General features: G+C 45.1%; 4 protein-coding genes and 1 long non-coding RNA gene across 8 annotated transcripts; 4 read left to right on the top strand and 1 right to left on the bottom strand.

The window, feature by feature from the left end:
• The first annotated feature begins 22,202 nt into the window (after positions 1–22,202).
• EGLN1 (egl-9 family hypoxia inducible factor 1) lies at positions 22,203–64,613 on the top strand. 4 transcript variants are annotated; one of them, XM_030499691.2, is made up of 5 exons: positions 22,203–28,597; positions 54,476–54,595; positions 55,819–55,955; positions 57,429–57,496; positions 59,662–62,538. In XM_030499691.2, exons 1-5 carry the CDS (start codon positions 27,674–27,676, stop codon positions 59,724–59,726), a joined length of 1,314 nt encoding a protein of 437 aa, XP_030355551.1. In that variant the 5' UTR covers positions 22,203–27,673; the 3' UTR covers positions 59,727–62,538. The 4 variants fall into 4 exon arrangements, with proteins under 4 accessions (XP_030355551.1, XP_030355555.1, XP_030355552.1 ...); XM_030499692.1 differs by lacking the exon at positions 59,662–62,538 and adding an exon at positions 64,148–64,613 and having other exon boundaries at positions 27,243–28,597; XM_030499693.1 differs by lacking the exon at positions 59,662–62,538 and adding an exon at positions 58,043–59,584 and having other exon boundaries at positions 27,243–28,597.
• Positions 64,614–73,129: 8,516 nt separating this feature from the next.
• Positions 73,130–79,839, bottom strand: SPRTN (SprT-like N-terminal domain). The gene is made up of 5 exons (XM_030499690.1): positions 79,444–79,839; positions 77,744–77,843; positions 76,795–76,923; positions 75,780–76,047; positions 73,130–75,475 (listed from the first exon to the last, which is right to left on the bottom strand). The coding sequence occupies exons 1-5, from the start codon at positions 79,779–79,781 to the stop codon at positions 74,775–74,777; spliced, it is 1,536 nt and encodes a 511-aa protein (XP_030355550.1). The 5' UTR covers positions 79,782–79,839; the 3' UTR covers positions 73,130–74,774.
• A 56-nt stretch (positions 79,840–79,895) lies between these two features.
• On the top strand, positions 79,896–86,048 carry EXOC8 (exocyst complex component 8). Its single transcript, XM_030499689.1, has 2 exons — positions 79,896–81,479; positions 82,160–86,048. Exons 1-2 carry the CDS (start codon positions 79,968–79,970, stop codon positions 82,766–82,768), a joined length of 2,121 nt encoding a protein of 706 aa, XP_030355549.1. The 5' UTR covers positions 79,896–79,967; the 3' UTR covers positions 82,769–86,048.
• A 573-nt stretch (positions 86,049–86,621) lies between these two features.
• Positions 86,622–90,246, top strand: LOC115613773. The gene is made up of 2 exons (XR_003993511.1): positions 86,622–87,007; positions 87,062–90,246. It is a non-coding gene; the product is annotated as an uncharacterized LOC115613773 (long non-coding RNA).
• Positions 90,247–107,910: 17,664 nt separating this feature from the next.
• RHOU (ras homolog family member U) lies at positions 107,911–115,428 on the top strand. Its single transcript, XM_030499688.1, has 3 exons — positions 107,911–108,554; positions 109,309–109,367; positions 112,420–115,428. Exons 1-3 carry the CDS (start codon positions 108,227–108,229, stop codon positions 112,873–112,875), a joined length of 843 nt encoding a protein of 280 aa, XP_030355548.1. The 5' UTR covers positions 107,911–108,226; the 3' UTR covers positions 112,876–115,428.
• The last annotated feature ends 19,672 nt before the right edge of the window (positions 115,429–135,100 follow it).

Raw genomic sequence — 135,100 nt, 5'->3', positions numbered from 1 at the left:
CAAAAGCTTACGAAACCGTCACAGGGGAATTGCATAAACTGGGGTCAGATGTTCAACTTGAGACTGTTTCGTGACCGAGGAGTTTTGCAGCTGGTTGACAAAAGGGAGTGGGAGGTCAGCTGGTCTCTAGTTGTTATAACAACAACCTGATATGTTTCTCATGCAACGGAGATGCCTGTAGTCTTGGCAGGATGGATTGGGAGGATGATTTCCTCTTTTCCTGGAATAACGTCTGGAAGCTGCAAATGTTTTTTTATCTGGTAGAATTCGGGATTTCTCTTGGAAGTGGCAGGATTCTCCCAAATGTTAATACACCATGGTGCAGCCCTTGAGTGGATCAGTGGGAAGACTTTGGGAATGCACTATCGATTAAGCCGACTTGTAAATGAGAGAGTGGAAAAGAGGACAGAGAGAACCTACAGGTTTGCTGCAACATCCAACATGGAAAAAAAAAAAAAAATAGAGACCCAGCTATGCATTGCCTTTATTTCTACTGTTTAGTTTATGTCTTCCAAGGAAAAACTGGCAAGTGACCGGCTATGAATAATGTGCCCATGGGGAAAGTTTGTTTCTAAACATGAACAGTTAGTGCCTGGCTTATGTCTGGGGGGGTGTGCTGGCTGTTTCACAAAGATTTCGTTTTACTGAGGCAACCACATAAAAGAATTGCTTTGGAGGAATTAAAGGTGAGAATATCTTTATTCTGCATCTACATCAACACCAACACCCTTAATGCAGCAGAAGCAAAGTGCAGAGACAAACCTTTCTCCCTCATCTCTCCCATGCCCCTTTCTGTGCCTGAGCCCCTTGCAAATTATAACTGAAGTGATATGATCCTTCGTATTTCTAGCTGCTCTGGTTGGCCTGCTTGATAAAATGCTGGGGTTTTTTGCCATAGTGGCAGGATAAAGAAAAGGTACAGGCTAAAATTATCGTTTATTGTAGTTCAGGAAAAGATGCTGATGGAGTAAGAGCTGCAAACAAAGCAAACCCCAACATTTCCTTCAGCTATGGGAGTCGCAAAAGTGATCGAGCTTGAAGGTGCAGTTCTCATCAGAAGTGGTAAATCTGATTGCATAACAGCAGATTTGTGCCTTTTTTGTACACATACCTATGTCTCTCATCTGAACCCTACCAACCTTGAAGAGTCTCAGATGCTCTTCAGTACCTCGAGCCCTCAGTACCCCCTGGCTTAGCAGTGCCAAATACATACTTTTCTTCACCCTCTCGGCCCTCTTAAGTGCTGCAGTTGGATGTAATGGATCTTAGAAAAAGAGTTAATCTGATTCATCTGCAGTTAACTCTCTATAAGAAGGAGTCTGAGAATGATGTTTGTGTCTACATCTGAGAGAGGCAAAATATTACATTATATATGGAAAACCCTCATTCATGCCAATGTAAACCAGGAATAATTCTGTTTAAATTGGGTGCCATTGAGATGACTATCAGGCCTAGAGAATTCCCAATTTACAGAATATTTTATGCTGCGGTATAGGTAGGGCCAAAAAAAACACAGCAAGGCTCAGGTAGTTAGAGAAGTGCTTTCCCAACAATTCCCACCAAAAAGTTCTGTTAAAAAGCAGTTAAGGTTGCTCAAGGGCAAAACACACCCACACAAGAAATGACAGGTTAGGGGAACCTTCTTCGCATAAGCTATCATGCACGCCTCATATTAACCACTCCCAGTGGCAGACTCCAAACCCCAACAAGAAGCTTCCCTTGTTCTACAGGATAAAGAAGCAAACTAAATGCTTATCCCTCCTACACGCTTTAGTGCAAAACCTTCTGGCTTCTGCAACGCTCACATTAGCAGCTGGTGCACGTGTAGAGGCTATGGTGAGTATGGGGAAAAAAAGATTAGCAAGTGCCCCCTAAGCATGCACTCTGAGGGTACTGCTGGTCTTGGGGACCTTCTTCGACTTTGTCAGACTCTGTTCTCTGTCGTTGACCACTGCATTTAATAGACCCCTTCCACAATGCAGAGCTGAAGAGCCATCTGATGTGTTTTATCAGATTGGAAATGAGATAATTGATATATTTACACTGGAGTAACTCTGGTTCCCCTGCTGCAAGAATAGCTACACCTGCACCAGGTATATGTATGGACTTCTTCTAGATTATTTATTCCCAGCTGGGCCAGGAGAGATTTTATGTGAAAGGGGTTTTGTCACCCAATACTACAGGGATCCTGGACAGAATGCTGATGGCACTAAGTTGTAGTTACACTTAAAGCTTTATTTTTTAAACAGAATTTTATTACCAGCATAGCATACAATTTTACGACCAAAATAGCCCAGGGGTTTTATAGTCAGGATCAGTGTAACATAATTTTATAAGTAGCACAACATTTGGATCACAGGTTATCTTACTGTTCCTAATCACCTGGACCCTTTGCAGATAGGGTCAAAACTTAATACTTGTCTTGCAGTATCAATGTACAATCACAATATAGACTCGAAACATGTAGAAGAATACAAGTCACTCACTCAATCCTTGGAGGAAGCAGATGACAGGGAGGCATCCCTGACCACTAGGGGATCATGGGTTTTGCTATCCAGTAGCAGTTGTCGTCCAAAGACGGGTAAGGAGTGGAGCAGTCAGTCCGACACCTAGGAAACTTGAGGCTGATATGGAGGGGGAGAAGAAATCTGCCTGATGTGCAGGACCTTCCAGGCCTGATGAGGAAGGGAAAGGGACTGATATATGACCAGCTCAGTCAGAGAGAATGGCTGTTTGCCTTAGAAAATGGCATTAGTTATGCTAACCATATCACAAGTGGTCAGGAGCAGGGGAGAACCAGTTACAGATTTGCGTTGAAGAAGCCTTTGTTTCAAAGTGTGTTGGTAGTCTTCCATCTACCTTCCCATATAGCTTTATACCTTCCCGCACCCACCTGCTACTTTCATCCAAGTTATTTTCTGCTCCACAGGGTCATGGTGACCGGCACTGACCAGGTTTCACCTTGTTTAAATGCTAATACTGAGTTAGTTCTGCCTTTTTGCACCCAAGTGCTCTACGAACAATGTCTTGACATCACACTAACAGACCTTATGTGCTACTTCCCATACAGAGCTGCATCAAAACAAAGAATTAAAGACAAGTAGATGAAGTACAGTAGTGCTACAGACCTTTCTCTATTGAAAATGAGCTGGAGAAGACTTTGTCAAGAGGTATTAGTAACTTTGTGTCATGGGTGATGACCTTGAAGATGCTGAGGATGGTAAGACTGAAAACCTCCTCACTGAAGCTACTGTACACATGCCAACCTTGTGACCTGGTCATAGTCTGTTACTTGACCAGGGGTCTCCAAAATTGTGGCCCTGCTATCCCTGACTGTTATGCTGTGTGATTATCTCTGAGCTGGAAAACTGAAATCATAATAAAACTGTGCTCGTTACAGACTGAACATGTTATAGTTCTGTCACGGTGCAATGGCCCCAGAAAGCAAACCAGTAGAGGTCTGACATGCCTTTATAACCTCACCTTTACAAAGTCAGCATGAAGTTTTTATTTTCCTGTCCTCCAGGAAAATCTATTTCTGTCAACAAATCCCAGGGAATCAATACTCATTTAGAAAACTGTAATAACTGAAACATTAATCCTAATGCCTTTTTAATACTAAATGCCTTTATTAATGGTTTATAACTTTACCATGGGCTACGTAAGGGTAATACACAACACAGAGTAAGCTTGGAGCAGGACGCTTGTGAGGATACCTATATATGATACATGTCTCTACTCACGGGTTTAAGAATATGATACCAAAATGGGTGGAATCTTTCCTTTGTTTCCATTACAAGAATACATCCCATATGGGAGTCATCAGCATCAACACTAAGCTTCCCTGCAAGCTCTTTTGAGCCACTGTTATTAAAAATACATTACACATACACCTGTACAAGTTGAAGTCTTGGAAGAACATGTCTATTTCCCAGAAATCAAAGTACTTTCAGTGCGGATGCCTGCGGGGGACAGGGATCATAAAGCAGCCAGAGAGCAAAAGGAACGCTGAGATTTCAGAGCCTGCGTGATTACCCACAGCTGTACAAACAGTACAGTGGAGAAAACAGATTGACCTTGGCCATGTTTTGAGAGTGCCAGATAACCAGGTCCTTCAGCACGCTCTGTTTCAGCATGAAGAGGAAAGAAGAGACGGTGACCCTGAGGAACAAGAGGAAACACAATAATGACTAAAGCAGCAACATCCCAACTTAAACATCTTCAAGGGACTGATCTGAGACAGAACTGGTTGGTGATGACAGACACCTGCCTTATGTACCTGGCAGCATGAGAAGTGGATTAGACTGGATATATGACAGCAGTATCTCAAGTACAAATAGACAGCACCCTCCAAAACATGAATTACTGTGTCTTAACTGTCCCATAAATACCCATGGCAGTGAAATTTTAGCCTATTCACAGGGAATTTGAAATACATTGAAAGACAGAAAGTGTTTTGGTGTATTTCTAAATCCACAGGACTATGGCCATCTTTTCCCAGCTTATTAGTGCATGTATCCTCCTGTATAGAAAGGACATTGGGGCGGCAGGGGGGCATTCTAGCAAATAATTGCAATGCTCATCTTGCTGACCTCCCCTTCACCCTTGCAAATAGTTATTTTCTTTGCTGTTTCCTCACATGACTGGGGAACACACCCTTTAACAGCAGGCTCACTTGCAAAAGCACAAACGCTATCACTAGGCTGGCCATCAGCATCCGCTCTAACTCTTATCTTGAGCTGTGCCCCACTAAGGTTGTTAAGTTAGATGCTTAACCTCAGGGAATCAGTCCACTCCCCAGTGGTGGATGAAACACAGTGGATCAGCTAACTGGTAGACAGCTCACTAGATGCTGTGACCATGAACCACAGGCTTGATGCAGGAGCTAGAAATTAACTTCCTACAGAATCTCCCCTAACTCAGAGCAGGCTGCGGAGATGACTCTCAGAACAGTTGTGGGAAACAGCTTGAGGATTGAAGGAAACCTTATCTTTGCTGTGCTGGAAACCTGAGTGTTACACAATACTTGTTTTTCTCACCTTGTGAATTCTGCCCTTGCAATGTGCAAATCCTCAGGCATACATGTGCTTACTGCTATCCAGCATCTTGGTAATTAGAGAATAAAGAAGAGATGTTTGGAGAGCTTGTGAAGATCACTGTGAAGAACATTTCTGTAGTTCTGAAATGACAAGAGTTCCCTAAACAAGGAAAGGAAAAAGAAAAAAAATAGGTGGAAGAGATCAGAAGGTGAAGGAAGGTGAAGGTCACTATTCTGTCAGTCACTGGTGGAGGACTCACCTCCTAGCACAGGGACTATGAAAGTGCTTCCCTATTAAGGCTTCACCTCTAGCTGCTGCCAGCTTGGCAGGGAAAACATCTCTCCGATGAAAACAAATTCCTGTGTTCCCCTGAGAGTGAGTTGCTCCTGCAACACTGCGGCTCTCAAAGAACCTGCGTGACTTCAAGGAGAAACACTGCGGCTACCCTGGCTGGTTTGCTCTGCTCTTTCAAACACTAATTTTGTATTCTACAGTCAGCCAAGCAACCCTTGGCAAATTTTACAACCCATTCACCTGACAGCCTGAAGGCATAAAGCATTCACACAGTCCACAACCTGAGAACTAAAGTATAAACTACATGAAAACACATAAAGCCTGCATGGAAGGTCCTGAATAAGGTCAGTGAATCTGCCAGGAGCAAGCGCTCACCTGACTGATAAATTAAGAAGTAAAAATAGACCATGTTAAAAGCTGATGAAAGCACAAGTAGGCATAGCATATTATTCAGATCTGTCACACAAAAATCCCCTATCTGATTTATGAGGAAGTGTATGGAACATGTCTTCACCAGATATCTGCCAACTGCATATTGAGACCTTTAGAACAAATTTAGAGGAATGAATAATTACAAATTGCATGTAATGAGTAGCTGGGAAGTGGGATAAGATGCAAGATGGGTCTTTCAAAACCAGATCATGCCAAAATAAGCACTTATCTTTCTTAGATGTGATAACTCAATCTCTTTGGCAGAGGAAGCATGGTTGGTCTCACCTATTGCACTCCAGTAAACATTTGATTCAGCGCCACTACTTACGTGACTAAAAGGCAGACTGGAGAAGATGGAGATTAGTAGGCAGATTGTAAAGGGGCAAGGAACTGCCTGAAGGGAAAAAGATAAGTAATGTCAGAAAGGTATCCTGCTAAAATGAGGGGGTTCCACAAAGACCAGTCTTAAAGCTTTCAATATTTTTACTGACAGTTTAGAGATATATATATTTAAAAAAAAAAACAACAAAAACACCCCCCCCCCCAAAAAAAAACAAAAAAACCCAAACCAAAAACCAAACAAAAAAAACCCCCGAAACCCAACAGGAGTGTTGTGAAACACGACTGATGTGTGATGAAATCTGTCAACAGCAGAAAGCTGGAGGGTGTTGCCAATACTCAATAAGTTATGAGAATCACAGGCAGAAATCCCTGAGAGATAAAATTATACAAATAGAATCAAACACTGTAGTAAAAAACGGACAGAAAAGAGGTGGAAATAATGCTAACAGCATTGTAAAAAAGGCACTGGATAAGCTTCATCTGGAATACTGTATACAGTTCCAGCTAGCTCTATGTTCAGAAAGCCCTGAAACTGGAACAGGTGCTGTGAAGAGATGTCCAGGAAAATTACGGGGATTGGGCAGCCTGTCCTGTAAGACACGGGAAGAATTTCAGCAAAGTAAATGATGACAGAGCTTGCAATTTCTCTCCATAAACACTGCGGGGGGACAAGAAGGAAAAAGACAAACTATTTAACTTAAAGAACAATCTGACCCAAAAATATTTGAGCGCAAACTGGCCATCAACAGACCGAGTCCTGAAATTAGAGGTAAGTTCCTAGCTACCAGAGGCATGACCAAACAGGCTTTCCACAGGGGAAGACAGCATCAAATGTTGCCGATTTTCAGTATAAGGTGTGTTTAGTTTCCAAAGAGCCTGTACCCCATGGCTGCCTGCAGCAACCCGGGCCACGTTCAGCACTCCAAGGAATCAATTCCCATCTCTGTCCCTGCTCCCATCCTCAGAGCAGCTGGTGGTGGCATCCCAGGAAGGCGTTCCTGGAGTCTGTTCTTACACAAGCGGGTGTCTCACCGGTTGCACAGACTGGGATGCAAATCTTTGAGCCTCTGTCTCCCAGCCCTGGAGGAAGGTCGCTCCCTTTTCTCACAGTGCTGTGCAAAACACAAAATCCTCTTCTGTTTCTGCAGCTGCCCCGGGCATTGCTTCATACTTGCCAGGTTTCCAAAGGTGCTCTTCATTTTGATCTCATGCAGTAGTTAAATGTCTTGTTTCTCCAGTCCAGGTGCTTCCTCCACCAAGGCAACAAGGAACAAGCAGGCTCTGTGGCAGGCAGGTCGCTGAGCCCCCATGCAATGCCCCTGCCATTTCACAGCTCTCTGCCTCTGCCCTCGGGCTGCAGTGTGCTCTTGGCTGTGGCAGCACACAAGCGTCTGTGGGGACCTACCAGAGCAAGCACCAGGTCTAGCCAAAACACATGCGCCACTGCGGTCACCAGGAAGGTGCATGCAGGGAGAGCAGGAGGAAGGGGAGGCATGCAGCTGCTGTTGGTTATCCATGTGATGGCTACACAGCCATAGTGGGCCAGCCACCTTTCTCACTGGGGGAAAGAGATGTGTATTTTCAAAAGTTTAACGTGATCTTTGCCGGATTCAACTACTTTAAAAACAGTACGTTGACTGTGGTGGATGACCAGGTGCTAAAGCACATCACAAAAGTGCTGGTTTGTGTTTATGAACTTCAAAGCCTTGTTCTGGGAAGAAGGGGCAGAGGAGAACGTGCGTCAGACAATAGGACTGTGAGCTCTGTCAACTGCACCAACACAAAGGGAGTACCTCAGACCTCCGAAGCCACTGATCATCTCCCGGGGACTGGCTTTCTACATGCGTGCATAGTGATGTACACTTTCACCTCCACTGCTCTGACATGCAGCTGCACCCGCCTCCCCCAAGCTCGAGGCTGACAGCCAGGAAAATGCCCTTTGTCACCTTGGCATTGCTGGCCATGCCAGATTTACTGAGCCACCCACCTTTTCTTTTCAGCACAGTACTGGCCTTGCAATAACTGGAGCTCTTCCAAATCCTCCTTGAAGCCACCTCCTCTCTGCTCTCCCTCCTTCCTGGCAGCGGCTTTCTGTGGCCAGAGGCAAGGAGTGGGTACCTGCAGGGTGTCCACCCCCTGGGAACGCAGCGTCTGTTGGGAAAGTAAAAGCCGACTTTTCCTTTGCACACGTTGGCATCAAGGAGGTGCACTGAACTTGTCCATCTGTGCCGCTCACGTGGATGTAAGCTCTGCTGGCACTGAGGAGTCCCATGGGATTTGAGAAGGGGATCTGGCCAGTTTACATAGAACGCACTGTGAGCGAGCTTGTGGAAGGCAGGGATATGGAACAGGGCTATATTCTAAATTCTCTGTTAGCACAGTACAGTCTTGGCCTGCTCAATATCTATTCTAATGATGACAGCATTCAGAGGTAAACCTGTTCCTAGGCAGAGGGGACAAACAATTGTCCCAATAAATAGCTCAGGAGTCTATCTTTAGAGCAGAGCTCCAGCACATAGGGAGAAAAGTTGCTATTTTGCCTGCTCTTTTATATGTCGGCCCTGATGTCCTAGTCTGGATGTCCTTTCACTAGTGTAAAACCTCTGAGGGCTGTTTTCATCCTAGTGTAAATCAGTGTAGCTTCAGAGTTGGCATCACAGGAGGTTCTTATCTCATAGGGACTGTCCTGGCACAACCTTCCTCCCGAGCACACCTCTGGGCTTGAGATAACAGGATCTGCTGTACGTGCTGACTGCTGCTGGCTGTGGCTGTCCCCCACAACTGAGGAATCCTGAGCCAATCATTTAGGATTTCCCCCTTCCCTTCTGTAAGAGTGGCCCCAAACAACTACCAGTATCTTCCCTTCAGGCAGTGTTTCTGCCATGCTGCTCCCTCACTGTAGCTGGACTCCTCCCAGGTAATGAGTGTAGCTCTGTCTCCTGTGGTGGAGAGACAGGGAGGTGTCTGCAGAAAGCAATTTGTCCCTCCTAAAATCTGACCTGTGCCTCTCTCTGAGGGAGCACCCTGGACAACTGTGCTCCTGACACCGGTGCTTCATTTAGACACTTAAATTGAGGTGGAGGGTAAATCTACACCCTACTGCTTTTCAGGCACAATGTTTCACAAGCAGAAGCATTGTAATTCTCCTCCTGCTTGTTGTTCTCAGCTGCTACGTGTTAGGTAGGATGTTAGATAACGTACATCCTCCTACGTTCTGGCAGAGCTCTTTCCCCCAAGTGGCATAAATTATGATTTTCATCTTGCTACACTTTTCATGATGATATTCAACATCGCTTAGTATAAGGGATGCATATATTCCTATCTGCCTGTAATCAATAAACAGTTCCTATCTATGGCAACAACTGCCTGCAACGCCGAGGGTTTGGATTTTGTTACGTGACGGTTGTTGAAATGCCTATCTTTTGTAATCAATAGCCTGAGAGTTTTTCTCAGGAAGATTTGCATTGCACAATCAACAGCAACAGTAGTCCAAGCCAATTTGATGAAAGGGACAGTTAATCCCAAAGAGCCAAGTAAACGGAATGTGCCCTGCTCTGTGGGGGCATCACTCAGCTACGTGCATACAGCCGGGCATGGCTGGTGTTACTGAGGCTGGTAGTTAGTCAGATGTCTGGGGGTTGGTTGGGGTTTTGGTTGAGGGCTTTTGGTTTGGTTTGTGTGTTGATTGTTTTTTGCTTGTTTGGGGGTTTTGTGTGTGTGTGTGTTTTGTGGGGTTTTTTTGGGGGCGTGTGTGTGTTTTTTAGGGTTTTATTTTTTGTAAGTTAGAAAAGCATCCACAGTTGTTCCACAGGAAAGGAACAACTAATCTACCCACATGGAATATATGCAGTTGTCCTTGTTTCCTCCTTGCTTACTTTCACCTTCTGCTAATGTAATCTGGGTGACAAGACTTTCCATATCCCAAATTAGGATAAACAGCAGTTGGGAGCAGCAGATGAAGGGGAACAACAGTCAGGCTTTTAACAAGTAAGTAATAGGCATACAGGGCAGATATTGAAATGCATAAACCTTGCAGTATTTTGCAAAAGTGCGCAAAGGCAGTTAACTCATCCACACAGGTAGAGTCCTACAGCTATAGGGTGTCTGTGCTTCCCTGACCACTCTCCCCTTCCCCTGGAGGCAGCTACTGCTGAGATGGGATGCCTGAGCTGCATGGGAAGCAGCTCCTAACCCAATGAAGCTGGGTAAACCTAACCTGACATGGTAAAACAAACTCCTCCTCACCCAAGCGGGAGAGTGGGAAGAAGCCCAAGGCTTGATTCTCCATGAAGTTAAAACATGAGACACAGCCCCTGATACCTAAGCAAGGTCATTCCCACATATGAACGACAGCGGTTTGCACCTGAGTGGCACAGATGCACATGCCTACGCAGTGCCCAGTGCAGTGAAGGGCACACTCTGAGCCATGTTCAATGCAGAGTCAGGTCTGAGCTGACCACAGGAGCCAGCCTGTGAAGTTCTCCTCACCATTAATCCTGTGGAGCTCCACACAGGCTGGCAATGGAGCAGCACCTCTAAAAAGGTGCAGTCACTGAGTACAGGCACTTTCCTAGGCTGCTGCAGTATGAAGTAAAAGAGGTTGGCATTAATCCTAAGTGAAGGTACCAAGACATGCCAAGCCCATGCCTGGTGCTTGGTAGAGTGGACCCGGGTATGCTGCAATTCAGGGCACCTGGTTGGGTCTCTCTGGGCTGCCCAGCGGAGCTGGCAAAGCTGACTTTTGCCACTCCAAGGATGCCAGGACTGGGAGTGGTTCACACTATTCATGGGAAGATGGACATGGCCAAGCTAGAATAGGGAGCTGGCACAAGACCTTGCAGAATTCAGTATGCTGTCCTTCCACCATTGCAGGAGGGGGAAATAACAGAGGTGGGAGCAGGGACAGTAGTTTGTACCCTCCTGTTCCAGCTTCCCAAGCTCTGCTGTAGCTAAGATATGTAGCAAAGCCACCACCACCATTCCAGCTGCTTACTTTGCCACTGGGAAGAGCCAAACTTGACTCACATCAGCATTCCCTGTGTCTTGCTGCCTCAATGCCCAGAAGCAGCTCCATTTCTCCTAATGAAAGGAAGATAGTGCTCTGTCAGGCTTAGCAAAGCCACAACACAGCAGAGCAGACAGAAGGAGAGCTCAGAAAAGCCTCACAAAGTGGGAAGAGCCCAGGCTGAGTGAGGGGCCAAGTGCCCAGGCTGCCTCCAAGCCATCCATTCGCAGGTAACCTACCATGCCCCTCACCAGGCTGCCTGAGCTCTGCTGGAAACCAAAGTGTGGGGCTGGAAAGTGGCGTAGCTGAGAGGGATTAACATTGATGTGCCCGATGTGCTGCAAGTTTCCACTGCTTACATGCAGGGAGGGAGCGAGTTCCTCCTGCCCAGCACGCGGCTGCCCCAGCCCGCACCTTGGCCCCACTTGGATTCACATGCGCCACACAATGCCTTCACATAGATATATTTATCAAGCTAAAAACAGTTCTAGTTAACTGTTGTGTTGACTATGAGGTCTAGCTGTGCTGTCTAGGATGGAAAAAGAGGCCATCTGGAGCTGCAAAAAGCTCTTAAGCCTCCAAAATAAGGAGGGCAGCATGCTGGTGGGAGTCTGGATACTTACTGGAGTGGAAGAATTCCTGCAGCAATACAGAAATGGCTCATTTTCACACCACGGTCCCTCCCCAACCATTAAAAAAGATATTACTTTTTATGTCTTTCCTGGAATATGTGACTTTATAGGGGTGCACTTTATGCTCTTGGTATGAAAGGGAATCCAGTCCAGTGGGACAAAGTCATTCTTGGCATAACTTTCAATGAAATCCGGAGTTACAACTGGCCCAACTTTGGCATAACAAGTCCTCAGGATATTGGTGGCTGCTGCAGTCATGTTTTGGTAGGCAGTCTGGATCTACTAGTTTTCCTAGTATAATAATTGCAGTAAGAACTGTGATGTTTTGTAACCCAACTAGTTTATACTGGCAAAAGCCCTAACTTGGATGATAGAGAGGTGACTTATACTACTAAATTTCTTCCAATTCTTATTTTGAAATTGCTGTTCTGTCATAAAATGTCTTTATGCTGTCTGCACAAAAGGTGGGGATGATTATTGCTGCATTGTTATTATATTACCATTTTCTGGTTTAGTTTGTCTTCACAGACAAGTTAAAATGTCTAAACTTTTATATTTTGTAAAATACTAACATTACAATATGGTTTGAGGAAGGAAAAAACTACTGTCTTAAAACAAAATAGATTGATGCCCTAGATTTGCCTGCAAGGCAAATTCTGTGTGACAGTGAGAGAACAGAATTCACAAAAAATCTAGAATATTTTCATTCATTATTTGTATCACGCTTGATCTTTATTTCCTAAGCTCTCTGTATAACCATGTGCATGAACCCAGAGCCTGTATGTCTATTTTAATTTCTAAAGTGCTAGTTAATCTTGTTTGCAGTATGCAGAGAAATTGAGCAGTATTCTTAATGTCATACCTATTTAGAAATGTAGTAGCACTGTGGTATCACTGCCTGGCCAGTCCAAGGGGCAGTGGAATACCAGCAGCCTTGCCATTGCCAGTTAGACTGCACACAGGCCTAAGGAACTTTTGGGAAGTGGATGTTCACTGAGAGCATCTCCTGAAAGTTAAATGCAGTGTGATAGAGAGCATAAGGTTGCAGGGATAAAATCTAAGTATGGGACATCTCCTTGAAGGTGAGATTTCACCTTGTATTTTGTCATTGAGAAAATGAAGATAGGCCCAGCTGTGTTTGATGGTTTAAAATCAGGGGAAACTCAATCTGTGCTTGCTGAGGGCAGTTTTACAGTATTTCCAGATGTACAGCATGTGCCTTAGGAGAACAGCAGATCAGTGCCATACTGTTCCTTAAAATAAGCCCCCAGATAGCTTGTACAACATCTCAGCAAAGGCAGGAGAGCTGGTGAAGGAGGAGTTGTCTACATAGGATCCTAGCAGGTGATTTACCAGGGAGAATGGCCTCTGGGCTACCTCAATGTGCAGATTGCTTCTGAGTGGCCCATCATAAATTACACTAATGAAAATCAGGTCTTTTGGCCTAGAGCCTCTTGTTGACAACCAGCTTCTTGAGGCAACTTGGAGCTCACAGCAATGAGGCTGTGGGCAGGAGGAATTTGCTCTGGGGCTGGCAGGGCTATTCTGGCACCTTGCATCCACCTTTCCCCAGGGCTCCTTGTGCTATTGCCCATCATGGGAGTGGCTCATATCCTTGATGTGACAGCAATGGGGCCTTGGGACACCAGAAAAGGTGGTGCTGGAAACAAACAGCTGCTGACAAAGGTTCAGTGGCCTGCAGCTCATCCACAGTTAGCCCTGAGGGGTGTGTTGCACTTGGTGGTGTCCCAGCAGCAGGACACCTCCGGCTGTGCTCCTTCCTGCAGTAACCTGGGGCGCAGCAAAATCACTCCACTCACTGTGCGTGTGTAAATAAGTCCATCTGCAAGTATAGAGTAATACCATCAGCCACAATATAAATGGGCTTGTATAAATTGGGTTGAGTACTTCTGCTGAGATAAGGTCAGCGGAAAGGGTTGACAAAATGGCAAGCAAAGAGAACAACTTTTGCAGCAGCCCTGTGAATAAATAACCGCAGGGCAAACGTGTATGTGTCTCACAACCAGAGAAAGGATGTTGCAGCAACCAAGGTATAAGAGAAGGAGAGTCTGGCACAATTTTGGCTGTGAGGCTAGCTAAAAAAAGACCATATCATGTAGATATTATCCAAAAATAGTCTGCAAGACTAAAAATAGAATGGATATATCAAGGTTTAAAAAGAGATTAGAACTGAAGCCTGTGAAGATTAAGGAAGTCATATGATCGTGAACTTCACAGCTTATAAAAGACAAAGAAATGGAAATTAAATTATACTAACTCACACTACCTAGTCTCAATGTCCAGTCACCTGAGCCAAAACAAACAGTCAGTTTTATTTACTGAGGTTTTTTTTCAGTTTTCCTGGGATGTACAAACTGAAGGTGCTGTATGCCAGAACTCCCACGCTTCTCATGGACCATGTTTCTTGCTTGCACAGGCCTCACTCTTCTGCCAGCACCTCAAGCATATGCTTCGGTGGCTACCTCAAAAAGTGCCTGAGGACTGGCTGTGTCTGGAGGAGCAGGCTGTGTGTGAATCCCACAGCTTTCTGCAGGCCAGACACCTGCCTCAGGTTTGCAGGGGTTTGCACAGTGCTTCACATGCCACTCTTCTCCTGCTGGTCGGTTAGGATGCCCACCAAATGAGGCTGGGGTCCTGGTCTTGAGCAGGCAGGTGCCAAGCTGAGCAACAGCTCATGAGCAGCTGCCTAGCAAGTCTTGGCACCACCAGGGCTGTAGCCAGCTGCCTGGGGGGATTTGGGACCTCAGTTTTAGACTCAGGACCCTTAGTTAGGCATATATCCTGCTCAGGTACTCTAATCTTTCATCTGATTTAACCCTCCATCCCTGCTCAGGGGTATTAATGGTTTAATTCAGTATTTGCAACGGGACACAGATAGATGAAGAGCTTAAGGTGAAAAGACAAGGTAAGCAGAGGGGCTGTAGCAGAGGCTGATCCTTGTCCCATCTTGGGGACTGCACAGAGCCCTGTCATTTGTGCTGCGTGCTGCTGCCAGTACAGGACACTAGCCAGCTCAGCGTGGTTTGGCCAGCCTCTGCATGAAGGCACAATGCTCAGTCCTGGCAGAGACAAGGGCAGCCACAGGAGGAGCAGACAGGCTGCTGGGGCAGCTGCAGCACCTCCTAGGATGGCATGGGGAGAAGAAGGGAGGGAACAGCGCTTCTCAAAGTCCTGCTTCAACAGTCATAGCCTGTATTCTGTTCCATATGGCCGCAACCAGGCTGGAGACCCAAGTCTTCTTCCAGCTGTAGTTGAAGGGTTTATGCCCCAGTCTACCTCTCCCTGGCTCATCACCATTCTCCTGATAACCACGACCACCCTCCCAGGTTTGTCAGCAGAACTGCTTGTGCATGCTTCCCTCGGCCCTCTCAAGTCGAAGTGAGTGGCACTAGCTCAAGCAGTTGAAACACAAGGTCTGTCTGCATCTACTTCATTGCTCGTAAATAGGTCAAGGAAAGCTGGCGGGGAGTGTGTGTGCCTGAGCGCTGGGTGAGCTGTAATCTCTTCAGGTGACGGACCTGGAGTTTAAAGATTGGCTTATACACCTTTGTGGTGATATGCCCCAGAAGCTAAGGCGGCTGACATTTACTTTGCATGGCTTGTTGTGTTTGGCATGAGCTACACCAAGAGGGTGAGTCTGGCCAGTGGAACTCCAGGCCACTGAGCTGCCTTCTTGCACCAGTGATTTTCATGCACCTAATTCCTTGCAGCTAGGAAGACATTGTTCTGGTGCTGCTTTAAACACTGGGATCTTGACTGCTGGACTTTGGCAATGTAAAGGAGAGGGACATGCTCTCCTCATACACATAATACACGTCCTGTGGGGTAGATGGGTTTGGGGTTGAGCTTATGAGAGCACAGAATTTGCAAGTTCTCACCTCTTCCTTCCTTCTCAAACACTCTCGAACCAATATGTCACAGACTCAAAACAAACCACTTCCTTGCAAGTGTCCGTACTACCAAGCTTTAAGTAATTCAGAACTGCAAAATTGCTTTCTCTGGGTACCTTAGTGAGCATCAGTGTGAGATGATACTCTGACAAGGGATCTGAGGAGACCTGGTGTTCACTTCTCTGGACAAGCAAGAACCTTAGTCTCTCTAAATAAGATGATTATCAAGGGGGTGTTTGTGCCCATTCTTGTTTTGGGGGACTCTCCTATCCCTTTGCTGCTGTGACTCATAAAACTCGTTAAACCAGCGTATGCCTAGCAGGAGAACATTTAATTATATAGCAGTTGCAGGGTAGTGATGGAATTTATGTTTGACAGGCTGACGGCAAGATGGTTTTATCTACAAAGCTGTTTAGACATTGGTATAGCCAATTCCAGCCATAAGGCTGGGCAAGCCATACCAGGCACCAAACCAGCAAGGAGGAAGGTAAAATACCAGCAGCAGGCTCAGGACACTGGTGATTTGCATAAACAGCCTGAAAACATGCTTGTCATCACTGCGTCTGGGTCAACGTGTGGAAACATTATCTGGTAAACCAACAGCCTCGCACTGCACAGTGACCTAGATAGGAAATACGATGCAGGGAGGGAGAAGGTGAGACTGTGCAGCGTTGTAACACATGGATCAGGTTATTTGCTGCTGCTTTCATCTGGCTATAAGAGTTTAATAGTCAATAAACCACCCGGAAACAAGTTCTGGCCTCTCCCTTCTTTCTCAGGCATTCTCACACCAACAACAGTGTGCAGCCAGACCAATTTATGAACAATATATTTCAGTAATTGTCAAAATATTAACAAAATATTCTGAAAACCACCGTACACAGCTATGTGTGCTCCTCTTCAGTGCAGCCTTAAGGTTTCTGTGAAGCTGTTCAGAGGGATTACACCAACATTGGAGTGACTGCTCTTCTCCTTTACACCTGTTTACATGAAGAAAACTCTTTCCACTCTGGCTTTTGAGATTGCAGCAGTAGACAATTCAATTGAAGCAGGCTAGGAAAGTTTAGGATGGTTTTGCTCACTGGAATCAAAAAGCAAAGGGAAGTGCTTGGGAGCTAATGCATGCCACTTTGAATTCCCTTCCCATCTGTACATGGTTTGTCATGGTGTGCTTAAAAGCCAGGAATTTGTCATCACTTTTGTTTTTGGTTTTGTTTTTATTTCCTTGTAATTTACCTTATAATTAGCACATTGTATCATACGTTCTAGCCCATCTAAGATCAGATTGTTCTGATTTTAAAACTCTAGCATAAAACCTCAGCATTCTGAAAGAAATAAGTACTCTTCTGGTACAGAAAGGACATCTCCCTCACCTTTAAAGAAATTGTATCTGGATGACACTTTTACGAAGGCAGAGGGATGATAATCTTGTAGGGCAATGGCACAATGTTCCTCTATTATCATTTCTATATTCTTTTTGTATCAGCAAAATAAAGATCTCTCTTAACTCTGAAACTCTGCTGGCAGGAATAAAAACACTTAAAGACTGCATATCAAAGGTCTTTGAGATCAAATGATAACTTACCTACAGCCTGGTGTGTTCAATATGCAGTCTGTGAGCAGGAAAATGGTTTGCTTTCATTTTTCATTCTTCTGTAGACAGAATGTTGTCTCCCAAATTAGCTTTGTTGGCTCCAAATTACTGTCCTTAGTCAGAATGAAGCCTCTTTTTTATATTTTCCAATATTTTCCCCACAAAATAATCAAACAGGCAATGGAGTATTCCTCTTTCAAGTGCATTGTAACCAAGATTTTGATATTACCATGAGGCCAAGCTATCAGAAGTCAAAGTGAAATTTTCCTTTTTCAGTCCCATTTTTAAAGTAATTTCATTTGAAAATAATACATGAAGCTTGACCCCAAAATATTTGCCCCACCTTTAAACCATAGATAAATCTTGGAAAATACACTGTAGCCAAAGAAGACAATGCTTTTTAATCTGCTGACACAATCAAGGGACATACGTTAATGAAAATGGAGAGTGTTGGGACAGATTTTTCTAGCTTCTGTAGAAGTCATCAGGTTTTCTTCTATATTTACGTATTTTTTAGGAACAAAGTTCCGAGTGTTTTGCTCTTGGGACTTACTCCAGAGTTATGTTTGTGATTACTGTGTCGTATATCATGCCACTCAGCACAGTCCATTAGAGCAATTACATTTCTATGAGGTAAATTACAGTAATTCTTGCAGCATTTATTGCTGTTTTTACTGATCCCAGTGAAACTATTTCTCCATTCATTCTGGAGGGTGAATGATCTCCTCTTCAGGCGTGTTTCTCAACTGCTGGAGGAAATAACAGATATCTTTGTCATTTGCAGCTGACAGTTACTGCGGCTGCATTTTCCACTCTCCTGCCAGTATTTTCAGCGGTGGGTCTAAGGGAATTTCTCCTAGCACACACATTTTTGGGAAGAGCCTTTCACGTTAATTATTCTCCTCTCAATCTGGCTGCAGACCTCATCTCACATTCAAGGAGATCCCATTCCCCTTCCCAGTCCCACCATGCCACTCCATAACTCTCCTTCCGCTGCTTCCATCGGAGCTCGGCATTCCCCTGCAGATCAGCATTGCAAAACCTCCTCGGGGATGAAGACCTCCTCTATTTATAGAGCTCTGAGGCTAGATGAAAGTTTCCAGAGAGCTTTCTGGAAGGGCTCCCGTCTAGCTGCTTTGAAGGCTTGCAAAGGGAAACGAGCCTGCACCTTGCTTCATAGCTTTGGCCAGCATTCAGTAAACCTTTGCAGTAAAATACATCGTGCACCAGGCAAGCATTTGATGTTATACACTGGCATTTATGCAGCTTTGAAGAAGTTGTCTTCCCAACATGCCTCATCCATATCTGGATTAAAAATGCAAAATCAGAGGCTTGAGGCAGATTCTCTAATATGAATCCACATTCTCAACTAATTTTTATCCTAGGTCTGCAATTCAGTGCTATCCTAAGATAACCGAGAACTGGTTTTAGCTTTGTGCTGATTTTTTTTCTTAAAAGATTCAGTCTCTTGAGGCTGATATTTTTAAATTGAAAATAAGGTTCCACTAACAAATGCACTGCTGAATGTTGCTCCACAAAAATACGATTCAGCATTTCTTTTACACAGATTCAATACAGAATATATGTTAAAATAAGGGAGAAATGGTCACCCTAGCTAAAACAAGGTAGGAGCCAGGCTGGGTATGCAGAGTAGGCACATTCACAAACACACGAGTCTTTGTGTGGATATGAGCAGCCATGTTTGGCCTCTCACATTGATTAAGTTGCTGTTTATTTAAAAAAAAAAAAAAAAAGAAAAAAAAAGAAAAAAAGGAAAAAAAAAAAAAGAAAAGAAAAGCAGCAAGCACTTAACTACTTTTGCCCACAGCACATGGCTTTTATTGGAGGATATGTTTGCACAAGGGAGGAGCATTGCCTCCCACCCAAATTTCAACAACATGTACCATTTGCAAATAGGTGAGGACAGAGTCATCTGTTCTCTGCCTATCTCCTCCAGTTCAAACTCTATGACACTGAGGAAACTAATCCAAGGGAACCTTTCAGAAATCTGTTTTTTAATGAAAACTCCTAAACAGGGTCCTAGCGTTAGTCTGAGGTTACACCCTCCTCTCCCCCCCAAACCAAGAAACCAAACAACAACAAAAAAACCCCAACCAATCAACAACAACAAAAAGATAGAGAATAATGGCAGGGAGAAAATGTAACCCTAATGAAACAATAAGGAAAAAAAGTGAAATCCACCTCCTGACAAGATAAGGATTATCATTGTCCATTGCACTGTGGGTGGATCAAGAATGTGTAAATTGCTTGCTGACCTGTTTTTTGCTTCTGCATAAAAATGAAAGGCCATTTCTTCTAGTACCAATAAATGCCACCTTATCTCTAGGTCACTAATTAGCCAGCTGGGTGAGCAAGGAACAGGTTCAGGGGTAGCAGTTCTAGCAGTGACAAAATGATGCAGCATGATAGCAAGACTCAGACGCAACCCAGCCCTAATTACAGCTCTGTAGCACGTACTATCACTCCAAGAACAAACCAAAGATGTTAATAATTCATATTCAGCTGTGTGCTTGCACGAACTCCTGGTAAGTTTAATTTTCCAGGACCTAATATTTAGGTAGTGTTTTGTAAAAGCTCTCCAGTGTACAATTCCAGCATTATGTTTTACTGGATTCACTAACAGCATTGTGCCATCTGAATGTCCATTGAAACACATGAAACGAATGGTGTCAGTTCAGATCATGCAGATAGAAGACATGAGTTTGTCATACTAATACAGGAATTTAAATTACTATATATCCACTACTAGCATTCCTGATTCAGTAAATATCCATCCTTGGTAAAAGTTCCTTAGGAAGTGCTTTATAACATGCTGAAATATCTTACTCTAGCATTCGAGTATTTGCAGAGGGCTGTACCTGTTAGCATAAGAAACAAGAAGACACAGAACACTATCATAATGAGTGTGCAGCAACATCACAATTTTTAATATGACATTTGTTCAGTTTCTAAAATCTTAAGAACTATATTAACCAACAGGCAGAACCTTTCAACTTCTAAAGCCTGAAAAGAAAAAAAAAAACAAACTTACAAAATGTGAGTCCCTGGCATACTGTTCACAGAGTCATTAGCCTAAACCACTTCTCTTCAAATCCTTGAATACCAGAACCATTATCCTCTCTTGGTATAGAATATCCTGTACTTTGCATCTGCTGATTCAGATACAATTGGAAAAGAAAGGCTTCTCTCTCAGTTGGGGAGAAAGTAGAAATGGGTCAAGTTATATAATACGAACTAAACGTGGGTGAAGTTACATGACATGACTGAGTCAGCCTACCGACCTGACTTGGGTGGTCCTGCTTTTCCCTCCCCGACTCCTGGCCCTGCTGGTCCACACCCTCTCTTGCACCACATCAAACCACTCCGTGAGCCAATCCAACTTGTTAATCCAACAGAAAACTATTTTCTTGAACTGACTCACCAAAGGGCTTGACAAGCGTGGTGCTAAGCAGCATGGTGTTGGAGGCAGCATAAACACCTCTTTTGGTGGGCAGCAACTCAACACTGTGACTTAAATGCAGCACAACCAAAAAAAGTGTTGCAGGAAGCACAAGAGCCAAACAGAAGGTCATGGAGTAAAAGCCAGTGACTTCGGTAATGACGGAAATGCAAGAAAAGGCATCACAAAGCCCTAGTGATGAGGGAGATACTGAGGGGGGTAATGGCAGGAGAGCAATGGGACGTTGCACCCTGATAATGCATCATAAGGATGCATGGGAACACACAGGCTCTGCCCTGGCAGAAAGGGGAACAGCGAGTGCAGAACACGGTGCTGAGCTGTACCGAGTCCATCTACGTTGTAATGGCTCTTCAGGGTTCGGGCTCACAACACTTGTGTGCGTGTCTGTAGCCAGCCCTAGTGAGCTCTTCAGGACAGATGTGCTATCTTGATAGCTCGACAAAACATGAGCTGCAATATCGTATCCCCATTGTTCAAGAAAAGGGGAGGCCACCATTGTTCATTTGAAAAACAAACAAAAATGAAGCCTGCACCCATTCTTCTCCAGAAATTGCCTCATCAAAAAAGAAAAAAAAAATCAAACCCTTAAGTCTTACTGATGAATGACACCTGGTGGGTTTTATCAGCTCCAAAACTCCCTATTACCTTTTCCTTCCTCTCTTAAATTACTGTGGCAGGTTTCTTGTTTCATAGCAGCAAATGTTTTAAGCTCACTGTTCTCTTAGAATCTCTCTTACTGGTACAACTGCCTCAATGAGAAAAGGAATTTAGAGACACCAGAAATTGTGCTAGTCAGCTGAAGAGAGGGAAAAGAAACTACTTCTTCACCCAAAGATAAAATGTCCAGTCTTTTAACAGATACATCTTTATGGCTTCAGGGACAGTTATTGAGCTCTGAGTAATAGTTTCTAGGTAATAAGGAAGAAAAAAGTTGAGACTGTAACTCATTAAATAGCAGGATATATTGTAATGCACAAGCTGAGGTGCTCTCAAGCTTCCCCAACCAAGGGACACAGAGCAAACTGTCTGTCTTGCCCACAGTCCAGGGCTGTTCTCTTTCCCGAATACAAGGACAGGCACTGGCAGAGGAGAGCACTACGTGCCTGGCAGCTGAAAGACGAGGGAAGAGAAAATATGATGTGCAATGAATCAGGTACGTGCAAAATAATCATGGCACGCCACATCATCTTAACACTGCTCGGCATTGTTTCCACCTTGATGATCTTTCAGCATGTCACGTTGCTGAATCATAATGACACAGGGGCAGGAAGCACCTATCAGATGCAAAGTGAAAAGGTCATGTTATGATTGTGGCCCTGCAAAGCACTGGAGAGATTTTCTTTATATTTGAGTCCCTTGTTCTCATGCTAGAAGACTTGTCTGCACTGAAACCGAGCAAAGTTTCCGGAGCACTTCACACAAATTTGACCTACATACAGATGAAACAGGAATCTCTTTTTCTTTTTCCAAAAATGCTTATCACTGTGTCAGTTTGTGGATTTCAAATAGCATTTTAAAAATTTCTTTAAAAACAACTTTCTGTCCATAGCTGGACTTTAAGCACCCCGAGGGCCTCCTGGCTTGCTTAAGTTAGAGGCCAAAAATGTACATAATTGTCAATCTTTAGCAAGACAGGGAGTTCTCTTCTAACCAAAGCCAGAAATACTCCCTCTGGAGAAACCTCACAAACAATGTGGAAAAAGCTTTTGAACTTTCCATGGTACAAAGTTTAAACTGAGGACAAAACTGGAATGAGTCAGTCTTGAGCATTTTCTAAGCTGGGCTGCATTTCCATAGCTTTACAGATACAGACATCTGGTAGCAGCATTTTCACTTGAAAAAAAATTAAATAGAGTAAAAGGACATTTGTCTTGTACTTCACTAGCATAATTCATTTTTCTTTAAACATAATACTCATGAACGTAGTCAAATATTTTAATGTGCAAATCTCTCTGGATCAACCCTAACCATATTTTTGGTGTAATAAAAATAGGCTATATTCCCAGAGAAGCAAATGCATATCATTTCAGACAGATTTAGGGACGGCAAAAACAACTTTAGTTGAAGAGCCTGGAGGAATCCCACAATATTAAACACAATATTAAACAGAAGTTTACACAAAGTAATTGAGAATACTTCTAATTTAGCCCAACCCTTATAATCTCAGATTATAATGAAAGGGTTTTTTTCTGTAAACACTACACCATTATGATATTCAGTGATAAACCACCAAATTATTCTATTACTTTAATTTCAGCAAAAACTTTTAGGGCAACTCTACGATGGCATCAACAAGCACTAAGCGGGATGGGAGGAGATCCAGGGTACTGGGGATTAGTTTCAGGGCTCTGAGCCTGATTGCCCCGAGGGCTGTGTGCCACTTCATGCTGTGATAGGGAGAGTATCAAGCTCTTGGCATAGCAGAGAGCTGAAGCCTGGATCCTGAAAACTGCTGAGGCTCCTCAGCTTGTCCTGGCCACAGAAGGACTTGACAAGACCCTGGGTCATGTGCTCCCTGTGTGCTCCTCTGTCATGGTGGCACTAGCAGAGCTAGTCAATCTCTGCACCTTCCTAATCACCTCTGCTGGGTGACCCTTTCCTCCTTTTGCAGATACAGGAGCAGGGGAGGTATGTGGGAGATGATCTGGGAGACGATGACCCTTTTTGCACCTCAGGAAAAGAGCATGCATTCAATAAAGGAGCACTTGCATAGCCTTGTGGATGTACTTTGTACAGTTTGTCCTGATTAGAAAGGAAGTGAGTTTAACAGAGAATCCAACTCAGACAAACAGTTCTCTAGTTTTATTTGGGAAAGCTGCAAACCTGTTACAGTTCACTTGCTAGTATGAAAAGCAAGCTTGAAAAATGCCACTGTTGAGACCAGTGAATAATGGTTTAAGTGGAGTAAGAGCACTCAGGCTGGAGAACACAGTGGAGTGGTCTGGGGGGGAAGAGGGCAAATGCTACAAGTCCCCAAGTTTGGATTCTAATTGTGATGCTGATGTGGACACACATCTCTCTGACTGAGGCCTTATACTCCCACCAACCTCAGGAGCATGTGTAGCTTCCAAAGGCCTTCTGGCAGCATTGAAAAACTGGGCCTGGAATCCCAGGGACTTTTTTCCTGTTCTAAACTATCTGAGGGTAAGATAAGACTTTTTATTTAATTTCTAAGATTATTTTGTTCTGTGAAATAAACTTCTCTAATCTTGTTACCCTGCATTCCACCCCCTCCCCGGGCTTCAAAGATTATTTTTTGGTTGCTTATACAACCTTACTGCTGCAGTACATGAAATACACAACGCATGGTATAAATGCAGCCATTATTACTGCTTAATGAAAACAGAAAAGTTATTCATTGACCAACTTTTTTTAAATTCTAATAAACGTATCAGATCCATATCTAAGTGGTGACAAAAACTCTGACCTTGCATAAAGTTTATCCCACAACATCCTCATTGTGACTGGTATTACTTTGAAGATTTTTCATGTGCATTCTTTGCAAAGCCATCTGGCCCACCATTACCCAGTCACCAGTCAAGTCCTTTTCCAACATTCACCGACACAGACAAGGAACTAGCTATCTTGGAAAGAGCACGTTAGCAAATGAAGAGCAACCAGAGACGAAAGAGGAGGAAGTCCCTTCCCCCTCAGTTTTGGCAACCACCATGCTGGTCAGTTTGCTTTGTATACCATATGTTGCTTTTTGTCGTGCTTTGTCCTTATGCTGTCTGTTAAGGAACAAACTCTTTGGCAATGAATAGAGTCTTTACATGCTTGGAAAACATTTCTAGCATGTTGTAGACACTACTGTAATATAAATAGTCATTGTCTTCCAGAGCTTCCTTACCACCACCACTCTTTTCTGCAGCTTTGTTGCTGGACCACAACCTTCATTAAATTGTTTGGTGCTGCTGGCAAAGTGCTGCAATCATAAAATATGGCACATGCTTCATATACCTGAAGACGGATTTTGTTGAACTCAGTATTTCTGTTGACCACACTGGGGAACAGTCTGTCAAGACAACCTAAAGTAGCTCAGCACATTAGCAAAACTAAAACTTAGTAAAAACTAAGACCAAGACCATTAATTGCATCCCAAATGACACGTGGAATAGAGAGGGAAAGAACAAAAGACCTTTGAAGCCAAATTAGCCCAAAAATTAATAACATCAGGATTTAGCCAGGCACCATATTTGTGCCTTGGTGCTTTTCTTACTTGTTTCGTAGCTGGACTATTGAGTTTCAAGCCTGTGACCTTCATCTCCACTGTTTGCTGAAGGAGTATGCAACAAATGTGAAAAGTCTTTAACTCTTCAGTTTCTTTGTGGCAGAACATCATTGTTTGCATTTCTGAAGTTTTTGAAAATAACAGCCTTGACTCTCTTCTCATTTAGCCCAGTTTAGCAACGCTGCAAGTCCAAGGAATTCAGTTGCATTTATATCAGTTTAAAGCAAGCTGGAGAGATGCCTAGCCGAGTATTTCTGACCTACCTCATCTACCTGTAGTTAAAGAACAACCCTCATTAAACTTAGATTAAAAATCTGTCCACTTTATGCTCTCGGCTTAAAACTTGTTTTTGACCCACTTTCTTCCGCCTCTACTGCTGTATTTTCCTCTCTTCAAAAGCAATAAACAGAGAAATTACTAATCTGCAACTCTATTGGGTTTTAGTTCCCAGCTTTTCCAGTTCATTTGGGGTTTTGTTTTTTGTTGTTTCTTTTTTTTTAAATTCAGCCTTGGAGCTTGCTGATCACATTCACCTTGAAATCTCATCCTTTGGGCTTTCATGACCTTGTCCTCTCAGTACTCCTTTTGCCTTTCTAATAATTCATCCTGGTTTTCCTTCTCATTTTCTGCCTGTACCACAGGCATTTGTAGCCTTGGCACACTTTGTTTCTCCTTTTACATCCTTCACATAGCACATGCAGTGCTTAATATTCCTCCAAGTCCTATCGCTATGTCAGTTTATTTTAAATCCAGTTCTACGTAGAGATGATAAGAACCAAACCATTTTAACTGCGTACATAAAGCCATCTCGCTACAAGTATATTACAGTCCTAAGCCTCATAACAGCCTGTGAGGAGCAAAAGGGTTACTATTCCTCTTCTGCAGTGGCAAATTAAAAACTGATCTATCCAAAATCACACAAAACCCTGCTTCAGCCAATGGGTTACCACCCAGAAGATTGCTTCACCTTTCTACCCCCAGATGTGTATACTGGATCATGTATTTGACACTCCCTGGACTTTAGAATGGATTTGCTTAACTTACAGGCAACTGCAGCCACTGCCTCTTGCCAGCGCAACCCACGGAGCAAACACTTGCTGTCTGTTCACCAAACAGCTCTCCAAGGGGGTGGGCAGAACCTTGCCTCAGCTTACCACACAGCTCCAAGGCACCGACCACCATATTGGGCTGTATCGTGGCAAATTGCACAATACACTCCCCTTCCCTAACATCTATCACAAGCAAGCAAAACCATGATTTTGGGATCAACCGGAGTTTACACATCACCTCAGGGGAGTCCTCATCCTCATATGGCTTCTGACAGCTGACGGGACTGCGCTGGGACCTTTGTCTCTCCACCAGCACTGCTCTGCCGAAACCAGCTCCCTTTTTCCTGTCAGGGGCTTTGCCATGTTGATCATAGCCCTAGCTGCAAGTCCTGGCCTCTCCTCGTTTCAGTGGCCACATCATCTGCTCTTTCTTCCTCCTTTTTGCTTTTACTTTTTTAACTCGTCTGACTCTGGCCTTCATTCCCGAGTTAGGTGGGACACAAGCAACAGGTTATTTATGAGGGAGCCAGGGCACGTCCCACTCTGCGAGCCATCTGGCGGGGATATTTTGGGGCCTACGGGAGTGACAAAACCTGGCCCTCCACTGTGGCCGGGTGCCGCCGACACCCCCCCTGTAGCTCCAAGCCACACGCCTGTCTTCCATGTCAGGCCGGCGCCCTCCTGCTCTTCGGTGCCGTGCCTCACCTGCGACGGGCCCGTAACCCTGCGCTCACCCGGGGGCAGCTCAACACTGGCGACGGCCAAGGGTCAAGGGCACCCACGGACAAGGGCACCCACGGACTAGGGACCCACGGCCCGCGCGGGGACGCCGGGGATGTCCTGGGCAGCCGAGATCGATGACCCCCTACTCCCCTCTGCTAGCAAGGCTGCTCCCCGTCCCTGGCGGCGTGGGTCTGCGGCAGCCGGGGAGACCGCACTGCTCGGGGGCTGCTTCCGCCCGCCGAGCCGGGGTCGCCCCGGTAGAAGCCGCCCGGCCACAGCTCGAAGCCTGCCTGTGCGCTCGGCGCCGACCCCGCGCTTGCGGCGGTGCAGTGAGGCCAACCGGCCCCTCTGCACGGCGCGGCCTCCCCCGGCTCGACTCGGCCCGCCGCGGCCCGGCCCCGCCCGCCTGGAGGCGCGGCCCCGCCCGCCTGACGCGCCGCCGGCGCTGGCGGGCTGGAAGTGGCGTACGTGCAAAGCGGGACGCGAGAGTGGCACCTCCTCCTGGCCCCGACACAGCAGCGGAGGCGCGGCGGGGAGAGGCGGCGGCCGCGCCGGCCCGCGCACTGGGCTTAGAGGCCGGCGGGGAGCGGAAGGCAGGCCCCCCCACCGCGCCAGCCGGCTGCCCGCCGCCGCCGCTCTCCCCCCCATCAGGCCGCGCCGCCGCCGCCGGGGCGGCGATGAGGCGGCGCTAGCGGCGTTAGAGGCGCAGGGAGGGCGGCGCGGGCCCCCGCGGCAACCCCGCGCCCGGCCGCCCCGAAGGAGGCCGCGGGCCGGCGGAGGCGGAGGGCGGCGGGGGCCGCGGCGGAGCCGGGCGGCCATGATGCAGTGAGCGCTCCCTCCCCGCGCGGCCGGGCGGGGGCCCGCGTTAGCGCTGCTCCCGCCCGCCTCCTTACATAACCCCTCGGCGGCGGAGCGGGGCTGCGGCGGCACCACCAGCGCCATGGCGAATGACAGCGGCGGCGGCGCCGGCCAGGGCGGCGGCGAGAGCAGCAGCAGCAGCGGCGGCAGCGGCAGTAGCAGCAGCAGCGAGCGGGACCGGCAGTACTGCGAGCTGTGCGGGAAGATGGAGAACCTGCTGCGGTGCGGGCGCTGCCGCAGCTCTTTCTACTGCAGCAAGGAGCACCAGCGCCAGGACTGGAAGAAGCACAAGCTCATCTGCCGCGGCGGAGGCACAGCGGCGGCCGCAGCAGGGGGCGCTGCCGAGCCCCGCGGCGGGCACCCCCCGCCGACCCGCGCCCACAGCGCCGGGGCCGCGGCGGGAGGCGGCAGCCGGGCGGGGGCCGGGGCCGCGGCGGGGAAGGGCGCAGCGCCGCCGCCCCCGGAGGCCTCCGCTGAGGCCGCCCCGCTGGCCAACAACCACGTCGCCGCCGCCGCAGCCGCCGGCGGTGAGGCGGAAGCCCCGGCCGCGGCCCAGTCCCCGTCGCCCTCCGGGGACGCGGTGCTGCTGTACCGGGACAAGTCGAACCTGTACCCGGGCGGCGTGCAGGCGGGGCCCGGCGGGGCCGCGCTGCGCCCCAATGGGCAGACGAAGTCGCTGGTGCCGCAGCGGCTGGCGCTGGAGTACATCGTGCCCTGCATGAACAAGCACGGCATCTGCGTGGTGGACGACTTCCTCGGCAAGGAGCTGGGCGGGCTGGTGGCCGAGGAGGTGCGGGCCCTGCACCACACCGGCCGCTTCACCGACGGGCAGCTCGTCAGCCAGAAGAGCGACTCCTCCAAGGACATCCGCGGCGACAAGATCACCTGGGTGGAGGGCAAGGAACCGGGCTGCCAGGCCATCCGTCTCCTCATGAACAGCATGGACGATCTCATCCGACACTGCAACGGCAAGCTGGGCAACTACAAAATCAACGGCAGGACGAAAGTGAGTGCGGGACCCCCCGTGTCTCCCCCGCAGCTGGGGAGCGGCGAGTGGGGGAGCGGAACCGGCGGTTCCCCGGGCAGGGGCGGGTGTGCGCGCACGTGTGCGCCTGTCTGCGGGTGTGCGTGCGGGTGCGCACGTCTGGCGGTGCGGTGTGTGTGTGCGGGAGCGCCCGGAGCCGCCCCCCGGCCGCGGCGGGACTCTCCGGGCGGGTGTTGTGCGGAGACTGACTGCACTCGACCTGGGAGGTGGGAAAGGGTTCGCTTGTCTCTTCGCTCTTCCAGAGCGGGGTGTGTGTGTTGTGGGTCCGGGCTCAGAATGCGAGAATGCGGCCTGCCGAGTGCTGGCCTTAAACATGCGGGCAGGAGACCCGCATCGGTGAACTGTTGTCCCAAAAGTGGGATACATCCCCCGGCGGCCCTGTCAACCAGGGAGCCCCAGTGCGAGCCCCTGCAGTGGGTGCCGCAGTGGGCAGCGGAGCCACCGCCGTGAAGGGCTTCGGGCAGAGAGGCTTATTTTTACTGTAATCTAATCTCTTTTCTGCAGAAAAATCGTACTCTTTAGATGTCTTTTGGGACCAGAGAACTGAGTCAGAAATCTCCCATTGTATTAGCCTAACTTGCAGTTCCCTTCCAGTCCTTTAAATAAAGCTCACGCCCTTGGTAAAGGACTAACAATGAATATTCATCAGTGTCTTTTCAGTTATAAAAAAAAAAAGGGGGGGGGGAAGCCCCTTCATAATTTGCTACCTCTGTTAAAACATAAGGAAGCTAGTGAATTGGTAGGAACCAGCCCGCAGTGGTGGTTGCGCTGTCACAGCCAGGCTGTTGTTGCCGCAGCTGCAGAATCTCAGCTGGTAGGAAGCTGCGGGAGGGAGGAGGGGAGAAACTGAGAGGGAGAAAACAGCCTTGGGTTTGTTTGTGGCACGGGAAACTCCCATGATAAAGACAAGTGGGTCGGAATTTTCTCTTTCTTCCTTCTTTTTTTTTTTTTTTTTAATGCGGTCTTTGCATACCTTTAGTTGAACTCGGACTTTTTAATGGAAACATAGTCTGTGCTCTTCCTAGGTCCCTAGGAGCTTGGACTTTTCTAAGCCAGCCTGTCTTTGAGACAGTGCTAACTCTCTTCAAGGCCCTAGTGCTTCAAACTTGCACTCTAAAAATACCAGTGGCTTTGCTGGGTTCAATTTATGCGGCAATAAGGAATACTGCTTCTGTTTTCATGTGTTGCTGTACGCGCTAGGGCTTTAGAAAAGGACTTTTGGAATTGTAATCCTGAATCATGCGTGTGATTCCTGGAGTACTGTCTTATGTTTCTAAGTAGTAAGACACTGATACTTCTGCTAATTGCAAAAGGCAGAAAAAATAGTCTCTTAATGCTGCACACTTCTGTGGAGCAGCAGCAACACAATGAGGATCGTTTAGCCCTGCTTGTTTTTCTGTCACTGCAGAAATTTGAAAACTGTCAGTCACTCTCACAGATACCACCCTGAGTTGAATAAACAGAAGGAGATGGACAGGTCAGTGGAAGAGTCTGATCTGTTGAAATGTGGGGTTTGTCAGTGTTTGGGAATGGCAGAGATAGCGATATGGCTTTCACCTCTCCTGTGTCTTTGGAGAATGCAGCTTTCCTTTGCCGTTGGTGCCACAGTAAGTTGAATCGAAAGGCTGTGGTGAGGGAGCAGTCCATTAGTGGAAACTTGTGTACATCTCTGGAGGGCTCCTGGTTGTTTAGAGGTGGGGAAAGGGAGATGTAAAATAAACAGAGACACCTCTTGGTTATCTGAAATAATTTTAATTCACTTCTTGCCCCTGCTTTTTCTGAATCGAAGTTTGATTGTGTTGCTGCTGGAGTCCCGGTATACTTTTTATTCTTGGCAGTATAGATGAGTGTGCAGTGGAGATACTGTGGTAGCTGCAACAGGTTACTCTTTTGTGTTAGTGTGCTTTGCATGGTGACAGCTGCTTAGATGATTTAGTCAAATACAGTCTGCTTTCCAATCTTGGTGGGTATGTTGGATTTGCATTCACAGCAAAGACTTCTTAAAAGGAACGATCCACATGTAATATTTATTCTTACTGGTTTCATTTCAAGTAAGAGGACCAAAACATGTGGAAATTTAGCACGGGTTGACTGACTGGGCTCTTACAGAATAATTTTACTACTCCTGTGTACATATGTTGCAATACTGTGGTTTGCATGGTTGGTGTGTGGAGAACTTAGGGTACCATTTTACTGAAGGTGCTAAATAAACCAATTTGCAGTGTCACTGCCGAGATTTGTAATTCCCCAGCATCTGAACCAGCAAAAGAATTCCAGCCCTTGGGGATGCCCCTGTCTTCTCTAAAATACTACCAGTGAATGCTAGCTGCACAAGGTGATGGATTGGCACAGTATTAAACGATTGCAGTTTGGTATGGCACGTCATGCAGCTGGGGACCTGCTAGAATTGGGCTGTGCTCATAAATGTCAGTGATGTAGCTGTGCTGAGGAGATCTGGGGTGGTGAAATCTAGGAGTCCATGTTTCCTTAAAAAAGTCATTTACTGAGAAATCAGATGTGCAGTAGCTGTGAGGAGAAGGGGATTTTGTTTTCACAATTCTAAAGGCATGTTGTTTTGTGTTTTGTTCTTTGTTTTTAAGCCTAACTTTAATGTTCTTTTATTAGACCTTTAAATAAAAAAGCAAAAAAAAAACCCAAACCGCTTGCAGCCAGTTATTTAAAATATTGTTGTTGGTTCACTGCAGTGTTGTCTTAGAAAACTGGCTTTGTTTTGAAGGTTGTGTGAGGGTTGGCATTATGTCACAGGAGTCACAGGAGCTTTTATTGAATCTTTAACCTTTACCAGATCTAGTTCAAGCTCTGTAAACAAGCATATCCTATTAGAGGGAATGAATCATAAATCCGCTCCACAGTGTGCTGAAATTCCTACCCTCTTTCTATTACCGAGTCTTCAAAAATGTTTTGCTAACTAAACATACCTACAAAATCAGATTTAGTCTCTGTCCTTTAACTAGCAGCTTAGTACGTTTACAGAAATTAATGGATTATTGATCAAAGGTTTTAATGATGCTGTTGATCAAGGCTAATTGTTTTTGGTGTTAGGGAAAAATAGCTGTAGGTAAAATTGAAGAGATGATACTTAGATTATCACTTAATTCATTTAAGGCTTAACTAGTATTGTTGGCATTGTGGCGCCTGTGATCAGGCGTTAACTGGTGTTGTTGGCATTGAATTTGCTATCACTTCTACAAAGTGTCTCGAAGAGTACATATAAAGGCGGTGTATACCCTGCATCTCCTAACCTGTAAAACTATTAGGGAAAAAGTACATTGTTGAAATTGAATCTGTTTTAAACTGATTTCCATTCAATAGGGCCAGTCTCGTAGGCTAAAGGACATGAAATAAGGTGAGACCTTAAGTATGAAAAACATGAGATTTTACATTTGGAAGTCTCTGTATGGGTTTTCTCTAGACTAACTGGGCTACTTAGAACTAATCTGCTTCAACTGGTGTGGTTCTGCTTAGACCTGACTGGTAGATTACTCTCCACCTTGAAAGGTGTCTCAATATAGGAGTAAATATAAACCAGCCAACTACCTGTGCGGTCTGTGGACAGTACAGCAGCAGGTATAAGAGCATGGCTAACTATTCACTCATCTCAGAAGTCCTGACGTACTGCATTCCTTGCTTTTGTTCTCCTAGTCTCTTTCTTTCCAGGCTCTGCTTCCTTCTTTTCTCTAGCAGATGGTGGCACATACTTGCATACATGAGCTGTAGTGTCTTTCTTCTGCTTCCTGTTATTTTCTACGTTTTTCTTCCTCCCTCTCTTCCCAAAATATTATTTTCTTCTTTTTCCTTTCCCTTATCAGTTACCACACTTGTATGTGCATGCATGTGCACATATTTCTGTTTCCTGCCTGTCCTGTCTTAGATAGCCTGTGGAGGTATAAACCTGCTCATCAAAGTCAGGGAATGAAATCCTGAATCTCACCCAGATGAGGTTTTTCCTCCTTCCCCACACAGAGGCTGAGAAGAGGTCAAGGGAGGGGGCAGCTTCATGGGTTTTTTTTGCTAGGTTTCTCTTTCCCTTATTGTGGACTCTGGCAATCATTTAAAACTTCATACAAATCTTTTACTGCTGTTGCAATAATACTGGGACATCCCAGTCGAGGGTTCCTAATAAGCATTGTATAAACGATCATCTGATCTTATCAACTGTTACTGCTTCTGCTCCCATCACACCCAGCACCACTCATCTTCTAACCCTACTCTGTGCCTTTTAGTGGTAGGAGATCGAATAGATGGTTTGACAGCCTCTGTTGCATCCCTTTAGTTTTTGCTTCATTTCCGCTTCTTGTAACCAGCCAGAAGACCTACAGTTCAAATTGCTGCATTTTAATGCTCTCCTGTCTCTACCAGTAGGCCAGTGGTACCCACTGCTCAGCCACCAGTGGCTTAAAAATTTGCTTTGTTAGCTACACATTGTGCAAGCCTGCTTTCCTGCTTTTTCTTGGAATCGTTCAATTACATAATTGCTCATCTCTTTCTCTCACCCCGCCTTCAGTCTCAAAATAAACTGACCTGATCGTAAGTACTTTAACTGCTGCTTATAATTCCCTGGATGCTCATCAGTTTGCAGTATGATGCTGTGCGCTAGAGCATCCTGGAGTTTTCTGAAAACCTGAGGTCTCTGGATTCTGACTAGTTCGACTGTGCCTCCTTCAAAGTTGGTAATGTTCCTTCAGAAAATAATCCTCTAGGAGTGAGTGGATTTGTCATACCCTGCTGTTAGCTTTTCTATAAACTGGAAAGAAGAGGCGCTCTGCTCTGGCCATCTCTTTATGTTGGTGCTTTCTTACAAACTTTTTGGATCAATGTTACCAAGGAAAGAGAAATGTACCTAAGGAGCAGTAATCAGCTGATAGAGCTGAAGATGTCAGCAGCCATGTAGCACTCACTGAGAGGGGGCAGAGGGAACATGGGAGGAGGGTAGATTAAATTTGAGCTTTGCAGATGCTGTTTAAAATAGCATACAGGAGACCCGAGCAAGTCTTCTGGATGTTCTTTCCACTATATCTTATTCTGCAAAATATAACTGTGAGTGTGTGTGACAGTAAGAACACAAATGAAAACAAGAGGTAGAGAATAAGGACTCAGCAGCTGAGCAAGTACTGGAAAGTGATGATGGTGGCAAAACATGGTGAAAGGAAAGGGAGCACAGAGGCGGGTGCAGGGAGCTGCTGCAGCTTGAGTGAGTCCCACTTCTGATCACAGGCGCCAAGACCTGTGGCTGTGGATCTGAGCTGAGGAATGTCTGTAGTGGGGAACTTCCCCTCAATTTGGTTGCGACGTGCTTGGTTACCGAGATTCTTCTGTATCATTCTGGGGGTTTATTTCACTATCATGCCTTGAATTTATGTCTTGGTAGAAAACTTACTGATGTAATTGGTTCATAACGGGTCACTGTATGGTTTTGAATTTGTGGGAAGGTGTGGTTGGGTCTTTCTGTCTGCCAGTACTCACTTGGGTTGCTTGACTTTTATACAGAATATGACCGATGCTCATCTTTACCAATTCTTTTCCCAACAGTGATGTTTCTGTTGGTCATGGTGTTTTCTTCTTGATGAGTGTGCTGGTCAGCAAAGGATTGTATGGTGGTTCACGGATACTCAGCAGCCTGCAGTTCTTGTATCCCTGTTGGGGTAGAGCCCTGACATGTGATGAGTACAGTTTCATTTGTTGTTCCTCATGTACAAGCATCCTGGGTCCCAAATGGAACATAGAATCAGAAGGCTGTCTGTTGTGTCTAATGCAAATGATCTTTTGGTCAAGAAGCACAGCATCCAGAAAAGACACTTGTTAATGGCCAGTGAAAATGAAAATGTGAACATTGCTGAGATTCTGGCAGGTTCTCCTACCAGAGAAAATGATGAAGATATACCAGTTTCTGAGGAGCAACTGAGTGGTAGTTGTAATGTTGAAGTATGGTAAGAATATAGCACGTCTGAGGGTGGGGAGCACTACCTGTGACTGCTAGGAGCTTCTCCGTACCTCTGCGTCTTAGGCTGAAGTTCAGTGAACGCTTTCGGCCCACGCTGCTGGAGAAGTAGTCACTCTTCTTTGCCAGCATAAGTATTTACATGGCCATTCTGTGAACTGGTTTGGGGAACTGATCCATCTGAAAAATAAACTGGCAAAAGAAGTGCTCCTGGTTCAGTGTTCGGATGTTTGTGCTGGCACAGGGGACTGGCAGATGGTGAGACTTTCTTTCAGCAGCGATGTAAATTTATGCCAGCTTAAAGTGTTTGCCAAACTACAGCCTTAGTTTAACACTCGGGGACTGATTATCCTAAAATTTGCCCATGAAAATTCAAACACAGTTTAAGAAATGTTTGTTAGCTTTCTTAACCTTTCTTCATTCTTGCATGTTCAGTGTGAGACTCAATTCTTGCCATCAGAAATGCAGTCTTCCGTCCTCCAAGGATCTTTCTTGTGACAGTTTTATACGGCAGCTTTCCTGGTCTACCCACCGTGTGATCCCATGTAACATGACACAAGAAAAAAGTATTTTCTCCAAAGGAAAACTTACTACTTTTCCTTAACCCATCTCTGCTGGCTCCCACCCTCCAGCTACTAGCTAGATTTCTTAGGCTTCTTGTTGGCTGTCCCTATCCATTATTCTAGAGTTTTATTAGCACCAAAGACATTCTTTATTTCTCTGGTTCAAGATGGAGCTGGACTGGCATTGCCTGTGATGAACACTCTGCTGCAGCTTGCTTTTGTTTGCTGCTGGCTGCCACTGGTGAGGAAGGTCCCTGCTCAGCCGCATTCCCTTGTGCCAGGTCCAGCACTCCTTCTGCTCTGTCTGAAATGGGCAATTTCAGTCCTGTTTCACATCTCTTGTCTCTGTTCTCTGGTGCATTAGGATAGCTCTATGAAATTCTGTGTTGGTTTCTTGCTTGCTTTTACCCAGTCATTTTTGATGAGCAGCTGCAGTTAGTTTTTGAGTTGTTGCTGTTCTGGAGATTGGGAACCCGTGGCCTTGTGGTTTGTGCACATCAGTGATTTCAGTACACTGTGGGTAATTATTTCATTTTTTCCAGTCAGTGGTGTCAAAGATTTTCTGGCCATGTTGCTGCTTTGATGTGCTATGCTGTTTCTCCTGTGCAGAATGGGCTCGATTCAACAGTGCCCAACATTCATAGCTGTACAGCGTCAGAGGAAGAGCTGTCTTCCCTTGCTGGTGGCCTCTTGGACTGAAATTCCTTGGAAGTGTTGTCCTGCCAAGTCCTAGGGCTGTCTGAGCAGCAGTTCTCAAATCTCTGGGTTGGTTTTTATCAGTAACCTTGACTGGGTGTTTGAGAGATGTTTTCCCTTTTTCTAGATGATGCTTAACTTCTGAATAGGTTCTGCCAGCTATTTCCTGCACGTAAATCAGCAGTGTATTATTCTCTTTTGTGTTATTTACCTGCTATCATGATATTTGTAATTCAGTCCTGGTTATCTGACAGCTTTTGGCTTGAACAGGCTTGGTTGCTATTGGAATTTTGCAAAATGCTGTGTTTGTAGTTGCCTACCACATTGTCCTGTGTTGAGTGCAAGTATGTGTGTATGTACCTGTAGGTATGTACATAGTATACTTGCAGCAAGTAATCTACATTTAACCTTGTGGCTTAAATGTAGGCTTTCTTCTGCAGCAAAAAGGAAACTTCTTTTGTCAAAGGGGAACAAATACTCTGTATAGAGCAGAAATTTCTACTTGCCTGTCTGGAAACTAACTGAGTTTTCATGAGGTTCCTTGGAGAGCTCTTGTACAAAGACAGTGCTTTTTTTCAGTTCAAAATTCAGTTTGGGACTGTTGAGCATGGGTTACTTGGCTGATTCTTCAGTGGGATGCTTGTGGGGCTCCCTGTCTCTTGTGCTGCTATATTTTGTTACTTTACAGTAAGGGAGTGACTGTGGACAATCCAAGGACTGTGCAAATGTTTTTTGGAAATAAAGTTACTCTGAATATATCAATACAAGATGTTTAATCACTGGCATGTTTCTTACACTCCACCAAGGAAATAATATTTTGAAAGTGGTATTTTCAGTGAACAAAACAGTAAAGTTATTTAACTTCGCAGCTACTCCTGAATGGAGTATTTGTTATTTATGGTACCCTTTTTGTCTTCCACATTTGTGACTTACTACATAGACCCTTCAAAAGGGGGACTAATGCTGGTCTTTGTGGCCTTTTCAAAAAGCCACTTGGTGCTCATTAAATCCTTGTAAACTTCCAGTTTCTGAAGACTGTTGGTTAACAATGGTTAACAATAGCTCATCAAGCATATTTTCAGTGCAGGCCTGTGCCAGAATTAGTTTGTAAGTGGCAGTCATAAGCTTCAGGTTGAAAGCGAATTCACTTGCTGTTCCAGGGCAGTGTCTTTAAAAAATAGAGCAATGCTTTTACGCACGTAACAGCTGCTTACACTCGAAGACTTTCTTGTTCTTTGGTATTTAACTTAAAACTACTCAAGATTATTTTTGTTAGCATATAATGTTATAAATAGGAATCGGTAGAAATGTGCATGCCTGCACATCTCTAGGGACGTTGTGTGTGAAGATAAGGCAGTTATGTTTCTTGTGTGCATAGTGCTCCAACAAAGACATACAGGCTGTACCTGTAAAGTAGTTGATGAGGCCTAACAAAATAGACTGTTTTATACCTAATTTTACACATTAATTTAGGGTCAGACCAGCTCAGAGCACATAGTTTGACCATGAAGGCATTCTGGACTGTACAAATGATGTATGACTTTGAGGAAATGCTGCTCTGTGGCCCCAGCTCGCTGTTCTGAGAGCAGAGCGTGGGACTGCTTTGCCTTGTTTCAGCAAAAACAAGCATTATGTTGAAAATGATACAAAGGTGAACACAGTGAGGGAGTTCAGGAAGCTGTTGTCCCTTTTGGTCCTAACAGGCTGGAGGAATTGTTGCATTGGTTGTCAGATGACTGTGAGAAGTTTTAAAATGCAGTAAACTGATTGAAGACATGCGGGGTTTATACATACTTGCTTTTTTTGTTTGTTTTATTTTTTGTTTTGTTTTAATGTAAAGGTATTTTAAATCTGTTTACTGGAGGAGCTTGTACTGTCAATTCACATCACTTTCTTCCGTTGATAGCTCGAAATTCTTGGTGAAGTGGCAGAGGCTGTAGGTTTCTCTGCTGGGCATACTCTTGCTGTGGCTTGCTGACCTTCTGGTGCGCCAGGGTCTGTTACCCTCCTGCTTGTGTAGTTTGTTCAGAAGGCTGCATCTATCTAGTTAGAACAGTCCTAAAGTTACTAGTCAAATTAAACCAAAAAGTTACAATAATAGACTAACCTGACTGTTGTGATCATGTGCCATTTAAATTGCTATAGGTCAAAACCTTGGTCCATACTAATTTTGTGGCAGAAATCCTTATATGTTTAAGTTCTCTGCCCTGTGACAAAGTCCAGGGATGCGGCATGCGAAAGGTTTCCAAGGCAGTTTGTAGTTGGTTATTAATATATCTTTCTTGCGCTTTGTCCTGTTCAAGCATGTGTTCAAGCAGCTCACCCTCACCGTGGGTGCCAAGCTCCCTCAACAGCTTCTGCTGTATTCAAACAGCGTGTGGTCTGTCCTCGGCTGAAGGCATCAGGCCCTTCCAGTTCCAGCAGTCGCTGCATTGTTGTTCAGGCAGCTGGCACGCAGCCTTGCTGCTGTGAGAAAGGAAGCTGCGGCCGGTTGATAAAGGCGTCTTAAACTGACTCAGTTTCAGCTGGCATATTATATGATGCCCAGTGAAATAGATGTTGGCTAATCATGCTTCTGACTTAACCGTATTTTTGGCTCCTTTAGCCCCCATATGACAGAGCATCAGCGAGTCAGTAGCACTCTTCATGATAGTGGATTTGGTTTTTCAGGTCATACGGGGGGAGGTTGAGAGAGCTGGGGCTGTTTATGCTGGAGAGGAGAAGGCACAGGGAGACTGTACCAGTGTGTACAGGTGCCTGGTGGGGGGAGTCAAGAAGGAGAAGCCATGCTCTTCTCAGCAGTGCCCGGTGATGAAGCAGTGGGCATACTGAAATGCAGGAAATTCCATTTAAACTTAAGAAATGCTTTTTCCACTGGGAAGGTGATGAAAGGGAGAAGCAGGTTGTCAGAGAGGTTGTGGAGTCTCCATCTTGGAGATCTTCAGAACCCAGTTGCTGGTCACTCAATGTGCTCTGAGCAAGGAGCTGGACTAGGTGATGTCCAGAGGTGCCTGCCAGCCTCAGCCCTTCTGTGGAGAATCAAATACCGCAGTTTGGAGTGGATGCGATACAAAACAAGCCAATTTTTGCAGTCTGTTAAAAATACTTGTTTTTCCAGTAACGTTACAGTCAGTAGTAAGTCCTGCTTATTGCACCTCTGAGTGAAGTGACCAGAAGTTTGCCTTCCTGCTAGTGTTGGTTGTTTCTTAAAGCAAGATTGTGGCTGGATGTGTAAGTAATAGTTTGAAATACTCCTGTCTTGGATCTCTCTTGTTCATACAGGTGGTCACTTGTACTACAGTCTGTGCTACTGCCTCTTCACTGTTTTCTCCCATGTTGCCTTTTCATGTGTATGTATGCCCATTATGCAGTTCTGTCCTAGGATAACTTGCTGATCTAAAGCATGTGCACACTTCACAAGACTGATCCAAGCAAAAGTTTAAGAAATTAAAATCAATTATTCATCTACTGGGGGGGCTGTGTCATACTTTCCAAAATTTTAAAGTTATATATGATTTTGGGACCTCTTCTGTAGCGAAAGGGCAGATTGCACCAGCTATCCTTTCTTTGCTAGGTAGAAAAGTGTCAGAAGAGAAGCCACAAAAAGTGCTTTTATTTCACATATTTTTTTACTTTATGTAGCAAATTTTGTAACAAGCATCTGCACAAGATTATTTTCAGTACCTTTTAGTTTTATTTTACTTAAGAAAAATGCCACGTGCTTAACATTAAAAAGTTTCAGAGAAGAGCGAGGAGGGAACCTTTGAACAGGTAAGAGTCAGGCTTATATGTTTTGTCAGGCTTTTGTATAAATCAGAAGCCTGCAGCTCTCAAGTTACACTCCTTGCCCCTTCTTTATCTTCTAGATATTTTTCTTTCATCTGTGTTCCCCACATGTAGTTGCTGCTCCTGCCCACTTTCCTCCTGCCTGTTCTCCCCTTGGCGCCTCAGAGTGTCTGCAGTGGTGGGCTCCTTTGCTGTTGAGAAGGGAGGAGCAGCAGGTGCCCCCATGAAGGGTGCAGAGGGTTACACTTGCCTCAGTCACTGCTCTCTGCCAGGTATTCAGCAGTTGCAGGCACCCTGTTGATGGGTTCTCCTCTGCAAGGACTGCATTCGAAAGATAAGAGCTGTGTGCCTCTTTGGAGATGCCAGTTTGACCATCCATGCCCTGTATCTAGTTGCAAATTGAAGCCAGATAGAGTTGTGCTCACCTCAAATGACCTTCTGTATGAACTAGATGCCAGCCCATCCCTGAATTGTAGGTTATAAAGCTGTGTTTTTTGAAAAGTATCCAGTCTTACTGTAAAAACAAAATACAAATAAAAATGCAGTGAAACAAAGTATAAACCAGCTGTTGTTTCTGTTCAAATGGTGATGACCAGCTTCGCTCAAAACTTACACCATTTTTGCACTCTTGTCTGATTCAGATTCTGTTCCAGATTCTATCAGGTTGCCTCTCATGTTTGCTAGACGCGAGGTCTTCCTTATTGCTCATCTCTGTTTCACACAAGTATTTGTCATCTGTTTCAATAATTGGTGTGTATATCGAGCTTTGAAATTTGTATAAACTGATGCTCTTATATACCATCCGCTTTCTGTCAATTCAAGAAGTGTCTGAATCAGAGGTTGCTTGTAATACAGATGGATGGACATAGTTGCCATTAATTTATGTAATCTTGTTTTAAAAGCCGTTTGTACTTTTGGCCTCTGCAACATCCTGTAACAACGAGTCCTGCAGTTTGATTAGATGGAAAAGGAACTTCCTTTTGTTTAAAACCTACTGCCCGGTGATTTCAGTGTCTCCTAGACTCTGTCTTGTGAAAACTCATTTCCCTGTAGTTTTACTTTTCATGGTTTAAAAGTCTGGCATTTGCTTCCATACATTTTTAGCTGATACTTTTTCCCCTCATAAACTGAAAATTTGTAGTCTTTCTAGTGTCTCTTCAGATGGGTACTGTTCCACGTTTCTGGTCATTCCTGCTGCCCTTTGTGCAGCTTTTCTGTTTCTGCTAATCCCTCTTCAAGGTACCAGAAGCACAGTATTTAACGTACAAGTATATCATGAATTTGTGTGCTGGCATAGTGATGTGCTCTGTGTTGCCTTTCCCCATCTACTGATTTATGACATTTTAGTTGCCTCTGCTGCTGTGCTGAGATAGTGGTCTTAGGAGAATGACCTGTATTTCATATACTTTTTTTCTAAGTGATGCTGTCGAGTTTAGAAGACATCACTGTGTAAGAAGGCTTTTTTTTTTTTTCCAGGGGGTATTCGTTTGCACGTACTCTTTCTTGAATTTCTCCTGCCGTTTCGTTGTCCGGGGACTTGGCATTGTTTTACCCTTCTGTCCACCTTTCTGCAGTCAGGGCTAGGATGGATGACACAACATGTTTCGGTATTACATGTAGACGCTGTCCCTCTGCTGCTCACCCCCTTTTCCCAGGTCAGAAAGGAAAAATGGTCACAAAGGCTCTGTGGGGATGCTGCTGGTAACTCCTCATTTTTCGGGGAAAGTAGCTTAGTTTGCTGTAGTGAAATTCATTGCAATTTACTATTTTATTACTCTTTGCTATGCCTGTTCCAGTACTTCAGAATGTCTTGGAAGTAAATTCTGTGCTTAAAGTGCTTTACACTTAAACATTTTTAATTTTTGCATTAAAAATAATGCCTTGAGAACGTTTTTATTAAATCTCCATTATAGCTTGGAGAAAATGACATGCAGTGACTCCCCAAGGCCTCCTAATACCTGGCACAGACTCAAGAACAACACAGGAGTTCCTAGACTGGAGTCCTGACTTTGTCATTTTCCTTAGTGAAAATAGAAAATGGGAGTGGTCTCTCTCATGAGCCAAAGGCTACGCCAGAATTATATTGTAAGCTATATAGGTAGTATGATAAACATATTTTTTGCCTATTTAGTCCTGTAACTTGGACTTGTAAACATGGAAAATAATATTCCTTTGCAGAACAAGAAATGTAGATTAAGATATTATCAACTAGCTTCAAGTTTAGTCTTCTCAGACAGCAACATGAATGTTGCAGGAGTGTTGTTTCTGACTTAGCCTTTTACTCTTTCTGTACTCACATCCTGCTACTTCGAAGGTACACACCCAGTGAAAGACAAAGCAAGTAACAAATGATCCTTCCTCGCCATTGAGGCTTCAGCTTCTACAGTTCAACTAGTAATAGCTCCATAGTAAAGCCCCAGAGAAAAACTGACTTTGGATGAGTGAAACTGTTTTTCCTTCCCCACCCCCATTTGGGTACAGCTTCCTAGAGGGAGTGATGGAATTCTTCAGGGGCTCAGTGGGGAACTGAATTTGCCAGGGATGGGAGGATGGAGTCCCTTTGAGATTTGTCCCTTTGAAAAATCTCTTACACTTTTTTTCATCAGCAGGCCTTCATTTGCCAGGAAGGGTTATCTTGGCTTGGGCACCCTTAATTAAGGGTGCCTTTACAGAGGAAGTAAATTCTTGTTTTCTGGAATAACTTTCAGTCGTCTTGTTGGTAGCTGCATAGCACTGCTTGTATTGATCCTGGGAATAAAATATATTATGGCCTTTTTACAGGCACTTTAGGATTTGTGTGTGCACCAAGCTGGAGCACCAGTCAATATGCTTGAGAGCAGAGCTGCCATTCAGAGACATACAGACAATTAGCTTTTTGCAAGGCCACTCCATGTGAACGTTTTATCTGGGAGACAGATGATGTGAGCAGTTTTCTGCACCCAGTGGGTGGATATGAGCAGGATAGTACTGTGCTGTGCACAGAGCGGTGCTTTTTTTCTTTTCAGTTGCAATTCTGTGTGCTGAGAGTATCCTTCAATGTCTGAGATGTTTTGTAGTGCGGTTGATTAAGGGACTGGAGGATACAGAAAAGCAATTATAGCTGAGGCCTGATGGCATATCTTAGTCATTAGTGCTTGCAGCTTGATTTCATGGGGTTAGCAGCAGGGCAGTCACAATTAAAGCCCGTGCTGTGGAACTTGCTCCCTTCATTATTGCAGCACATGGTTGGCAAGCACCTCTGCCATCCACGAGCTCTTACCTGCTCCTCTTCTTCCTTGCTCTTTTTCAGCCTTTCTCTGGCTTCAAAATTGGTTTTCCTTTCAGTTGCACATCTCAAAATACAAAGTGTTCTGGCATCTGTAATATCTTTAGTGTAAAGATACAGGGCCACCTACTACATGTAGTAGAAGCTAGTAAATCAGTTGACTGCCCATGGTTAACTTCCTGAAATACTATCTCCTATTCAGAAACTACTATCCACTGTTAGTATACAATAATAGGTACATGTTTTAGAAGATCTGTCATTTATTTTGGTAATGATGTAGAAATTTAGTTTTAAAATATGTCTATGGCTGAAAAATATACTTCTGCCAGCCCTGGAATCTCAAATGATTGCCTGCTGTTGATTTCTTATATAGAAATCTGGAATCTAGTATTTTGCAGAATTGATTGTTGTTCCATTTGTTCCTTAGTTCTCATGGTACTCAGCATTATTTTCCACCTTTCAGTAATGCAGACTGTTGTCAGTGCTGTTATTCCTTCTGGTGTCTGTTTCTTTTTCATCTTCCCTTTGTTTCACTGCACATCATCTGTCTATCAGTAATTTCCACTGCTGTTGTTTAAGATGATGAGGAGTTCCTATCCTTGAGTTGTTTCAGGGAGTTTGCAGACTGACGCACACAGTTTCAGTTTTTCATCAGTTATTTTTTGCTCCCCTTTTTGGTCACATCTTAAAGCTGGCAACAGGCTTTGAAAAATGAAACTTTGAAAAATAAATCTCCACAGATTTTCTGTGTAGATCATATAAATATGTCCTATGGAACAGTCCTTATGGTCTGATGTGACTCCTCTGATCTGTGCTACTATTGCTAATCCCTGCAATCTCTCTCCAGTGAGTATGAAGGATTGTAAAGCCTTAACTGTCCTTTGGTTTACCAGAAAAGTTCCTGCTGACTGGATTTTTGAGGACATACAGGAAAATTTTTCTGCAGGAACATGAGAGAATGAGGTGTGCATGTCCTGTCTTGAAATACATCATTTCTGGGTGGGGTGTGGAACAGTGTGCTTCCTTTTTTCATTAAGTACAGTGCTTTTATGAAGGTTTAAGAGTATGTAAGTACTGACTGCAAGCTAACTCAGCTAGTGTTAGAATTTCTAACTTTCTGTGTGAGCATCTGCGGAGAGGTCCTGGTTCTGTGATCTTCTGAATGCCTTGAAAGAGGAAAAAAAATTCAGTGACACCTTGTTGTTTCAGGGAGATTTCCTGATTTTGTATACTGTGGCTTTTTCTGCTTACATCATCGCTTTGTGTGGAATTTGGATTCTGCCACCTTCTGATTTTTAGAGTGTAGAGTGGTAAATTTGGAGATTGAGTTTAGCATCCTACATCTAACCATGCTACTTGTTGAGTTACAGACAGTCATAGCAATGTTGACTGACAGGAGCCTTTGCAGGTGGCATCAACAGTTTTTTAGTTGTTCACAGAAAAGGGACAGTCTGTGGAGAAGCCTACTTGCCTTTTAGGAAGGGTGAATAATTTGATGAATATATAAGATGCTATTTTTGTTATTGAAATAGTGGCAAGAAGGAAAGTAGGTAACTTTTTCACCTGGATTGGTTGTTTTTGTAGCAGTTTCCTGATGCCAAGTATAAATGGACTTGGAGCAAACCAGATGGGGTTCCTTTAATCAATTGATAGCTTGTAATGCAGCATGCTTTATTTTTCCCAGGGCATGAGGCTGATATGTTTTTCCATCATGCTGGTCTCTTGGGGCATAAGTGGTTGTGACTGATGGGGAGAGTGGGAAAAAGCTTGTTGGAGCAGCAGCAGGGAGCTCTGCTCTCCACAGTAGGTCCTAACCTAAAGATGAATCTTGTTGCTGCCATGAGTTTAAATCTGTAGAGCTAGGCGAGGACGGGCAGTTTCCTCAGGTGTTTGTCACTGCCTGGAGCCAGTGTTGGGTACATTCAAATCTTTCTCATGCTCACATGGCCACGTACTGCTAGAGCAAATATATCACATTCCTGAGCTGCCCTCCTCCAGGAGTTTGACCAAGCAGGCACAGCCGAATGCCTCTTTAACCTGAAATAACGTGGCTGGTTGTGCTGGGACATTCATAGATGGGGTGGGTTTTGGAATCACTTTCCTGACTTGCATGCCAACGTCAGCAGTCCTGCTCCTGGTGTTTATGGTCAGCCTTTAGCTGTGCGTGGCCACAGCTGTTCCTCAAGGCTTTCCCCAAGCACTGGTGGGAGTCCAGCACAGCTGGAACACCAGTAGGTTTGTATAATGCCTGTTTACGTTTGAACTGGATACATTGGGTGATCTGGTTAAAACCAAAAAAACCCCAAGTGTTGTTTGTACCAGCTGGGAGAGAGGCCTTATTACAGTGTGATAGTGGGATTGTAAAGAAGGGCTTGGATGGAGACAGTTTGTGTGAAAGCCCGTAAAAACCAGCATGGGCAGAGTCAGCATTTCTGGGATTTAAATTGTAGGTGACTTGAAAGTGTATTACAGGCTGTTTGTTGCTATTTGGCTTTAAACCTTAGTCAGACTTTTGTGCAGTGTTAATATAAATTAAAGCAGCCCATTGTCTATTAGCATTTCAGTGCATAGTTATTTGGTTTTTAATTTACAAATATTTTCAAAGAACTGTCTGGACTCTAACAGTAGGAGTGAAAGCTATGGTGTATGGTGTCAGGTTTGGAATGCTGTGGGCATGCTGAATCATGTATATCCCCTTGCAAATACCATTAAAAATATCTTGAAAATAATTTTCCTCAGCATACTGTTTATGGCAGTAAATCCATCTGTGGTTAAAATCTGAGACCTTGATTTGGATGCTTCAGTAAATGTTCGTGTACATACATTAACCTTAAGATACCTGCAGTACACAAGTACCTTCAGGTATCTGGCTAACCATAGTACTAAACATGCAATCCCATTACTATGCAGTTGCACATAACTCAAGTTTTCATAAATATCTCTTTCCTGCAAGCTAAATTTCAGTTACGTGGTTATTTTGCTCCTTAAAGCAGAAACAAAGTTACAGTTTTAAGAAAGGAAATGAAATAACTAAAATCAGTCCTTTTTACACACACACACTCTCACATTTCCTAGTATTTATGTAGTTTATCTTCTATAGGCAAAAAGTTCCAGGCTTCTCAGTATGTGTAGTTTTGGGGGGACAATGGTAGTGATGATGAGTGGTATTATTTAAATGGCAAATCTCTCAGCCATTTCATAGATATTACAGTGAGGTTTTGTTTAAAAATAAAACTAAAACCAATCATCCCCTTGCCCACCCTTAATACTTAGGGTTCCTTCCTCCCCAGCTTCTCCTGGTATTGAAAATAATAAAAAGTCTCCAGCTGTGAAGTTTGGGCTGGAGTGCATGCTTTATTTTTAATGTAATGCAAATTCAGTTTATCCAGTAGATCTCACACAATTAAACAAATCCACTGTTCGTGTATAATCCATCAGCGTGTCTGTTGATGTCATGTGATTGGCTCTGGAAATCTGGTGTGCACAAACTACTGTTAGAATGTATTTTAAGTGATGTGACTGAATGAGACTTCTTACTATGTTAGTGCACTGTTGTAATTTGGTTTAGTGTTGTGTTATTTTTAGTTCTTAAAGATGTTTCTTCTCTGTGTTCTTTCTGAATTGTTAGTGGTGAACCTGGTAAGTTGACCAGTCTCATGCGAGAGCAGAATGTTCTGCACCAACTTGGGGAAAAAAAAAGTTTGAAAGTACTTATTTTCTAAGTGGTATTATTCATTTCAAAGCATTTATGGCATTAAATTAAAAACAGACTCTTAAAATTTGTGTTGATTGACTTACTTCTCTGTCAAATTTTTGTGCGGTGCCAAAACACTGAGTCACCAGTCTGCTTCTCTTGGAGGGAATAGGGAGTTATCCATGGAGGCCAGCCAATTCTACAAACACATTTTGCTTTATTCAACAGTTGTTTGAATCAGAAACGTATTGGTCAACTTAGTCATAATTTAGACAGATTTAGGCTGACACAAAGTATGCTTTAAATCCTTCTCAGCTGTGAAGTTGGGTGTTGTGTTTGCTCCTAGGCTTTTAAGAGCGAGAACTTTCTGCCCCTGGTAACAGTGCTTTTCATCTGCCTTCTTTGGGAAGCCTCCGTTAGGTATATCTGGGGGATTTTTTTGTTTGTTCTAGGTTATTGACTTTTTTTTTAAGTTTGTAGTAGACTTTGATATTGAAACTATCAGAAAGTGTCATGTTGAACCTTAAGGGAGCTATTAGTGCTTTGAAACACTAACATAGCTTGGATGTGCTCATACTTCTTTGTTAGGGGAATGCATGTGGTTTAGGCTTGGAAGATATTGCTTATATTCAGACATGTGTTAGATAAACTTTACCTTTTCTTAGTATCCTGTTTAAATCAATCCACAGCTCTCTGTGTACTTTTTTTTAGATTTGAACCCAGATTTCCTAATAAGCAGTTAGCTTAAGTTAATGGAAGCTAGGCCTTTGTAAGATTGAAGGACTTTGGGTGTTCATACTGGTTTCACTGATTCGGTTTTAAACCAGCACCTTTTGGTTAAGCTGGCACGATTTTGAGAATAGGCTTGTCGTACCTTGTGTGGCTAGCAGCCTGGAAAATGCTGATGTGTTAACTAGTAAGGAAGAAACAATCTTCATTTTTTCCCCTGAAGCTTGTAAGCTGACTTGGTGACCTCTTTGCCTTTGGAGATTTGAGTCTTGCAACTTTACAAGCTCAGGTACCAGGAGAGCAGGGAGAAGCTCATTAATGTTTAAGTGTTGTTATCTGAGTTTAGTAGCGGTGGGGGCTGCAGGGCTTCAGCCGGGAGTTAGGAAGTGTGGTTTTAGGTCTTCCTGTTGTGTCTGTCTATAACTGGTTTCAGTCAGACTGAAACCAGGTCACCTGTTGAGATGTGTTTCGCTGATTGCCCTGCGTTCTTTAGCCTCTGCGCAGGAGACATACCTTTTTCGCTGCTTTGAGAATTGCCGCCATCTCCCCCTGGTTAATGGCTCTTACTTGATAGTTTCGTGGGAACTTCTCTATCCTATGTAAGTTTTTTATTTATTAGATATATTTGTCAAAGTGTGAGCACATCCCAGATTTACAGCCATTTCCTGATGAATTACCCAAACCTGTATGCACATTTCTTCAGCAATTCAAGAGCTCATGAACATTTCTTAGAGCCTGTGTGCATGCCTGAATGAAAGGAATGGTATTTGGAAATCAACTTCGTGTGATCTGGCTTTTGAGCACAATTAGAATTGAACAGTAAAGGGGGGAGTACCAGACTTGAAAAATACCTGAGCTTGTTTGCTGAGTGGATCCAACGTATTTGGATCCAAATTCCATGTGGATCTTGTAGCCCTGGAGTGCTAGGCTGACCGCAGCCACTGAAATGACATGAAAGTTTCTGTCTTCCAATTTGTGTCAGTTACTAGGATATGTGAAGGGAATGTTGTAAGCAGGGAAATGCCATGTAAAACTGAACACAAGAGTAAAGTAGTGACTTAATTTGAAGAGAAATCGAAGAGCCTGCTACCAAGCTGCTAGGTTGACAAAGCTGATTGGCAAGTTAGAAGTAAGCAATGTAGTAAAAATATTAATCTGTTGTGCCAAACTTTTGATGGAATGTTATGTTGCTTGATTTTGTAAGCGTATGAAATGTTCTATCAAAGTAAGTAGAAATCTTGCATTGGCCATTGTACTGAAAGGCCTGGGAAGGAGTGAGGTAGGTCAGGTTCTACCATTAGTTTCTGAACTCCCTAGAAGGTCATGAAAGATACAATCCGTGTACATAGCTGTGTGCTGTTTCTATTTATAGTGTAAGCAGCTATGTCAACTCTCAGTTTTTCCTCTCTCCCTTCCTATCTGAGTTAATTTTTCATCTCTGTTCTCAGTTCAGTTTGTCCGCCCTTTGCCAGCTCAAGAGCTGGCAGCTTTGCCAAGCCTATGTTCCTGTTAGAACTTCTGCTGCTACCTTCAGCAGCCACAGGAGAGGAGTGACCTATGCTTGTTGTCCTTGCCTCCAGTTGTTTTTTCCTAGAAGAGCAGCTTTGTGCTTGCCAGAAGATGAGCCAGATAGCTGGTATGTGAAGTAGTGGGGTTTTTTTTGTGGTTGGTTGTTGTTGGTTTGTTTTTTGGTTGTGGTTGGTTGGTTGGTTTTGGGTTTTTTTTGTTTGTTTGAGTTTTTTCTGTTTTGTTAGGGTTTTTTTACTCTGCAGGTAGGTGTTTACCATAGCTGCAGAGAAAGATGCAGCAGAAAATAATAGCTCGTAACTGCTTTGCTAGTAGACAAATTGGATGGCTGTAGCAGTAACTTAGGAGAGGGGGTTTAAGATAATTTTTCAAAGCTGCTGCAATGTGTCACTCTCTTCCTTATGTTAGCTTCTAGCTCAAATTTACAGGTTCCCATTCTCTCTTGGAGACTTGTTAACTACTGCATTGTAAGCCCATCGGTGGTAGTTTGCTTTCCTCTTGCAGATTCTCCAGTTGACGATGATTGCAAGGCATGGATTTTTAATGAGGGAGTCTTTGCAGATGACAATTCTCTCCAGCTTTTCTAGTTTCACAGTGTTGACTTGTGTGAAAACTTCATTCTCCAGACTTTCTTACGAGATCGTGGAGGATATCAGCATGAAGTTTTACTCAAGTGAAAGCTAGTGTGGAAATACTTGGATTAGCTGTGTCACAAAGAGTCTATTTTACCCCTTTCAGTTTTGGGTAAGGCTGACACGAGTTTCTCCCCATTGATATTTTCTTTCTGTTGTAAGTTTCTGTTTCTGAAGAATTTGCAGGAGAAAAGTTATGAATCCAAGTCACGTTGTACCACATTAGCATGTTTAAGTCGGTAATCTTGATGCTTCTCGCACAAGGTAGTACCAATACCACCTTCCTTCAATTTGATTGTTGTTTTGTACACCTTGTGAAAATCTTAGACTGTTATGTCCTTAAGCTGCAATGTATTTCATCAGGACTTTTGTTTGTCAGGGATGAATGAATTCTAGAACTAGAAATACATCACAAATGGAGCAAACAGGGACAGGTCAGAATTTTCTTTTTGTTTTATTTGGTTCTTCATTCCAGTGGTGTGTGGCTTTTGGGGTTTTTTTGTTCTTTGAATAATCTGTCAGATGACCCATGCCAAGGATTTCCAGTGAAGTCTTTGTGAGAGCATCTGATAAATTTTGGTAGGAAGTCATTGGTCTTGCATTTAGACATCTTGTTTTGCTCACTGAGATTTGCAGTTCCTTCAGCAAACAGCAAAAGTGACATCTCCTTGACTGATGCAGCTTTCTTTAATCTGAGCTAAACAATAGTTATTTTACGTTAATAAATTAATATGACAATACACGTCCTCTCTCCATTTTGTTTGTGGTTTGGGATTTTTTTCCCCTTTGAGGAATTTAAAAATATCATATAACTGATATTTTGCCCTCTTTCCTAAGAGTTTGCTATTATTGCTTCCTTCTTTTTAAGGAGCAATACCTAAACTTGCAGGTGTCCAGCTGTGAAAGGAATGGATAGAAAAAAAAGCTTCAGTCTGTTTACCTGCAAGTCTTCCTTCTTTACATATATATATGGGTGAGGCTGTCATACTTCTCTGGTTGAGGCTACTCCCACATGAAATCACGATGTGCTGCACCTCCCAGGGTTGATGTCTTAGATGATGCCTCTTTACATAGTAAACAAAATTGTATGTCTGTGGATTATTCCCTCTGATGTTACCTTTGTGCATTTAATGGTCAATTAGAGTTATGGCTGACACACTGAGTATGCTGATGTTTAGCAAAAACCTGTGGTTTCAATTAGTTCTTCTGTTAATAACTTAATGTACTCATTTGGGCTGATGGCCTAAAGTTAATTTTCTAGAGTTTGCAGATAGAACATCTGTATGTGAAAGAGCGATCAGCAGCTTCTTAAATGTGTGAATACTTAGATTTGATAGGCATAAGTTGGGCGGATTGCAGAGTGGGGAGGGCTCTTTCATGCTTTCTCGATTACTCATGAATTCCAGAGGGTATCTTAGGACAGTGCTCATGTGCTAGGCATGAGTGCTCAGATGAAAAGAGAATGTTCTTGGGTTGAAGAAGGTTAATATTAAGAGTGTTTGCAAAGGAATCCAGTGGGTGAACAAATCCAGTGCGTGACTTAAATATATTCTTTGCAGAAATTTAAGATTACTGAATGCTTAAAAATTGTAATGCCCAAGAAGCATTAAAAGGGAGAGCTCCTTGTCTCTTATGAAAATGCAAGTTATGCCTTGAGTTCAATTCATCGATTACTTTTATGGGAGAACTGATGAGACAGCTCTTTGTTTTGGAGAGCTAACAATTTTGTTGTTCATAGTCTAAAATGTTAAGAAATCTTGGACATTCTGGTCTCAGATGCCTGGCTCTCTGCTATTAACAGTGTTTAAACAAGCAACACAAGCAGCAACCCTCAAATTTTTCTCTCTGATTGCATACATATATTTGCTTGCTTACTCGTACTGTAAAATGTTAAAACAGCAATAACAAAAGTATATGACTTCATACCTAAGTCGCTTTTTTGTCCTTTCCATGTAGGTAATCTCTCAGTACATAACAGTTCAACACGAACTGACTTCATGTTCTTTCACAAAGCAATATATTTCCCATGTCCTGTAAATTATGACTTTCCTTATCACAGTTCAACTGGGGAGAGGGAGTGGTCACACTAATTGGCAAAAGCAATGTATATTATGCTACACTGGCCACTTTGCAAGTTTGTTTGCTTTCCAATTTGCAGCTAAAGGCTGAGTCATTCTTACTGTTATAACAAATATATATTAGATAAGTTATCGCAGCAAAACTGTTTCTCGTCTCTTGCAGTAGCTGATAGCAGAAGTTTCAGGCCCTAAAGCAAAAAACAAGGGCTTTTTTTAAACGTTGACAGTATTTCAGACTCAAGTGATCGTATGAAATGCTTCTGACATTGAATATGGTTGCTCTTTATATGAAATTGGTGACAACGGGATTTCCCCAGACTTTCCAAGAAGTGGTGCTGATCCTCTTTTTCTTCAGCAGTGATGAAGAAGATGAAGAAGAAGATGTTAGATGAAGAAGAATCTTGATGTTAAAGATTCTTGTCTTGATTTCCCTTCAGCAAAGACAACAAGTACCCATTTCAGTACCTTATAAAGGAAACAAAAGCAATAGAATGCAAATTTATGCTTCTCTAACTGCAAAATTGTTTTTTTGAGGAACAGACAAACAAGCGTGCCCTTGGGGGAAAAAAACCCCACAACAATCCTGTATGAGCCAGAGAGACCTGGGAGCTGCCCTAAACTTTTAACACAATATTTTTGTTTAGCTCAGTGACAGATCTTTCATGCCTGAGTCTAACTCCTCATGATTTCAGTGAGAATTGACATTGTTCTAGCTACTCGGTCTGAATGTTTTCCACATTCTGAACAAGTTGTAGTAGCTGTTTCATGCAGAAGTTGAGCAACAATTAATGTCAGGGTTTAATTTATGTGATACTTCTCAGCAAAACTCCTTAAATTAAAACTTTCTGGTTGTTAGGAATGCTGTTACAGGATTGGACCTGGATCTGCTTTCAGCACTGTTCTCGCTCTGTGAGAGCCTGATAGAGTTTATGTGGTATATGGGACTTTTTCAAGAGGGTTGGTTTTTCAGTGGAAATCAAACACCTTCCTCTTCCAGCCCAGCTTTGCTTTTGTTTTGTTCCTTTTTTCTCTGTAAGAAAGGAAATTACAGAACCCATATTACATTATTTGGTATCTTTAACTCACTGTTTTGATTTTTGTGGGTTTATCTTCCTGCAGCAAAACTGGTAAGTAATGACTTTGCCAAATATTAGGTCACATTACTTGATACATGTAATATGTTTACATAATGTGAGACCTATAATGATGACTATTCTATGATTACAGTAAAGAGATTGAGAAGGTGAAGTGCCTAATCTTCAAATTATGAGTATATTTGAATTTTGAGTACTTTGCCTGCAGTGTAGTCACTTCCATTTCATGTAAATGAAGATTGGCTTAATTTTTAGAGTTTTTTTTAATAACCACAGTGCTACTATTTGACACATAATACATTCTGATTTCTGCCTAGGAGTTACCAAAAAATTGCTTCTTTTCTTAGTAGAGTATGTATGGAATTAGAGGTTTTAAAACGTTTGCTGCTGTAGCAAAATCCACTCTGCTTGTATGCAACATACAAATATTTTGCTGATTGAACTGCAGGTACTTTAAACTATTTCTCAGCCTGCTCAAAGCCGTTTCTTCCAAGTAATGCAAACTGCGGAAAGCTTTATTTGTTAACATTTAGAGGGGGCAAACTTAAAATTATCAATAAAAAGCAAAAAATGCACTGAAACAGTTGATCTGAAATACTTTTAGCTTGATGGGTTATATTTTCACAGTACACACTATATTGGGAAAAAATATTTTTGAAGAAATAATCATATTTCTATGTATTTATTTGGGGGGTTGTTTGTTTGTTTTTTATATTTTACTTAAGAAGTGAAAGAGTTTGCAATCCAGAGGTCCAGGGCTAAACCAAGGCAGGAATGATTTGTGTCTAAAAGGCTATTGTTGCTGCAGTCATCTGAGTGCTGCGGTGGCAGTGGATGACTTGGCCTGGAAAACTTTGATCTCTTTCAAAAAGCTGAAATGATTACTATTTCCAGCAGATTCATAAAGATCCAGGGATGTGCTGTACAACAAACAGGCCATGTGAATTAATAGCTAATCAAGCTCATCAGGCCACCCGTTAGCATAGCCGGTTTGTGTCACACACACATCCGCATGTCTGAAGACTCAGAAACCAAACCACCTTCTAGGGGTCTTTCAAGTCAGCTGGGCTAAGTGCAGCATGGGAAGTTAAATGTATTACTGTACTGGGAATCGTTTGATGTCAGAAGGTTATTGCAGATTACTGTTCAGTGTCTGTTTCCAATTTCTCGCTTCTCGACTAAAAGGGATGTTTTTGTTGTACATGTAGGCTTGTTTCAACAAAGGTTCAAAGACCTCCTATGTACAGGACAAAACACAAGCCTAAGAATGCAATTGGAGTGATTGAGTAAGATGGGCTGATGGCCTTGTCTAAAAAGTCTCCTAAAAATAGTTCGATGCTACTTTTTGAAGAGGAGGAATTCTTTGCATTGGAAACACAGAGGGGAGGGATGCGGCTGGTGGCGTGTAAGACAAAAAGATAGCTGTCTGTGAACTTGAGTCTGGAAAACAGGTATCCTTATCACAAGGAGAAGCATGTACTGCTTAATTATACACAAGACATTTTTCCTCTCTCGTGTTTCATTCAAGGGAGGGAAGTCTGAAGGATTAGTCACAATATGGAGCAGCCCCACCTTCCATACCTTAATTAACAGTGTTCCTCTCTCTGTGTGTTTCATGCCTTTGTTGTAGACATCTGTGTTCAAAACCGGTTTTTTAACTAGAAAAAAAAGATAAAAGAATTCTTTTCCCATTATTTGTAACTTAATTTTTCTGTTGCTTATGTATGAACTACTTATGAATTTATACAGATAAAATACAGACTTTTCCCCCTCACACAGATAGAAATAATTACCATGTTTGATTCTTTGACTCTAGGCTATGGTGGCTTGTTATCCAGGCAATGGAACAGGATACGTGCGCCATGTTGATAATCCAAATGGAGATGGAAGATGTGTTACGTGTATATATTATCTTAATAAAGACTGGGATGCCAAGGTATGCAATAATTCCTTTCTAGAACTTTTTTAACATGCTTGCTAATGCACCTTTGCTATGGGTCTTATGTCCTTATTTCTGTGCCAAGTGTTGTGGTTAATGCTGTATCAGTATAGGTCAAAGCAGCACAAATCTTTGTATCATTGTAGATACAGGGTGTAGAATAGATAAGGATTTATAACACAGTTAAAGTGTTCTAAGAATTTACTACCAGTGACTCAAAACTCTCCATAAATGGAGTGACTATGATAAAGTAACTTTTTAATAAGGATTTTCCTAGCAAGTCAGTGGGATTAGGTGGATTGAAAGAATGGATGTAGCTAAATAGCTGTATTAAAAGCATGAGTAATGCAAAGATAGCTTTGTTTATTCCTTGACTGCCGTGCAGTTAGCTATGGAGAAGTTTATTCTCACTGTATATGAAAAAAGAAAAAAAGATAAAACTTCTGATACTTGTGTTGTACTCGGGAAGTAACATGTGGAAGAGCACGTAAGCAGTCCGTTTCTGTGAATTGGTTGCACCAGATATGGATAACACAGCAGCACAGGCTGCAGCTGAGAGGTTTTCTTCCCCACCACTTCGCCACCTTTTTTTTTCTCGAGTGCTGACCATTTCATGTAAGAGCTGGATGGGACAATGAGGCTGGTAACATACTCACATAAAACTGGTAGATGTGAAAGCTGAGACAGAAATGGATGAACGTGACGCTTTCTGTTTCTGACTTGCTTTTTGAAATGTCAAATTTGGTCCTTCGATTAGAAAATAACTTACTAGCCTTTTTTGCCACAATAGCATCTTCACATAAAAGTGGACTGGTTGGACTGAACATCTTAAAATGCAGCTTTGGGGCATTTTTAGTTTATATACAGTTTTTCTTCTGGAAAAAAAACCCCATAACATAGCATAGAAAGCAAACTGCATTTTCAGAATAACTGTGAAAGCTAAAACCCAAACAATCTAAACCCACAGCTTTTTACTTAAACATGAATAGAGGCTTAATATTTGCAAGCATTCTGAAATTACTCAGTTAAAATAATGTAAAACGTTTTACTAAATTAAATATATCGACAGAAAAGCCATAAATTCATAATTTCTGTAGCATCTGCTAAAGGCTTTTATTTAAGTTGCAAGTGTCTGAAATATTTTCAAATGTGATATTCAGTACGTTTACGTACAACGAGGCATTGTTTTAAAGCACTGGTTTTAAATATTTTATTTGTAGGTAAGTGGAGGCATCCTCCGGATATTTCCAGAAGGTAAAGCCCAATTCGCTGATATTGAACCCAAATTTGATAGACTGCTATTCTTCTGGTCTGATCGCCGCAACCCTCATGAAGTACAGCCAGCATATGCTACAAGGTAAGACTAATTAACTCTATATTGCATGATACCTTTTTTTTTTTCATTAAGAAATGAGCAAATTCTGATGAGGAATGAGTGACACCATGAATTGTGGCCTGATCCCAGGTCTTCCCATATACAGTTCCAGTTGCAGTATGACAAGAAGGGGTTTATTTCTACTGATTGGTTAGGCTTCTGTCATGCTGCTGAGTTTGTACTGTTGCCTGGTCTTGTATTTTGGAGAAAACATGCTCTCAGGTGGGTAGGAGGGAGGACTGGAAGCACCAGAAGCTTCTGAGTGTGTACTTGGCAGAACTGAGTAGGAGCACACAGAGCCACAAGCAGACCCCACCTTAGCCAAGGGGTGTTGTCAGCACTATTTCTCTATAATGACTTTAACACCCCCTTCTCTTTGTCCTTAGCCCCTTACTCTGTTGGTGGAAGACTGACTAGGTACTTCAACTTTCTGTCTGTAATAATTTTCAAACCAAGCCACTACATTCTAGTTTGGGAGTTGGGAGAGAGCTGTGGGCAGAAACGACCATTGTTACACAAATCTTTCCTTTCTCTGGAGTATTAGAGGAGTTGCTCCCAGTCTGAGTCACCGGGGGAACTTGATATCTCTTTTGTCCCTCAGCGCAGGGCGGTGGATGATGCTAAAGGTACCTGCATTCACTGCCCCAACATCTTGAGTGGCGATTCCAGATAGCATTAATGAGTAAATCATGGGAGTCATTGATCCAGACTTCCTGTTGCCCATGTCGCAACATGACTGGGTGGCCGGAACGCTGAACATTGGAGCTGTGAGATAATGCAAGTGCCTTTGCAAGAAGTAACTTGAAACTGCACGTCCTCTTGCAGCCTTTCAGGAGGCTGTACTGCTCGCCCCTCCTGCTTTGTGCTCTGAGCAGATTCAGAGGGTGAAATGCCATTTACTAAAGCTCCTTAAAGTGTTTTTTCTCAATAGCTGGTATTTCACATTTAAATCCTTTATGGGCAGTGGAAAATCAGAGGAGCTGTGTAAGAAGGAGTAGTCAATTTTCCTTTATGTCCAATGTTAAAAAAAAAAAGAAGAGGTTCTTGAAGTGTGTCTCAGTGATGGACTTGGCCGAGTAGAGTGAAAGATGAGGTCACAGGGCAAGGTGATAGGGACAGAAACTACATTGCAGTTTCTAGGCAAGAACCATAATAGCAACTCATTAGGAAAAAGAAGCATAAACTTTACACCATCAGTGTTACCCTTCTGATGACTGTTCAGGCAATACCTACTGATGGGACACGCACATGCACATATACACACACACTCACACACACACGCAAAACAACTGCAAACCACCAAAACAACTGCTTGCTTTGTGCCTTATGCAATCTTTCCTCTGTCAGACTGTAGAAGTGTCATCTCATTTAGGTTGTATTTTATGTCAAGTTCTTCACTGTTGTTTTTTTTTTTCCTTCATAGTTCAGGAATTCTTTTTCCATCTGTTTTCCTAGGTACGCAATAACAGTGTGGTATTTCGATGCAGATGAAAGAGCACGAGCTAAAGTAAAATATCTAACAGGTAATCTCTTGTTAATATCTTCTGTGTTGGTTTTGGTTGGTTTGGTTTTTTTTTTTTAATTGAAGAATAGCTAAGTAGTCCTCCAGCCTTATCTCTTTGGCCTACCCTGTACACAAAAAGGGAGAGAAAAAACAGTGTAATTCAAAGTCCAGTTTTACAGGGAAGGTGACCCAGTGGTTGAGCTGCTAGGCAGTGACTTGGGAAATCCAGGTCAGTCCCTTGTCCTGCTCACACTTCCTCTGAGACCTGAGGCTGCTCAGTATTTTTATATGGGGGATACAGCCTCTCCTTAGTCTTGTCTCCCTAGAAGGTGTGGAGGATAAATACTACAGAGGCAGTGGGGCACAGCAGAACTGAGAGCCCTGGAGATAGTTTTGATCAAATATAGTGATTCAACAAGTGAATACAACTTAACTTGACTAGAATCTCTATATTGGAAAAACAAAAGCCTAAAATTAAAATCTGGAATCAAAGAATGGAGTTACTTCCTCTATTTCCAGTTCCACATATCTAGCATCTGTTTTCCTTTTCTGGCTTCTCCCTCAAGAGGAAGTTGATCTAATTTTCCTGTTCAAATTAGCATTATAAGGAGAAATGGCCGAGGACTTCTGTTGTGCTTGAAATTGCCATCATGATTTTGTGTTTCTTACCATAGTTTCAAAATAAAGCAAAATCATGTGTACTGCAAGTGCACGCATGCACAGGGCCAGTTTCTCCACGGTTTCATCTAGAGCTCTGGAACTGATGGTGTTGAAGACATGTGCCAGTGATCTCCCAATGAGGTTTCCATTCATTGATGTTATGCATCTGAAGCTCATGACTAGCCCCAGAGCTATCTAGTGGCTGCAAAGGCTACAGTTTAGTTCAGTTCCCCTGGTTACTTTGTGTGCTTTGGGAGTGGTAAGAGTAAGGCAGCTTCTGCGAGGCTTGTGAAGAAACACAAGGGTCCTGCAGCTCCAGCCGGACAGGCTGTCCTGCTGCTCAGTGGCGCATGCCCAGCAAGGCACGGTGACTTCCCAGGTGCTCAGGAATGCCGGATATCGCCCACCTGGTCTCCGCAGGAAGCCTGTCTGTCTGTCTGTCTGTAAGTCGGCCTTCGTGTCACATGCGTGTGACCGTGCAGCCCCTGGAGCCAGCCTTCCTGGATCAGAGCTGTTCTCATTGCCTCTGCCCAGCTTTAGCTGCTGCCCTTCCAGAGAGAGAGCGCAAGGGAAGTGGTTGGGGTGGCCTTCTGTCTACCTGCAGGGAAGGTGCTCCCTCTGGCCTCCCTCCTTCTCCAGGTTCCCCCTAAACTGCAGGCACGTAAGGAAGGAAGGCTGGGTTGAAAGGGTTAAGTTTCAGTATCAGTATGCCCTGTAATTGATTTATGGTATTATATTGTCGTGATTTCAGTTTTCATTGGCAATTAAAATTGCATTCTTTGCTCTGCATCTGCACCAAGAACTGTGCAAGATGCTATTTTCTACTGGAAATGAAATACAAATTTATAGAATAAAATGTTATGAAAGAGAAAACTAAGAATTTCTGGCTTAGTGTCTGAAGCCATGCAGAATCTGTTTGAATTTTTCTTGAATATGGGATACTGTGTCTGTTAATGTTTTGATAGTAAAACAATCTTTCATTTGGGGGTACCTGAAGTTACCTCGGTCAATTTATAGAAAAAACAGAAGGAGGTGTGGGTTGGTTGGTAGTTTGGACATTTTTTATTATTTTTTAGCAGCAATTCAAATGGAATGGTTCATTTTAATCATTCCTAAGAGTTTCTTTACAAAGCTAAATACCCAGAAATTCCAGATATTCTGATACTAAATAATGGAGGATACCCACTCACATTCTCAGTTGGCCATTCTTAAAGCTTACCTTTCTAAAGGCTGAGATGACGAGCTGCAGAATTGCATTTGTGATGTGAAGTATCCGGTTTTCTACTTGGGCAGCCAAATACATGCCTGCTTTCAGAGATGATGAGTAACCACAGCTTGTTAACTTTACACAGCACAGGACATAGAGCACGTATGCAAAAATACCTGTCTTGCTAGATCATTTATACTAGGTAATTTTCAAAGTACTCTCTTAAAACTAATCTTGAAAGTGATGTAGCGATTCTGTAGACTGTACTTTGATAAATGCTGAAAAATAATACCAATTTCCTTTTCATATTTCTGCAGGTGAAAAAGGTGTGAGGGTTGAACTTAATAAACCTTCTGACTCAGTTGGGAAAGACGTTTTATAAGCCTTTGATTTAGCAACTCCCCTTGCTATTCTCCCTGATAAATCTTGATGCTATCTATTAACTTTTGAATGTGAATAACAAGATAAAGGAAAATCAACAACAAACCAACATTTTAATAAAGAAGCAAACAGTGTTTCAATGTTGCATCAAATAGAAGGTTCTTTGACTGCTGAAGCATTGTACTATGTGATTGTGACTCCAGGCCTGTGACTGCTTATGTGAAGAAGATAAGCAATCAGTAAGAAACAGCATATGCATCTGGACATAAATAAGTGCCCTACATAGAATTTGTCCATCCTTATATTTTGCCAGACCTGTCATCCAGCTGAATCCAATTCATCTCTCCCTTTTTTTATATGCTAAAAGTTTGAATTTTGGGTAATTTTTGTATGACCAGGTACAGTTAATCAAAATTGAGTCTTAAAAAAAAAAAAAGAAAAACTAAAAAAAAAAAAAAAAAAAAAAAAAAAAAGAAAAAAATTACAGTATTCTCCAAAATAACATGGATCTATTTTTGTAAAACTGTTCATACTGTTCTCCTCTGCCATGAAAGACCTAATTTAATGTAAGGCTTGCCAGTAACTGATAATCACTTTAATTTTCTTTACACCTTAAGTCAGAAAAGGAGCACTTTAATTACCAGCTAAAAACCTGATTGTTTTATATCATATCTCACACTAATCTTAACTTTTAAAGATTGCTGCTGTATTGTTTTGTTTGGTTTTTTTGGTTTTTTTTTTTGACTATGTCCTCTTGAACCTTATTAACAGAAGCAAATCAGTATCTCGCTATTAGTAGCATTCAGTTTGTGGTTTTGTATGTTGAATCCACAGAGGGGAAGTTTCTGTCTCTTCTTTGTTTTAGTTTAGTTTAGGGGATTTTTTGTTTTGTTTGTTTGCTTGGGGGGGGTTTGTGTTTCGTTTTGTTCTGGTTTTTTTTTAATTAATTGTTTTATTTTATTTTGCGGGTTTGTTTTTTCTTCTTTTTTTTTTTTTAAGTGACTGGCACTAAGTGAACTTGACACTATCGGTTGCTGTCATTGGCTTTGGGGACCTGGTAAATACCATCGAATTACAAGAACATACAAGGGCTTTCCTAGGCTATTAGAGGTACCCAGAACCTCCTTATGTACTTGACGGAAATCTTTGAGCTTTCTCCATTTTCTAACGAATACTTGCCACTCCCCTGTCCTTTGTATATAAGTTAATAGAATATCAAAAAACTCACTTTTTAATTTCCTTTTCAAGCGTTGGTGTCCCGTGCAGTCTGTAAGTTGACACCTTGATCTATTATATAGTATCAAGGAGATGGTCACATCTGAAGATGGTCACACACTTCGGCACACTGAAGCCGAAGTGCATCACTGTAGGCTCCTTGTGCAGTACATCTTTAGGTTTTCACTGGGCTGAAGGATTTCCCCAAAAAGGCACTGCCCTTTGATCAATACCGAGGTATATATTTAGTAAGAAAACATTTACTTTCTTTTACATTGTTTTCATTTTATCAAGGAGAGGGGACATCACAGAATAAAAGTGAGATGTGCAGAAACTTTGATACTCTTTATTTTTGAGAAATGGATGGTTTAGACACTGATCTCTTTTTATTATTATTATTATTTTTCTTCTTCTTTCTTTTTTTTTCCCTGAGCTTTAAAAGCTTGAGAAAACAGAAGCAAACCTATAAGAGACAGCATTCACATTTTCAGGAGTTTGAGGGTTGATCAACATACCCACTGCAGTTTTCTATCTGTCCCTTATTTCCTTACTTAGCCAAAACAATGTGAGTGTACAGAAATATTTCTGTATATATTACAACTTGTGACAATTTTAGCATCTGTATAGTTTGTATTCAATTAGAGACCTTTTCTATGGAAAGCTCAGTAATTTTTTATTAAAAACATTACTATTGTTCATGTAAAACATGAAAAAGCTAATTGTTTAGTAACAAACTGACAGAAGGGGGAAAAAATCAGTATTGGTATATCATTTAGGAGAACCAACAGAAATCCCAGTTTTGTTTTGATTTCGCTTTTCCTTTTTTTTTTTTAGTATATTCTTGCCCTTTACAGTTCTCTTCCTCTTTCCTCTTTTCTTCCCAGAAAACCAGACAGGATACCTTTACTGTAAGTGCCTCTGCCAACCTGGCCAAGGAGTGCAAATCTTCATTACTGTCTGGTCTGCAGTGCATTTAGACCAATGAGACAAGCAAAAAAGCCACATCTTCTAATTCACCTTCTTTAGTACTACTTCTACGGAGGTTTGTTTGGTTTTGTTTTAGAAATGTAAGCATAAGCCTTTAAATTCATTTCAGTCCCTCTGTAATTCAAAGTTCTGCAGTTACATGGCGTATCAAATTCTAATCACACTGTAGGTTTGTGCTTGCCGGACAGGTTTAAAAAGTGCTTATTTTTTCACTCCATGTAAGTCATTACAATAGGGTCAACAAATCAGGTCAGCCATTTCTTCCATGTCCTTTAGAAACTGTTCATTTCATGTCGGTTGAATATTCAGTCTTGAGCATCACCAAGCAGGTCCTTGTTCTAAAACTATTTTTTAAACTGTCTTATGATCTGTATGTGTCTAGTCCTGGTTAAAGATAAAGCTTCATAATGCTATTTTTATTCATGATGTTAGCTGGCTGTGAAATACGAGACCTTTATCTATAGCAGGCAAAGAAATTCAGGATTCATTTACAGGTTGCCTATAAAGTTGTGTAATTTGAAAAGCAGTGTTCATTATGAAAGAGCTCTCAAGTTGCTTGTAAAGCTAATCTAATTAAAAAAAAGATGATGTATAAAGGTTCTTGAAAACTATGTGGTTATTTGTAATGTTTTTAACTCTTAAAACTACTCCAGAGCAACTCATTTATAAATGTTCCCCGATAAGGGGGAGCATGTGGATTTTTGAGAGTGGGGAGTATTTTGTTCTGTTAGGTTGGGGTTTGGGTTGGGGTTTTGTTTCGGGTCTTTTTTGGGGTGTGTGTGCGCATGTGTGTGTATTTGCTTTTGTTTTCTTAAATCGGAGCTATTTCTGCTCTAGAGAAGGTTTGCGGGACTGGGGTGTGTTTTAGGCTGCCTGCAGTTACCTGGCTGTGGTGATTATTTTCCTGGTTATGTTGTCCCTCAAACCAGCACCAAGTTCAGGCTGGCTGGAAAGTGATGGTGGACAAAGAGGCATCTCTAGTTTTTTCATCACTTTCTGACAGGTACATGAGGTGCAAAGTGGAAGTCCTCTTCAGACTGGATTTGTAAGGTTTCATGGGAGTTCCTCAGTTTTCTGTGGCTCCCAATGAATTATGAGTGCTCTGAAGACAGCAAAAGAATGGTAGAGCCTACAGATGGCAACCCATATGAAATGCCACACAATTTCCCTCAGCTTTTTGATGAGCTTTGTAATGACTGTATGGTAATCAAGGAAACATCTGGCTGGCTGTGCTTCTGCCATTGCTGTAAGTCTTGTGAAGCCCCTCTGCATGCACTTGTCTGCCTTGTCCTGGCTCAGGAAGAATTACCTGGGTCTCCAGATGAGTCTGCCAGCCTTAGTGCACCTTTCATGGCACTTGGGTACCTGTTGTGCTCAGTTCTGCTCTAAGGTGATGGTTCTTGCCAGTATGTTAGGCTAAAACTTAAGTGCAGCATCCGTGGGCTGATCCCAAAGTGCTTTGAGGCTTTTTCCATGCTTCAGTGCTATGTAACTTCATACATGTTCTCTTGAAATAGCCTCTTTCCCATCTTTGTTTTACATTGAACAAGGAAAAAGCCTTTCCAGCACTTGCAACCATCCTGTGTAGACCTGACCTTTTTAATTATCACATTGTTGAACACAGTATGCAGGGGGATTGTTTTGCATAGTAAAGTCAAACACTGCACCAGGGAAAGATGAAGTCTCTCTTGGGTGTTTCTCAAAAGGATGCTTGCAAATCTAAGAGGAAGCTAGCAGATAGCCTGTATTTTATATAAAACATCAGGCTGTGCTGGCTACTTTTAGGTCAGGAGTGGAAAGATGACATGTCCCAGTCGTAAGTATAATCAGACTAGAAAGCACCATTTTTGTGCTTGCTGAATGCTTTGAAGAAGAGGGGAGGGTGCTAAGTGACAATAGGAAACCCAGAGTCTCAACATCCTGAAAGTCTAGTGTGTACCTTGCCTGCAGGCATGCAGATACGCAGATGGCTGCATGCACTTGCAAATACCTAGTGGGAATTTATGAGCACTGAGCAGCAAAGACTTTGGAGCAATTCATGGGACTCAACTGGATTTGGATCTCATCTGCTGGGTTTTTTTGGGGGGTGGGGAGGTGGGTGTATGGAGAAACTTGGGTCTCCCATTGTCAGCTTTCATATTTAATACTTTGGGGCTTTTTTTCAGCCTGAAAGTAACTGCAAATGCATTTAAGTCTGTTCATGCTGTTACACTGCTGCAGGAGCTGTGTTTACTCTGGAGCATCTGCTGAATCCAAGTTGCCTGACCTTGTCTGGTGGGGGCTGATAGCAGCTCACAGAAGCACGTTCAAGGTCCTCTGTCCTACCAGACAAAACCAGTTCCAGAGTATTTGCTCTGTTGACTTTTGCTACCACTTAATTCCATCAGGCTTTTCCCCATAGCTTTGAAGTTGAGTGAATATACAGCATATTTATCCCTTTCCCGAAATAAGAAGAAGAAAAAAAGCCCAAAGCTCCCACATGGGTGAGCCAGGTGCTAACAGTTGGCTCTGAAAGTGGAAGGGACAGATGAGATGCAAATCACCAACCCATTTAGGATAGACTCAAGTCCTTAGCAGGACAGGGAGGAAGGAATGAGTTGAATAGAAATGGTAGAGTATGATTTGACTCTTACTCACAAACAGCCTAATACCTGAATGTGGTATTGGGTTGTGAGCTGGTATTTCACATTTCAGAACTATCTTAAGGCAAGTCACTTGGGTTGTAAATGTGTCTTGTTTACGTTAATGTATGAAAGCAAGCATTATAAAGCTATTAATAAAGATTGCATTACAGCAGAGGACATAGTGGCAGCGGCTCCAAGAAGCATGAGGAAACTAGAATTTTGGAGCTTGATTAATTGCTGTTGCAGTCCTGAGAAGTTTTTCCACACAGTGAAGATGGAAGTGAATGTGTCAAAAGAAAACCCAACAAACCACTAGCCAGCAACCAACTAAATGCCACCACCCCTAAACCTGCAAAGTGCAATCTTGGCTGTGGTGAGTGCGGTTACCAGAACTGAAAGGTGTCTCAGAAGAACTGTTTTTATTTCAGCACTTGGCAGTATCTTTGGACATCAAGGAGAAAATACTTCTCCAAGGAAGACGTGATTGTGGACACCACTAATGATTGGCAAAGGTAACCAGGGCCATGGGTAATAACAGAATCTGTTTTCTGAGGTTAGAGTCCAGTTGATGGTGTCCCTGATAGCAAAGAGCAAGGTTTGAGCTGTCAGGTTGGGGATATTTATTTTTCCTTTACTTCCCCTTCTCCAGCCACAATATAATAGTAAGTAATGCAGTGCTGGGCACGTGTTCTGCACAGTCATATCTTAACGAACAAACAAAACCTGTAGTAAGTTAACACCTTGGCCCTAAATTTGTGTTACATGTAGAACTCTTTAAGGGGGTGTAGGTAGTAGTTTCTAAGCTTCTTTGATTATTTATATTTTTCCCCGCCTGCACTATGAGAACTTTTTAGTTTACAAAAAACCCCCTAAAATTTATCTAAAACAGCACAAGTAGGAAACGACTGTATATAATTAAGAGTTGCTGCAACTTCATAACCATGCAATGTTACGCAGTGACATAACTAGGGAGGGCATGTATTTTACGGTAAAAGTTGGGGGAGGGATGCAGAAATCCTTCGGGAATCTGCTCCCAGGGGCGGCTGGAAGCAGGAGCGGGTGACTGGGTCCCCCTGGTGTCCTCACCGGGACACGGCCTCTCCCTGACTGCAGGGAGACGTGTGCTCCGTGTCCTAGACATGACAAAGAGACAAGTCACTATTCTAGGTGGAGGACGTTGTGCTGCACAAACAAAAGTTACTTCAACTTGTAGCAATTAAAGAATGCAACCCGGTCTAGCGGAAGGTGTCTCTGCTCATGGTAGGGGAGTTGGAACTAAATTAGCTTTAAGGTCCCTTCCAACCCAAAACTATGATTCTATGATTCAATGATTCTACGTATATTTTGATTGGGAGGGTTTTTTGCTGTTGACTACAATAGCGTAAACGCTTGTTTAGATACTCACGAGGCATCCTTATCTACTACTGCACACCCACCAGTGCAGGGACAAAGGAATATCGGAAGCGGGAGGTGGTTGGTTACACCTCCAGTACCTATAGCAAGTTTGCAGGTTTGGTCTAGTTTTCTCAAGTGAGAGTGTCTGGAAAACAACAGCTCTGCTTCCTACCTCCCAGGCACATTCCCTTGGCGTTTCAGCTCCCACACATACTTGGGGGCCTCCCCTGCCCCTTGCTAACCCAGCTCTTCTGCATCCTTCCAGGCACCATTAGTTCCCCAAGTGCTGTCCCACATCCCTCCAGCTGAGCTGCTGGCTTTTGTGCTACACCCCTTCTGGGTTGTTGGATTAAGTTATAAAACTCTCAGCTGAGAAAAATGTTTGGGGCTTTTTGTGTGAGACGAAGGCTGGTAGAAGCCTGGCGCCTGCCTTTTCAGGCGCTCAGGTGCTACGTAAGCCCATGGCTGAAGGAGGAGTTGGTGCTGCCTGACAGAGGCTCAGTGTGCTAAGCTGCTGACCATCTCGGGGAAGCAAACTAATCTTGAACTGCTGAGAGTGCTGCTCCTCCTGTTTTGGCAGAGGTGGTGGGGTTAATCATAACACAGCTGAGATGTGGTAGTTCATGGGACATACCCTTCATGTGGCACTGAATTCTGTGTCTCTAACCATGCAGGCGTCACCCAGGAGCAGTGTCATGCCAAGCTTGGGTAGTCCTCCTATTGAAGAAAGGAAAGAGAGAGGCACAAGGAGACTGGAAACTGGTGCAGGATTCACAGACAGGACATATACTTGTCAGTCTCCTGAAAATGGTATCACTTCCACACAAATCCACAGCCACATAGAAAATACACTTGGGGCTGGATCAGCCCATTGTACAACTCAAAGCTGAGTGAGGCAGCTTGCCCAACAGCAGAGACCTCCACTCCCTCTCCTCTTCTTAAAGAAGGTAAGGCAGTGTTTCCCTCAGTACCTGCTGCAGGGCAGGCACAGACTGACCACAACCCTCTGCTAAGGGCGCAAAGCATCCATTTAGTGTGGGAGTCCCAAGCTGCAGAAGAGCCTTGGGGAAGGTAACATTGCTGGAGGCTGCGAAGGGATTAAGAGGAAGGCTGCATTAAGGCAGCTTTTCAGTGTCTTCCTCCAAACTGAGGTCTGTTCATTCCTTCAGGGGATGCTTGTGTCCGTAATGCCTTGCAAATAGCTCCAAAGCTGTGGCATCACTTACCACTTGTGTCTGCTTTAGCAAAACTGCATCTCAAGACCCAAGTGTCAGCCCAAATACTAGCAGCAAGACCTCTTGGGTGGTGTCCTCTTAAATCTGCCTGGGAAATGTTGCCAGCTAGCTTCAATAGCCTTTCAGGGGTTTGCAGTGCCTGAAATACCTCCTGTTTCCTGTCATCCTATGCTTTTCCTGCCTTCTAACTCTCTTATAGGTATGTTCAGAGTTAATTACGTCTGTGTTTTCATTCACGTCATCTGCAGGGCTGATAATCTGCTCCCCCCTCCCAGCGTGGCTTGGCGAGGAAGCAGCAATTAAAACCTGCCTTTCCGGGGCAGGCTGAGAGGTGGTGAGCCAGCTACCTGCTCCTCCATCCAGCCCGGCAGGGCAGAGCTGCCTGGTACCTGTCTGTGTCATGGCGCATACCCAGCTCCTGCCTGAAGTCCCCCAGTCTCTGATGCAAGGGATGGGGGAATTCTCTCTCATGGTCGTGGCCTGGGTGGTGGCAGGGACTAGAGCTGCACCTGTCAACCCTTGCAGGGAGAGGAAGAAACACGCAGCTGGAAATAAACTGAGGGTTAAGATGCTGTGAGCACTTCTGGGCCGTGCCAGTGCCAGGACATCTCTTCCCTCTGGATGTGTTTCCATTTGCCGTGTGTTCCAGAGCCATATCCCTCCATTGCAATGTTGTCTGGAGCACAAATGGGTGGCAGCACACCCAGTGAGTGGATCCTTCTGGGAAGAGAGCAGGTAATTACTGGGATGCTTCCCAGGGTGGTCAGTGGGAAGGCAAAGGCAGGGGAGCAAAGCAGCAGGGAGGAAATGGAGTAAGAACAGAGATGCCCTATGGCTGGTCCTCCCACCAGTAAGTTGCAGAATGAAGCTACTAGAAGAAGTAAAACCCCCAATGACACCATATTCCGATAGCTGAGATACTGTACCAGGACTTCACCAAGCTCCAATCCACATCTCACCCCAGACTTTCTTCATGACCAATGACAGCTCTCTGAACAGAAGATACCTGCAGTGAGCACAGAGGTTGATGTCATTTAAAGAAAAACATCTACTGCTTCTAAATTAAGCAATGGGGGACCCAAATAGTTGGCTTGCTGGTTTTTGCTATTGAAAATGTTCTTTGTTATGCAGTTTATGAACTGTCAGGTCTAAGACTTATTAGGACACAAAAAAAGCAGATGAAATGATGCAAACAATAAGGGATGGATGGGACAGACACAGGGTGAGTTATTCAGGCCAAGCTGCTGCACCTTCTTAGAAACTTAATCTAGTCTTCAAGCAGCCCTGGCCAGGCAGAAGCTAAAAGGGAATGGAGGGATTAAGGCCATGGCTGTGTCACACCTAGAGTGCACTACCCTTCCCTGTGCCTGTCACAGCTCCCCAGCTTAGCCGAGGTGCAAGAGTTGTTTTGTGTTTTATAAATGCCTCTGACTTCTGACAGCTCCGTCCTGACCCTCTTGCAGAGCCAGGCCAATGCCAAATGGTGACAGAAAATGGCATTTTTCACTGCGATGGATGCAAGTGGTGCAGTATACATGCAGACCATAAAAGGATGCCTTTTGGGTTATTCACTGTGCCCTGAACTAGAAAGAGCTACTGTCTCATCTTCCAAGTCCCTCCTGCAGCAAAGCTAAAAGAAAACTCACGGAAAAGCCAGTTAGTTGTAAAGTTACTTTCCATTGCTCAGCTAGTTGCAAACCTCCCCCCACAACCCCCATTCCTTCTCCTTTAACTTGTTTGTGGTCCGGGCTGATCCATCTTCAGCCTGGAGTGCAGCGTAGGTGAAATGCGAGCCTGCTAATTCTGCACTTTCCGTTCTTCCCTGTAGCGGTTGGAGAGGAAGAAATAAGTATTCCATGAATGCAAGGAGTGCCACCTAATGGCCCGTTGAGGAACCTCAAAGCTCCACCCAGCCTGCGGTCTTGGTGGTTTTTTCCCCATACACATGAGTATATTACAACACAGTATATTTTCACAAGCACGCTGAAATGCAAGTCTCTTTCATGGCTTGTCTACCCATAGACTATGCTTTGAGTGTAATTTCATAGAATCATAGAATAGTAAGGGTTGGAAAGGACCTTAAGATCATCTAGTTCCAACCCCCCTGCCATGGGCAGGGACACCTCACCCTAAACCATGTGGTCCAAGGCTCTGTCCAACCTGGCCTTGAACACCACCAGGGATGGAGCATCCACAACCTCCCTGGGCAACCCATTCCAGTGCCTCAGCACCCTCACTGTAAAGAACTTCTTCCTTATATCTAATCTAAACTTCTCCTATTTAAGCCATTACCCCTTGTCCTACCACTACAGTCCCTAAGGAAGAGTCCCTCCCCAGCATCCTTGTAGGCCCCCTTCAGATACTGGAAGGCTGCTATGAGGTCACCACGCAGCCTTTTCTTCTCCAGGCTGAACAGCCCCAACTCTCTCAGCCTGTCTTCATACGGGAGGTGCTCCAGCTCCCTGATCATCCTCGTGGCCCTCCTCTGGACTCGCTCCAACAGCTCCATGTCCTTTTTATGCTGAGGACACCAGAACTGTACACAATACTCCAAGTGAGGTCTCACGAGAGCAGAGTAGAGGGGCAGGATCCCCTCCTTCAACCTGCTGGTCACGCTTCTTTTGATGCAGCCCAGGATGCGGTTGGCTTTCTGGGCTGCAAGCGCACACTGCAGGCTCATGTTAAGCTTCTCGTCAACCAACACCCCAAGTCCTTCTCTGCAGGGCTGCTCTGAATCTCTTCTCTGCCCAACCTGTAGCAGTGCCTGGGATTGCCCCGATCCAGGTGTAGGACCTTACACTTGGCTTGGTTAAACTTCATAAGGTTGGGATCAGCCCACCTCACACATGTGTCAAGGTCCCTCTGGATGGCATCCCTTCCCTCCAGCATATCAACTGAACCACACAGCTTGGTGTCGTCGGCAAACTTGGTGAGGGCGCACTCAATCCCACTGTCCATGTCGCCGACAAAGATGTTGAACAGGGCCGGTCCCAACACCGATCCCTGAGGGACACCACTCGTTACAGGTTTCCAACTGGACATTAAGCTGTTGACCACAACTCTTCGCGTGCGGCCATCGAGCCAGTTTTTTATCCACCGAGTGGTCCATCTATCAAATTGATGTCTCTCCAATTTAGAGACAAGGATGTCGTGCGGGACAGTGTCGAACGCTTTGCACAAGTCCAGGTAGATGACGTCAACTGCTCTGCTCCTGTCCATCAGTTCCGTGGCTCCATCATAGAAGGCCACCAAATTGGTCAGGCAGGATTTCCCCTTAGTGAAGCCATGTTGGCTGTCACCAACCACCTCGTTGTTTTTCACGTGCCTTAGCATGCTTTCCAGGAGAAACTGTTCCAAGATTTTGCCAGGCACAGAGGTGAGGCTGACTGGTCTGTAGTTCCCTGGGTCTTCCACCTTCCCCTTCTTGAAAATGGGGGTTATATTACCCTTCTTCCAGTCATCGGGAACTTCACCTGACTGCCAGGATTTTTCAATTTCAATTTAATGTAGAGTCTTTAGGTTCATGTGCAAACACTTGTTTCTTTAAGCTCAAGACTTCTGTAGTAATCCAGATGCAAGTAAGAACTTGGATGTCCACAGTGCTTTTTCTCAGAAACTCACCATTTGCTCCTTCTTGCTGTTACCCTTCAGTACAGCGCAACTTGATTTAAGGATGTATAGGGATGCTGTATGGAAAATACAGCAGAAAGTATTTCATTGCTTTAATAAGAGGCTGTTCTGAAGTTACCTTGAAACTTCAGGTTGTTGGCAAGAAAGAAGGGGGCTCCAGAAGAACACATACAAAACATTTACTCTATAGCACGTCCTGCTGCTGCAGCAGGAGTAGCTTAAATTTTTTATAGCTACTTTGCATTTCAGGAATTATTCACTAGTCGTCCGGTTACAACTAAGCCCTAACCTTTGATTTTGTAAAATACTATTATCTCAAATCCTTCATTACTAACACTGGTCCAGTGGCAAGTAGCACAGCCCATCCCAAATGAGCAACATTTACTTGTTCTCTTGAAAAACATTCCTAGAAAGGAGGCTCAGCGAACTAATTCCTACACAGTCTGAGCAGCAGCACCTGCCCTGCCCAAGAAATGTACTTCCACCTAGGCATACATAAACAGCCTGCTCATCAGCTTAGGCATAGGCATTAGGGTCGAACTTGCTGTAAGAATATACTTCCCATGCAACCTAGATTTCCCAAATGAAACCAAATCGCAGTCAGAATCATAGAGTGGCTTTGGCTGGAAAGCACCTTCAGATCACCTAGTTCCAATCCCCCTACTGGAGATGATGAAGTATAGAGAAATGCACATTATTGCTTTTAAAACATACTACAAAGTAAACTATTTCCATTACGTATCTTTTTGCAAGATACTGATTCATTTTTACTAGTCCAGAGAAAAATTATACTCCACTCTCCTTCATCAGAACTCATCAAGTACAATGAAAACTTCCTCTATAACATGTCCATGAAGTAGAAAACACTTGAAAATATTTGACCTTCAAGTTTTCTTGCCCAACAACCTGAAGTTTCAAGGTAACTTCAGAACAGCCTCTTATTAAAGCAATGAAATACTTGAGCAAACCCCCACGTCGATAGTTCAACCTCTAGAAATGTTACCTGAATTGTTCTGAGCAGTTCAGCAGATCACCACAGCACAAGATTGCTTCTGCCTTCAGTGTGCAGATCCTTTTGCTGACAAGCAGCACGTACACATTTGACCTCTCTCATACCTGATTTGTCTCAGAAGCATATTAACTGGTTTCTCAGATTTCCAGTCGGATCACTTTGCAGTTCAGTGGTGTTTGTTCAAGATTCATTACTAACTTGTGTTGTTATAGACAGTCTCTAAACTCACTGAGGACAGTCGACTGATACAGAAGATGGAATTTCTCATCTTTGACCCAAACTTACCAGTGTATTTTAAAAACATACTGGTAGCCATTGTCATAACTGTGGGAAGCACACTGTATTCAAGAACAGAGCCTTGCAGAAACGGCATTCACAACAACATACCCCAAAAACCAAGGCCATGACCTGTTAATAATAGCCTGCAATAGGTAGGAACTGCAAAGCGTATCCACCCAGCTCTTTGTCACCTTTACCTCCGTATGAAGGAGATCTTGGCATCGTAATACCTCACTGTAAACACATGCATGTGCAGAACTAATGTTTTTCCACGGCTGGTCCAGAACTGCTCAATTGTTTTGAAAACAGATCTATTTTAGGACGTTCGTGCATTTGAGACAGAACTTTCCTGTAGCTTAAGTTAGCCCTGTCCCAACAGGCATTACTGGCCACTGAATTCTGCAGGTCGATTCCCACATTCGTTTTCTATTTGTTGTTCAAATGAACACCACTGATGTTGAATGGATTTTTTTCTAATGTCATCTTCTACAATACCCACAATCCTCCCTTCTCCTTTACTTTTATCAGTTGCAGTGGGACAAACAAGGAAACTGGTGAGAACAATAGTAAGGGAAATACCTCTCAGAAAATGCTTCATGATGTGAATCTAGTCCTCTTCTTAAAACCTATGGTAGTAAAATACTTCTTAGTAGTACCGTCAGTGTACATGTCAAGTTTCACTGGGAACACTGACAGACACAGCAGTTTTAAGAAGGAAGTATGAAAAATTAACATGTCAAATCAAGTTTTAGAATGACTATTTGTAAAATTTTCCACAGAAAAGCAACATAAGTGAAACTGTACAAAAAACCATGATGGAGAAGGCACAGCTGGATGTGGTCTATACTCACCAACACCTGTTTTGACAGGGAGATTTAAAAAGGAAAAATGTTAATACAGAAAGGATCTATTAAACCAGACTGTTACTAGATAGACAGGTGAGCCCACTGGTGAGTAACACAAGATGGCCTCAACTGCCATGAGAAACCCAGGCTTAATTCAATTTAATTTAATTTTAATTAAAATTAAAATTCAGTAGCAATTTATTCAACATATTTAAGAACAATCCAATTCACATTAAACATCTGTAGCATCAGTATTTAAAAAAATAAACCAATGTTTAAAAAGGGTGAAGGTATCATTTGCTAAATTCCATTGCACATCAGTTTATTTTCCCATTTCAAAAGGGAGCAGCAAGTAGTTGATTATATAAAGGCAAACATATGTGCATCCAAGGCTAATATAGCCATTTAAAGTTGTAGCAACAATATATGAAACAGCATAATTAGGTTTTTTTAACAGAAATATTTATAATCAGTTTTACAAGTAAGGAATCAAGATGGTAAGTGTGGAACCAGTTAAATACTTTCAGTGCAGCAAGAGAACTGTTAACATTTCACAAAGTTTATGTAGAAAACACATCTGCTCAGCATTCATAACTTCTCACAACACAATGGTTTTAGTACTCAACTGCCTGGCTCCTTGGGTACTAACCACCAAACTGGCTGGCTTCCAGAAGCAGCAAAATAAAGACTGTCAGCTGATGTCAATTTAACACCATTTTGACTTGTAACACAGTGGAAGTTTAACTGAAAAATCATTTTTTAATGACAAGGCCAGGAAGAGTCTTTACCAGTATGGCTACCAATATTCCTTACAACTTTTACTTACTAGTGTCAGGTTAAGGGGGTCAGTTACTCATGCTCATAATTCTTCTATCCTAACAAAAAACAGTGACCAGTTTGGGCAGACGATCAGAAGCAGCAGATGGAGAATCTAGTGGGATCCTGGACCAAACAGGCACGCACAGACTGAAGTTTGTTAGCTTCCATGTGACCACTCCAACTTTTAATGGTGTACCTAAAGTTTAAACAATTTTTTAAAATAAGCTCCTCAAAATGTCCCCCTTTCTCTTTTTATTTTAAATTGAGCCCTTAAGTGTAGGGCCTTCTCCTCATCTACCGAGAACCTTGTGCTTGATTTCCTAGCATCTTCATTGCCCTTTTGGATCTTCTCTTTCCTGCTACCTAAATGGTTTGCTATGTTTTCGATGCCTATGCCTCCTCCATCTTTGGTAAAATCCTTTATTTGAGATTCTCACTCTCATCTATCTTTTCAAAAAGGTCACAGGGGAGATGACCACCTAAGAGCATAACTGTGGCTTATGCAAAACAGTTTCTACTCTAAAAGTACACGCCACTTAATGACACTGCAGTAAACAGAGGAATTCTCATCTATTACAGGTGGTTAACTTCGAGAACGGCCAAAAAAATACCTATTTAACACACACCCCCCAAGACAAAGGGGTCTTAAGAACAAAGATAAACTAGCAGGACTAAACATGTCTTAATTTTAAAAACTGCCTTGAAAATAGGGAGTTCAGCAAGTATCCACCTTCTCGTGTATTACCCAGATTCTGCAGCAAGAACGTTTGCACAAACCTCCACCTACTACAGCTTCAGAATTCGATTCTTTAGAAGACAAGCAGCAGCCAGCTTCCCAGTCAGCACTGATGTGCAACTCCACAGTTCAGCATGCTGACAGTACCTTAAATTCCAGTTCAGAACAGGCACACAGGGAAGTAACGACAGCTAAGCAAACCCTGAGCAAAGTTGTTTTGAAGCAATGTTTTCAGTCACGGTTTATCATTTTGAGACAGCTTTCTGAAAGTTTTATGCAAGACAAGAATCAAGGTGTTCATTTATTTTAGACTCCAAAACCTCAGCCTGGCAAACAGGACAACTGACTTTTTTATCCTGCCTCGCAGCAGTGCTGGAACTTGCAGAGGACACTGTCGATTCAGCTTTGGTTTTTAAAGGTGTATTTATACTTGAAGTGACATCAGTACCACCTTTTTTAATGAAATAGTTTTCAAAGGCAGTTTTGTCTTCCGTTTTTGGCCATTGCTGCAGTGTATTAGAACCTTCTGAGCTTTTTTTCTGACCTGTTGTTGTCTGCTCAAAACAAATTTGTTTTGGTGACTTGTTATAAAATGGCATAACCCTCTTGCCACTTGCAGAGCCTTGGTTTGATTTTTCTTCCATAACACGAGCAATTTTAACAGGTGATCCACTCACATTCTTGTAAGCTTTTGAATTAGCAACAGAGAGTTTAGGAAACTCACGCTTTGAAGCTAAGTTGATTTTCTGACTGCCATCACCAGTATACAGTGGAAAGAAGATGCCACTATGGGGTGATTTTTCGAATTTTATCTCATTTTTAGGGATTGGTATTGTCCTTACTGGGGAACGAAGCTGTGAACCAGATGTTTCATTTGTGCTTTTTTCTGAGAGTCCACTGTCTCCCCCTCCAAGCCGATATCCCTTTCCACTAAAGGGTACCAGGTCTTGCATATCATGAGTTTTTGTCTTGTCTGCAAATTGAGAAGAGAAGAAAATAAGAATAGTAACTTTTTCATATATAAGTCATGGGCTTATTATTTTACATGCTTCATCAAAAAAAAATCTGCTGCTTGAAAATAGTGCAGTAAACTAAACCTTTTGCAAACGGTTTAGTTGAGAAGGAGGCTAGAAATGCACAAATAAAATGGGCCCCATTCTTCGCTACGTAACAGTAATATCTAAACAGAGCTCATGTAGTGGTTGATCTGTACTTCTTCAAGGAACTGTTTGGACGAAAACAGTTTGGAAAACAAGCAAAAAAATTATTTTAAATACCTTTCTCAGGTGACTTGGAATTTGGAAGTTTTTCTGCCTGAGTTTTCTCCTTGGATTTCTTAGAGAAGTTCTCTGGCTCCTTCACTTTTGTGAATGTTCCTCCACATGTCTCTTGATGTTCTGCCCACCAGAAATCTCGTGCAGAGGGTGCTCTATTCATCGAACGTTTCACATATCCAAAGTAAGGTTTCCTATTTCGGCAGGGGCCGTTGCATCGCCACCAGTGCTGGCGGTACAGATCCACCTCGTCATGAAAATCATGATAGATCTAGGTCAAAAAAATCAAAAAAGCAGTCCTTCAGAAAGTTTCTAATTTTGTATCACCAGCTCCACAATATTCTTTAAAAAACAAACTACCATTTCATTCCTTCCATTACTGCTGTGATTTTTACATTACCAGTTCAAAGAGCTGAACCTGGGTAAAATTCAAGCAACATTTAGATACCATTAAAACAAAGCTTAAAAGACAGGCTATGTAGGAATGCGTCCTGGCTATCTTGTTTGAACTGCAATAAAATCACTTTGAAAAACCTATCTACAATTTCACCCTAAATGACGTACTGGTTAGAATGCATTGCAAACAATGCCAGTACTGTATTCTTCCTCCAGCTACTATCTTAATGGATCTTATCAGACATATTATTTTGCAATACCATCAACCCATTTGCCTCTACTGATATAAACCTTAACTAAAACAGACTGCTCTTCCCCAAACGGTATTCTAACATGGATCTATACTGTCTCTGATATCATTAAGTTGTTTCAAGTTTAAAGAAATATACTTACAGAGGGCACATTTGAAAATTATATGACCAACAACTCACCACACCTTCCTCAACCTGTTCCCACCATCATCCCCAACAAAATAACTATGGAACTGGCATATGCTTGGATGCAAGTTTGTATCGGTACCAACTGTACCGAACAAGTCTCCTACTCATATCACACCACGTACACTAAGAAATCAAACCACGAAGAAACCTCTATTAAATTAGGTTAAGTGGATTATACTTACTGTGACATTGGCTCCAGTCAGGCGATTAATGCGACGCATGTGTTTGCAGAACTCTGGTCCATGAGATTCACGATCTTTGTCATTATTTGTAACAAAAAGCAGGGCATGGATCATTTCATGCAACAGTGTCTGAAACGATGAAAATCATTAGCTATTTACTGAAAAGCATTACATATAGTTTCAAAATCAAGCTGAAAGTATTCTACTCCTCTACATTTATCTCAGTAGTCATTTTCTCTTCATGCATTCACATGTTCAGTCTCAGGCATACAAACATAATACTCATTCTACCTGTCAAATCAAACTACCTCTATTCCCATACCACCAAAACATATTACTACAGTGACATTCCAAAAAGGAGAAAAAATCCCCAAACTTAAGTCAGATCTTTAAAGAGATTATCCCCTCTGCAACCAAAAGAGACAGTTGTGAGAAAGTTGAAACCCCACAGCGTTTCTGTTCATTAAGCAAACATGAATGTTCAGCCAACTCAAAGCAGCAGCCCTGACAGAGGCACAAGAAGCAACACAAAGTTATGTCTACAGTCATATCCTATATCCTTATTTTCAGCTGTTGCCCTTTTGAGCTAAAAGGTGAAGCTACAGCCATCTTCTGATTGTGCTTTCAGTCCATGTTTGTTTTTAATATTAGGAATAATTTATGAGTAAAAGAGTTGGGTTGGGTTTTTTTTCAGTAAAATAAACAAGTGGCTTTAGTCTCCCACTCAGAGTTGCCCATTTAGAAACATAAAAACGAAAGACGACCATGACACTGAAACGTAAGCAATACAAACGTAACAATAAAGCCACCACTATTTTACAATCTACAGGTATATAAGTATACATAGTATGTAATATATACTGTAGTATATAAGAATCCTACTATAAAATGTTTGTACGGGAGGGCGCAATATATTTTATGTGCGCATTCATGAGCACTCTTCAAATACCTCAACAAGATCCTTCCTTGGTCTTAACTTGAGGAGTGGCTCACTTAGACGAATGGAACACATTCCACCTTTTCCTTCATATTTACACACTCCAGCACAGCTGAAAGAGACACAGAAAGGAAATATGAAAAGCTACTTGTTTCTGTAGTACATGAATTGAGAATTGGAGTTAAAATGCTGTCCTCTCCCAGCACATGCTAGGTAACTCTCAGAACATGAAAAAAAACTTTTAGTAGTTACTTGAAAAACTCAAGAAGAAATTAAGGAAAAACCCAAACCCACAAGTTCCTTAGAATAAGCTGTGACTGAACTAGCAAAAGTGAAACTGTAATTTATTAGATATCTTGCAATCGCTTAAGTTCAAAGTTAGAGTAATCTTGAGGAGGAGGGTGAAAGGAGGGGGGATCACAATGGACTGTTCTAATCTAACCTTTAGAGACAGAGGATTGTTTTCATTAGGACTCCTGATGGAATGAAATACATAAAACAGAGATTCTGGAGATTCAAAGCAGCCAACACCAACTTAACTGCTGGTTGCTGCAATTTAACTCCTCACCCTCTCCCAGTGTTTGACTCTTACTGAACCTTCATGCGTCATCACTTCTGCATGCTAATCCAGCAGAAAACATTTTATTTTTAATGTTTCTGAGTTAGTGCTCTACCTGTTCAGTATCCAAATATTTTCAACTGTTTAAAGAGTACTGCAACCAGCAGAGGACAAGAGGGGGCAAGACTCCAGCTGCCAGCAATTGCATCAGCTATCTGCTGCAGAACTGCAACCTGCACTTCAAAGCTTTTGTTTTCATCTTAGATTTCTCATATATTCCCCTTCCTAATCTGTTCTAAGTCTTCTTAATATACTCCTATCATTTCATATTTGCCTGCCATGCTGTAAAATTATCATAAAAACTTAGAACAAGAAAAACAGCAGCAATATGTTAAGTTTTGACATACAGTTTAAGACCAAATTATTTATTCTACTTTAACATCTCTCCAGTTCTGCCTGCACCAGGGGAAAACACATTTAGGGTTGCCAAGGATAACCAATGAAGGACAAAACCGACAATGACGGTGACCAACCTACATCCTAGGGTACAAACCACGTTAGAAAAGCAGGACATCCAAGTACCTGGAAGAGAAGCTGTGGCTCTAGCACATTGAGCCTGTGAAGCCACACCCAGGAGTAGCATATAGCGATAAGTGACAGCTTTTCCTTCCCTCCCCCTCTTAACCCCACAGCTACTTATATGATATATTAGAAATAAGTTCTTCCCTGTGAGGGTGCTGAGGCGCTGGCACAAGTTGCCCAGAGCAGCTGCGGCTGTCCCATCCCTGGCAGTGTTCAAGGCCAGGTTGGACACAGGGGCTTGCTTCCACTTGCTTCCACTGCTCTAGTGGAAGGTGTCCCTGCCCGTGGCAGGGCGTTGGAACTGGATCTTTAAGGTCGCTTCCAACCCAAACCATTCTGTGATTCTACGATGAGGCGAGCTGCTCCTAATTCGAGAGGCCACAGACTCTTACAGCAGCTCTGACACAGCGCCAGCACCCTGCTGGGGCCCCACGGCAGCTCCCCCTGCTCCCCGCACCCCGCCGGAGCCGGGCCTGCCTGTCGGGAGGCCGCTCTCCACCGCGCCCGCCCCGAGACCCGCGGCCGCCTCCCCATGCAGGGCTGCCCGGCGCCCCCCGCCCCGACAGCGTACAGGGTCATGCGCGGGCTCCAGGACACCTCCACCGCCGCCAGGCGCCCCCAGAAGAGCGCCTCGTTGAACTGCACGAAGAGGCCGTGCACGTCGGGGCTGGGGTCCAGCAGCTCCCACGCCTCGTCCACCACCGACAGCGGCCGGAGGGGCGAAAGGTCCCGCAAGGCCTCAGGACGCGGCGCTGCTGCTGCCGCCGCCGCCGCCTCCTTGTCCTCCGCTTCCCACAGCTCCTGGAGCTGCAGCGCCAGCACGAAGTCGTCCTCCTCCTCCTCCATCCCGCCCGGGCCCCCTGCGCGGTGCGCCACCAACCGCCCCGCCACCCCAGTCCGACCCCGCATGCGCCGAGCGCCGCCTGAGCCCGGCCGCGCCGGGCGGTCCCGGTCGCAGGGAGCGGAGCCGCTCATGCGCGGTGGGCGCGGCGCGGCTGTCGCAGGCGGCGAACGTCCCGCGGTGCGCAGGCGCAGCGGCCTTGGCCCCGGCGGTAGCGGCGGCGGGTGCGGGCACCGGGCAGCGCGGCCGTGGCCATGGCGCTGTCGCTGGGCGAAGGCGGCGGGAGTCGGCTGCGGCGGCAGCTGGAGTCCGGGGGCTTCGTGGCGGCGGAGTACGTGAAGCAGCTGTCGCAGCAGTCGGACGGGGACCGGGACCTGCAGGAGCACCGGCAGCGCATCCAGGCGCTGAGCGAGGAGACGGCCCAGAGCCTGAAGCGCAACGTGTACCAGAACTACCGGCAGTTCATCGAGACGGCGCGGGAGATCAGCTACCTGGAGAGCGAGATGTACCAGCTCAGCCACATCCTCACCGAGCAGAAGGGCATCATGGAGGCCGTCACCCAGGCCCTGCTCCTCCAGGCCGACCGCGACGACCCCGCGCTGGGCGCCCGCCGTGCCGCCACCACCGACCCCTTCCTGCCCCTGTCGGCGAAGGAGGCAGCAGCCAGCGAGGAGGGGCGGCAGCGGACGCTCACCACCCTCCTGGAGAAGGTGGAGGGCTACCGCGACCTCCTGCCCGAGAGCCCCAGCAAGTACCTGGTCTACAACGGCGACCTGGTGGAGTACGATGCTGACCACATGGCGCAGATCCAGCGGGTGCACGCCTTCCTCATGAACGACTGTCTGCTCGTGGCCACTGCCCTGCCCAACCGCCGCGGCGCCTACCGCTACGTTGCCCTCTACTCCCTCGATGGGCTGGCCGTGGTCAACGTCAAGGACAACCCTCCCATGAAAGATATGTTCAAGCTGCTCATGTTCCCCGAGAGCCGCATCTTCCAGGCTGAGAATGCCAAGATCAAGAAGGAGTGGCTGGAGGTGCTGGAGGAGACCAAGCGCAACCGGGCCCTCAGTGAGAAGCAACGCCTGGAGCAGGAGGCCCTGCCCCGGCCTGCCCCAACGCCTCCTGAATCCACCAACCCCTTTGAGGAGGATGAGGAGGAGGAAGAGCCCTCTGCTGAGGAGGAGGTGGTCGACCTCTCACTTGAGTGGATCCAGGAGCTGCCTGAGGACCTGGACGTCTGCATTGCTCAGAGGGACTTCGAGGGGGCAGTGGACCTCTTGGATAAACTCAACGAGTACCTGGGGGACAAGCCTGTGAGCCAGCCCGTGAAGGAGCTGCGGGTCAAGGTGGATGAGCGGGTCCGGCAGCTTACAGACGTGCTGGTGTTCGAGCTGTCTCCAGACCGCTCTCTGCGGGGAGGGCCGCGGGCCACCCGCCGAGCCGTGTCGCAGCTCATTCGCTTGGGCCAGTCCACCAAAGCATGTGAGCTCTTCCTGAAGAACCGGGCGGCCGCGGTGCAGACGGCAATCCGGCAGCTGCGCATCGAGGGCGCCACGCTGCTGTACATCCACAAGCTCTGCCACGTCTTCTTTACCAGCCTTCTGGAGACAGCAAGAGAGTTTGAGACAGACTTCGCAGGCAACAACGGCTGCTATTCGGCCTTCGTGGTCTGGGCCCGCTCTTCCATGAAGATGTTTGTAGATGCCTTCAGTAAGCAAGTGTTTGATAGTAAAGAGAGCTTGTCGACTGCAGCAGAGTGCGTGAAGGTAAGCGGGTCCAAAGATGGTGGTGTGACATGATAGCCAAAACAAAGGCTGCAAAGCTTGTAATTCTTCTTTTCTAACCCTAGTTTAGTTGTTGACTCTTGAATGGGTCTGTGGAAAGGCTTCCTGACATGATAGGGTAATGTTCGTTTGGGGTTGGTTTGGATTTTTTTCAATGCAATAGAGGAAAAGATTAAGCTGAAAACACACAGCCAGAAAAACCCTGCCTTTATCAGAAATGCAGTGTGCATTTATCCTTAATTTGCCTTTAACCAGTAGGAGTTAAAGGCATGATTTGCCTTTTGCCTAAAATTTGCATGAGCTACATCTGAGTGATGAGTAATTTGAAGACACTGTTTGCTTTCCAAGCCTGTCTACAGGCCTGGACTACATTGCCATAGTTTTTTGCAAGACTAATTTCTTTCAGCTGCTAATAAAAAAAAAAACCAAAACCAAGAAGGGGTGGGGGGGTTCATAGTGTAATTGTCAGAGTGTTTTTGTTAGGCAGGGTTTATCTTTCAGTTATTCATTTCTCATTAATAAGAAACTTCTTGAAGCAGGAGAAATAAGGAAGTATAACTAACGCTTCTCTGTTTTCTGAGAATGATAAATTTGGTAAGTGTGTAAGATGTAAAGGGGGCCTGCACACTAGTAACACCCTTTGTTTTTTGTTAATACCCAAGGTAGCTAAGGAGCACTGCAAGCAGCTTAGCGAGATTGGACTGGACCTCACCTTCATCATTCATGCTCTTCTGGTAAAGGATATCAAAGGGGCTTTACAGAGCTACAAGGATATCATTATCGAGGCCACCAAGCACCGCAACTCTGAGGAGATGTGGAGAAAGATGAACCTAATGACTCCAGAGGCGCTGGGGAAGCTCAGGGAGGAGATGAGGAGCTGCGGAGTGGGCAATTTTGACCAGTACACGGGTGATGACTGCTGGGTCAACCTGAGCTATACTGTAGTAGCGTTCACTAAGCAGACTATGGCCTTCTTGGAGGAAGCGTTAAAGCTTTACTTCCCAGAGCTGCACATGGTTCTTTTAGAGAGTCTCGTAGAAATCATCCTAGTGGCTGTCCAGCATGTTGATTACAGTTTACGGTGTGAACAGGATCCCGAGAAAAAAGCATTCATTAGGCAGAATGCATCCTTCCTGTATGAAACTGTCCTTCCTGTTGTGGAAAAAAGGTTTGAGGAAGGAGTTGGAAAGCCAGCCAAGCAGCTACAGGATCTGAGAAACGCTTCGAGATTGATGCGTGTAAATCCAGAAAGTACCACCTCTGTGGTGTGAAGTGACCTAACTGTTCTTATGAACAGTCTGAAAACACTTGCTGAAAATGTTGTACATTGGATACATGAACTAAACGGGTCTTCTGAGTCCCTGCAAAATGCAGAAGTCCAACTGCTGCATTCCAGAAGCTGAAGACTTACAATCAAAGCGTGAAGGGATGCAACACTTGGCGAGAAGTAAGGTTGAGGTCCCATGTCCTTGGAGAGCGTATCCTGTAAGAATGGCTTGTGTAGTGTTTGTGACTTGGGAAACATTGTAATATACAATTTTTGGCTAAATGTTTGTGAAAGTCTTAAATATATGTACACCACATGGCAGGAAAAGATCACTTCTTATCGCGTCACTGTAGGAATTCTTTTTTAAGGCAGGGTTCTGGTAGGAGGGGAAGTGCTGAAATGTTCCCAGGGTATGGTGTTCTGTGAGACACATCCACCATCCAGATGTGACTCAGCACTGCAGAGAAACAACATGAATTTCACAGTCTGATTTGTTTGGTAGCAGTGCAAACTCTTCAGTTTTTCCAACATTCACATTTTTTTCATTCATTTCAGAGGCAGATCTAAATTAAAAATGTGGGTTTTTTTAAGGTTTTTGGTGTTTGGATGAAGGGGCTTCTTCTATTTAATAAACTTGCTTGTCGGCTTAAATTGCAGCTCTCGGAAAACAAACCTTCTGCTGTCAGAAACATTTGTTCCCTTCAGAGAAAAAGTGAGAATAACTTTTTTCCTTCCCCTTTGTGTTCCCCTTCCTTGTTTTTTCGTGGACTTCATTGGGGTCAAGTCCATTTGATTAAGTGTGCACTCTTGCTTGAGGTGCTGTCATAAACGCATGACAGGCCGTTGCCTACTGGTAGAAACCATAGTGAAGAAGCATAAATGCTCTTGCGATGTGCAGGACAGGGAGGTGGTCTGAAGGCACCATTTCATTTGGGAGAAACAGAATGCTAGTTCTGCTTATGGAGGCAGCACAGGATGAAGAGAGTGAGTGTGAGGCTTTTTGTAAAGGATGTGATCTGCAAAATACATGCTCTGTCCCTCCTGCAAATATTAGTATTGTTTCCTGTAATACAGCAATAATCAAGAAGCACTATCTTTTTCTGCAGAAAACCCAAGGACTGTGTTTGGTTGGGAACACAAATGTAGATGGGGGAAGTTTATGCAAATGCTTGTATGTTTAGATTGAATGGTGATGGCTGTCTTGTTCAGTGTATGTCTCTGAAAATAAAATAAGCCAAGTCTTGTATAAAGGCTGGCTTTAGAAAGCTGTCAGCATCATGTTCTGAGCTGTGTAAACTTCTTCCCCTTTAGCAAAGACTTTCTTAGTTGTGAGAAAATCATGTTGCAGCTAAGTAACCTTGTATTAGACTCTCAATAAGTGTTCTTAACTGGGAAAATTGAGTATCCTATTCCTGTTACGCTTTCAAATGAAAGCTTTTGCAATTTGTATCATGGTAATGAATGCCTCATGACTGCCGGAACAAACAAGATATTGCTAGTAAAATATTCTGCATAACTGCTCATACTGGGGCTTCTTTCCTCCCTATTTTCATGGTGCTAGTTCAATGCACTTTTCACTTTTGTGGCTAGTTTTCATTCTGTTGCTCTTTGAATGCCTTTTGAACTGTAGTATTTTGCCAAGCATACTACTGTCTGTGCTCACTTGCTTTCCAGTGTTTGGGCTTTTTGCTAGCATATCATGGATATGGTTTTAAAGGGTAACTTATTGCTCTTAGCTAAAACTGATTGAAAACCACTGTAATAGCTATAGTTTTATTTTAAGGGACTGAGACAGTGAGTTAGAACTTGTGTGAACATGTTATGTCCAAGAGAGAGCCACACAGGTGTCACTTCACTAGTGAACTATTTTTGATACCAGATCCTAGTGAAGTGTATCAAAGTAATATATTCTCTCTCATCTGTTTAAAGTGGGCAGAGGTAGCAACCTTGCTTAATCTGAGAAATATTTTCAAGTGGATTTTAAGTGAGAGCTCTACATGATGACAGGTATTTTGGAAGAGAGGGAGAAGCAAGGGCTTTTTTTCTCTGAAGACAGATATATTTTATTGTTTTCTTTACAGCAGAAGAAAGCAGAATAAATACAGATGGGTTTTGGTTTTGTGTTGGGTTTTTTCCCCTGTGCTGCAGTTCCACAGCTTACCTTTCTCTTGCACAAGACTGATTATTGTGATGCTTGAGAATTTTGTGTAAGAAGATGAATTTAGTTTCATGATTCCCAGCTCTGGAGTAATATTGAATAGGAGGAGAGCCCTATTCATGCATCCATTGCGAGCTGGTGTAGCACATCTTATCCTCGTCAGAGGATGAAAGGTAGAATGTAATTCTGCCGTGTGTTCTGTTATGCCTCAGTCGCTGCTCCCATCATCAGTCTGTTTATGGCATGCAGGGCCTACTGATTTTGTCTCTGCCGTCATCCATGGAGCAGTGGGCTTACGTGGATGTTGGTTTTAATGGATCAGGGAATCTGGCCTTTTGTCTGGGTGATCAAATATGTTCATGTCCCTGGCACAATCCCCACATGCGTGTGGGTTTGTATAAACTGCTGTAGGTAGCATTGATATTTTGTAACTTGTGAATCAATTCAAGTCGTAATAAAAGAAAATCAGTAACTCAAGGAAAATGGTGTGCAATTAAATTAAACACACTTTATATGTTAATTCGGTTAACAAAAAAGTTAACATATGCTGAGAATCATGGTTTAATAAATTTCAGATTTGCAGACAGTAATTTGGAATGGCACTCTTCTTTTCCTGAGATGTACTCTTGTATAGTGTTGTTCAAGGTGGGATTTGCAGTAACTACTGAATAATATGATAGCAGTTTTGTTGATTTGGAGAAGAGCTAGTCGTTTTGTTTTGTTTTGAGACAATTGCATATAAAATCTGGTTTCCTTTAGCTGCTGTGACAAAATTGTGATGTGTAGAATGAAGATTTTTTTTTTTAATTATTATTATTATTCAGATGAATTTATGTATTAGAATTTAATGCAATAACTTTTCTGAACAGTGAGGACCAAGTATTAAAACTTTTGGACATACAGCACTAGTGGTGTATTTCTGGTTTTATTACATCAGCATCAGAAGGAGGATGTTGGTTCAAAGTTCGAGTCCACTAATAAATTTCCAGTGAAGCAGGAGAGCTTCAGGTCAGGGATTGTGAGGGAGATGTAAGAGGCAGCCGGGTGATGAAAGCCAAGTGATGTCACTTCAATTACATTCTTACAAAGTCAGCGTGTGGTTTAATAAAGTCAAGTTGGAAGAAAATGTTTCTCAACGTTGTATCTGATTCAAATTGAGGGGAGGCAGTAGTCTAGTCTAATGGGGCATTGGGTAGATATGTGAGGCCTTATCAGCACGAGGGCAGTGTAATGCTGTGGGATTTGTTAACCTTCTAGAGATTATTTTGTCACCGGAGCCTATTCACTCTTAACTTGAATGCTGCGTGTGCAGTGCAGCCCATCTCCTCGCTAGGTGGAGTTGTGTCTGTTGAAGCTTTGCTATGCCAAGGGCAGGCCTGGCCGTTAAAGCTGTGCTGTCTCACAGCGTGGCTTGGGATGTTTTGTAGCACGCTGGGGAATGAAGATGCTGCAGTGGACGTTTTGGATGTTAGGGTCAACTTTTTTCCTTCCTTGGTAGTGCTTTTCTTCTGCATGTTTTAATTTTCGTGCTGTTAATTTCTTAATTCTTCATGTTTCCTTTTCCTGCTGTGTTTCTATACCATTGGCAGACATCCTGCAGAGGATCTCACCTTTCTACTTCTAAAGGTATGTACCAACATGTGACATTTGTTCTGCCTGAGACACACTTTGCTAGACTGCAAGCCCCTGCAGAGATGCGAAGTCACTTGTCCCAGCTTCAGCTGTCTTGTGTAAGATGCACAGCTTTCTGACTTCTGAAAGTCAAACTTGTGTGACCTCTTGTCATTTTACTTCAGTGTTGAACTGAAATTCCAATGAGAGCTTATGGTCATAACGCAGCTTTGCAGTCCAGCACAATAATGCGGAAGGTCTCTGCCACCAATCTTCATAACTTATTCTTTACATTCCCTTTGCTGCACAACTCCTATGTTTTAACTGGGTTACCTTTTACGTAAAAACATTACTAGTTCTGCAGACTCTCAGTGTGCTTTCCCTGAAGAAAATCAAATCCAGAATAGGGCATATCTGTCAAGGAACTTTGTGAGCATATCCTGTAGACACATCTTTTCACTCGGTGGTTTGAGAGTTGTTATATTTTAATGTATATATAACAACTCTCATGTAATGTATATATAACAGGTTGTTATATACATTCGATTCCTGCAAACCCTAAGAGGTAGTAGGGAGAGAAACACCACAAACTGTGGTAAAAATAGATTTATGCCTTTGATAATTACAAGGGATGCCAAATAGAGTAATAGATCAGAATTTTATTGAGCCACCTCGGACACAGCGTAAGTATGTCTTGAGTATTTAGGAAATTTTGCTAATACAACTTTAGCGGCCTCAGCGTGCCCTGCAACACAGTTCTCAACTTCAGAGTTACAGGCTGAGCTAGATTCTCTGCTACAGATGTGCTCTGTTTGACAGCAGAGAGAAAGTATAAGCAAGCAGCCTGTGCTGACCACTGAGCAGCGTTCCCCTTCCAGGTGACTGATCAGGACAGCTTTAGGGCAATTATAGGTCACCCTCATGTGACCCTCTGGTATTTATCCTCTCTTCCTCCCCATGCAGTAGCTGCATTCCTTTCGATGGCCTGAGCATCCCACTTCTCGCACAAGCAGAAGACGTGAGAGGATGGAGAGAACCTGCTCCCCGGATTTCTTGAAGAGGGCTGTGATGGCACATGGTTACCAGTGGAGGTCCCACAAGAACTCCGCATCAGTAAGCATCACCTCTGCACAGACAAAACAGGCATCTGCTCTGTATGCAAGCAGATACTGTTGTATTCAATTTGTTCTCATAGACCAGTACAAGAGCTAAAAGCAGGTATGGAAGCTGAGATATTAATCTCTTCATGTCATGGCAGGAGCTGGACTCTGAGGCTTAGATTACCTAAAATATAACTTGGCCCTGCAGCTGCCGGGAATCTTGTTCAGATGTGCTAATATGTTGGCATGTGATTATTGAATGTGTTGCACTAGGAAGATGGACCAGGGAGAAGAGCAGGTAGTATTAACTTCACTGCTGCTAGGGAAGTCCTTGTAGATGCTTGGATTAATGATGATTTCAAGTTATTTATAAATCAAATAAAATCATGCAGCTCTTCAGCTAGTTCTGCCAACACACACAGTTCTTTCTCTGTCCTCCCAGAAAGCTGAGCCAGTCAAAATCTAAATGCTCCTGAAGGTGTGAGAGAGTTAGCCAAATCCTTTGCAGCATAAAGCATGACTTGGGCACAACTGAGATCTGAATTTCAGACACTCCCCAGCTGACTGTGGGCCGAGGGAAAACTTTTCCTCAGACACTTCCAGACTTAAAGTTCTCTGGGCTTTGAGTCATTCCTACTGTTTCTAAAATCGCAATTCATAGACAGCTGTCTGTGCCAGTCAGGTTTGTTAAGACTAATGTGTTCTGGGTTTGTTTTAATTACAGCTTCACAGCACTGCTGCAGTCTGGGGATTCCTGTTGTTATGTTCATTTTCAGTTCACTGGACTCAATTTTCACAATAGGAAGGGGCCCTGCTCCTGCAGGATAGGGTTGTCAGAAGAGTACTTGAAGCTCTGCAGAGAATCCTTCCTTCCTCAGGATTCAGTGAAGTTTTCTCTCAAAGTGTGGGTCTCTGATAAGCAGCTCCTGTTCTGCTTTTTTTCCTCCCTCACTAACAATTGGAGGATTGTTTGTTTTCCCACTCTGCAATGTAACTTCTCCAGCAGAGGTGCCAGATTGGCTTTGTGGAGGAAGGAGGCCAAACTGCATGTTAAATTACAGTCTGTGTTAATGTAATTCAGGCCATATACCTCCCTGCCTGTTCTCGCTAATGACAATGTGCATGGGGAGGCAGGAGATTGGGAGGGTTGCAAGGAAAGATCTGTAATCTTTGTCCCTCCAACTTCCACCCAGTGAGGTGCTTGAGCACACATTGAAGAGCATAATATGTTCCCCTGAATTTGAGAGGCCCATTCCTGTACACAGAACTAAGTAGATGTTAAAGTGCTTTTCATGCGTGGAGCATAAATAGATTTCATAAAGCCAACTGGCAAAGAAGTTATAGGGGGGCAATACTGGAGCAACAGCAGCACGTGAGCAAACAAAGTGTGCATCTCTGTGACACCTCAACTCTAGTGTGACAAACTGTGGTCCCTAACAAAGCCTTCTCCTTCTTCAGTGGGAGCACTAGGTTCCATGAATCGTTAGTGTTGCAACTTTCAGGAGGCAGCAATAATAGTGTTGGGCATGCTAAAATAAAGTCGCTTCATCTGACCTGGTGCAGTACATGGCACCACATCAGGGTGGAGGAAATGCCCTCTGGAAAACTATGATGCTTAACGAAGGGTGCGCAGCGAGGCTGGACCAGCTGCTCTTCTGGGATGTGGCTCCACCTGAGCCTGACCCCAGTGCTGGCTGGCACAAGGAGCAGCAATCCCAGCCTCCTGCCACAACCCATCCTCCCTCTTTTTACCCAAACCTAGAGCCTCCCATTATGAGCTCTTCCCTCCTGTTGTTATCCTGGCATGAAATAGGTCTCCTCTCTCCCGGTGGGACTAAACCCTATCGTGTTTGCTTGGTGACAATTGATGTGCGCAGTAGGCAGAAGGCCCCTGCACTGCTGCCTGGCATCTTTGCACCAAATAGCCCCTCTCCTGGTGTGCCTGTAATCAGTCACCATTTTTTGTTTTCCCGTGAAATTTATTACCATTTAAATAGCATTCCAGCCTGAGATGTCCTGTGGGGTTTTTGGCTCTGCTCCTCCATGCTCTGTGAAATTAATTCCATTAAGATCATGTCCTCACAGGAAAATGGTATGGGTTCAACTAAACTGGTTTAGAAACTGTTTTAAACCCACACAAGACCTTCTGTGCCCCTTTAGTTTTGAGTGGAGCTCTTTCTACATACTTGGCTTGGGGTATAATATGCTTAGACAGGAAAGAGTTTATTCCCAACCAAAATTACAGCACCAAATCCTACTGTCTGGGCCAATGTTTTTGACTACTGTGGGCAAATTCCGTATTTAACTCAGCATGTGCTTTTAGGCCTTGAAAATTTAAAGGCCAGACTGCAAATACCTTTAATCAGGAAGCAATTAATTGCACAAATTTCCTCCTTGCAGCCAGTGTAACACTCAACCAGGTAATACTCCCTGTGAGGCAATGGCTCATGCCTGTGCACTACTTTTATTACTGTATATCTCTGCTAATTAGTTCCTGTTGGATGGTAGGCCAAGTTGCTACAGGGGGTTCAGAGAAAAGGTTAAGAGGCAATCAGTTAAGACCATCTAAAGATAGCTTTAAGAAGAAAAATAAATGGTTTGTTTTCCTGCTGAGCTCTTTTTTCTTTAATTGTTATTATTATTTCTGAAGAAAACTCACAAACAGGATTCACGCTTTTGATGGAAGTCGGGACCAGGTTTGCAGGGGTTGTTCCAGTACTTTGATCTCAAGCACACTCGACAGGAGCTTCTTCTGGTGTACCCTGGTGCTCACCCAAGACCAATGCCAGGTAGAAAACACCTAGTTTGTCTCTTTTGCACCCACCTTCACACAAAGGATCACAGTCCTGGTTGTCCCTCCAAAACCATGCTCAGCTTCACGTTGAGACTGGTGGATGTGTACCAGTGCAGGGAGGGCTGGGGGGTGTTTAGCCCTCATGGACAGTCCCTGGGGTAGCGCATACCCACTGTCTCACAAAACAGGAGGGTAAGGCTTTGGCTACCTCTATGCCCCACGTTCAGGTCAGGGCCATTTTCCTTCCTGCTAACGCTCATACCAACCTTGTTTGCTTTTTCAAACACAAGCCATACATCCTTCCTGTCCTACATGCTGGCCAGAAAAGACAAACTCCTTCATTAAACTATTATTATAATTTGCTAGCAGAAACCTTCCTCTCTGCACACACAACTCTTCATGTTTGACTATTATAATTGTATTTTCAAAGTTATAAATAACACATTAACCTGGTTTATGTGTTCATGCAAGTCAAGCTATAAACTGGCAGATGAATGAAATTAACTGTCTCCAGAATTCACATTCCTGTCACTTATTCAATTATTTGATCAACATAATTGCTCAGAACAAGAGCTAATTGGAAAATGACATGCATTTACCCTCTCTATAGAGGAGAGGCTTATCAGTTATTTTACTGCAGGCACTTTCATTATTCCAATATTCTGGAAGAAACAAGGTTTTTAAATGAGCCAGGCCCAAACACACAAAGCTTATTTGCTAGCCAGATGCTTTCCTGCCCTTAAAATAGTTCCAGTATTTTGTGGTGCAAGGGTTTGAACACGTCTATACTGCAGTGCATACAAGTACCTTGGCACACATGTACGGGAGCCACAAGCCAACCTTGCCTCCAGGAGTCTACAGCACTAAACGTGTCCTTGCTTCTGTGTATCTATATTGGTGTATTCATGCTGGTGCTGCAGCTATGTGTGTTTGGTTCTGCCTATGACTGGCTCCCATCCCTGGGAGCTGATACAGGGAATACTGGTCAGCAGAAGAGCCTCTCAGGAGTAGGAAAGGCAGAAAGTGATTTTGTTGTTCCTGATGTGGAAAAGACTGTAATTTCCCACCTTGCCAGCTCAAACCCTGCATTGAGGTCACAATTTGAAACACTGATACCTTTGGAATGACTTTTTTGCCCCCCGTCTTGCTCAGATGTTCTGGTTAACATCACAAGTCTGAACACACACATCCACACATCTATGCACTTGGTTATTGAATGAAAATCTAAGAAGTGCGTGCCAGAGCAGAGGGGTGGAGATGGAAAGGATCAGGAGGTAGGAGACTCAAATCCTAAACCTGTCCCTGTTTCCATTATTAGCTCTAGCATTGTTTGGGGTTAGAATATTCAATTTGTTAAGTAAGAGACAAGCAAGCACTTTTCCAGGCTGTATGGAGGGGGAGGAAGCTCATCTATCAACGCCAACAGTTTGCAACCTATTGTCTGCAGCCCCTGAGGGGATCTGTGGGTTATCTGTAGGGGAAAGGGAGCTAAAAAAAACCAGCCCTGTTGTCTATTGCTTTAAATTCATGACAGATGGCCTGCACCTCCGCTGGAGAATATTGGGGTCTGCAAATTGAAATCGGGTAAAGCCTGGTGTGTTTTTCCTCCAGCTGTTTGTGAGCAGTTCAAGCACCAGGTTTTGCTTGCTTGAAAAGACTCTTAAAGTGCTCCATGGAGCATGTGAGAAACATACTGTACTGGATCTTGTCCCCTGAGCTCTAGCTGTACTGCTAATACTGCACAAGTGGTCCAGGACAGCACTAGGAAACACACTGTACTGCATGCAGAGTCTCAGCAGCTGGTATTGTCTGTATTTGCTGAGAAGTAGTTGACCAGGTGAGTGATTATTTAGTTCATCCAAGAGGAGATTAGAAATGAGTGCAGCACAGCCTATTTGTACTTAGACCAGGACATTTCTGAGAGTGAAGGGTTTTTAGGGCAGGAAGCAAAAGTATACAATAAGAGAATAAAACCCACTATGCATGGCTTGCAGTGCTTTTGTATGTGTCTCGGTGGTCCCTGGGGGAAAGTTAGATCCATCAAACGATCTCTAAGCACAATTCCGTTGTGCTGCTTAATGGGGATGGCCTGCAGTTTGGATAAGAGGGGTGCTGAGGACACAAGGGGCCATTCCTGCTCGCAGCTTTGCTGCACACACGTCCACAGCAAGCTGAAATCGAGGATGATGCCAAGGTTTGGTGTCCTGTGGGTGACTCCAGCTAGTGGACAAATAGCCCCTGAGTGCAATGCTGGGACCTCTAAGCTGTGACTAATGGTATAAATCAGTAACCTGATGGCACCACAGGACATTTTGCACGGAAAATGCAGGCTCCTCCGTTGCCAGCTTTAGGCACAAAGGAAAGAAATAAAAAACCAGCCCCACAATATGTAGGGTTATCTTGCAAATTCAGGCTGCTGCTACGGCCAGACCAGGGGAGAGGCTTGCAAGGAAGTGGCCATTGCCAGGGCAGATTGAGGAGGCAGCGCTGCAGCCTGCCAGGCTCCAAAGCAAAGGGGTGTCACAAGCGCCTCGAACGGCCGGCGCGACCGCGGCAGCTCCCGGGGGAGCGCGACACCCTCGGCCCCGCGGCCCCGCGCTCCGCACCGCCGTGCAGGCCACGCACCAGCACCATCCCCCTCCCGTCCCGCACCCGGTACCGCCAGCAGGGGGCGGCCGCCGCTGCCGCAACCCGCCCGCCGCCCCGCGTCCAGCCCCGCAGCTCCGCAGCGCTGCCCGGACACACACGTTCAGCCCCACAGCCCATCCTCAGTCCAGCCCCGCGGCCCGGCAACCCTGCACGCAGCTCACAGTGCCGCAGCCCGCCATCCGGCACCCCCTGACACAGCCCTCAGCTCTCCATCCCACCGTTTCCATTTGATCACCACCCAGCAGCCTCGTATTCCCTCAGCTCAGTGTCCCGACAGGCCCACAGCCGGCAGACCTGCAGCCACATGTCCGGTTCTATAGCCCTGCAGACGCACTGCCTAGCATCCAGCTCCAAATCCCTGAATCCCAGACATGGTCTAGTGTGAGGCATCCCTGCCCATGGCGGGGAGGTTAGAACTAGATGATCTTCAGGTCCTTTCCAACCCTGACTGTTCTGTGATTTAATGATTCTATCCTCACAGCCCAGCATCCACTGCAACATCCAAGCTATATAGCAGCTCCAAAGCCCCATAGCTCTGCATTCCCGGTCTCATTTGATTTAAAAATCTGTAAAATGGCTACTGAAGTTAAATGAACAAAGAATCTGTTTGTTTTTCCATATTGATGTTCACAAAGGTGTTCAGCCCACCACATTAACATCCTTCATATAGTTTCAATTATTTAGGACTTTAAAAAAGGTTGCATGCATGTAACCAGAAGTCCTGCAGTCCAGAAGCCCTACCACCCAGCATCCCTACAGCCCACCATCCAGGGCAACATCCAAGCTCTGCAGCAGCCCCAAAGCCATGCAGCTCTGCAGCTAGCATCCCCACAGCCCAACCTTCTTGGCATCCCAGCCAGGGCACATAAGTGTGGCCGGCACAGTGCTGCTGCTCCTGGGTGTAGGTGTTATTGTGGTTTCTGCCTTCTGGGGCAAAGACAACTGTGACTGTGGAGGTGGTTGTAGTCACACTGGGCCTTATTTTGCCTGGAGTCCTGTTACAAAATGTAGTGGTAAAGATGCTATTTCATTCCTCAGAGACGGAAAAATCTTCCTAGTGTGGGCTTCCCGCAGCCTGAGTAAGGAGGCAGCTTTACAAACATGCAGGATGCAGCCAGTTACTGGTGCTCTCCTGGCCCCACTGCTGCAGCCTCTTGGCTCCAGTGCTACAGCGTGGTACTTCACTGTGAGTTTTGTCCCCATCAGGAGTAGTCCCTCCCCATGCACAGGAACAGATTTTTCTGCAGGATTTCAGCACTGGAAACAAATACTGGAAAGCTGGTGCTTTTGTTACTCTGGGACATTCACCCTGCTAATTGCAAACCAATCTGCTTGCATTTTTGCAACTGGAAAACTCTAGAAATACATACAGAAAAATATTTACCCTCCATTTTTTTGTCTATTCCTGTCCACTTGTCCTGCTGAGCCTCATGCTAACAACTCCTTGCAGGAGGCTGGTAGTGTGTTTGATCTGATGGAGCGCTCCTCTCCAGTCTTGCTGTGTACCTGAAGCAATGGCACAGGTGTGCTGCTCCTCCGTGAACATATTCCAAAGACACATGTGGGCTGTCTTAGCTAGAACTTCATCCTACTTTTACTCAGGCACAAAATATCTGGTTGCTATTTTCTGTGCGGAGAAGGTACTTGAAATGGAAAAAGCCCCTCAGGTCACAAACTGGGATAGAAAATCAAGCCATGGAAAATATTTGCAGGCAAACAACAAAAATGCAGTTTGAAACAAAGGAAATATTTACTTTCCAGCAGATTTTTTGTAATCACTTCAAAGTAAAATTATTTAAATTGTAGAAGACATTTGAATAAATAAAATATTATTCTAAATGTCAACAATGGAGAAACGTGGTGCTTTGATATTTGTAATTTTTTTCCCTATTATTTTTATTTGAGAAATGTTTGGGCATGTTTTCTTTTGTAGGTCCCACAAGAAAAACAATAGTTTTAAGGAATCAGTATCTTTCAATTAGAAAATATTTTTGCTGGAAACTCCTATCTGGAAAAAAGCTGGAAATAGTTAGTGTGAAAAGTCTAGCAGGAAGCTTTTAGTTCCAGATGTGTTGTTCTGCTTCCCCTGGTATGACAGAGGGACTTACAATTAGAGTTCAAAGATGCAGCGCCGGTGGAACTAACTACATATTTCGTGATGTTTGTGCCTGTCAGCGCAGGGGTGTTTAGACCACTGTTTACAAACCCGAGCTTAATTCATTCTCATACAAAGACAGCAATTAAAACCCCAGCCATTCCCAAAGAGAAATCAGGGCCAGTGTGTCAGAGGCTTTCTCCCACCTTCTTTCTGGCTGTATTGTGTTCGGAAGAAAGATGCACATAGTAGATACAGTCCAATCCCAGCCCTCGTCCAGTGAGTCAGAGTCAGCTTCTTAGGTCTTACGGATCTTAAGTCAGGAGGGAAGGATGGTCTTGTGGCTTAGGATAAGGACTGTGAGTCACAAGAGTTTATTCATGGAAAAAAAAAGTGCTCCTTTCATTTATTAGCAGATGTCTCTAACCAGCCTAAGCAAGTTGCTGCTAGAAAATATCAGCTGTAAGCATGTTAAAGCTGGAGGGGGTTAAAAAAGAAAAGACGTCCAATTGACATTTCATCATTTCTGCAGCAACATTTATCCATAACTGATTGTCCTGGTAGGAAAAGGACACGCATCAGGGTAAATACCAGAAGTATCTTAATTAGCATTTCAGGCTAGCTAAACTCCCGTTGATTAAGCTGGGAATGTTGATTAAAGACCTCAAGCTGTGACCCTCAACAATTCAGTCAGGTTACTCCTGCTGCTTAGCAAGGCTGGAGTTAAATTGGAAAGCAGGATAGAGTTTATCAGCTCTGAGCAGTGTGCTTCTAGGCAGATAACCTGCAAGTACCTCCCTGCTCAGACCCGAGTCTTACAGGGGATTCAATAGGTTGTCTGTGTGCTGGTGGGAGATATTAAAGTCTTTCAGAAAACAACCCTAAAAACCAGCCTAGCTTTGGACCAATCCTTTGGAAATCAGTCTTTCAGTTCATATAGTTAATGATCAGTTGGTGGGTTAATAGTCAAACGTGAAGTCAAGGGTGATTAAAGCTTAAAAAAACACTAAACTGCTCACTGAGTGTAGTCAAAGACCATTTTCAGCTCTTTTCTGGTGGTTACTTTTCTGTCTAGGCTCCCATGGAGGCTGATGAGGGATATTTTAGCTTGTTAAGGCAATAGCACCATAGCAACAAAACCCTAAGAAGCCTGTCAGTTTGGTGCACAGGACCTGTTTTGCATACCAGGCCTTTGATCTGCAAGTGTATTTAACATTGCCATTTTTTAACAAGTGTGGTGAAAAGGTGAAATAGGTCCCTTGTTTAAGAAGGACCATTTATTATTGTTATTTAGCTTTTGAAGGACAACCTATGCAGAAATGCTTCTGTCACGGGAGAGAGGCCTTGAATGCAAGAACATTTATGCTTGGGTTAACAGGGAAGCAAGCTGCACCAGGGTTTGCAGAATCCAGTCCTTGCATTGGGGAAAAAATGGTATTTCAGTTTGTTAATCTTCAATTCCTGTTTCCTCAGTTCTTTCTCTGATAGAAAGCAGTCTGAAATCCAGGACAGACAGCATTTAACAGGATCTAGCTGTACTTCTGACAGCTCTTGGCTGTGTCTTCTCACAGGCATCACATGCAGAGCACTGGCAGCATGAGTGGGGCAGAGCACCTATGTGTGCCTCACCCGCAGAGCTGAGCAGTGCCCTGGCCACAGGCAATTCCCGATACAGGGCAGCGACCATGCTTGCATGGGGAAAGGACCCAAAGTGCTCCCATGAGGATATCCAGCCCTGTGGTTTTCAGGCTGCGCTACAAGGACACTCTGGTGATCCGCAGGACAAGAGGAGGTGGTCATTAAAGTGGATGGAGAAAAAGCAAATGGAAATAAAACGAAAAGTGAATGGCAACAGGCACATCTACTTCCACACATGTAAACAAATACTACAGTGAGAGAGCAAGAGCACTGACATGTATCCCCAGTTTGGTCTGGTTTCCTTTCTGTTGTCAATGAAAATCACCATGAAGCCATTGCACTTCACAGTCATTAGATTGTTTTCCAAAGGTATGGTTGGAAGAGCAACTGTCAGGAAACCCTACCTGCCTAGAAATAAAACCAGCTGTCCCTAACCATTCCTGACAGCCCTGGGTGTCTCATCTTACTGGAGATGCCTCAGTAATATGCAACTGTCCATACCATCAGAAAGTTTGTCTTGCCATCAGTATTGAGCTCCCTATGCTGCAATTTGAGCTCATTACATCTTGCCTTACCTCCACAGGTTGTGGAGAACAGATTAGTCCCTTTCTCGCTGATGTGGCAAAGCCAAATTGTGTTCAGCTCCCTGCTGTCCATGTGGCCCTTCCATGGGGGCAGTCCATCCTTCCTTCACCTCTCTGCCTGCTGTCGAGCCAGTGGTGGCCAGTTTACCCCAGAGCAGCCCAGGAACAGCACTCTCCACAGCTTTTCTTTTCTGTTGCATTGGTTTTATTCACTGTCTTCCGAACCTTAACCACCTGCTGGATTTAACCCTACTTCTGAGTCCTTTTCAAGCACTCCTTCCTACCCTGGAGCTGTATTTCCCAGGAGCACCTAAAGCACATTCCTGTTTACTCTGCACCCACTTTACTCCTTTGCTTCCCTTCAGGAGGGCTGCCTTTCACAAAAGGCAGCTCCCAAACCTGCAGGAACTGCACCACACACACACACACATGCAACCAGCTCCACATTAACCAAGACCTAATATAACCCAAAGCACAAGAAAAAAAGATCTCTGTGTGCAGTCAGTACCTGGAGCTAAATGGAGATATTCTACCCCTCATATTTTTTGTTAATTGTTGCTCGGGACATTTTTGTTTTATCAGATGGGGAATGACACTTGAGACCTAACTAATTTGTGCCTCTTGTCAATGGCTCTTTGTTTTCTTTTAGGATTTTTTTTTCTTTATTTTTTTCCTGGCCCTATAATAATTTCTTTGTTCCCTTTGGTAAGCTGGCCACTTGGAGCATTACACCCCTGCAAGGCAGGCCTGTCTGTATTATTATTTGTAACAGCAGCAGCATCTGCTGGGATGGCAGCTATGCACAGCAGCCAAGGCTCCCTCTGCTAAGCACTGCACCAAAAATCACCCTACCTGCATTAACCAAACCCACCTCCACAGTGACCAGGACAAAAGAGATTGAACCTCAGATGAGAAATTACCTTTTTCTTATAAAACCAGATGATATGCTTTAGACTTTTCCCTCTAGGCACTTTATTGCCCTTGTTAATGGCAGGCTCTCTGCCTATGCTAGTGCAGGCTAGCAGCAAGGAACTAATAAACTAATAAACAAGGTGGAAGGCAGGGAGTAGGCCCAGGTGGTTGCCCGTAAGGTTAAAACGTTGGCATTGTCCTGCATGAGTTTGTCCCAGACCAAGCAAATATTCCTGCAGCTGATGTCCAGGCATGTTTCAGGAGCTGGGGTGGGCGAGGAAGGGTTCCTGGCAGGCAGTGAGGGCACAGCTACCCTGTACCAGGAGAAAAGAGGTCATCCCTCTAGGGATGGCTGGGCACACCAATAGGTGCATCAGGGGCTGCAAACATTCCCTGGCCTGTCTAATTTGTGTAGCTGTAGCCTTGACACTGCACAGCTTTTAATGGTTTTACTCATCCCAGCGTCCCTGTGGAGTGGGGAAGTGCTGCTCAGCCCCTGGGTCTAAGGGGAAAACAGACCAATGAGGACACTGAAAGGGCAACGTGGCTTCAGAGAAGCCTTCAGATCCCACAGCCCTCTTGTTTCCCAACCTCCTGCCCCAGCCCCACTGCTTAAGCCCCTTGTGCTGGTGAGGATGAGCCAGGCAAGGAGATGTACCTCAGGTCTGGTGGGCATGCTGAGCTGCTCGGGACCACACAGGGCGAGATGTGGCCACCTTCTCTGAGCTCTGCAGCTGAGATGAAACAGCCTGCCTCCGGTGAGGCTGGGTGGCTTAAAGCATGTGCCGTGCAAGTCTGGTCCTGAGAACAGGGTCAGGCTTGCACTTAACTTGACCTTTAGGGACTTGCAGAAGCTTAGGTAGAGACTTGGCTCTTCCAGCCCATGTGCTTTGACTTAATGGACATATGAGGCCTTGGGGCCTATCAAAGGCCACATATCAAATCCATGTGGATAGTTTCTGCAGAGAAAATTGGTATGGTCAGGAAGAGCAGAGGGTGCTCAATGCTTTAGAACCACATTGCCTGAAGTTCCTCTGCTGAGAAAAACAGAAAGCAGTTCAGAGTCGTAAGTTTTTCGTGTTCATTTTCCCCATGCCTGTGTTAGCAGTGAGATGATCAGTCTTTTAGCTACTGCATCATCTGCTCTTGGATCATGTCCATCACCATGGTGTCAGGGACTGCTAACAGAGAATCTGTGTTCCCCAATCAAGGCATTGTATGAAAATGCACTGTTTCATCTACAATCCCATTTTGAGATTAATGTTTTTATAAGCAGTATCATTATGTTGATACCTGAACAGTCACAACTGGACCTTTTGGCAGATCACCGTCAGATTCCCATGGCCAGCTCCCAGGCACAAGTTTAACATCCCTGTGGAGCCCTGTGTACCTGGGGTGAGAATTTGTGACAGGAGGAGGGAGGTGTCAGAAGCCAGAGCTCCCTGATGCCAGGGTGACAGGCGACCCTGCCCCAAGCCACTCAGCTACAATGAGCCCACCCCTGGCCACTACCTGGTGATGAGCTTTGCTACAGTCAATGCCCAGCCCGAGGCTCCACTGGGCAGGAATAGATCCAAAGGCCATATGGATCCAGGCTGGGAGGCTTCATCTGTATTTATCCCAGCATTTTGTTCTTCCTGGCTTACCTCTCACTGGCACCTGCACACCTCCTGTGTGGTGGGAATATTTGTGCCTTTCCCTGCTCCAGGGCACTGACAGCAGAGGTGCAGCGACGGCCCATTACCCACACACAGTGGGGCTGCAACAGTGGACCCCACTGAGGAGATGAAATGCACTCATGGCCTTTCCTTAATTATTTTCATTCTCCTTGTTGGGTCTTCTCCTTGCTCAGTACTGCTTCTGGTAGGAAAGATGTTTTTCTTCCATTATCAAAACAGCTTAAAAGCAAAAAGAAAACTCAGCAAGATGAAAAGTACCACCACCAACAAAAAAATCCATACAAGAAATCTGGGCCTCATCCACTCTTCTGTTAATTAGCTTTAAAGAACACAAGAAAAGCAGAAAGCGAAGCAAAAGCCCACAGAGGTAATTGAGGTAGGCTGCTGGTGAAGCAGCAGCTGTGAGAAGTGGGGAGATGGCTGCAGAGGGCATCACCTTGCAGAGAGCCCCAGGTTTCTGAGGTCTGCCGCTCCCTCAGGTCCCATTTTGTGGCACATCAGAGTAGACGGGGTAATTATTGCAGCTGTGTTTTGGGCTGGTTTAAGAGATTGTACTTCCCCAGCTGTGTTGTGAGTATAACAGTAGCAGCAGGTAGCATTCCCGCCAGCACAGCACAGCACAGCACGGCTAAATCCACCAAAACAAGCAACCTTCTGGAGGAACTCACTGGGTAACTTTTGTCTGTTCATTTTCAATGACAAGTTTCTGAGGAAAACAGTAGTGTTTTAAAACCCACACCTACAGCCAAAAAACCTTGAGGACTTTTCCCTCCTCCTCTCCAGCAAATACTTTGCTGCCTCTTTTACAATGCCATTTCTATTGACGTAAAGTGAAGATAAGAAATGTTTGCCTGTGCTGCCTCGCTCAGTTTTCCATGTGTGGCTCCTGGCTGACTTGCCCTGTGTCCCTGCTGAGGTCTCAATCCACTTTCGACTGAAAGCGTCTGGGTCCTTGCTTGGCTTATCATGCCGACACAGCTGGCAACCTATTAATCTCCTACTCCCAATGCCTTTACTTCAGTGGGAAAGCTCCAGTGCCTTTTAGTGGTTTGTATTTACAACTAGCAGAGGCTAGTGCTCAAAGCCTCTAGGTCACTTCTCTGTGAAAACCCTTCTTCTGAACCACTGGAGCCAGGGCGGGTTCAGATTTTGGTCCTTCTTGCTCTAGCACTCTCTTTCAAATTTAGGGAAAACCATAAAACAGCAGGAGAAGTAGGTTTGAAAACAGAATCTACCAGTAATTCTTTGCCCTTTTTCACATCTTTAATCTGAGGACTTCAAGACATGTAAGACGTATCTTTTCATACACCGATAAACTGAGGCTCAGTTTTCACTCAACAGAAGTTGTCCTGTAAAGCTATGTTTTCAGGCACATGAATTCTGCCTGCTCTCTCCCCAGCTAAGAGAGGACATTAGCCTGGCAAGGTTATCCAGCAAAGGAGCCCTTGGATTCTTATTCTGTTCAGAAAACTGTTTTAAGCCAGGCTGGTAAAAACACTGATGTGCGAAAATAAACCACCCTGGAAGGGTTGGCCTTGTAGAGCTGTGTTGGTAATACCATTCTGGCAACTCTTTCTTTCTAAATCCAGCTCAATCCTCAGGCAGAGGGAGGTGTGTGAGCAGGAAAGCTGGGACTAGAACGGCAATTTCCTGAGCCCAGCCTTGTATGCTGGCCAGGCGACACTCTGGCTGCTAACAAAATAGTTAGCAAGGGACTCACAGGTAGACACAGAATGCTTGAAAGGCAGAAAATAACTTACAGTGTGTCTTGGCTTCAATGTCTGATTATGCATGCCTATTGTGGCCGAAAAGTTCTGACCTGAAAACCTGGGAATTGAAGGTTTTCATCCTGTCCTGAAACATAACACCTGGGTAACTGCTTTCCAGCATCCCAAACCCACTTACAGTTCCTGTCCCAAAGCAGACTTCTGGTGGGCTGAAGCATAGCATGCTGAGAAGTACCTGCTCCTCCCCAGCTGTGGCTGCCAGTGCCAGGGAGCTGGGCTGAGCTGGCTCAGCTAAGCTGGGGATCAGGGAGGTAACTGGGAGCCCCCAGGACAAACACTGGAGCCAGTATTTATGTAAAAAAATACTGAGCCAGAACAATACAATTTGGACAGCAGGGTTTGCTCTGCACCAAGTGCATCATGTTCTGTGCTTTCCTGCCTTTGTGTTACCAAGCAGCACAGAAAAAGACATGGCTTTTCCCTCTCTGCTAAGCTACCCCAGAGACAGCTGTGGATGCTGTCCTGTGATGCCTTCCCTCAAAGTCGGGCAGCTATTAGGGAAGAACAGCCTGTTCACTTTCAGTAAAACTAGCTTCTTGCTTTGTGCTGGCTTCTTCCAAGCCTTTTAATCCTCACTAAGAAGATCCTAGCAACTGCTTTCAGAAAAGATCTTTAAAATGTGGAAAGGGAAAAGACTTTTCAGCAGTGGCCATGGGATTCTTCCAAGTTTGATACCAAGAGGAAGCGGCTGGCTCCAAAAGAGATAACAGTAGGACCAATCATTGTTTTTCAGACTTTGAGTAACCAACTAAAAATGCATGGGTCAAACTGTCCATGGAGACAGGTCAGCATAGATCCATTGGCTGGCCGAGCTTCACTGGTGGGGGTGAGTGCAGAAGTGAGTGTGGGAGCATCCCTGCAGAGCAGATAGGTCTCTCTGCACCCCTATCAGCACTGTTGACAGAAGTACCCTGTTAGGAAACCGCTCGCACCCCCCATAAAACATGGGCTCATGTAAGGACCCATACGGCCCAGCTAGAGGTGCCCCTGGGGACATCCCACAATGGTGGGGAGATGGTGGAGTTCTTCAGAGAGTACTGATCTCTGTTCATCGTTTCTGGTGGCCATTTCAAAATATGCCCAAATCTGGGCATATTTTACAAGCACTGTACGATATTGCTCAGGATTATGAGGCTGTTCAGTGTCCTCTTCAGCAGCTGTGACCCAAGATCAGCTGAAAAGGATTTTGAAAGCAAGATAAACGGCTCACCTCCCACCATGGTTCCCCTGCAGAGGCACTACAGATAGGAGTTTAGGGTTAATTTGTTTTCTGAATTAACAAGGAATCTGTGAGGCTTGAAGCAATTGTGCTTTATTTTATTTTGGGTTTTTTTTTGTCAGGTTTATCTCAACAATCCTGTTTGCCTATGAATTCTTGGTAGTCTCTTCTCAATCAGAACTTAGCTGGAGGGGTGGTGAGAGTTTATTGTGTTAATGTGTGCCACTCACTAATCCCTTTCCCCAGGTAGTGAAAACTTCCCTGAGATGATATCTTGGGTGATTAAAATGTTCTTTTAAAAAAGCCCTGAGAAATATATATAGCAGAAGTACCTTGTACTTCTCTAGCCCTTCCTCTCCTAGTTCTCAAAGAACAGCCTCAAAAGCACTTCTCTGGAGTCAGAACAGGTCAGAGCTGTCCTTTATACAAGCTGCCTTTTCTTTCCCAGGTTGTTGCCCTTTCTTTGCTCCTTCATACTTCTTTTCTTCCCACCTGCCCTGCCACAGGCCAGCTCAGCCCCGACCCTGCTCTTTGGAAAACGAAGGGGTGCATCACAGATGGTTTTTTTCCAGACCTTGGGGTTGCTCTTCTCAACAAAGAACAGGATCTTGGCGACAGCCCTGCAGAGCTGGCTGTACCCTTCCCTTGAACAAGCAGCAGTGCATCACGTCATGCTCGGAGCGCGCCGCCTCACTCCCTCGCCTCTCTCCGTGTCAGGCTTTTCAAGTTTCTACAAGAAAAAAAGCTTTCATTCTACAAAGCCAGCATCCAGTTCATATTTTTTATATCACAGGGAAAATGATAAGCTAGGATATAACAATGACTTACTTCACGTCTTGATAAAATAATTTCCTCTCTCTGTCATTTTTCTCGAAGAATAATATTTTACTAATGCAAGCATGTAAGATAGAGCAAGAGCTTTTCTGTGAACTGCCTGATAATGCACCAGATTCAGCCCTGAGACAGACAACTGCCACCCTGTTGACCTACGTGGAGTTAAGCCTGTTTATCCCCCAGCTTAGAGCTCTGAAAACAATTGGGTTAAACCTGTAAGATGTGTGTGTGTGATAGGGTTGAGGCCGAAAGCTTTGGAGACAGCGGCTATCTGTTACAGCATCCCTCCATCAATGCCCCCTCAGCCCCCTGCCAGCACGGCTGCCCGGGAGCTGCTCTGACTTGCCGCTGTGGTGCAAATGGGCCCCCCTCCTGCAAAACAACCAGTTAGCTCATCCTCTAACACAAAAGCCTACTGTATTTGGTAGGGTACATTACAGTATAGGGCAACCATGCAGCTCTGAGTCCACTCACGCCCCCCTCCCTGAGCACGGAAACAATGCGGCCTGTTATAGCTATCTTGCTGGAGCCTACTTAGCTCAATGCATTGGCTGTGTTTGTCTACTGAAGGTGTTTAAAAATGTACATGTGGCATTTTTCGCTCACAGCATTTGCATGAAGAGCTTTCTCACACCATCGTTTGATGCTGTTCAAATGGATTGCCACCCAGGGCATACCGTCCACCCTCTCATCTCCCACCTACAGGAGTTTCCTTGTGGTTGTGCATCTTTTCTCTTACTGAGTTCTCATTGCAGCATTGACATAGGCCATGGATTTGCCATTTGCAACTGCAGATAAGAGGTGTCATTGCTCAGGCATCCTTGTGCCCTCCTCAGTTGGGCCATATTCCATCCTGGCATCAGAGATCACAGTACATCTGCTCACCTTCACTTGGTACACTGTCCAAACAGACAGAAATTCATCTGCTATCAAGACTTCAGCATGCCATGACGCATTGCCCAAGATGGCCAAAGCTGACCAGTGTACAGTATTTCCCGCATTTACTGTATGCTGACTTCCAGCATCACATGCTATTCCACAGTACTAATGAGGTAGATGATTTATGGGATGCTGCTGAGAGTAAAATATAGTTATAATTTAATTATAGAACTACTTTTATTTCTTTCCTTGCATAAATGTGGTACGAACCTAGTCTGGTCTATTGACTTTTCTCCAATTTCTCGTTCCCCAAGGCGGAAAATTCCTCTGGATTTCTAAAGATGGAAAACTACCAACTCCGGGCTCTGGCAGGAGAAGGGTAACAAGCATCTGGGCATGGAGGTGGAGACTCCTCTTGACAGCTCTGTTCCTCAGGCAGAATGGGCCTTTCTATCAAAGCTCATGAGTGTGTGAGACAGCTTTCTTGGGTGCTGCTTAGAACCTGAAGAATAAACTCTCAGAGGGAACTAGAGTCTTAAAAGCCATGCTTTTTCCCACCGTATGTGCCTTTCATTAGCATCGCCTTGTCTTGTGTAGAGATGCAGCTGTGCATACACTCAGAAACATGCAGAATAAAAATAGGACACTGGATGGCAAATGTGGCTCTGCCCCCTGCACAGGACAGTAGGGACCAAATGCATCAAACATAACTGCATCTAGTCTCCATGCTCCATGAAGTTCTTCAGAAATGGCTGAATATGTTATTCCTTGTCTTGTGTAGATCCTGACTACCTTCAAACTTTCACTGAAGCAATTTGTTTTCAATTCAGAAGAAGGGACACAAGTCTCTGGGCAATTCATCCATTTTCCTCTTAGCTCAGGTGAAGGGAAAGAAGGACCCATAACAATTTTTGGTACTGGGATCAGTACTTGATTTTGATCAAGGATGTGATTTATCACATGTGTAACTCCTGCACTAAGCTGTGCGGTTCACTGTTGAAACGGCATCACTGCTCAAGATGTTACCACACTACAGGTAGCTCTGAGCCCCCTCACCCATTACAGCAGAGCAGCCACACAAAGGCTTCTCACTCCTTTCGGTGAAACATCTGCTGGGCTGAAGCTGCCTAATACCGAATTAAACATGGTGACTCTGCAGTCAGGTGGCTGTGGAGCACGTAGCCTTTAGGGCTCTGCTATGGAGGCAGCAACCCCAGAAACAAGTGTAGCAACAGGCTGCCATGGTGGTAACGTTTCTAACAGCTGCAGCTGTGTGCGAAGCAAGCCTGCATCTACACATGTAATGTTTTCCCCTTTCCTGACAAGAATAAGCCATATTAGCATTATCCCGGCAGAACTGCATCCATACTCGGAGGAGTTAGCTGCAACAGCATTGTTAAAGCAATTCAGCTTTCCTAGGTAGACAGGCTATAATTACACTAAATTAAAATAGAGTGCTTTTGTTCTAACGTAGGCATCCCCATGAGGACTTGCACCAAAATAACCAAAGGTACGAATTAAGCCATTTCTGTTATTTTAGTACATGCCTGAGCACAGGCAGGCTCCCACTCCATCCCTTCTGGCTGTGGAGCCTGGCAAAACTCAGCTGCCTGGGTCATGTCCTCTTCTCAGGCTTCATCACAGGGGGGTCAACATATTAAAGCACCCAGTGGGGAAATGCTTCTTGGTTGTAGTGGGTGCCCTGTGATGTCTCTCTCTGACGCTAGCTCCCATACATGACAGCACTCTATACCAGCTGAAACCAGGACATCCATTTAGGGGAAGGTAATTCCTTCCCCTGGAAGTAGGGCTGGGGACTCTCACGGGAGGGTCAGTGGTTCCTAAGGGTCTTGAGCATGAGGATCACACTGAACCCTGGTGCTCTGCTGGCTTCTGTGCTCCTTGCAGGGAGTGGGCGCCTGCTGCCACTCCAGTGCAGGGATCAAGAGGTTTTTCTTCCCCAGCCCTCCAGCTGCTTGCACAAAGCATCTAAATTGGGGTCTTCCATCTACCTTCAACCAGGGAGGACCTTGGCTCTGGCCATGCACTGGAGTGCAATGTTGTCCTCATGGAGAGCCACAATGGCTGTTCTCTCTTCTAGGCCAGGGCACACAGCAAAGAAAGATCAGCTGTACTGAGTGCACGAGCCTTGGTAGGGTATTTGCTAGTCAGACCACAGAGCTCCAGGGTTTATAGAAGCAGGAAGACCATAAGCCCCATAGGCCTGACCTTTCCATCTCTTCCTGTGAGCGTGGGACAGGCTGTTGGCACATGATGGGCAGCTGTACCACACACTGCAGATACGAAACCAGCAGCATCATGTGGGTTTCCAGTTCAGCAAGGGAAATGGGGAAACAGCACTCCAGGTCGCACCAGGAACTCAGTGATGCTGACAATGGTAAACTGAAATCCCGACTCTGCCACAGAGTTATCAGCACTGCTTGGGGTAAGTTAAGATGCCTTGACTTTTTTCTTTGCTGTCTGCAAAATGAGGAGACCAACAACATCTACATCCCAGGTGCTCCAGGTGGCACTGTTCATGTTTGCACAGTGCTATTAAGGGCCCCAGAGGAAATGTGTTAATAATGTTCCCAATTTAGGGCAGAGCCAGTCTTTTCAGAAGCTTTTCATTTTCTGTGCTCAACTTCAAAACTTTTCCACGGCTAACTTATTTCAACGGTGCTAAAAACATAGTCCCTCCTTTCCCACGGCACGCGGCCCAGTTTATCCCTCCCCAGGCTGCCGGTGGGAGATTACTGTGTAGAGTACTGCTGGCTACACAGTAGACAGTGTTACTGCTTCGCAGGCGGGCGAGGGGCGCAGCGCCCCGAGGACCCCGCAGGGGGCAGGGGGCGGCTCGCCTCGGAGCGCGGCCACCCAGCCGTGGCCGGGGCAGCCTTCGGGCCCGCAGGCGAGCCCCCGGCCCGTAGCACACCGGTAATGCGGTGGACCCGCGATAGACCCGCAGCTCCCGCAGGGCGGCGCGGGCAGAACGCGGCCGCCGGCAGCGGGGCCGGGCAGGGGCGGGCGCGGACCCCGACGGGTCGGGGGGAACCGGCGCGCCCTCGTCCCGCCAGCCAATGGCGCTGCGCGGCGGGGCGAGGGAGCCAATGAGGGGCGCGCCGCGCCGCGGGCGCGCCCCCTGCCCGCCTGTCCGCGGCCGTCGGGGCGGGTGGCGCGGAGCGCTGTGGCGCCGCCTGCCGGGCGGTGCCGTGCCGTGCCGCGCCGCGCCGGCTCCTCCCCGCGCAGCGCTATGTCACGCGGAGGCGCGGGGCCGGCAGTCGGGACTCGGTAGCGCGGAGCGAGGCGAGCGCAGTGCAGCCGGGATCCCGCCGCCGCCACCGCCTGCGACCGGGAAGAGCCAGCGGCGCCGGGGCTGGCTTCGCGGCGGTCGCGCCGCGCCTGCCGGCCCGCCGGGGCCCCGCACCGCACGCCCGCCGCCGCTGCGCCCCGCCGCCCCCCGGCCGGCGGCCCCGGGCTGCGCACTGCCCCCCGGCCGGCGGGGCTCTGCGTCGCCGCGCGGATGCCGCCGCAGCAGGAGGGCGAGGCGGGCTACATCAGCAAGCCGGTGCCGGGCGGCTGCGAGGTGCCGCCGGTGCCCCCGCGCAGGGTGCGCAGCGGCCGGGCGGCGGCGGCGCTGGGGGCGGCGCTGGGTGGCCGCTGCCGGGCGACGGGGGCCGGGACCGCGGCCGGGGCCGGAGCCGGGGCTGGAGCGGGGGCCGAGCCGCGGCGCAGCATCAAGTGCGTGCTGGTGGGGGACGGCGCCGTGGGGAAGACCAGCCTGGTGGTGAGCTACACCACCAACGGGTACCCCACCGAGTACATCCCTACCGCCTTCGACAACTTCTCCGGTGAGCGCCGGGGGCGGCCGCGGGGGGACCGGGGCGGCGGGAGGGGATGCTGCCGCTGCGGGGAGCGGCGCGTCCCGGGTGTGCCTTCCCCGGGACCGTGACGGGGCTGCTCAGAGGGTGAGGGAGGTGTCCAGCTTCGTTATTTATTCGGGGTAGGACTGGAGCGTGTTAGAGCTCCGTCTCAGTCAGCAGCACCGGCAGATCTCCGTGTAATGGGGCCGGGCGGTGCGGCCAAAGCCAGGCTTTAATTGTGAACGCTCCGGTCTAAAACTCCCAGTTCTCGGGCAGATGGGAAGCACCTAAAAGGAAGGTTTACATACTTGCTTTGTCCCTCCATTACAAAGGGAGAGGTTCAGGGGTTTCCCTTTGGCTCAGCGCTGGGGGTGGTGGTGTGTCCCGGGCGTGTTGAAGGTGTGCAGGAGGATATAAACTAAACGGACTAAATCCTTTGTGGTGGAAGAAGGACCCGTACGGCTGGGCTCGCTCTCCTCCTGCCGCTGAGAGTTAGTGCAATCCCTGCTTGCCCCATCTCTTGCGGTGAAATGAATCGGAAAGCCCTGAAGGCTCGTGTGTGCCCAAGTGTTAGCGATGGACTCCCGTCCAGCTCTGCTTAGTTGTTACATCTAAACTAATTGAAGACTGTAAGAGCTGAGGAATGGTAAATCCTCTTTTCTTCCTTTATTTCTTTAACGGAAAACGTGTAAAGTTGGACTCACCACACTTTTCCCCCCATCCTCCTCCTTTCTCTCCAAAGCTGTCGTGTCTGTCGATGGCAAGCCGGTGAGACTTCAGCTCTGCGACACAGCTGGTCAGGTCAGTGAAGCCACTTACTTGATTTAACTGACAGCGGGAGGGGAGAAGTTGTTGCGCAAAGTAGTCCTGCTAATGACTTCATGGATTTGAAAGGCTTCCCAGTGTTTGATCATCTGATTAAACTGCTATCATTTTCACTGCTGCGCTGTTCTGCCCAGCGTCTGTTGAAGGATGGGGGACCCCAGTACAGGGGCTGGGCACAGGCTGCTGCTCTGCTTGCTCAAGCTGTCGCTCTGCTTAGCCTGACTAGAGAGGCTGAACATATTGGGGATTCAAGAGCCACCTGGTTTCCTCTTTGAGTGGTTGTCACTGTCTTTATGTTTGCTAAGTAACTGCAGGTTTAGGAATTACAGTGTTTGGGATGCATGCATCCAAAGCATCCACAGCTGTAGGTGTCTGGAGATAGTTTTTGAAGGAGCAGAAGCTTAAGGGAGTAAAAAAGTCCTCTGGGGTGTTGCCTGTGGAGTCTTCGTATTTGCCATTCCCACCCCCTTAAAAAGTGCTGCCACCCCAAAGCCAAGGTTTGCTGTGTAAGTCCTGAAGAGCTGAGGGTGGCTGATGCCTCTCAGCTCCTAGTTTGCCTGATACATGAAAAGAGCCCATTTCTTACTGTCTCATGTTTTCTGCAAGTCCCTGGCTTGTACCACCCTGAGCAGTGTGCAACACTGCTTGCCAGGGGTTGAGTCTGGATAGCCAAAAAGTACCCAAAAATGTTTTTCTACCTAGCTTATGTTTGAAGACAGTGGGAGTTGGGTTCCTGTGCAGCTGTGTGGATCTGGGTCTATGCCTTCCCACAACCACGCTGAAAAATCTCAGTGGCCTTAACATACAAACCTATTTAGATGAGTTGTAACTGGGCGCCCTACTTAGAAAAAGGGGTTTGAAGGGCTGTGCAGTCGTAGACAGCAGTGTAGGACTCTGATGTGCCCTACAAACCAAAGCTGAAATCCTACAAGCACCCTTCTGCAGGAAAAGGGTAAAGGATGGGAAGTAAAACAGCAGAACTGTCCTATGATTTTGTGTCCTGCTGAGGGTGGTACTACAGCAGCCGGGCTGTGCGTGTTTGTATGCAGAGCGTGGCAGGTGAAATTGCCATCGGGTGACAGGCAGTGCCTGTGAAAATGTGGCTGCAAGCTGCAGGAGGGACAGGCAAGCCCAGTCACCTCTTGCCTTCACTGCTCTTAATGGTTAGGATGTTTGCTCTGGCTGCCCAAGTGCAGCCAGAATGGGTAGAGTCACTGCTTTAAGAATGAAGGGGTTATCTAAACAGACAGAAGTCATCCTGAATAAAAGATACGTAGATGGATACTTCAGTAAACCTGCTGCTGTGAGATGGCTGCTGAAATCTGCAGCTAAACAAGCACTTCAGTGGGGAGAAATTGTATTTCAGCATCACCAGCCCAAAGAAGTGTAAAGTCCCTGCAAGGTCATGCACCCACCAGTGAAACCACAGGAGTGTACTTGGGATATAAAGGGCGCTATTTCATCTCGGTAGAAACCCTTAAGATCTGGGTTAGGCTTTCAAACCCATTGAATCGAGCGCTTTTGAGGTTTCTTGTGTAGCAAGAAGAGGCAATTGCATGGCAAGGTGCCTTTCAGTGAAGGGCCCTGTCGTTCAGAGCAGCATGTCTCGTAAATGTGGGCCTTCTCTAGAGCCAAGCTATGAGAGCCTGGTTTCCTCTGAGGCTTAATCTGAGAATCAAGAGAGCTAATGAAGCTTGCTTTCTTGACTTGTGTTTTATAAATCACTGCCTCTCTTGGAGATACTGCTGGAAGAAATTCATTTGAGCAGAACAAGACTTCTGAGGCTTCCAGGGGGTTTTAAACTGCATATCCTGGGCCTCCAGAGGCTTTAAAGCAAATTTTCACATCTAGAAAATGAACATGGAACTTGCAACGTCGCACTAAACTGCTGGTACCAGAGACATGTTCTCAGCTGTGTGTGTTCTTTGCACTTTCAATTCAGAGCTTTTGAGAACACGGTCCGTTTTAATTAAAATGTCACTGCCGCTGAGGCAAATCCTACCTGTTCAGGCTGCTAGTGTTACCCTGCTTTTATCCTGCTGTCAGCATAAAAGCAGCCTGCTTGGAGTTAACCCTTGCTTCTTGCTGCATTCTTCCCTGAGGATCAGCACGCCTTTGTTGCCGTGAGGTGTTTGGCTTTTTTGTGGCTAGTTCCTGAAGCTGAAAAAGGGCCTTGCTTTGCTGGAGTTTGCACTAAAAGGGAGGGGGGAAAAAAAGGAAGGTAGGCTGGGAGGCCTGTTTGCAGTTTGTTTGATGTGGTATGGGTGGGAGGGAGGGAAAGGTAAAGCTCTTACTCTATGCCATTGGCATGTTAAGCCTGCACATTGTGAGTCATTATTGCTCCCATCAGATTTAAATCCCTAGGCACAATGGCAGGGAAATTATTCCCATATCCTTTAGGATGTTGTTAAGTAGTCACCAGTTCAGAAGGTGATTCCAGGAAAGGTAAAAGGTATTCTTGCTGCTGCTTGTCTGCTCTGCTCTTGCCTGTATCTGGAGGTAGGGGTATCAGCAGAGCGCCTTTGAGGTACATGGGTGCTCCTCATCAAGGCTGCTCACTGACTCACCCCTGTAAGAGGTGGACCTGTAGAAAGTGCCTTCTTCCTCCCATACTTCGATTTTTTGGCTTTCGTGTGCTGTACCCACTTGCTGCATCATTGCTCCATTGCTGAAATAGGGCCTGCATACAAAGAGCTAAGGAAATATTTAAGCACTCGAAACAAGCCGCAGCCTTAGTCAAGAAATCTCAGCTAGGTGGGGAAGCCACCACCTTGGTCCCATGTACCCAATGCAGGGTGGCAGGGTGCCTGCTAGCTAGCAGCTGTGAGACCTCAGGGTGGGTATGGGTGACTTCTGCTTGTAACACACCTTGTTGGGTGGTCTGGGTGCTCACATTGAGGTGCCTCTCAAGGTGGCAGTGGCACATGATCTTCAGCTTCCCCAAGGGCCAGTGGCAGGCACACCAGGGTGTCCTCTGAGACTGATGTGCTCTTTCCATGGGGTGCTAATGCAATTTCATTCCATGCAGGATGAATTCGACAAGCTCAGGCCTCTGTGCTACACCAACACGGACATCTTCTTGCTGTGCTTCAGCGTGGTGAGCCCTTCATCCTTCCAGAATGTGAGTGAGAAGTGGGTTCCTGAAATCCGATGCCACTGTCCCAAGGCCCCCATTATCCTTGTTGGGACGCAGTCAGACCTCCGGGAGGATGTCAAAGTTCTCATTGAGCTGGACAAGTGCAAAGAAAAGCCAGTCTCAGAGGAGGCTGCGAAGCTCTGTGCTGAGGAAATAAAAGCTGCGTCCTACATCGAGTGCTCTGCTTTGACTCAGAAAAACCTCAAGGAGGTCTTTGATGCGGCCATCGTGGCTGGCATTCAGTACTCGGATACCCAGCAGCAACCAAAGAAATCCAAGTGCAGGACTCCAGACAAGATGAAAAACCTCTCCAAATCCTGGTGGAAAAAATACTGCTGTTTTGTATAGGGGTTGCAAGGACCTGAGTGCTGCTCTGAGGAAATCAAATAGAGGCTATATTAGCTGAAATCTCATTCTGTGTTGTCCCAAGTGTATAGTGTAGACCTGTATGTATGTGTATATGTTGCTACTGGATATCTTGGCTGCCCTTTTGAGGGTGGCAGAAGGATTCTTAGTTAAATAATTGCTACAAGTCAGGTCTGGTGTCCAGTTCATGACTAAAACCTCTCATTAAGGAAGAAAAGCACCACAGGTCTGTGAGGGTAGAAGGACTTGTCCAAAGGATCTGACTTCTTGTGCTGTAAGATGTATGCAACAGGGAGGAGCACACCAGCGGCCTTTGCTGCCAGGGCTTCGCAGGAGGAACGCGTGAGCAGTGGTGTAAGTGTAGAGCTCTGTACATGGACGATCAAGGGAAAAAAACCACTGTGCCTCCTAACTGACATTTGTAGCTTTAAACCCCCACTCCTGCTCTCTTCTCCATGTCTTCCCAAGCCAATGCTCTTGGGGATCACTTTAAAAAGGGTATGTGAGAGGTGTAATCTATACGCAAATGCTACGGTTGGAAAGGTCATGAATATACCTTCAGCATGCAGTGAGGGAACCTAATCCCTTATGGAGCTGATATCTCATTTGTCACCTCCTGACTTTGTGAAAGCCCTTTCTGTCCTCCTTTTCCTGCCCTTCCCAGGAAGCCGAGTGAAAGCCCAAGAACATGACCAAGCTTTAACTCGCCTACCTCGAGCTGTGGCGATTTCCTCTGTATTTTTGCAGACATGACGACAGTTCATCTATTTCAGCTGAAAGGAATGTAAATGCTGTTGTGTTGGTTATTCTTTTTCTTTTATTTTCAAAGAGATGTAACAAATATCCATGCAGCACCACGTAAACCACATCTGGTTTTAAATCTACAGCAAGAATTTCAGGATGCCCCTCCTTACCTTTTAAGGCTGCTAAACAAATAACAAATCAGGCAGATTAAGATTTATAACAAACTGGACTCTAGAAACTGAGGCTGCTGTGTCCTCTTCATGATGCTGTTTTCAACCAAGTTAGTGTTTCCCTTCTAAAGGCAACAGTTGCTTGTGGTTGAATCTTGTCCAAGCTCATAGTCGTGAAATTGGCTGAGGCCACCCCAGAAATTTAACTGATTGGGTTTTTTTCCCAGACCAGTCCAACAGATTAGCTGAAATGTGCCTAAAATATAGCTGAGTGACAAACATAGAGTTGAATGTGACCTATTCTCTGACTAAATCTGGTTCCTACTAAACTAAGCCTAATTCCAGCCCAGGACAGCTCAAGTGACCTGAGGGATAACGTGACTCTCTGCAAGAATCAGTATTTTAACTTATCCTGCAGAGAACATTTAGTTTGTGCTGTCTGTCTACCTGCCTTTTTATGGCCGTGTCTAGGGGCTTTTTTTCCCCCTAGATATTTCAAGATCAGGTTATATTCTTTTTTTTCTCCTTCAGCCATAGCCTTGAAGTGACCTTTTTCATAGTCTTAAACTAAACTGCAGTGACAGAAAGCCGGAACCCTTTTTTCATCAGTAATGAATCAATGCCTGATACAAAGAAGAACTGTGGAAGTCATTTGAGTTGATAAAGCCGACCATGGTTTACCTCCTGACCCATTAAATAAAATGACACTATGTAAATGGATTCTGGGCTGTATTGGCATAGGCTCCAGAGGCAGTATTTTTTCCTCCTCTACAGCGAAATGAGTGCAGAATGGGTAATGTTCCATTGCAGAAAACTTGAAAATGGGATGGAAATCTTTACCTAGGGCCTAATTCAATAAAAATGTCTTGGCTTCTGCACTGGAACAGCTTGGAAAAACAGTTTCCATAGCACAGAAGCTGGATGCATTTAACTTGGTTGCATCTGGTTGGTAATGGTTTAATGTTTACTGGTCATGAAGTTAGCATCTGAGCCTTTATATTTCTTACTCGAATGGTTTGACAGGATTTCAGATATGCAGTCGTACCGTCATCTTGGAGAAAAACATAAAGCCAGATTTCTCTTCGGTGCTTTGCTTCTCTGTAAAATGGTCTCAGTCAATCAAAAATGTGGGTTTGGGAAGGAGACAGGCTTGAATCTGAGCAGCTTCCATTTGCAAAACCAACAAAATTTCTCCTGCAAGATCATACTATTTTGTATCACGCCGTACGGAAACAGTAGGTTATATTTTATACGCAGCCTGTTTCATAGTCTGGAGTAGCATTACTTTTAAATGTAGCCAGCTGTGACTGTTTCTGAAAATGTGGTGTATATACAACTTGTTATAGCCCTTTACTAGGTGTGTGTAAACTGAGTCTTATAACTTTACGAATACTGCTCTACACGGGGCTACACAGGGTCTAGGTTTTAGAAATATTACTTTTAAAATCATCAGTATTTTACAAGCGCAATTGAGGGGAAGATATCTCTATGTAGTCTATAAGCTGACGTGCCTTATAAAAAAACCTCTCTTCTGTTTTCTAAGTGTAGGCTATATTCAGAAAGAAATATTTCATGTGAGAATGATATAAATGAGGTATTTGGAAATAAATTCTGACCTGTGTATGTGTCTGCCTCTGCTGCCCGTTCGGGGAGGCTGGAGGACAGTCCCTGGCCATGCACCACACTGATGCCCGGGGCTGTGTGCCTGGTGCCCTGGCAAAGCGCCTCTGGTTAAAAAATACAGGCTTCTCCTTGCCTGCCCTGTCTCCAGCAGGCTGGGCTGGGTGGGAAGGGTGTGATGGTGGGCTTCCTGCCTCCCCAGCAGCACGGAAGCCTCTTGCTGTGGCCCTGCAAGGTGTGGGCAGGCTCCTTGGTCTGGCCCCCGAATGTGGGATGAGCAGCAGGAGGAGCACAGCCTGGCTGGGGGCAGCCTGGGAGACACTGGGTCTGGTGACATAAGTGTTTCACCTGCCACATGTTGTGACACACATACCCTGCAGGAGCCATGGGGCATTTTTGGAAGAGGGGAGCCTGTTTCTTCTTGGCACCAAGGGGCCCTGGGTCCTGTCCCTCATGCTAGGGCTGCAGCATGCAAGGCTTGTTCATGCCCAGCCCCTGGGTGGCCATGGCACAGCGCCCTTCTACCCTTTGGTGCGGTGACAGCTACCCTGCAGCTGTGTTAGCCGAGTGGGGGGCAGCATCTAGACCCCTGGTTATCCCCATGGAGCCAGTGGTCCTGCTATGAAAATATCCTGGAGTGGAGCAGGCCCACTGGGGTGGCATACTGGGATGCCCTCCCATGCAACCTGTTTCCTGGGTCATAAGGCTGCTGTATTTTTAACCATTGAAATGCATGCAACCTGCATAAACTAGAGGTAGGAGATTGATGTGCTGTTCCTTTTCCCCATGGTCAGATCCTCACTGAAACAAAGGCTTGGCTTTTCCACTTTGCTAACTGATATACTGGGAGCTGCCAAGAGGCTTGTGCCCGTGATCATGCCTGCAGCGCAGCAGCCCTGTCTGAGTGCCTGACGCACCAGCGGGCTCCTTTCTGGTGAGTACCTGGTGTTGAATCCCAACTGCTGTTGCTGGTGCCTTTGAAGAATCACTTCCAATGGGTTTGGGTGCTGGGCAGCGTGAAGTCGGGGTGTGCTCGCTGGAGACAAAGACACTCCGCATTCGCACGCTGACTTTGCAGGGAAAGGGGCTATGCTAGCTGAGAACCCAGACCCCGTCTTGCCAAAAATTCCTCTGCTACCTGTGGGGCATTGCTTTCCTGCTGAGGCAGGCTGCTGTCCTACACATCCCAACATCTGGACAGGGCTGAGGCAGTTCAGGTCATCCTTCACATCAGGGTAACTCTGCATGTGTGTGCTGCTGTGACCAAAATGCTCCTTCAGCTGCCCTGCTTCAGATACTGGATGGGCTGGCAGCTGAGGCTGATAAGAGCGCACTGAAGTGAGCCCACTGCACGTAAGGTTTCCCAGGAATGCTGAAATCGCTGCCGCTTTGTGATGGATGAAAGTTCCCAAGAGAGGATTTTGTTTTCTTTCATAGCAAATTAAAGTGCTCTAGGAAAAATGGATTTTTTTTTTTTTTTTCCCCATGAAAAAAAATGCCACCTTTACCATTCCCCCCCACGTATTTTGTGCATTGGGCATACCTCTAGGGTATGATTGAGGGTTGACTAGAACTGAGACATTGACAAATACGGCAGTTTGGTAGAGGGTATCTAAGGAAACTTAAACACAGTTTTACTTTGCTTTTTATTCCTAGAACTAGTTACTGCCCACAGAGAGGGAGAACTGCTGCAGGAGATGGCCTTTTTGTATGACTGCATGCAGCTGACCTAATATTGTCATATGTACTATGCTTAAACACTGAACCTCGGTGAAGCATATGGGTGCCCTTACAATTGAACAACCTTTCTGAGCCTTAGTAAATAATTGATGTGCTCAGAGATTTGTACAGAAGATACCTGTCAACTTCTGTCTTTAGTGTTGCCCTGGCATGCAGCAAGGTGGCAAGAGGAGAAAAACAACTACTCAGGAAAGAGTGAGACTTTATAAACCTCAGAAGTACTGACAAAAGGACTCCTGGGCAATTGGGAGTGATAGAAACTACTTTAGGCATAAGCAGATCAAAAGCCCAATTAGAGAAATGCTCAGGCAAACGAATACCCCAAGGAGGGCTGTCAGGTACAAAGGTAGAGCCTTTTCTTTAGGAAGTCTCAAAGCTGTGGATAGCTGGAAGCTGGGGGAAATATCACTGCACACTACAGGGAAAAAATCACTCTATGTTTGCTTGGTTCTTATGCTCTCTTCCTAAGCATATGTGCTGGCTAGGGACAGGATGTGGGATGAGGTGGACTTTTGGCATCAACCAGCACGGCTGTCCTAATGTATTTAATGTTTTTGAAAGAGCAGGATGGGTTTCAGGCCAACAGCAGGCCCCCAAGATACAACAGGACCTTCTATAATGTAATGATGAAGGTTGTTCATTACTCATTTAGCACAGTCCTCTATTGTATAACCTGGGGAACAAGCAGCTGTGTAATTCAATGAATTTCACCATCTGAGGCAGAGTATTCTTCAGCGTTACCAATTTATTTCCCCACACTGTTTTAACAGGATGGATAACTCAGTGACGTGTATGAAAAAAGGCATAAAGCCCCAGCTTGAACCAGCTTTTTTAGTTCAGACCCAGTTTTTGGTTTGTTTTGGTTTTGGTTTAACTCAGCAAAGGAAATGTGTCTAGAAGAGGCAGCATGAGGAGCAGCCCTGCTGATCTGCAGAGGACTGCACCAATCTCCTGACAGAGGACTGCACCAATCTCCTGACAGAGGACTGCACCAATCTCCTGAGGAGCTCCCCTGGCTCTTCAGCACGGAGCAAGGAGACCTGCAGCAGACTGATTGAGACACTAGTGGTGGGTGCAAGAGTGTCCACAGGCATCTGGTGTTCTTTAGGTCTGTGCGTTTAGGTTGGATCCTGATCTTCTTATTTGGAGGCAAAAGAGAAATCATTTCAATGTCAGCAGAGCTGTAGACCTTTAAAGCTTTATGTAGCCTGGAAAAGACTCAAGCAGGGAACCCTATTAAGCTTTTGGAGTTGCAGGTGTGCTTGTAATGACATAGCCTCTATATGTCTCTTTCCCCCTAGCTTTCACTGGGAAACATGAATATTGATCCTCTACTGCTGCTCAGATTTGTGCTTCTTTTGGTGGTCCCCTGGGTCCAGCCCACCTACTTCAAGTCCTCTGTAAATTTTAGCCTGCCATTTCTGTGTATAAGCATTAATTACCTAAAAGAGCTAGTTTCAGCGTCTGCTTCACAGAGTCACAAGAGTCCTTTGGTTATTGTTCATAAGAGGACAGGCTTAGTCACTTGGTTTATGCAATCCCAACCCATCACCTCTTGCAAATTATTTTGCTCACCCTTTGCAGAAAGAGTGGCGGTGTTCAAGGCCAGGTTGGACAGAGCCTTGAGCCACATGGTTTAGGGCAAGGTGTCCCTGCCCATGGCAGGGGGGTTGGAACTAGATGATCTTAAGGTCCTTTCCAACCCTTACGATTCTATGATTCTATGATTCTATGTTACCACCAATCTCCTGCTGTACCCATCTGATTTTTCTGACTCCTGATCTACAGCTTATTCAGTTAACTTCAACCATCTTTTTAAAATCCTTCTCTCTGGGATGGTGATTTTAGCAGCAGTGGCCTAATAGAGTTACTATGGATGGGATAAATATGACATGGAATAAAGCAGCATCCTTGTCAAAACAGCTGCTACAGTAGGATGTCCTTGTGACATGGGCCCTCTGTGACCACCTTGCCTGTGTCCCTGATGCTGGCCTCTGTGTTGATGCTACTTGTTAGCGATGGCAGAAAACAAGTTTCAGAAGGAAATGTGATTTTTATGATTCATGTTTCCATTTTCAAGTTGCTGATGGAGTGAGAGCTGCATGCACAGGGTTCTGTCTTTTGTCCTGGCAGGCGCTTGGTCTTCTGTGGTTCAGCGGGGGTAAGCGCACCATGAAACAGCTGCCCTGCTTTCCTCTGCCTCACTACACCTCATAAGCTTTTGGTGGAGGAATGCTGAACCACGTTTATCCGAGGGCAGTGCTCGTACAATAACCACCCCCCAGTCATCCTCTCTTCCCACAACTCCTCTCCCACTGCGTTCCCCTCTCTATAGGCAATTTTCTCATTTATTTTTAATTCAGAATGGCGCGTTGCCCGAAGCCCAGTGCTCAGCATTTTCCTGCTGCCTGTATCCCATTCTTGCATCTTTTGAGTTCTGTCATGGCCTTTCTACATTTTAATCACAAGCTCAGCAGGCTTCAGGCTTCCCTGTTCCTTAGGGCTGAGCAAACTCACTCTTTTTTCTTTCCCCTCATTCTTGTAATCTGCCTCAACCCACCTGTGTGAATCTGGGAAGAAGATGGGCACCATATCACAGAGCAAAGACTGGAGATTGGGTGGCGACAGCAATGGGGTGAAGTCTTTCCCACTGCTTGTTGTTGTGGTGGTGATAAGGTGGCACTAGATGCCTGTGTGCGGGGTGGCTGTTGACTTCTTGGGGCGAGGGCGCCTGTATCTGCTGGGCTACAGGCAGAGCCCTGGCCATTTTCAAAGGGCTTTGAAGTACCCTCTGACAATCTCCTCTGGGAGATAAGAGATTGCAGGAGAGGAAGGCGTTCCTGGAAACAGTTTCAGCAGCACGTATGTTTATCTAGGCTGGGTAACCCAGGAGGAGGCCAAAACCTGGGCTGCTGGCACCCGAGAAGATACACAAGGATTCAAGCAGAAAATGCGAAGTAATGTGAAACCTTGGAGTTTTAAAGTTTAAATCAATCATTTTTCTAGCATCAGACTTAGGCCTGCAGTTGTACGAGGCAGATATTGGTGGGTATATCCCTGCCTGGTCCTTTCAGTACCTGCATGGAGCTGTTATTTGTGAATTTGCCTTCTCCCTTGCCAATGCTGTCTGCCTATGCGGCTACCCAGGACAGCCAGCACCAGAGGTCCCACACCCACTGCAAAGGAAGTACATGTATTTCTTCATTTTAAACTGAGCTCCTGCTCATTCCATCACATGCCCCCTAGCTCCAGCATTGCAGGAGGTGGTGAAGAGCAGTTTACAGGTAAATAGGTGGCCAGGTGACCAGGCACATGACTGTGTGACTTCATCCTCTGCCTTCTCTGTTCTGTAAACCACCACCGTATTTGCTTTTTTTCTCGCCAGCTGAAGAATCCCGGCCTTCTTTAGTCATAGGACAGTTGCTCCATTCCATCGATCATTTCAGTTGCCATCCCTCCAGGTCTCTCCCCTAACTCCACCAACCTACTCCTGAGGAGTGGAGAGCATCGTTTTGGGCAAAGTCCCTGCCCCATGTTTTGTTCTTCAGCACTCTTCCTGGTAATGCCCAGTAATTTACTGGTGGTGTTTCATCAAGCTTTAGTGTTGAACGTGGTCAAATACTTTCTGGAAATCCAGCCATATCATGACCTTGGGACCCCCGTTACACCCAAGCTTCTCCTCACCCCTTACAACTGCAGCAGCTTTCCAGAAGCAACTGTTACATGCAATGGTTTTGGGAGCAGCAACATGAAAATAATGATGAGAAACAGACAGGAGGCACTTTGCAAGCCTGATGACAGAAGGATGCCTTGATAAGCTCTGTTATTGTTTGGGATCCAATCCAGACTTTTGAATTCTTCATCTGAAGGGTCAGTTAAAGCAGTCACTAAACCCCTTTAAAGTGCCACAGATTGGTTCTAATTGGGACCAGCTTGTTCTGACTGGAGGCTGCATTTGCCGGTAAAGCTTTCTGGCATGAACCAGAGCTGGCTGACCAGGAAGCAGCCCCAGATCCTCATCGAGCTGTGACAGTTCAAAGTGAATCAACATGTCACAGCAGCTTTCTTATGGGTCCTTTGCATCACTTTACTGTACAGCTGAGAGTTTTAATGTTTATGAGGCTTGAAAGTTTGGCCTATGCTTTGGATGCAGAAGACCACAAGGGAGAGAGCGGCACAGTGAGAGAAATGAAAGTGGCAGCGGGCAGGGCCAGGGCTGCAACCGTGCAGTGCCCTGGGGCTGCTGGGGCTCTTCACAGTCCTGACAGTTGTCATTTCTGTAATAAACAGGGTAAAAAAGTGTTTGGGGCTGGGGAATGCTAGATCCTAGGGTACCAGTTTAATGCAAGCCCCCAGTTGCTTTGTAGTCCAGTCTATTGGCTCCAGAGGGGTGTTTCCACAGTGAGGACAGCAGCTGCTGGGCAGGATCCTATTGATTTTCCCCAAACACTTCGTATTTTTCACCCAGGCACTTCTGTTTCTGATTAATTAACAATCAAGATGGCAAAAAGATAACACAATCTGGTGTTTACAAATAGCTTTGTCTCAGTGGGTGGACCAGAGTGGAGGTTCTTGGGACACGTGGCCCTTAAAATCCCCATGATGGAAGGGCTTGGGATTGCTTTTTCCCCCCGCTTCTCCTTTTCTCATCATGGTTGGTGGTGTTACTCCAAAGAGCGGTGTTGCTGATTGATAATTTCCTTGGGTGCTGCAATCAGGTTGGGACTTCTGCTTCAAAGACTGTTCTATTGGCTCTCCCAGGTCCCTGCAGCCAACACAAGCTGCCTTTCAAAAGCAAACACTTGAGTGTAATAAATGGAATAGCAGCATTGATGGCGCTCATTTGGAAAGGAGATAATCTCCTTTGCACTACCACATGTTAATGGGTGAAGCATCTGCGACGTTTGTTCAATAAAGCTGGCGCTGGATTTGTCTCCATTGCCTAGAAAATCCCCTCTAATCTTGTGAAATACTATTGCTGTAATAAGAAGTGTATCTTCACTTGCATCATTTTGCTTATTCTCCACTATTGTCTCGATCCGATGTGGTGCCAATTTGCAAATATTTAGCTAGGTTAAAGCATTAGGCTTGTGTGACGGGGAGAAGCATCATGTAATGGGAAGAGAAAGAGAAGAGACAGAATTTATTGTATAAATATGCCTCCAGACACATTTTACTCAACACTTAGGTCTTTAGTTTTATTTCTTCTCAAGTAAGCTTTGCACCCAGGCAATTCAAGCCTTTCCCCTCCACCTTTATAGCTGCTGATAAAAATTAGACGCTGTTTGGTGCTTTTGGGCTGCATGTTGCCACATTTGTTAAATAAAAGCCTCATTTAGCTGTGCTTGAAGGTGGGATTGCTCTGGCTGGGTAGCTTAGGAAGGCCTTAGCTTTGTGTGCTTTACTAAGCAGGCAGATGGGGCTGCTTATGTGAAGAGCCGGAGAGTTTAGGTGAAATAGAGAGAGGTGGGATTTTCCCTTTGTGGTCTGGTTCTTTGGCCTGCAGACTGCAGGTCCCAAATCTGCTCCCGGTTACACTGTGTAACTTGATTTACAGCAGCCCACTCTGGATTTAACTCCGTGTAATTGATGGCAGAGTCTGGTCCTTATTATTCATTCTGCACCCAGACAGTTTAAAGGGTCAGGGAAAATATCTGAGGGACAGAACTGCCTTTGATCTTTGGTTTAATATTTCTGCTGCATTTTACATACACAAAGAGTTATCATGGCCTTTTGCTAAAAACTGTTTAGTAAGGAGAGGCATAACAATTGGTCCCTGTGATGATGAGGAAGCTTCTGGGACATGTGAAGTGTAAAGCAGAAGTGCGAGAAGGAAGAAGATGGATATCTCTCTCTGTTATTCTCACTAATTAGGCTATATGCAGGTAGAGAAAAGGAAAATAGAGAATACACGGCCTCTTTATTAGAACTTTTAATTCAAAATTTTTTATTTGCACTGCCACAGAGAATGCCATTGCGAATACTGTCACCATCATACATAGTGGGGTACTCGTCCTCAAGAATTCACATTTCCCAACATATACCCTACACCTGCACTACCTAGTCATTATTCTAAGTATAGCATATATAAGTATATATATATATATAAAAAGAGATGACATCTCAGTTTACTGTTTGCACATGCTGGCTTTTGTGGCATCAGTGCTAATATGTAATTTCACCACTGTCCCAGAATGTAGCAGGAAGTGTCGAGAGGGTTTCGGAGAGGTGAGACATATATCTGTAACATCTGTTCCGGATACTCACCAGGGCCCAGTTAATAAGTTGTATTTGACGCTATCTGAGCATAACTCGCTTTTCTTCTTTGCTTTGCAAATCACCTGTAGCAAAACAACGGGATGGAGACTTGAGAGGTGTTTTTCAACGCCACTCGTTATGAGAAGCAATGCAGCGTGGCTTTCCTGGCACATCAACAGCTTGGGTTTTCCTTTGGGGACCCATCCTCTCCAAATCATTTTATCAGCTATGCAGAGCAACCAGTGGGTGAAGGGCCAAGATTAGCCCGCAGGGACCATTTTAGCTGGCTTCCAGATATACCAGCAGGTTTCCAGACCAGCCAGACTGTGGTGGCCACTATGTGTTTTGGGGGATCAAAGAGGAATGAAGATCTCTGTTAGGCCTGTTGGAGTTTGTTAAGGTAGGTGCAGATTGCGCAAATGAACTTCTAATGGTCATGGGGCCCAGACCCCGAACAGCATGGTGGGAGCAAACACGGGGTGGGAAGAAAGACAGCACATAAACACACAGTCTGCTATAGGGAGAGAAAGTCTTAGGAAGTGGAAGGGATGGGCTTGGTCTTCAGAAATGCTTTACTTTCAAATCCCTACCCCTGGTTAGAGAAAAATCATTACCATTCCATGCTGAGACATCTGGAGGGGTACTGTCTGCAAAATGGTAGTGTCTAGAAAAAAATTTCACATGAGCATACATTCTCAACAAATTCCATGTATGGAGATACTTACTGATCAGAAAAGGAGGCTGTCTTTATAGGCCATTCCAGACTTTCAGCTGAATACATGCAAGGAATGAAGAGCACTTCAGATCTGTATTGACATTTTGATCCAGTGGCATATAGAACACTGCTATCCCATAAAAATTCAGTATATCTGCTGTCCATGTGCAGATTTTGTCTGCTTTTTGCATACTACTTCCATGACTTGTTGATATTCAGGCTGACGCTGTGGAAAATTGGCTGTTTTCACTTCACACGGGGAATTAATTATACTTTTGCCATTCTGACTTGCAGAACTCGTGCCAGATAATTTTCACATAAGATTAGAAGGCTGAGCAAACCTATGAAAAGCCAAACGGCATCAGCCCTGTGCCTCCCGCCATACAGAGGGCCAGGCAATAGGAAGCCAATTAATGTCCCCAGGAAGGTTTATACACTTTGGCTTGCATCCAAGTGCAAACATGAGAATGACTGGAAAAAACCACATTTGTCCGCAGCCTGTGCCAACTTTTTAGCTTCAAGTCCATTAATTATTCCGTGTGTCACGGGATGATAGGACATCCCCACAGACAGACCCACCAGCCTCTGCTGGCAGAGCGCTGGGTGAGCAGCAGCAGCCCTGCCAGGTAACCAAGATGCCTACAGCCCTGCCTGTTCATGTGTCCTGCAGAAAAGGCCCCAGTCCTGCTCAGGTCAGGAGGGGCTGTGGATGTTTAGCTGTCGGTGGGATGTGCCCAACCTGAATTCCCTGGATCCCTGGGTTGCACAGGGGACACGGATGAGTTCATTGCTTGGGGTGCTGCTCCAGCTGAACTGTGTGATCCAGGATCCCCCGGGGCGTGCTGCAGCACACACCCTCCCCACATTGCCCAGGAGAAGATGACTGCATTGCCTCACCTGGAAATACCTGAAATACCTGTAGGCCACACGTGCTCCCTCACTATGGGCTTTTTGAGCACTCCCAGTGACCTTCCCTCCCTCCTCTGCCTCCTCACTTTTGGTCTTGCCCAACCTTGGCAGGGCAGGGGCTTGGCCCTGCACTCCCCTTCCAGGGAAAGCATGTCTGCTCCTTCTCCTGGACCATGCAAGGGTTTGGGTTTGGATTGAAACTTTGCCTTGAGGGGCCATTTCTACAGTTTTGAAGTGGATTTTCCTTTCCCAAAATCTGCTCTCCAGTACAGGCATAGCACAGATATTTCCTCTTGTAATTAGTCCTTGAGCTTTAGAAAAAATGCAGCTTTTTAAAGGGGAAGGATTTTAAATCCCTCACTGAAGCAAAACATCCAAGCTAACCCGCATTTCGGTTTTACTGTCTTCAGCATGGTCAAGTCCTGCTTCCAATGGACCATAACACAAGATTTGTTTTATACCTACATGCCTAGAAAATGTAAGCCAGTCCTTTCCCCCCTCACTGAACAAGGCAATTGTCAAAAACATGTCTTTCCTTCAGTGGGTGAAACGGTCTCTCTCCACCCTTGGGCAACCTCTGTTCTCAGAGGTAGGAGCTTAAATCAAAGATTAGTCTGGGGTGTAACCTCGAAGCGTTGTCCAGCATAAAGACCAGTTGCACAAGCAACATGTGAATTTTCCCTTTCAGCAACAGGCAGCATCGCAGCCACAGCAGCCCCTGCCCTAGAGACCATGCTTATGGTTGGTGATAACACGGGGTTCGCTTCCCGCAGGGAGAGGCATTTGTCAGGGAGGCAGGAGCTGGGGGAAGCAATACATCTGAGCAGCACTGCAGAGGGGGCCCTGCCTTTTCCTGGGGTGCCCAGGCAGACAGGAGCTTGCCACAGCCCTGACCTTGGGATGGGGGCCTTCCCATGCTGCAGCCATCACAGGGTGGCTCAGGCAGAGGGTGGCATGCGGGCAGGGAGAGCTCTGGGACACCCTGGCCCTATTCGAGCTGTGCAGCTGAAGGGAGCCAATACTCCCAAGCACACCCAATTACTTGCTGGGGAAGGGACGCTGTGCATATGGGGACAGCCCTTGGTATGAAGCATCTGAACCTCATCCTCACACCTTGGTAGGAAAGCGATTGCTTGGCATGTCTATGCAGCGCAAGGCACTCAGGAAATGCATTTTGTAGGAGCTGCATCCTGCCACAGCCATTGCTGTGGCAGTGTGCACGTCCTATATCCAGCACCTGGGATTGCTCGAGAACTTTCATCTACCTTCCAAAGACCTACCTTATAATTGAAGCTGGAGGGCTGAGCAGGATTCCTCTTCCAGGATTCTCCAAAACCATATTTCCACATTTCTCAAAAGCATTTTGAACACCCCCCAAAGAAGAATCACAGTTTGCAGTAAATGCATTACACAGACTCTGCCCACAATACAAACCAGCCCTATCATCCTGACATTTCCATTTTCCTTTGTTTAATCTCGATGTCTGGCTGCCTGGGGCACACCAGTCTCCTGTCTAGCAATGCCGCTTGGCTAGAGCACAAGCATGGAGGTTTTACAGCACTTTCTTCTTTGCAGCTGAGTATTTGTGTGATCATCCAGTCCCTGCATCACCTGAACAGTGCTCACAGCCCTTGCAGAGCCAAGCATTCAAACAATAAGTAGATGTCCCCAGACATTTTGGTCTTTATTTTACCAAGCAAGGAGAAAACAGAAGTCTCCCTGAGCAAACACAGGCAAATGCACACATCACAAGTGAGTGACCTGTGCAGGAAAGTCTCTCCTGGCCCTCGCAGGCAGAAGTGACCAGCAGTGATTTAAAGCTGCTGTCTGCAGAAAACAAGGGGACGACGGCTCCATTGCTCTGCACAAGCAGGGGGCAAGGGAGCAGATATCAAGCTCAAGCAGGCCTTGTTTTGTGTCAGCAATAACTGCAGGATCACAGGAGGATTTTGTTATTAAAGAAAATAAATTTGGGTAAGTTGGGCAGTTATTCTCCAGTGGGCTATTTGAGGCTGATTGATTGGACCACAACTGGTACCAGGAACATGAGGGCTCTCTGACTCACTGCTGCTTTTACAGCCTTATTTCTGCTTCTCTCTCCTCTCCACTTTGTTTTCTTTAATAGATGAGGAGACTAAAATGCAGGTGAACTCTGTGAACTGCAAACAATGGGAGCTCAAAGCTTCCTGTTGAGACATTCAGGGACAGCGCACTATGTACGTTGTGCTGGGGGGGCTTTAGCTCCTCTGGGTGAAAGTAAGTCACTTGTTTGGAGAGGAGCTTGCACAGCATTACAGAGAATAAAGGAGTTGAATTTGAGAGAAAGAAGGGAATAAGAAAGAAGGGAAGAAGGAAGGATGGAGGGAAAAGAAAGGGAAGGGAAAGAAAGGAAAGGAAAGGAAAGGAAAGGAAAGGAAAGGAAAGGAAAGGAAAGGAAAGGAAAGGAAAGGAAAGGAAAGGAAAGGAAAGGAAAGGAAAGGAAAGGAAAGGGAAACAGAAAAAGGAAAGGGAAAGGAAAGGAACCAAGGTGTTGCAGAGAGTCCTGGGCACTGAGATGCTGAAAGGACCTGTCCGCTGGGTCAGGACTGATGCCTCAGGAGTGATGGCCTTCAGCGTCCAGGAGGTGTCTGGAACTCTGGTGTCTGGTCTCTGTGAGCTCTGGCCTCTGTGGCTGTGAAGAGGGAAGGAAGAAAATCAGTCCCCCCAGACTTTGCTCAGTGAATGCAGCATGGCGCAGCTTGGAAGGAGACAACCACTGAGGAGCTGAGAGGGGGGGAGGCATATGAGGGCTAGAAGAGAAATAGTATTTGAATGCACATGAACAAAAAGCAGGGTGATAGGGAGAGGGTGTCTTCAGGAGCTGTCGTGCAGGAAGGGATGCGATGAAAAGGACAAAAGTGAGGAAGACCTCTAGAAGAAGTAAGCACAAGTTTACTGGGCCTCTCGGTGTGAATACAAGGGCAAAAAACATGTCAGTGCCAAACTGGGTAACTGGGAAGGGGTGTGCTGGTGGGTGGTTCTGTGCATAGACCACATGTTTAAGATAACATACAGAAAGACTCAGTAGCGTGTGTAAATGGGCAGGTGGATTATGCTGCCCATGCAATAGACAGGTTGGAGAGCCTGGAGAGACCAACAGATGCACCAGCAGAGATCTGTATCAGGAAAAAAAGGCAGTAAAATGAAACAAGGTCCTACCTGACTGAGAGAACAAGAGAGATATAAAACAACTGAGAACAAATGCAGGTGGCAGGGAAGAGATCACAGGCACTTCTGCCTCACAGGAAACTTCTTTCTGCCCAGTTTGACCCTAGCCCAGGTCATAAAGTGAACTTTCAGCAGGATGGAGCCTGCATTAATAGCAAGAACTGTTTGGACTCTGGTTTCCAGGCACTACAGCAATACAGCATGAAGAAGAGCTCAGATGCCTTGGCACCTGCTGAGGACTGTGAACAGCGTCTCTATGTACAAAACGTCAAGGAGAAGGAAATATATTTTATCTATTGTTCCCCTGGCTTAGAAAGGACATTTTTATGGGGCCAGAGATTGCCTGGAATCTGTGGAAACTTGAGGAAAGGCACTACCACTTCCATCTCTTCTGGACGAGGGGGAAATTCATTGCTGGGAAGGGTCTGCCCTGCCTGGGCATGGGACTATAGACAGCATCAATCCCTGCAGCTTTGGTCCCTTAACACCAGCAGCAATCAGCCATAGTGTGTGATCTCTGAGTTGGTAAAAACCCATTTAATCATTGCATCCCCCAGAACATATTTCAGGGAAAACAAACATATGTTTGCACTGCCTTGGGTATTACCACAGGATGGGTCATTTTGGTGATGTCAAGGAATACTTCTTCATGTAAGACAAAGGGCTGCTCTCCAGACAACAGGGAGGCTGCCTGGGGTGCCCTTAGCTGATAACCTTTATTGCCTTCCAGGGGAATGGCTGTGTGGTGAGCACCCAGCAGAAATCTGCTAGTGAGGTGGAGGAGAAAAAGTCCTCAGTCACACAGTGGATGTGATGGACAGCTGTCACTGTAAAGCCACACCATTTATGGTTTGAGTGAAAGACAAAAATGGAAAGTAAGAGAACAATGATTCATTTTAGACAAACAAGATAGAAGAAATACTGTTAAAATCTAGCGGTGTGCATCACCTAGGAAAGAGTTAACTCCTATAAGGCTTCTCTGAGCACAGAAGCTGGGAACACTGACATCCCCCTTGGCGATGATCAGCCATTGAGATTTTTTCCTGGTGATGTAACACTGGTAACGTGACATCTTGCATACTTTTCCTGGTTAGGGTAGTTATCTGTAGGACCATACCCCCACGCTTTGCTTTGGCAATTGCCATGATGCCATGACACTCAGTTGATTTATTTTCTTTTTAATTAAATCAATTATTATTTTACTAGTCATTGCTTTGTTGTGTTGCACTGTGGGACATATTATTGGTTTTCAGCTATTCCAGCATGGACCATTTGTATTAACACATAGGATATAGAAGGGGGGGTACAATGGAGGAAAATTATTACAGCTGCCCAGAAAGTAGCAACCTTATCTTGTTGGTAACAGGACAGTGAATCCAGGATCCTTTGCCTGGTGTCCAGGTGGCATGCTGGAAAGGCATTTATCTCCTGCAGGTTCCTGTACATATATGTATGTACCTGCCTGCCCATGTGAATACCTAAGATAAGGTAGGGCAGCTCACAAAGCACCAGGCAACTGAATCCTCCAACATGTTGAGGGCTGAGCTGCTTTTCCAGATTAAATTTATAGTTTATGGAGGAAAGTAATAGTTTTATGATGGCTGTGGGCTATTTTAGCTATCTACCATAAGAGAAGATGAATTGTTTCCTGTAAATGCCTGTTTATCTCTGTTAACTGAGCTGAGGGTGTCTGGCTCACGTGTAGATGTCACTCACATGTAAAGACATTTCAGACAAATCTGCTTCAGAGTCTGGGAAGAGACCGCAGGCAAATTTCCCAAGAGTACCCAAGCCCCATTTTGCAAAGGGCTAAGTGAATAGGTTCTTAAATTTCATGGAAACCACTGAAAATTGGGTTCCTAAGGCTCCTGAAATACTTCCCCTACATTAACTAAAGACTCATGGAACTCTTCATTTTCCTCTTCCCTTTGGGAAGTGAAGCATTGGTAGTTGAGCTCGAAGTGCTGGGCACTTCAGAGAGTGGAGGCTGTGGGCAACTGCTATGGAGCCCCCAGAGGCAGAAAGGCCAGGACACTTAGGCAGCTAAGTGTTAAGTATTCCCCAAAGTTTCTGAAAGAGTGCCTAAGAGAGGCACTGAAAGAGAGCAGAGGAAAGAGAAAAGCTAGCAGGAGTCCTGCATGTAGGTCAGGGGAAGAAGATGGCCCAGAGAAGTGGCTGGCTGAGGCTGCCTTTGGAGTATGTGCGCGGCTGTGGCTGCTACAGAAAGGAGGCAGCTGAAGTGGAAAAAGTACAGCAGAGCACAGCCAGAGTGCTGCAGGGGATGGAGGAAGCATAACTAGGCAGGAAGTTCAGTAATGCTGGATCTGTTGTCTCAGGGGAAGAAGAGATGATGGGGCCGTTATAATGCTTTGCTCTTCTCTTGCACCTTCCAGCTAAGGGCATGCAGAGGTTCACATCCTCACACCACTGTGTGGCTACTTATTTCCACCTTATACAGAGGGAAGTGGAGAGTGGGACTGTTTTAAGTGAGCTCACACAAAGCAAGGCAATATCAGTATTGGGAACAGAGCTATAGCTTTCAAGCTGTCATCCTCTACTTGGCTTGCAGGTTGTGCTGCATATACTGGAAGACAGGCTTTCAGACTACCTACATAGCATCATTCTGAGCAAGATAGATACAACTTAAGGAAGACATGAGGGTCAAAAAAATGAAAGAAACATTTAAAATGTTGCTTGTCCGGGGCAGCAGGAAGATTGCTGAGGTGATCAGCAATTCTGGGGATAAACGAAGTATGCACCACAATGCAGTCACAATGGGATATCCTTTTGTACAGGAATCTCTGTTCGATTTCCATTAAGGTATGGCAAAGACCGCCCACAGTACTGATCAAACTACGCTGTCCTCGTGAGCCTTGCAGTGATCCATTAACTTCGACTTTTTTTCACTTCCTCAATGAGAGCCATTTTATGACACCTGGGTGTGCCTTAGTTTCCTTTCTGGGATCTGAGATCAATATTGCCTGCCAGTGGGAAAGTGAGGAGAGGAATAAACAGTATCTTTGATATAGTCACACCTTTAGTTTCTGATACTGAGGTAGAAAATGCTCAGAGTACAAAGCCTTGTAGTCGTTGCTGGGACAGAGATGGACAGAGCCCTTCCAGAAGTCATGAAGAGCATCTCTGGGCTAGGACCATGGGATTATAGAATAATTATGGTTGGGAAGGACACCTCAGGAGTCTTTAGACCAACTCCTGCTCAAAGCCAGGAGGTCAGGCCAGTTTGCTCAGGGCTTGATCTAGCTGGGGCTTAAAAGCCTCTAGGGATGGAGACAGTACAGCCCTGTCTGGGTTGCCTGGCAGGCGGATGTGGAGGCAGAGAGAGACCCAGCAGATGTGGCTCCAGTTCAGAAAGGCATTAATGAGCTGTGAGGCTGAAGGATTTCCTGTAGTCAAACTTCTACTCATAGTAAAGCCTGCTTGTCCCTTTTCACTGCAAGACCTGTGGTGCAGAGCAGAGCAGCTTTAGGGTGGCTGGCTCAGTACAGAGCAATGACTGGAAGATATTCCCAGCAGATGTTTCAGGCTACCCTGACCTCACACTGTAACTATTAGACCTTGGGTTTATGAGCCTGCTATTAGAGCCTGGGTGTTTTAGATATATTAGATCAAAAGTAAGGTGGGTATATCTACAACACAAATCAGTGTGGTGACTGCACTGCAGACATGCCCTTAGAAAGATAGTAGGTAAATATTTAGAGAAGATATGCCTCTGAGAGGCTTCTGAGAGAAAATAAATGGTATGTAGTGGTGTATGATGAAAGCAATGAAATCAGATATTCTTTTTGGCGGCTTCTCTGCTTAGAGTTTTTTCCCTCTTCTCATGCGAAAGCCCAAAATATTAAGGATTTATTCTGCAGGAGATGGACATTCCCTGCTTAAAGCTCTGAAGGCTTAAAAAAGTTCAAACCCAGACATTTGTCAAGTAAAGTGTTACGATCAGTTTGAAACTCAGCTTAAACGCTGTCTGCGTTATCCCGTTAGCGAGGCTTCCCTAAATCCCATTTGCACATCAGAGCTGCACGTTGCCTTACAGATTATTATGGTTACTTACAGTGGTCGCTGACAACACTCCTAGTTTAACAGACAGCTGCTTGTTCCTGTGAAAGGGATGCTTTTAGACAGGGCTGAGGGAAGGAAAAAGAAGACTGGGAGTAGCAGCACACTTTGGGCACATCTTCTGCATCCTCAGTAGAGACTGGCACCTTCACGTGGTCTTAAAGCCATCGTCTGCAGAAGCTGTCCCATGATGGCAACCTCCCGTTCCCACCACAGCCACCTTCTGCCTTCTCCACCGTGCTTGCTCACCTCTCCCTTACTATGACATAAAACCAGCACTAGGCGCAGGTTTGAACCTATGAACTCTGTATCCAAACAACGCCGGGCTTTTGAAGGGTTCAGCTCCATGTAGACGGAAAGCCTCCTTCACAGCTTGCTGCCTGCTTTCTATAAAAAGCAGGGATGAGGCCATCTCTTGTGTGCTTCCAGCATGCCTGAAAGCAAGCAGAACAAGCTTATTCCTGTAATAGTGCAGTGTGGTTTTGTACATGTGAGCATCTGGCAGCTGAGCACATGCCGTTCTACATGTGCAGAAGACCTCTCTCTTCCCTTCACTGTAAGCAGCCCTGTGGAGGATGTGGGCAGGACCACCCTGTCCCTGTTAGCAATGACAAGGAGCACAGCGAAGGCCCTGGCTCTCTGAGCAATGTGGGGCCAGGAGTACTTGTGGTTGCAGACAGCCTGCCAGGATGGGGTTTGTCACTGCCTTTCCTCCAGTGACATTCAGAATGTCACTGTTCAGCCCTCTTTCCCAGTTAGGGATGGAATATACCTCAGCAGATTTTTAATAGCCCTCAGGGTTTTGAAAAGGGAAGGTAGAAAGGAGGAAAGGGTTTAAATTTGCCTTCCTGGCTCAGACAGCCTTTGGACCATTTTGTTCTTGCACCCAAAAGAACTGGCTCCCTCACAGTGCCAGCATTCATGACTGCAAACCCAGCTCTCCCTTGCAGTGAACACACAGCTGTGTGTACACAAATTTTCCTATATCTTTGTACAAGTGTACAAGCTCACCTTCTTCACAAAGAGATTTCCCTATATCTTCGTGCAAGCCCAGCTTCTTCACAAAGTCACAGCAATAAACTTTTCAAGGTCTCTCAAGGTCTTCGCAGCACATCAAGACACTCATGGCCAAATTCTGCACTTTGAAATTTCCATGCCGTTGCTCTCCATTACAATTGTCTTTCTTGGATGTGAGTTGCCAATAATATCTGCAGGAAATATCCGAACCTTAGATCAACCCTTGGTCAAGTCAGAAGTGGAGAATGGAGGCATCACATTCTCCTTGAGCTGTAATAGCTCTATAGCCAGTTGAGATTTAAATGAAGGCAGATTGTGGTCTAAGGGTTCAAATTCCTAGCCGAGCTGATCTGACCTACTGTTTCTCCTGGAAGGCTGGGCATATAAATAATACCAGTTTAGTATTATTAGAATCGCTTAGATCCTATTTGCGTGAACTTAAGCTCTGAGCTTCCTACACTTCACATCTAGCTTTGTCTCTCCACTGGAGAGATGCTTGGAGAAGAACCAGGGGCCTGTTGGAGGGACTGGGGCAGGAAATGGTTTCATGAGCCAAAGGGAAATTGGAGAAGGTTAAAAATTAGCTGTCTGAATTCTCTGCTGATATCAGTTGGCCTAACATAGTGGAGCTGCATTAATTTACTCTAGGAAACCATCTGACGCCACTCCTTGTGCAGGACTATGCTGACAGAATAGTAACCTGTCTGGCAGAGACAGGGAGGCGTCCATGTCCCGTTTGGCATGGACCCTTTGGCGCAGACTGTTACATACATATTTGTTACTGCACAAATGCTGCAACAAGGGGTGGTGAGTTTTGCATATGTGAAAAATACTAAGTCTGGATGTAGAAAAGCCTTTGGAAGTGCTAAGTGACACCAAGTTTTCTTTAGCCTCCTCTGAATCCAGCCCAGTGTTACCAAATAACTTCATAATGCTCTGTAGGTTCACAATGTTTGCTGAAAACAGCTTGTATGAAACCTGACCAGCTGAAAGAGAGTCTGAGAATATCTCCAGCTTGCAGAGCTGTCATTAAACATTAACAGCAAGCAGCTGGGTCTCCTGTGAATAACACAGGCTTGCACTCCTGCCACTGCTAGCAGGAGCAAGCTTCGTAAGGGAAGAAAACACACCCTCAGAGGAAGAGAGGAGCAGTGGGTTTAAACTGGGAGTACCTACCTTTGCCTCTGAGGCTGAAGTGGGAGGCATGTGGCCGCAAAGCAAGAGGCTGGGTTAAAAAAGGATGCGGCTGCTTCAGATGCAGCCATTCATATAGCTTTACTTTGGTGTTCACGTTGCTTTCTGCCCAGCTCAACACTGCAGCACCGTTAGGGGAAGCAGAGACTTTGGCAGAGGGGACGTTTCAGAGAGGCAGAGAGGGGCTTAGGTCCAACATCAGGCTGCTGAGAGCAAAATAAAAATAAAAAAGATGGTTTTCATTGATGATACTTGTGAGGAGAGCCATGTGGCATGCCTGTGCTGTGCCAGCTGCTCCAAGCAGATCCAGGCTGGTGCAGAAGCCTTCCTGCAGCAGGGCCAGCACAGGAGCTGGCCACCACAGGCTGGGCATCTCCCACCACATTCACAGCAGTTAACATCACTTTGCCCTCTAGACCTCATTGCTGTGGCACAGACAGGGATGGCATTTGCCCCTACTCACACAGGACCATCGGTGGCTCTCCTGCCACCAGCCCTAGATACAGTTCAGCAGGCAGCTGTGCTAACTCCTTGGAAATCCTTCAGAAGAGAATGA

The sequence above is a fragment of the Strigops habroptila genome, chromosome 10, assembly GCF_004027225.2.
Source record: "Strigops habroptila isolate Jane chromosome 10, bStrHab1.2.pri, whole genome shotgun sequence".
NCBI classification, from domain to species: domain Eukaryota; kingdom Metazoa; phylum Chordata; class Aves; order Psittaciformes; family Psittacidae; genus Strigops; species Strigops habroptila.
This window is presented reverse-complemented; position numbering and strand designations above follow the sequence as displayed.

Excerpts from the sequence above, each read along its gene's own strand:
- EGLN1 (XM_030499692.1), top strand. The coding sequence starts at position 27,674 with ATGGCGAATGACAGCGGCGGCGGCGCCGGCCAGGGCGGCGGCGAGAGC. Across the intron at positions 28,598-54,475 it reads AAATCAACGGCAGGACGAAA|GCTATGGTGGCTTGTTATCC; the intron begins GTGAGTGCGGGA and ends CTTTGACTCTAG. Across the intron at positions 54,596-55,818 it reads ATAAAGACTGGGATGCCAAG|GTAAGTGGAGGCATCCTCCG; the intron begins GTATGCAATAAT and ends TTTTATTTGTAG.
- SPRTN (XM_030499690.1), bottom strand. The coding sequence starts at position 79,781 with ATGCGGGGTCGGACTGGGGTGGCGGGGCGGTTGGTGGCGCACCGCGCA. Across the intron at positions 76,048-76,794 it reads TGACTGGAGCCAATGTCACA|ATCTATCATGATTTTCATGA; the intron begins GTAAGTATAATC and ends TTTTTGACCTAG. Across the intron at positions 75,476-75,779 it reads TTCCAAGTCACCTGAGAAAG|ACAAGACAAAAACTCATGAT; the intron begins GTATTTAAAATA and ends CTCAATTTGCAG.
- RHOU (XM_030499688.1), top strand. The coding sequence starts at position 108,227 with ATGCCGCCGCAGCAGGAGGGCGAGGCGGGCTACATCAGCAAGCCGGTG. Across the intron at positions 108,555-109,308 it reads CGCCTTCGACAACTTCTCCG|CTGTCGTGTCTGTCGATGGC; the intron begins GTGAGCGCCGGG and ends TTCTCTCCAAAG. Across the intron at positions 109,368-112,419 it reads TCTGCGACACAGCTGGTCAG|GATGAATTCGACAAGCTCAG; the intron begins GTCAGTGAAGCC and ends CATTCCATGCAG.
- EXOC8 (XM_030499689.1), top strand. The coding sequence starts at position 79,968 with ATGGCGCTGTCGCTGGGCGAAGGCGGCGGGAGTCGGCTGCGGCGGCAG. Across the intron at positions 81,480-82,159 it reads CTGCAGCAGAGTGCGTGAAG|GTAGCTAAGGAGCACTGCAA; the intron begins GTAAGCGGGTCC and ends TTAATACCCAAG.